We start from the raw sequence: 121896 nt of genomic DNA on the forward strand, positions 1-121896 counted from the left end.
AACGATATTCAGCCAGATATGTGCACGTACACTATTCTTATTGGTGGATTGTGTAAAGGTGGAAGGCTGGAGGATGCGAGAAAGGTTTTTGAAGATCTTTTGGTCAAAGGCTACAATCTAGATGTTCATATATATACTGTTATGATCAAAGGATTTTGTAACAAGGGTTTGTTTGACGAAGCATTGACCATGCTGTCAAAAATGAAAGACAATAGTTGCATTCCAAATGCTGCAACGTATGAAATTATTATCCATTCTCTATTTGATAAAGATGAAAATGATAAGGCAGAGAAACTTCTTCGTGAAATGATTTCAAGAGGTCTGTTGTAAGACTAAAACTAGGTATTATGATATTTATGTTTCAACATTGTTTCATCATTTCATTTATTTAGTTGCTTCACTCAATGGAAATAAGGCTTTTGTCATTTCTTTTGGATAAGTGTGTTTTGGGAAATTGGTAGGACTTGAAAATTATTGATGTCATAAGAGTGTTGTTGGGTTCAGTTTGTACTAATTGTATTACACTTGCTCTAGCTAAAATTCCTGGCACGCAGTGGACAAATGCTTTGACAGATGCTACACCAGTTGTCTATATAAATCAAACAGCAGACAAGCAAAATAATAAACTGCAGAATAATAAAGAACACAGTAGGTTTGTTAACCCAGTTCAGTGTAAACACACCTACTATGGGGATACCAATCCAGGAGGAATCCACTATAATAGTACTAGTTCTAAGTTATCAGTAAACGCCCCGTTTACAACTTGTCACCTAGCTACTACTCGTGCTATACTCTACCTAGGAACTCCTAGATATGAGACCGTGTCTCACTCCCCTCACTACCCCACAACATATAAAACATATTTTTGTAACAAATAAAACAAACCGCCTTAGGTATCTTGCAGTAGAAGGTGCGTTTTAGCTTGCTGGATAAGTATGAACTTATTTGTAAATCAAATCTTCAAAAAGATATAAAACAAAATTTAGGTGCGCTGCTTCAAGAGACACATGTTGTACGGACATGCTACGACATCTTGGTCCAACATTTGGCTATTGTTGTTTTTGCGAAATTGTATCCAATATTTAAAACCCAACACTAGCCAATGGTTTTCTTAATCAACAATAGCTAATATCTAGATGCTTTATATATATTAAAAAAATCATTTCGATACAGAAGTAGAATACACCAGATATCTTGGGTGAGGGAATGGGATCATGGATACAGGTCTATAGAGACTGAAAGCAAACTTGTTATGGTTTGGGAAATATAATATCCTGTTATTCCTTGCATTATTATGACCAAAGAAGTAACTTGTTATGGCGCGTGAAGTGAGTCAAAATTAAAGGTTTATTCGCCTTTTCCTTGTCTTTTTTAACTTTAACAAGCTTTGATTTTTCATTCAAAGCTTATTTATCTAATGTAGTTTTCCATGTTCTGTCATTCTTATCTATCTGAAATGTATATGCACTGAATCGTTGATGTCACAAAAAATTTTGTTTTGTGGGAGTTCTGTTATCTACGGTTTTTGTTTCTGATGTACAACAAAGTATGTTTCTAGTATATTTTATAGCAAGTCTCCTATTTCACCGCCGTCATCGCCTCACCATCCCTCTCAGCCTTCTTCACCACATATTCTGTCTCTTTAGTTTCTTTTGTTTTCAGCCTACGATAGACAGCAGGAAATAACACACAGGAGAGGATCGGGATCCTCGAATGTGGGGCAGTTTTTTTGGAGAAGATACAGAGAGTAACGGTTCTCACATGGAGGTTCCCCTTTACGAAACGCGACGTCACGCTTCCAATTATCCTCCTCGACACCAATTTCAACAACAATTATAGATTAATTGCACTAGTGTTGCAAAAGCTCTTAATGAAATCAGATTGATACATAAAAATGTCTCAAGAATGTATATTATATTTGAGATGTCTATTGATAGTTGGACAATGGGTCCAGATGTGAAGAATCACAGAAGCAGCATGCGTTTATCGCTATATCAGTAAGTACAACAACTCTGAATTTCAACAGCAGATGCATCATGTGTCCAGCTTTGGCTATTGTAGTCAACTGATTTAGTTGCCTAATGTCAATGTGTTGTTTTGATCATATTTCTACATGAAACTTTTGTTGCAATTGAAAAATAAATTGAACCTGTTGATGAAAGCATGATGGAATATGCAAAGGTGTTGCCTCTGTATTGCTGCCACTTTCCTGCTATCACTATAAAGCCAAGGTGAAGTCTTAGTGGCCGTTACAAAGGTAGTTATTTGATTTGTAGGAAGCATAATTCTATTTTCTCCATAATTATATATGCAGCAGCCTATACTTAAATGTATTGTTCACTTTTTTGTGCTCGTTGTTAAATTAAATTCTTAATAAAGCATAAATATGATTGAATAGTTCAGGATGGCAACACTTGCACACATCAATATGATTCATGATTCCCCTTTTATATAGATGCTATTGATTTGAAATTCGAGCACTGTCTTCCTTGCACTAGACGCTAGTGATTTGACAGGTTGAACAATTATTGTTTGCTCATTTCATTGAAATTTGTTTGTTCATAACCGATCACTAAATCATCGTCCTTTCGGTTCAAGTTGCTATTTTGATTTAAAGAACTCAATAAGTGATTTAAAAGAGCTGCTCAGATGTTAGTGCAATTGTAGTCTGCTATTATGTTTAAGACCTTAAGCATGCATCTTAAAAAAAGTCTGAATCTGACAGGTACAACCTATTATTTAATGGATTTGTCTTTGTTCAATTCATTCAGCTCTAAATTCTGCTCGATTTACTTGGCAGCTAGTTTTGTTATTATTTTAGTCTCAGAATCATGTTTTCGTTAATAAAATGGATTGCTTTTTGTTCATATTAGCTAGTAGGGTTCCTTCTTTTAAAGAAGTGTATTATTGGATACCTCCAAAGTAGTTTTCCGTGTTCTGCCAATCTTATTTTTCTTAAGTATATATAAAACTTCGTGTACAAGTACATAATGTTAAAAATTGTGATCCTTGTATATTCACATATTGTGCTGATTAGGCTCTGGTATCGCACACAATTTGTATTCAAATGGAATACTTTATGAGTTTCATTGATTCTATTTTTTTTCTTCCTTACGTGAATTTCATTGATTCTTCTTTTATTGAGTATGTATGTCTCTTTATATTATATAGATTCCTCTGTTGAAATATTCCTTTTCCTTCTACTATTTGACATAAAGATTGCAAGAAAATCTTGGCCTCATCTCCAGCATTTATATAAGTATCACAAACACTTGGGAAGCCTTAAAGCTAGTTATTATGGAGGAGAACCAAACTAGTTATTAAATAATACACCACAAAGAATTTCGTACTATTTGATGTGGGACTTGGACACCCTACAGTACCCAAGCCCCTATTGAAGCCTTGTTCTTGAGAGATGAGAGACGACGTCTCGGCAGCTGCACTCTACGATGCTTTCTTCAATCTTTCTAATTGATCTCTCCATCGTTAGATCTCTTCAAGTAACCACCAATATAAGCTATTATTCCTATTGCTAGAGGGGTCTTTTGGGGGTGTGCGACATGTGCGACGGCATAAGGCCCCATAAAAATAGGGGCTCTAAATTTTTTTTATAGGGTAGTAGTATTAGTAAATGACATATATAAAACTAGTAATTGCACTCAAATACTTGAGATTCTCTTTATTCTAAAATGATTGATTTATTAGTTACAAAATGTCCTAAAAGAGATTTTTCTATTGTGAATAAATTTTTTAGACGCTTTATAGCTAATTGTTATACTATAGTTTTATTAAATGAAGAGATGTGTAATAGAGATTTTCTTGTTTCTTAGACGCTTCATAGCTAATTTTGCATTGTTTCTTTTAGGCTTAATTAGTTAAATGGTCCCTTAAAGACATTTTAGGTTTCACATTGGTCCCTTAAAGAAAATAAAGTCCGTTTTGGTCCCTTAAAGATATCTCTGTTTGCCACTTTAGTCCTCTCCGTTAATTTGTTTTAATCTGAACCGTTTGATCTTTTTATTAAAAGTGTAACGGTAGGATTTGCATGTCCACTGAATATAATGGTGAACCATCATCAACCAAATATTTCTCTTGTTCTTCATCTTCTTCTCTCTCTTGTTCTTCATCTTCATCACCAACTTCATCAATCTTCATCAAACAAACCCAAAAAAAAAAAACAGATCCCCAAATTGAAAATTGAAATCCCTAAATCACAACCAAGGAATAGGAGCACAAAGGAGCAAGAAGCAACACAAATGAAACCCAGAAACCCATAACTAAACTTCATCAACACAAATCCAAAACTTCAAAAACTTGTAAATCTCAAATTCAGTTTCAACTGAATCTCAAATCAAACAACAGAAAAAATCCAGTCCTTTTCCATATTCAATTTCGCAACCTTAATAACACTACAAGTCTCAATCCTTAAAAACAACAAAGCAGAACAACAAGCTTAATTTCTCAATCTGCTCCTTCCAATTCAGTTTCCGTGTTGGTGTTTTCAGAAGCCATGAGAGAGTTGATTTAGGTTTGAAGATTAGAAACAATTGACCGAAGAAGAAAGTTTTGGAAAAATTATGGCAACATTTTGGAGAAAAAAATCTGGGTTTATTGTTTGTGTTGATGAAGTTTACAAAGAAGAGGGGAGGAAGGAGATGAAGAAAAGAAAATAAAACTAGGTGTTGGTTGTACATTATTAGATACAATAGATCTTTAAAATCCAATGGTTGTTCTTTTGATAAAGAAATCAAATGGTTAATATTAAAAAATTATTGAAGTCTATGGTGAACACCTATAGTGTTGGTTCACCTTATAATTTTGGGGTTAAAAATTAACGGAAAGGACTAAAGTGACAAACGGAGATATCTTTAAGGGACCAAAACGGACCTTTTTTTCTTTAAGGGACCAATGTGAAACCTAAAATGTCTTTAAGGGACCATTTAACTAATTAAGCCTTTCTTTTATTATGGCCTATTTTTATTAAAGGGCCACTTTTATATTTTGCACAGAGCCTCCAAAAACTCGGAGACGCCCCTGCCTATTGTTGGAATGGAGAAAACAATATTCATAATTTAGTACTTAATATCAACAGAATAGTAGAATTTTCCTTTGAAACAGTGGAAGGAAAGCTTAAATAGAAACAAAAACAGATGAGGAGTTTCTTGGCAAGAGCAATGCAAAATCCTAATTTTGTTGCAACAATTGCTTCAGCAGAAGGGACGGAGAAAATAGTTAGAGGAAGTTTTTTTCCAAGAAGAGGAGAATTATTAGTCAAGGGCCTAGTAATGTTGAAGTAAATGATGATTTAAGAGATGCTGCTGAAGAGTGCTTAAATTTTGTTACCCCCTCCGTCCCAAATCTTTGGTCATTTAATAAATGCTTTTATTCTTGTAAGGTACAAATGGTAAAATATCATTAATTGTACATTGAATTCTTAAAAGAATCAAAGTTTTGGGATAAAAGTAAAAGGCTAAAAGGACAAAAGTTTTACAAGGGAGGGAGTAAGCTTGAACCACATCAAGATGTTGAAGAGGATACTAATCAAATCAATCAAGTTGAAATTAGACATAAAGAGATTCATATTGAAGTGTTTTGGCAAGATTTGCTTAATGAATGTAAATATCATGCGAAACTAGGAGACGATTCCCCATAGCCAATCAGATCAACTGAGCCAGCAAACAGAACAACAGGGTGAGGACCACGTGGTAATTTCTCTAAATACACTCCTATGAGCACATCTAGAGAACGAATCTTGTAGGAGTGTATAAACACGAGTTTGTAGAGTCCGGGGTGAGATTCCCTAGAGAGATTAAGAAATCATCAAGGATAGACATAACGAAGTGCTGCAAATTCTATAAAAGTCATGGACATGAAACGGAAGATCGCATTCAGTTGAAGGGTGTTATTATAACATGACCATGTGACATTAGCTGAACTCCACAAATGTGGGAAAAAGGGGTTAGGATTAGAGTTTGCAAACAATACAACTTTTATAAAATATTTCAACAAGTTTTCTAACATGATTTTTTATCCCTACTTTTCAGTCAACTCGTGTACATCATTCGAAATTTTAACTTTTTTTTTTCTGTCATTTTAATATACATTATAGGAATCTTTCTTTGCAAATTTTAAATTTATTTATTTTAACAAGAGAAAATTAACTATTCTTTTTGGCGCATAAAAATTCAAGGATAAATGTTTACCCAAAAAAATAAATAATTAAGATAGGAGAGTAATTAATTATATGGTCATTAATACTAGTCGTGTGCTATTGACGATAACCTATGAAGCGGGGACACAGATACCGGACACGACACAGACACAGACACGTCGACACCGATAAAAAATTGGAAAAGTGACATAATTTAGTGTAATCATAAGTGTCAATGTCGGTGTCGGACACCGACACGTGTCCGACACAGACACGCCTAATCTGAGGAGTGTCGGTGTTTCCTAGACGACAACCATGTGTCGTGCTATTAAGTGTTTTCCTTAAAAAAATCACTTTTATAAGTTGTATCTAAACAAACTAAAGATTATTTTATTTAAAAAAAGTGATTTTTATTATAATAAACAAACACAATGTAAATTCAACTTTTCTAAAAATCTATAAAAACTAATCTCTAAATTATTTTACATCAAAATCACTATTTTTTTAATCTGTAACAAACGCACCCGTCAAAATTTTGGTAGATAGGGATCCCATAAAAACTTCTTTCAAGCAATGGGCAAAACTTGGTCATTTCTCAAGAACAATAGCTAAGGGACCCGATACTACTACTTGGATCTGGAACCTACATGCTAATGCTCATGATTTCGATAGCCATACTAGTGATTTAGAGTAGGATTCAATGATTATTCGTTCGCCGGAACCAAAACTACCGAAAAAATTAATAAATTTATAATTTAATCAAAATACAAATTTTAATATATAAATATAAATAATAATAATAATAATAATAATAATAATAATAATAATAATAAAATATTTAAAAAAACAGAGCGATGATAGAGAGAGAGAGAGTTAGAGAGAGAGAGAGAAGAGCTGCTTCTAGGGCAAGCCTAGGACGGCAGTTTCGGTCATCGCCTTCACCGGAAGTAAGGCAGAAACGGGGGGCGATTCCATTGATAGTGGAGAATGGGCTGAGGTGCGACGGAGAGGGTGGAAAGAGCTTAGACAGGATGAACGAAAACAGGACAGATATAGACGAACCTATGATCACCATTCGCGATCGCGCTCGAAACCTGGACGAGATATTTCTCACGATCGGTGTTGTATTCCCAATCACCAGGTCTGCAATCACTATCGATCTGGAAGAAGCAGGTCACGATATAACAGAGGGCGAAGCATGTTTCATCGGTCAAGGAACTGGCGTGTTGCGCGATCCTTCTCCTTCAATTCTAGAACGTGATCGTTTTCAGCCATGGAAGGGCGGCGGAAAGCTTCCAGTGGCCGGCGATGTAGGCAGGAGGAAAGGGAGGACGGTAGAGGTAGAGATTCCGGCCGAAATCACGATGGAAGGAATGCAGATAGACACCGTTTGGGTTTCAATCATGGAAGGGAGGAAGAAATTCATGATTCTAAGTGTGTTGTTTATAATAACCGTGTTATGCAGGAGGAGAAGAATTCCTTGAAGAAGCAAGAGTATGGCAGAAATCATTTTGGCCAAGGCACGGTTAAGGGCAACAACGGCGGTGCGAGTGCGGAGTTAAATTATGTGAATGGCGATGTTGAGCGTTCACATAATAAGATTGGTGATGGTGGTGCTTCGGGTTGTGCTCTAAAACGGTACGTATCTTTTTATTTCACAAATTTTCCAGCACAAATGTCGAACTTTTATTTGAGGAAGGGTTTTAAAGTCTGTGGTATGCTGGAGGACGTGTTTGTTGCAAAAAAAAGAAATAGATACGGTAAACCTTACGGTTTCGTTAAATTTTCTAATGTTAAAAACGTGACAAAATTGTTGAATGCTATCAACAATGTTTGGTTTGGATATTTTCGGGTTAAAGTTAGTGTTGCCATGTTTGAACGCAATGTTTCCGGGGTGGGAAGGAACTCGGAGAGGCAAAGGGGTGGATTAAGAAAAGGAGAAGAAGTGCAGTAGCTGAAAGTGGGGCAGCAAGACTCAGCAAGGAATGTAGAGCCTACAGGATGTGCTGGTAATAATAAGTCGCCGAAGAAAATTAATGATTATGCTGTAGTATTGATATTACTGCGGAGAAGGATAGTAGTGCCCCATGGGAAGGAGTGCAGGTGGGGGAGGTGGTTATCAAGCTAGGGGCTCGGCAGGAGGAGATAGTCAAAAAAGGCAGACTCAACAAAAGGGGTAGTAAAGTCTGCGAATAAGGTTGAGCAGCTAAATGATTCAGTCAAGGACTGCAAAGTCTTTATGCAAAGCTATAAATCGAAGCCTAATGATACGGAGTGGGCTTACAAAGGGGTAGTGGCTACAGTCTTCAATGGTGAATCGCTTTCTGTGGTGCATAACAGAATTATGGACGCGGGTTTTAGTGATCTGATTCTCATTCCAATGGGTGCCGATAAGGTTTTTGTCCATAGCACTGAGAATGGAGATGCTATGTCAGTGATCAACAATGCTAAGGAGTTCTTCCAACTAGTTTTTTGGAATTGGATGCGATGGGATAAGGAGACATCACCTTATCGGAGAGGTGCTTGGGTCCGTTTGTATGGAGTTCCTCTTCATGCTTGGAATGAGCAATTCTTCCAGCTGTGCGTTTTTGAAAGTGGACGGTTCCTTCGAACGGATAGTAGTTCTGTTGAAAAGACCATATTAGACTTCGCGCGAGTCTTAATAGCTACACCGGAACTTGACATAATCAAAAAAAGTGTGTCTGTGCTGGTGGACGAAATCATAGTGGAGATTAAGATCGTGGAGGAATGGGGATACGCTATGGGAGAGGATTCTTGTCTTTTTGACGAGGGGAGTGAGTTTGAGGAATCTCAAGCTGATTACAGTGAAGGTCAGGTGGATCCGGAGGTTAACCGCAGTGTGGACATGTTAATCGATAAATTTAAGGAAGGGCTTGATGAGGAGGATCTCGTTGAAGGCCAAGGCATGCGGGATGACGAATTGTTAGACAAGTCTGAAGCTAAACCAGGTCCTGAGAGAGTCGGGATTTCATATGTTTTGGGGAAGGGTTCTAAGTGTTGGTGTAAGCCCTAGAGGCCAATTATTTATAATTGCATGATACTTGTATTGGATAATTTACTTATTAAATAAAGGCTTTTCTTTATTATGTTTATGTGTTAAATAATAATAGAGTCCCTAGAATAGTAAGTTCATTGAATGGAACGTTAAGTGTGACTTAATCGTGAGAATCCATTACACATGAGAACACTATTCTTAAAACATCCGTAGTCGAGCTTTACTGTGAATTGGGATAACATCAAAACATAGAGACTATTATGTTGGTAGACTGATGATCACATCTCACGGATCATAGATAAAGAGTTATCAAGTCTTCACATAGATATAAATATTAAGAGTAATATTTATATCGGATTGACCCACCATGAGAATACTACATAGTATGTTATGAAATGTCATAAGATATTCTCATAGTGATAAGTGGTGTATTCCACCCTTCGACCTGAAACCACTATGTTCCCCAAATGTAGGAGTGTAGTACTTTGTCGCCATTCAAAGTTATCCGTAACAGGATGACTATAAAGTTGGTTGATGGGTATTCCACGAATCATGCTAAGGGACATGAGTGACCTAGATGGAATTTACCCCTCCTACATAACAGGAGATATGTCTATGGGCCCAATATTGAACTTAACAAGGGTGACGTACTATGCCTTGTGTTCAATATAGACATAAGGGTAAAAGGGTAATTATACATATGAGTTTTATCACGGAAAGGTTTGTCAAATCACGTGACATTCTTGTGACTTGGGTAGCAGTGATGTGTTGCTAGATACTGCTCACTGTTTATAATATTAAGATTAATATTATTGCCAACGTCATAAGAACCTACAGGGTCACACACATAAGGACAGTCGATATGGAAGAAATAAGTAAGACTTATTTTGAGGGTGCGATTAGTGAAAAACAGTTTTGGGCTTAAGAAGACCAAACACCGTTTGACCCAACTGACCACACAAGAAACTCTATAAATAGAAGCTTGTGTAGTTCAGTTTGTTTTTGCTTTTTCACAATTCGTTTTCAGAGAAACCTTAAAACTCTGAAACCCTAACCGCACTTCCTAAGCCTTCATCTTGTAGCAGCTAGCACTGAAAGTTGAAGACCTGTTCGTGTGGACTAGCTAGAGGTGCTGCCGTCGTGTGGTGCTTGTGATCAATAAGAGAAGCAAAGAGTTTGCTGTTTCAGTTATACAAAGGTATAACGTTTAACCCTGATCATGCCCATTCGCAAGGATTCAGTGAAGGAAATTTTAATTCCGCTGCGTTTTAATCTCTTTTATACACGCTATTCTCCTTCAGTGGTATCAGAGCCACTTGTGAAACCATGAATCGGTTTTGTTGTTATTTACAGTTTTATTAATATGATCAGAATCGGTAATAATAATAATAATAATAACAAAGATTAATAAAATTTGAATGATCAATCTTAACATATATGTGATATATGGTATAATTCTGATACGACATCAGTGTATGTGATATACTGATAGTATCATTCGTTGAAAGTTTTAAGTGATTGTCGTGAGCATGGATGATTGTGAGCGTGATCTTCGGAACCGATAACTGGTGAAGCATCATATATCCAATCGTCTGTGATGAACAAAATCCTGAAACGTTTTGATGAATGGTCATTGTATTAGGGTTTATAACAATACAAGGGTTGTGTTGTTATATAAACAGAACATATTGTTCATTGAAAGTTTTAAGTGATTGTCGTGAGCATGGATGATTGTGAGTGTGAGCTTCGAAACCGATAACTGGTGAAGCATCATATATCCAATCGTCTGTGATGAACAAAATCCTGAAACGTTTTGATGAATGATTACTGTATTAGGGTTTGTAACAATACAAGGGTTGTGTTGTTATACTCTGCGTAAGGTGATCAATCATGGTATTTTATTAATTGGACTAATTTAATAATAATAAATTATGTGTTTATTGTTATTAAAGTTGCATGATGAATGGTTATGGCCTTAGTTCTTCTTTTCGTTTTATTTGGGATTTTAAATACGGCCTACGTGTCGTGCCTCTCTTATATTCTCTTGATGTAATTTCTCTTCTCATCTCACTCCCTCGTATGAACATGAGTTTCTTGTAGTGATGTAATATAAGATTAGCAAATAGGACAGGAAGGACAGCAATGAAGATCTATCTTGGAGAAGTATAGGTCGTTCTTAGATATAGCATAGGTTCTCTCATTGGCTTGAGGGAACAATCACGCTAGGGGCCATAACCATGTCACTTTATTATATTATGTATGTTGATGCATGTTATGTATGGAGTGACGTCATTGTATGTAAGCCGTGGTAAGATGAGATCAAATTAATTATAAAAGCCCTCAAAGGAATTAATATTAAGTTTTATCGCTTTCCAACGAATAGCGCCCTTCAAGATCAATATCGATCAATGTAGGTTTTGCCAACGCGAAGTGCATTGTCAATATTGATAAGTTGCGGTGAGGTAATTTGTTTATCCGATCGCTATTTAATGGGTCTAACTTAACTAAAGAAAATATAATAAGATTATATGACTTTAGAAGCAAGTATTGGGTTATTCCATGTGATGGATTAGAATAAGCGTTATTCACCCAATAGAAAGGATATGAGAGTTGTATGAGATACAATTAGAAAGGAGTTTCCTACCTAAATAACTAAATTTTGTGTAATCAGCCCAACGCTGACTTAAAACGAAGTGAAATATGGATCTCATTCTCACTAGAAAATCTTCAAACGGGATTTTCCGAATCAAATGTCGAGGGTCATTTGTTTTGAGTAAAATAGTGGGAGCACATGTTTAATTAAAGGCCTAATTAAATGTGTATTAAAATTGTTCAATACTTATATTTTCACTTTTACAATTGTAGATCACCATGTCAAACACCAATACTTCGAACAACATTTTGCGAAGCATTCTTGACAAAGAGAAATTGTCTGGGACAAATTTTCTTGATTGGCATCGTAACTTGAGGATAGTCCTCATGCACGAGAAAAAGCTGTATGCTATTGAGGAACCCCAACCTAACCCTGAGGATGAACCTGCGGCCAATGCTCCTAAGGCTCAAAGGGATGCTTATCAGAAGCGTCTTGATGATGCCATGGATGCAAAGTGCCTCATGATGGCTACCATGACCTCTGAGCTTCAGAAGCAACATGAGGACATGTATGCGTTCGATATGATCGAACACTTGAAGACGCTCTACCAAGAGCAAGCCAGGATTGAGAGGTTTGAGGTTTCCAAAGCCCTGTTTTCAGCCAAGCTATCTGAGGGATCTCTAGTAAGTCCACATGTGCTCAAGATGATTGGGTACGTGGGGAACTTAGAAAAATTGGGATTTCCACTCGGAAATGAGCTTGCAACTGATCTGATCCTGCAATCGTTGCCGGAGAGTTTTAATCAGTTTGTTCTGAACTTCACCATGTCCGACATGGAGAAGACTCTGCCACAACTACTAGGCATGTTGAGGCAAGCTGAGCAGAACATGAAAACAAAAGGGAAGTCCAACCATGTTCTTATGATTGGCAATGGAAACAAAGGGAAGGGCAACAAAGGGAAGGGAGGCAAAGGGAAGGGCAAGGAAGTTGCCAAACCCAAACCTACCCCTCAAGCTTTAAAGCCCACTGGGGGAGTTGCAAAGGAGGGTAGGTGCTTCCACTGTAACAGGACTGGACATTGGAAGAGGAACTGCCCAAAATACCTGGAAGATAAAAAGAATGGAGTAGAGAGCTCCAATTCAGCAGGTATCTTTGTTATTGAAATTAATTTATCTACTTCTTCTACATGGGTATTAGATACCGGATGTGGTTCTCACATTTGTACTAATGTGCAGGGGCTGCAAAGGAGTAGAGGATTGGCTAAAGGTGAAGTCGACCTACGAGTGGGAAATGGAGCAAGAGTTGCCGCATTATCTGTAGGAGTTTATGCTTTAACTTTACCTAGTGGACTAATAATACAGTTAGAGAACTGTTTTTATGTACCTGCCATTAGCAGGAATATTATTTCTGTTTCTTGTTTGGATAAACTTGGTTTTTCATTCATAATAAAGAACAATTGTTGCTTCATTTATATGAATGATATCTTTTATGCCAATGCACAAATGAGTAATGGATTATATATTCTTGACCTTGAAATGCCAATTTATAACATCGATACTAAAAGGATAAAACGAAATGAGTTAAATCCTACTTACCTTTGGCATTGTCGCTTAGGCCATATAAGCGAGAAACGTATTTCCAAGCTCCATAAAGATGGGCTCTTGGATCCATTTGATTATGAATCATTTGAAGAATGCAGATCTTGCTTAATGGGGAAAATGATAAAGGCCCCATTCATTGGTAAAGGTGAAAGGGCAAATGATCTGTTGGTTCTCATACATACTGATGTGTGTGGACCATTTAACACACCTGCCAGAGGAGGTTTTCAGTACTTCATCACATTTACTGATGACTACAGTAGATATGGGTATGTATACCTAATGAAGCATAAGTCGGAATCCTTTGAAAAGTTCAAAGAATTTAAAAATGAAGTACAAAACCAACTAGGAAAGAAAATCAAAACCCTTCGATCAGATCGAGGAGGTGAGTATTTAAGCCTAGAGTTTGATGACCATCTAAAAGAATGTGGGATCTTATCCCAACTCACTCCTCCTGGAACACCACAATGGAATGGTGTGTCTGAGAGAAGAAACCGAACCTTGTTGGACATGGTGCAGTCTATGATGAGTCACGCTGATCTTCCAAACTCCTTTTGGGGACACGCCCTATTAACAGCAGCTTATACACTTAACCGTGTTCCTTCTAAAACGGTTGAAAAGACACCATATGAGATGTGGAGTGGCAAGAAACCACATATGTCTTACTTAAAGATTTGGGGTTGCGAAGTTTATGTAAGACGCCAAATTTCTACTAAACTTGAACCTAAATCTAACAAGTGTTTCTTTGTGGGATATCCTAAAGAGACAAAAGGATATTACTTCTACAATCCTTCCGAGGGCAAAGTGTTTGTCGCTAGGACAGGAGTATTCCTAGAAAAGGATTTTGTTTCCAAAGGAATCAGTGGGAGGAAAGTAGATCTTGAAGAAATTCATGATCCACAAAGTAATGACACACCAATGGAGGAACAAGAGCAGGATGCACAAGAGGTTGTGACAGAGAGTCCTACTCAAGTAACACAAGAACCGCGTAGGTCTAACAGGATACGTCAAGAACCTGAAAGATATGGATATTTCATATCGGAGCAAGGTGATGTATTACTCATGGATCAAGATGAGCCTGTGACTTACCAAGAGGCTATTACTGGCCCTGAATATGAGAAGTGGCTAGAAGCCATGAAATCTGAAATGGATTCCATGTACACAAATCAAGTTTGGAACTTGGTGGAAGCTCCTGATGGGATCAAACCCATAGGATGCAAGTGGGTCTTCAAGAAGAAGACTGACATGGATGGAAAGGTACAGACCTACAAAGCGCGATTGGTTGCTAAAGGTTTCAAACAAATTCATGGGGCAGACTATGATGAAACATTTTCACCAGTTGCGATGATCAAATCCATTCGGATCTTACTTGCCATCGCTGCATACTATGATTATGAAATCTGGCAGATGGATGTAAAAACTGCCTTCCTTAATGGGAGTCTCCTTGAGGATGTGTACATGACACAACCTGAAGGCTTTTGCATTCTAGGAGAAGCCAAAAAGATATGCAAATTACATCGATCAATCTACGGATAGAAGCAAGCTTCTAGAAGTTGGAATCTTCGTTTTGATGAAACTGTAAAGCAGTACGGATTCATTCAAAATGAAGATGAGCCTTGTGTTTACAAGAAGGTTAGTGGGAGCATAGTCGCATTCCTAGTATTATATGTAGATGACATATTACTAATAGGAAACGACATCCCTACCTTGCAACAAGTTAAAACTTGGTTAGGGAATTGCTTTTCTATGAAAGATCTGGGTGAAGCAGCCTATATATTAGGAATAAGAATCTATAGAGATAGATCACAGAAACTGCTTGGCCTAAGCCAGAGTACATACATAGATAAAGTGTTAAGACGCTTTAATATGCATGATTCCAAGAAAAGATTCATTCCTATGCAACATGGCCTATGTCTTTCAAAGACACAGTCTCCTTCATCTAAGGAAGAAAGGGACCGCATGAGTAAGATCCCTTATGCATCGGCAATAGGATCTATCATGTATGCCATGATATGTACTCGACCAGATGTTTCATATGCCTTAAGCGCAACAAGCCGTTATCAGTCTGATCCTGGTGAGGCTCATTGGGTGGCTGTCAAGAACATCCTTAAATACTTAAGGAGGACTAAAGACTTATTCCTAATATATGGAGGCCAAGAAGAGCTAAATGTAATTGGTTACACTGATGCTAGCTTCCAAACAGATAGGGATGACTTTAGGTCGCAATCAGGCTATGTGTTTTGCATAAATGGTGGCGCTGTGAGCTGGAAGAGTTCAAAGCAAGATACAGTTGCTGATTCTACAACCGAAGCTGAGTACATTGCTGCATCAAATGCAACAAAGGAAGCTGTTTGGATAAAGAAGTTCATTACTGAACTTGGCATATTCCCTAGCATTGTGGATCACATTGAATTATTTTGTGACAACAATGGTGCAATCGCACAAGCTAAGGAACCTAGATCTCACCAAAAGTCCAAACACATACTCAGGCGCTATCATCTTATTCGAGAAATAATTGATAGAGGAGATGTGAAGATATGCAGAGTACCAACACTTGACAATGCTGCTGATCCACTTACAAAGCCTCTTGCTCAGCCGAAGCATGAGGGCCACACTAGGGGCATAGGTATTAGGAGTATGCCTGATTGGCTCTAGTGCTAGTGGGAGATTGTTGGTGTAAGCCATAGAGGCCAATTATTTATAATTGCATGATACTTGTATTGAATAATTTACTTATTAAATAAAGGCTTTTCTTTATTATGTTTATGTGTAAAATAATAATAGAGTCCCTAGAATAGTAAGTTCATTGAATGGAACGTTAAGTGTGACTTAATCGTGAGAATCCATTACACATGAGAACACTATTCTTAAAACATCCGTAGTCGAGCTTTACTGTGAATTGGGATAACATCAAAACATAGAGACTATTATGTTGGTAGACTGATGATCACATCTCACGGATCATAGATAAAGAGTTATTAAGTCTTCACATAGATATAAATATTAAGAGTAATATTTATATCGGATTGACCCACCATGAGAATACTACATAGTATGTTATGAAATGTCATAAGATATTCTCATAGTGATAAGTGGTGTATTCCACCCTTCGACCTGAAACCACTATGTTCCCCAGATGTAGGAGTGTAGTACTTTGTCGCCATTCAAAGTTATCCGTAACAGGATGACTATAAAGTTGGTTGCTGGGTATTCAACGAATCATGCTAAGGGACATGAGTGACCTAGATGGAATTTACCCCTCCTACATAACAGGAGATATGTCTATGGGCCCAATATTGAACTTAACAAGGGTGACGTACTATGCCTTGTGTTCAATATAGACATAAGGGTAAAAGGGTAATTATACACATGAGTTTTATCACGGAAAGGTTTGTCAGATCACGTGACATTCTTGTGACTTGGGTAGCAGTGATGTGTTGCTAGATACTGCTCACTGTTTATAATATTAAGATTAATATCATTGCCAACGTCATAAGAACCTACAGGGTCACACACATAAGGACAGTCGATATGGAAGAAATAAGTAAGACTTAATTTGAGGGTGCGATTAGTGAAAAACAGTTTTGGGCTTAAGAAGACCAAACACAGTTTGACCCAACTGACCACACAAGAAACTCTATAAATAGAAGCTTGTGTAGTTCAGTTTGTTTTTGCTTTTTCACAATTCGTTTTCAGAGAAACCCTAAAACTCTTAAACCCTAACCGCACTTCCTAAGCCTTCATCTTGTAGCAGCTAGCACTGAAAGTTGAAGACCTGTTCGTGTGGACTAGCTAGAGGTGCTTCCGTCGTGTGGTGATTGTGATCAATAAGAGAAGCAAAGAGTTTGCTGTTTTAGTTCTACAAAGGTATAACGTTTAACCCTGATCATGCCCATTCGCAAGGATTCAGTGAAGGAAATTTTAATTCCGCTGCGTTTTAATCTCTTTTATACACGCTATTTTCCTTCACTAAGGAAGCGCTCGGTGATCAGGATGGTCAGGCAGAGGCGCCTTACCCCTTGGTGGAGGCTCAGGTTAGGCCTACTATTCGACCGGTTATTAGCAAGCGCACAAATTCCTGCTCACCGGAGGCGAGACGATCCATTATTTCAGGGCCTTGGAGCTTGGAATGGCTGCAGGATCAGAATCACGGGGATGCGGGAGTGATCTTTTCAGCTAGTAAGAGGAGCAGAAAGGTGTTTCACCAAGGATCGAAACTTAATATGATCAGGGAGCAGGATTCGAAGAGAAAGAAAGCAAGAGGGATGCTTCGTCATCCTCTCCATAGCATTAAAAATGTGGCTAGGATGTCAAGCAAAGATCGTTGTGAGGTGTTAAAGGCTTTAAAGAAGAGCGTTCGTCGGCGAAGGGGCGGGGACGGGGTTAATCCATCTTGCTCTATGAGTTGTCAAGTCTCGTCAGGAGATTTATCCTCGTCGGGTTCTGCCAATAACGATTGGATGAATTGGGTGGCGGTTCAAGGCAATGACAAAATGGCGGTGGATGATGTGTTGGGGATCGGGAAAGCTATCGGGGTCAAGTTTAAGGGAGACAGTGTGAACATGTTCAATATTCTTTCAAGGGCGAGCAAAGGAAAGAAGTAGTTTACAGGGCAGTTGTTTGGGGCAGGGGGGACCCGGAGGGACAACGAGTGCTAGTGTTGTGGTTTTTGGCTGTGGGGGGGGGGGGGGATATGTGTTTTTTATGAAGATTATTTCTTGGAATATTAGAGGACTGGGAGGCCCTGAAAAGAGGAAGGAAGTGCGTAAGATGGTGGGGGATCTGAAACCCTTTATTTTTTGTATCCAGGAGACGAAATTGCAAATTCTCGATGAATTTCTTTGTAAAATTCTCCGGGGCAGCTCTCCACATGAGTTCTCTTATCGCCCATCGCTTGGGGCGTCAGGAGGGCTTTTGACTCTGTGGGACACTTCTGAGGTGGAGGTTTAGTCGACTGAAAGTCGTGGGCATGTTTTGTGGTGTCATGGTCGGTTTCTTAGGACAGGGGATGAGTTTCATGTGGCAAATGTCTATGCGCCTTGCGACGACGGGGCTAAGCAAGGGCTATGGGATTATTTTTCGGTGCGGCTTGATTCATTGGTAGAAAAGAAGGTGTGTGTGTGGGGATTTTAACTCTGCCAAGCACATTGATGAAAGACGGTCGGTTAGGGACGGGCATCGATCCTTGGATCATATCCCTTTTAATCGATTTATTGAAGATAATTCTCTGATTGATCTTCCCTTAATTGGACGTAAGTTTACTTGGTTCAAAGGGGACAGTGTTTCGATGAGCCGTCTTGATAGGTTCCTTTTATCTGAGGAGTGGTGCTTGTCTTGGCCCAATTGCAAACAAGTAGCTAAGTTACGGGGGTTGTCTGACCATTGCCCTCTGGTCTTGTCTGCGAACGAGGAAGATTTGGGACCTCTTCCGTCGAGGATGCTTAAGTGTTGGAAGGATATTCCCGGTTACAATGCGTTTGTCCGAGAAAAGTGGAATTCGTTTCAGGTTGATGGTCGGGGTATTTATGTGCTCAAGGAAAAACTCAAGATGATCAAGGTGGCTCTGAGAGATTGGCACTTGGCTCATGCTCAAAATATTCCTAGTCGCATTGATTTTTTGAAGTTTAGGTTGTCTGCTCTTGATGGGAAGGGGGAGGAAGATGATCTTTCTGAGGCGGAGTTAACCGAGCTTCATGGGGTTTCGTATGATATCCATTCGCTATCTAAGCTACATGCAAGCATCAGTTGGAAACAATCTCGGTCGTTGTGCCTCAAGGAAGGGGACGTTAACTCTAAGTACTTTCATTCGATTTTGGCGAGTCGCCGTCGCAGGAATGCTATATCCGTTATTCAGGTTGATGGTGTTACGTTGGAGGGGGTGATTCCGATTAGGCAGGCGGTGTTTTCGCATTTTGAGTCTCACTTTAAGGCACCTAATGTGGAGAGGCCGGGGGTTGAAGACCTTCAATTTAAGCGGTTGAATCAGGTGGAGGTTGGAGGTTTAATCAAACCCTTTACGGAGGCTGAGGTGAAACAAGCTGTGTGAGATTGTGACAGTTATAAAAGTCCGGGTCCCGACGGAATTAATTTTGGTTTTATCAAAGATTTATGGGTCGAGATGAGAGGTGACGTTATGCGTTTCCTTTTTGACTTTCATCGGAACGGCAGGTTGACTAAAGGTATTAATGCTACGTTCATTGCTTTGATCCCCAAAACGGATAATCCTCAACGGTTGAACGACTTTCGGCCTATTTCGCTTGTGGGAAGCCTATATAAAATTCTGGCGAAGGTTTTAGCTAATAGGTTGCGACAAGTGATTGGCAGTGTAATATCTGAGTCCCAGACTGCGTTTGTGAAGAATAGGCAAATTCTTGATGGTATTCTAATTACAAACGAGATAGTGGATGAGGCGCGTAAGTCTAAAAAGGATCTTATGTTATTTAAGGTAGATTTTGAGAAAGCTTATGATTCGGTGGATTGGGGGTATCTTGATGACGTTATGGGGAGAATGTTGTTTCCAACTTTGTGGAGAAAGTGGATTAGAGAATGTGTTTGCACGGCTACAACTTCTGTGTTAGTTAATGGTAGTCCGACTGATGAATTTCCTCTTCGGCGAGGTCTTCGGCAAGGTGACCCGCTTTCAACTTTCCTTTTTCTTTTGGCGGCTGAGGGTCTCAGTGTGGTTATGGAAGCGATGGTAGCGCGTAATTTGTTTACGGGATATAGTATTGGTGGTCAGGAGTCAATCAGGGTGTCACATCTTCAGTTCGCTGATGATACTCTCATGTTGGGGGTTAAAAGTTGGGCAAATGTTCGAGCTCTTCGGGCTGTTTTAGTGATGTTTGAGACTATGTCGGGGTTGAAGGTAAATTTTAATAAGAGCTTATTGGTTGGCGTTAATATTCCAGATTCCTGGTTAGGCGAAGCTGCGTCTGTCTTGTGTTGTAAAGTGGGAAAGATTCTTTTCCTTTACTTGGGTCTTCAAATTGGGGGTGATCTGCGGCGCTTGGTGTTTTGGGAATCGGTGTTGTCTCGTATAAAGAATAGATTGTCTGGGTGGAAAAGTCGCTTCTTGTCGTTTGGTGGTCGTCTGGTTTTGTTAAAGTCTGTCTTGACTTCTTTACCTGTCTATGCTCTTTCTTTCTTTCTTTCTTTCTTCAAGGTTCCCTCAGGTATCATTTCCTCTATTGAATCTCTTTTTATTAAATTTTTTTTTGGGGGGGGGGGGGGTGTGAGGATTCTAGGAAAATCTCTTGGGTTAGTTGGAAAGACATTTGTTCGCGTAAGGAGTTTGGAGGTTTGGGGGTTAGACGGTTGCGTGAATTCAACCTGGCGTTGTTGGGTAAGTGGTGTTGGAAGATGCTGGTGGACAGAGAGGGCATGTGGTTTAGAGTTTTGGCAGCTCGGTATGGGGTTGAGGATGGTAGACTTTGCGAGGGAGGTCAACGAGGCTCGGTGTGGTGGAGGGAGATAGTGCGTATTAGAGAGGGTGAGGGTGAGTTAGGTGGTAGGTGGTTTGGGGAGCATGTTATGAGGAGGGTAGGGGATGGTTTAGATACTCTTTTTTGGACCGATCCTTGGTTGGATGAGATCTCGTTGAGGGAGCGGTTTGGTCGCCTTTTTACGTTGGCTAAGACCAAATCGCGCTCGGTCGCAGAGATGTTTGCTTTAGGGTGGGGGGCAGATGAAGAGGCGTGGGTGTGGCGGAGGCGGTTGAGGGCGTGGGAGGAGGAGTTGTTGAGGGAGTGTCAGTTTTTACTTCTTGACATTTCTTTGCTGGATCAGACTTTGGACAGGTGGCAGTGGCACCCAGATCCTGATGCAGGGTATACGATTACTGGAGGTTATCAGATTCTGACTCATCAGGCTTATGTTGCTTTACATGATGCGGAAAACCTTATTTGACACCCTCAGGTTCCGTTGAAGGTTTCCATCTTTGCGTGGAGCTTATTGCGGGATAGGTTGCCCACGAGAGCCAATCTGGTCACTCGTGGAGTTTTGTCTTCTACCGTTGATTCTTGTGTGTTTGGTTGTGGTGTGGCTGAGTCGGCCCATCATTTATTTTTATCTTGTAGCATTGCTGGCTCTCTTTGGGATTTAGTTCGTGCGTGGGTTGGCATTCCTCCGATGGATTTTACTACTTTGCGTGATCATTTTGTCCAGTTTACAGCTTCCGCAGGTGTATCTCGAGCGCGACGGTCTTTTCTATAGCTTCTTTGGCTAGTTTGTGTTTGGGTGATATGGACAGAGAGAAATCATCGTTTGTTCAAAGGCTCAACGGGCACACCTCATCTTTTGTTGGATAAGATCAAGTTTTTCTCCTTTAGGTGGTTGAAGTCGACGAGTATTACGTTAGCTTCGAATTACCATAGCTGGTGGTCTAGTCATTGTTGTGTTTGGGTCTTGTATGATTTGATTGTGTTTGCATCTCTATGACTCTATTGTAAACTTTTTTAGTCTACCTCGGTACGTCTTGTGTTGGGGAGGCTGTTTGTGTTAATATATTTCATTTTGGCTTCTTCAAAAAAAAAAATATTATGCATATAACTTAAATAGACCGATCTAATAGGCTAAAATGTTTTTTTACTGTACTGCAATCTACTCCCTCCGTCCCGAATTATAAGAGAAAATAAAAAAATCACACTTATTAAGAAAAAGTAAAATATGAGAATTTGAAATATGTTTTTGTGGGTTTTCCTTGGAATAAGTTGCATAGGAAGATGTAAAAACAATTTTTATTGGTTGTTGTTTATTGAGAAAAAGGTAGAGAGAGAAAATTAAATGCAATTTGCATTTAATTTTATGAGAATAAGGAAAAAATATTCTTGAAAATGACTTTCTCCCTTATAATTTTGGACAAAAAAAAGGGTTTTTTTCCCTTATAATTTGGGACGGAGGGAGTAACTTATTTAATTAAATATACTTATAAATTTTTTTTTGGCCAATTCTATGCAGAGAAATACTTTAGGCCGGGCTTCCCACTTCTACACTTGGATAAGCCTCACCGTGAAAACCCCTACACATTGAGATGAAATTATCATTCATTCAAGATTTCAATCACATTGTCATAACATTATTCATTTAAGATTAATCGATTTTCATTTTAAACCAAACAAACAACAATGTCGTATGTTGCTTCTTCTCCTAATTTTCAAAAACTCCAAAACCCTAAATTCATTCGCTTCTTCTCCTCTTCACCTAAAAGCCTATACTCTCAATTCCACAACCAAAATAAAGACGAACAAAATCTCGTTTGCTTATTCAATCAACTTCTTCTCCTCTTCACCTAAAAGCCTATACTCTCAATTCCACAACCAAAATAAAGACGAACAAAATCTCGTTTGCTTATTCAATCAATTGCTACTTCAAAACAATCCATCCATCTTCCGATTTAACAAAATTTTAGGTTCCTTTGTTAAGCTCAATCAATACTCCACTGTTGTTTCACTTCATCGACAGATGGAATTAAATGGAATTTCCTCAGATTTAGTCACTTCCAACATATTGATCAATTGTTTTTCACAATTAGGTCAAATCTCTCTTTCCTTTTCTGTATTTGCCAACATTCTCAAAAAGGGTTTTCATCCAGATGTCATAACATTGACTACACTCATTAAGGGTCTCTGTCTCAAAGGTCAGATCCATAAAGCATTCAACTTTCATGATAAGGTCGTAGCGCAGGGATTCCGGTTAGGTCATGTTAGTTATGGGACCTTGATCAATGGGTTATGTAAAGTTGGACAAACAAGTGCAGCCCTACAACTGCTGAGACGAGTTGATGAGAAACTGGTTCAACCTACTGTGGTAATGTACAGTGCAATTATTGATAGTATGTGCAAGGATAAACTTGTTAATCATGCTTTTCATTTATACTCTGAAATGATTGCTAACAAACTTTCTCCTGATGTAGTCACTTACAATACTTTAATTAATGGCTTTTGTATCGTAGGTCGGTTAAAAGAAGCAATTCATTTGTTTAATAAAATGGTATCGGAAAACATCAACCATAATATTTATACCTTCACTACGTTGGTTGATGGATTTTGTAAGGAAGGAAAAGTGAAAGAAGCTAAAAATATGTTTGCTATGATGATGAGAAAAGGTGTTAAACCTGATGTTGTTACTTATAACTCTTTAATGGATGGATATTGCTTAGTTAAAGAAATTAACAAGGCCAATGGTATATTCAACACTATGGCTCAGATGGGAGTGGCTCCTGATGGTCATAGCTACAATATCATGATTAATGGATTTTGTAAGATTAAAATGGTAGATGAAGCCATCAATCTCTTCAATGAAATGCATTGCAGAAAAATTATACCTGATGTGGTAACTTACAATTCCCTTATTGATGGTTTGTGCAAATCAGGAAGAATCTCATATGCTTTGGAGCTTGTCAATGAGATGCATGATAGAGGTCAACCACCTGATATAATTACTTATTGTTCTATATTAGATGCTTTATGCAAAAATCACCATGTTGACAAGGCAATTGCTTTATTAACAAAAATTAAAGATATGGGTATTCAACCAAACATGTGCACATATAATATTCTTATTGATGGATTGTGTAAAGGTGGAAGATTGAATGACGCTCAAAAGGTTTTTGAGGATCTTCTGGTCAAAGGCTACAATCTTGATGTCTATACATATACTGCTATGATCCATGGGTTTTGTAAAAATGGGTTGCTTGATGAAGCATTGGCCATACTATCAAAACTGAAAGACAGTAGTTGCATTCCAAACGCCGCAACATATGAAATTATTATCCGTTCTCTATTTGATAACGATGAAAATGATAAGGCGGAGAAACTTCTTCGTGAAATGATTTCAAGAGGTCTGTTGTAAGACTAAAACTAGGTATGATATTTGTCTACTGTACATTATTATTTTGAATTTGTGTTTCAACATTGTTTCATCATTTCATTTATGTAGTTGCTTCACCCAATGGAATGAAGGGTTTTGTTATTTCTTTTGGCTAAGTGTGTTTATATTTCCCGACTACTTGATCGGCATGTTCCAACTTGGAGAAATTGGTAGGATATGAAAATTATTAATGTCATAAGAGTGTTGTTGGGTTCAATTTGTACTAATTGTATTACACTTGCTCTAGCCAATGTTTTTTTTATCAACAATAGCTAATATCTAGAAACTTTATATAGTCAAAATTTCATTTCAATACAGAAGTAGAATACATGTGATATCTGAGGGAATTGGATCATGGATACAGGTCTAGAGACTGAAAGCAAACTTGTTATGGCTTGGGAAATATAATATCTTGTTATTCCTTGCATTATCATGACCAAAGAAGTAACTAGTTATGGCTTGGTTTGTGAGTTTAATACTTGAAATGATTATGTGTGTGGCTTGTAATGAAATTATTAGCTGAAACGTTTCTCTGCAATATCTGTTTTGCTGCCAAATTCTAATGTCTGCACTTTTTGGACAGAATTTATTGTTCTTAATTGAGCTTAAGAAGAGGTGTTGGTCGTAGGAAACTGGGTTAATTAAGATTTGTTCTGTTGAGCCTATCTTAGGGATACTAAATTGAATTGGGACAGAACAACAAGTAAGCTTATTATTATTTTTCTTTTTAATACTTATACTTCTGCATTATAGTTCTAATCTTACGAAGCTTATCTGTTTTAGAATGATAAGCTTAAGGTTGAGTTTCTAAGACCTGAACTGTAAACAACAGACATAAGTTTGGCTTTGCCCTTAAGCGAAGTAAGCTGAGAATGACTTTAATTGCTCTTGTGGTTACATTAAATTACTGTCTAATGAGTAACTAAGGCCTCATTGCAGCTGCATAATCTACTCAAATATGCATTAAAGACTAATATTGAGAACTGGAATGGTCTTCAAGTTGTTTGGTCACTAGGCTTAGAGTTTTAAACTTGCATACAGAAGGAGGGAGCATGATTCTATTTTCTACATAACTGCTGGTGCTGCAGTTTTGGATGATAATTTATCTTAAATTTTGGTTTGGAGTTTTTTAATATTTTAGAATGATATGGTTAGAAAAAATATTCCTAATGTTGTAACGTACAGTTCCCTTATTTTAGAATTATATGGTTGGTTTAAACTGCTGCCACATTCCTGCTTTTAGTATAAAGCCAAGCCTAGTGGCTGTTACAGAGGTCAGGAACCTGTACGAATATTTCAGGGATTTACAAATGAATTCAAAGTTATACAAGTAGTTATTTGATGTTGTTTCTTGCATTACTATCGTGTAGATCAAGGTTATGAACTTTTTTTCTTATTTCATTTGGTTCCTTATCTAAGTTTCTATGGTTTGTCCTCTCTATGGTTGCTTCTACTGTGATGCTTGGTTTGAGGCCAGAAGATCAGAACAATCCATTTGGTCAGTTTGGCCCTGCTAAGCATGTATAGGACACAGTTTTTACCTTATCATGTAAAAATATTTATCTATCATTTGAAGTCCAAAACCTTTAATCAAATTCTGCAGGAGAAAGGAGTTGGAGCTAGTGCAACCTCCTCCTTGTCAGTAGCAAAGAATCGATGCGGATTTCAAATCATCAATAGTAAAGTACACATTTTTTACCTTATCATGTTAAAATATTTATACAAATTATAGTGGAGGTGTTTACTTTTTGTGTTGTCTGCCAACAATCAAAGTCATTTTTCACATCATCACAAAATATTTAAACCTCAAACAACAAAAACAGTGTTGGTAGCATTTGGATCATATGTTTGCGGAGAAAATAGTTATTAAAAAACACTCGAGACTCTCTAGATGCGGTTTTGTATTTTGCACTTTTGTTTTTTGACACATTGTTTTTAAACTTGCACATTGACACACATTGTTTCTTTCAAATTATCAAACACTATGGCAGTATGGCTCAGATGGGTCATGGGAGTGGCTCCTAACGTTCGGAGCTACACTATCGTGATTAATGGATTTTGTAAGATTAAAATGGTAGATGAAGCCATTAATCTCTTCAATGAAATGCATAGCAGAAAAATTATTCCTAATGTGGTATCGTACACTACTCTTATTGATGGATCGTGTAATGTTGGAAGACTAGAGGATGCACTAGAGATTTTCAAAGATCTTTTGGTCAAAGGCTACAATCTAAATGTCTATACATATACCATTATAATCAAGGGATTTTGCAAAACGGGAATGTTTGACGAAGCATTGACCATGCTATCAAAATGGAAGACACTGGTTGCATTCTGAATGCTAAAGCTTATGAAACAGTTATTTTTTCCCTCCTTAAAAAAGGTGAAAATTGTAAAGCATAGAAGCTTTCTTCGTGAAATGATTGCAAGCATGGTTGTCAGGATCTAGATCCCACTAAAGATCGTTGGGGTAAAGAAAGATCGTAAATCGTAGGATCGTAATAAGGATCGTAAGATCCCACAAATTTTCTTAAACATAAAAACTTCATTAATATTAAACATAATCTTAAACATAAAAACTTCAATACTCTTTAACATAACCAAAATAGCTTAGACTTAAAAACTAGAACATAGAAAAATAAGTATTTTTCCATAAACTCCTCCAATAAGTATTTTTCCACAGTAGTTACATTTGATTTTTCTTGTTCCTCCATCATCAGAAACTCCATGTTTCCAAGCAATATCATTTCGGTTTCCTTTTGAATTTTTCGGAACTCTAGGGGGTGCAGATGAGGAGGCACCAACAAGAGAAGACATGATTGAAAATTTGAAAGGAAATAAGATGAATTGAATAATTAGCAACCATTAATGAAATTAGTGATACGGTTGATGAATAGAGATAGGGATGCAAGGCTCGATGCAAAATTCCCAGTTCCACATGATATTTTTGATACGCAATCATGTTTATAGGTGAAACTGTTCCTTTTCCCCACGTAATCAGGGTTAGATGCAGCTTTTTAGGTGAAGCGGTTCGTTTTCGGGTCGGGTCAGTGTAATTTGAACCGGGTAAAAAACATATCAAATGGGTCGGGGCGAAACGGGTTGAATTGAATCTTTATAAACCCATAACTAAAAAACGCGTGGAAGATCTCTGCTTTCACGATCTTACGATGTTTCTCTGCGCTTTCACCTGTTCCTCCATTCTTGCGATCTTCTCTGCGCTCCAGCACTTTGGCTCACCCCCAACACGTAAGATCGTGGGATCTCACGATTTAACTATAGATCTTAACAACCATGATTGCAAGAGATCTACTGTATGATCAAGATGTTAGAAATAAAGTTTTAATCCTTCTACTGAAGTCTACCAGGAACAAATAGGTTATCATTTTTTTCCCTACATTGCATTGCATTTATCCTTTGGATTTGTGTGTCTGCCCTTCCTTCTGACCATCTTAATAGAACTAATCTTGCAATTTCTGATAAATTTTGAAAACATTTTCCAAATGCTGAAACATTGATGTTGGGTTGCACTTCAAAATTCCAGTGCCCAAGTCTGGGAACAATGATTTCAGTCCCCAAAAGTTAAAAAATCCAAGCACTGTCTTGATAGGTTGGACATTTATTGTTTACTGATGTCATTGAAATTTGTTTCTTCATAACCAATCATGGAAGCATTGTCCTTTCAGTTCACGTTGCTATTTTGTTGTCTGCCATTATGTGCAAGACTTTAAATTATGCTCAAGTTACTTTGGCAGCTGATTCTGTTGTTATAATTTTAGCTTCAGAATCATATTTTCAGTAATAAAATGGATTGCTTTTGGTTCATATTTAGCTAGTAGGGTTCCCTCCTTCTTTTAAAGTAGTTTTTCATGTTCTGTCAATTTTATCTGTTTGAATATATATGTAAGTATCTATCCAAATGGTCGATGTCACAAGAAATTCTGTTTTGTAAGTATCTTTTATAGCAAGTCTCCTTTTTGGAGGACATGAAATTGAAAGATGGTTTAGCATTATGATTCTTCTCATGCTTAGTTGTTTTAGACTAGCATGATGATAGTTGGTTTGTGTAGATACTTATCCTTTTATATAAGCATGATGTGTTGATTAGGTTCTGATATCAACACACTATATTTACTGAGTATGTATATGTATGTCTCTTTATATTATGACAGGATTGATTTATGATATATACTCTCTTGTTGAAATACTATTCACTTTCCTTCTACTATTGTTTTGGTATACTAAGAAATTAAATTCCCCATTGTTTGGAATCCTTCTACTGTTGTTTTGGTATACTAAGAAATTCCACATTGTTTGGAAATCAAGCAAGACGGAAGACCATATTTAATGGAGAAATGTTATTTGAACAACTAATTTTTGACAACTTTCTCTTTCATTCTCACATTATATTTAACTAGGGATCTCACTAAGTAACAATAAGTACTTACTAGACTTTGACCCATGCTAATTATTGTAGTATTGAATTTTTTAATATTATATTTGTATTGAACCATTAAAAATAGTTAGTTGCAATATAAAAATTACATAAAAAGTGCTTGAAAATTTCATACATTTTAATAGGTGAGTTCTAAAAAAATGTAGTTTGAGTTTTGTTTTGCAAGAAACCTTAATAGTTAATATTCAGGTGCTTCTATATTGTATAAATTTGTATATTGAGAGATTCTCAATTATGATGTTTCATTTTTTACCTGACTTAAGGGATATCATCCATTTCTATTGTTGCCAAAAGATCTAAGTTGTCATCATATCTAGCTTGCAAAGAGAATTCTTGTAAAAGAAAAAAAAAACTTTGATAATGATTAGGGTCCAACTTAATATGTGACTTCCAAAAAGATATAATCTATGAGTTTTATTTTGCAAGAAGCGTTGATAATGATTAAAATCTACCTTAGTAGCTAATATTCAAGTGCTTCTATGTTGCATGGATTTGTATATTAAGAGATTCTCAATTGTGGTTCTTCAATTTTTGCATGGCTCAAAGATATATCATCAATTTCCATAGCTGCCAAAAGATTTAGGGTATGTTTGGGTGTGAAGAGAAAATGAGAAGAGAGAAAAGGGTGAGAGAGAGTATAAGAAGATAGAAATTGAGTAGATTTAGGGTGCGTTTGATTTGCAAAAAGATGATTACCGGACAGAACAATACTGGACAAGTGACTGAGTTACAAGACAATTTTTTGTACTGCACTTTGTTTGATGATCGATGTACAGGACAAACAATTTTGTACCGTACTTTATTTGATATGTTAAGTACTGGACAAAATAATACAAAATTTACTGTAATATCCTTTTTAATGTACAATGAATTTTTAGTTAAAAAATGCATAATTTTACTTTTTTTTTAAAAAAAAATTCTAATTAAAATTAAACCATCTCATAATTTGATGAACAATGTTCATCATCTTCATCTTCTTTTCTGGAAAAAAAAAATTAATAAAAAAATCCCAACATCATCTTCATCTCATAAACCCAGAAATCTCCAACATCATGAGAAACTAACACCTCGGTCCTTCTCACTCTCAATCCAATTCCAGTTTCCAAATCTCTAATCCCCAATCTCAAATCAAATTTCCCTTTTCTCGTTCAACAACAACTAATTATGGATCTAGCCCCTTTTCTCTTTGCTTTTTCTCTCCTCTCCACCGTCGCCGCCGTTTTCACCGTCGCCGCCGGAATTGAATTGAGCGAAGAAATTGAAAATGGGTGAAGGGAGTGAGAAGTGAAAATTCCCATAGAGATAGGGGATTTGGATACAATAAACTGGTATCAAAATTCATGAAGAGCAACCAAAAATTTTGATACTGCCTCGTTGATGGGTAGTATCAAAATCCTTTCAAATATTGGTTTTGTAGCAATCAGATATGTTGCAATACTCTTGAACAACGCACGCTAGAAATTCCGGATTTTTTTTTCCTCCAGGAATTTTTTATTAAAGTTTTCCGGTATGAAAATTTGACTATAATTTTTTTTTGCGTGGCAAAAAAAAATTGTAGGGTTGAAGTCAAACAATTAAAAGAGTAATATTGGAAGAAAAATGTGTTTGTAGGGGTAAAAGAATAATTGTCGGGTAGGAAAAAAATTCCAGGAAGAGGCAACGAGATAACCTAAAGGATAAAAACGTATTTTTTGTTTATTTGTCCGCTGGACAAAAAGTTGTCCCCCACTTTTTTTTTTGTTTACAATGAGTGGGAATCGAACCCATGACCTATAACATACTAGCCAAACCCCTCGCCACTAGACCAAACCTAGTGGCTTAAAGTTGTCCCCCACTTTAGTGAGTAACAAAAAAAATGGATAGTTGTCCTGTCCTCCGTGACTTTTTTTGTGCTGTCCTTTTTCCTTTTTTAAATCAAACGCTGAACAATTATTTTTGTTCTGTCCTATCCCTTATTTCTTTACAAATCAAACGCACCCTTAAGATATTGTTTTGTATAAGAGAAAGATCGAAATGTTAATTATATTTGAAAGTACCAAAATGCCCCAAATTAAAAAATCTTTAACGAAAATTAATTTAATAATGTATTTGATCCATTTATTTAATTAATATATTAGATTTATTAAACTATGTACCATAAAAAATGCATATTTAACAAAAAAAAACACTACCCATTTCTTTTTCATGTTTTTGGTACAACGCTACCCATTTCTTTAATATGATCAATATAAATATTATTTAAAAAATTCACCACCCATTTAACCAAAAAAGCACTACCCATTTTACAAAAATAGCGCTACCCAACCCAGGTACCCATTTTACATAGATAGGCAAAGCTCACTTCTTCCTTGTTGTTCGATTTTCATTTTAAACCAAAAACCATGTCGTATGTTGCTTCTTCTCGTCATTTTCAAAAACTCGAAAACCCTAATTTGATTCGATTCTTCTCCTCTTCAACTACAACAACACTATACTCTCAAGACAAAGACGAAGAAAATCTCGTTTCCAAATTCAATCAATTAGTGCATCAAAATCCTACACCACCCATCATCCAATTTGGTAAAATTTTAGGTTCCCTTGTCAAACTCAATCAATACTCCACTGTTGTTTCACTTCATCGAGAGATGGAATTAAATGGAATTTCCTCAGATTTAGTCACTTCCAACATATTGATCAATTGTTTTTCACAATTAGGTCAAATCTCTCTTTCCTTTTCTGTATTTGCCAACATTCTCAAAAAGGGTTTTCATCCAGATGTCATAACCTTTAATACACTCATCAAGGGTCTCTGTCTCAAAGGTCAGATCCATAAAGCATTCAACTTTCATGATAAGGTCGTAGCGCAGGGATTCCGGTTAGATCAAGTTAGTTATGGGACCTTGATCAATGGGTTATGTAAACTTGGACAAACAAGAACCGCCCTACAACTGCTGAGACGAGTTGATGAGAAACTGCTTCAACCTAATGTGGTAATGTACAATAAAATTATTGATAGTATGTGCAAGGATAAACTTGTTAATCATGCTTTTCATTTATACTCTGAAATGATTGCTAAGAAACTTTCTCCTGATGTAGTCACTTACAGTACTTTAATTAATGGCTTTTGCATCGTAGGTCGGTTAAAAGAAGCAATTCATCTGTTTAATAAAATGGTATCGGAAAACATCAACCATAATATTTATACCTTTAATATATTGGTTGATGCATTTTGTAAAGAAGGAAAAGTGAAAGAAGCTAAAAATATGTTTGCTATGATGATGAGAAAAGGTGTTAAACCTGATGTTGTTACTTATAACTCTTTAATGGATGGATATTGCTTAGTTAAAGAAATTAACAAGGCCAATGGTATATTCAACACTATGGCTCAGATGGGAGTGGCTCCTGATGTTCATAGCTACAGTATCATGATTAATGGATTTTGTAAGATTAAAATGGTAGATGAAGCCATCAATCTCTTCAATGAAATGCATTGCAGAAAAATTATACCTAATGTGGTAACTTACAATTCCCTTATTGATGGTTTGTGCAAATCAGGAAGAATCTCATATGCTTTGGAGCTTGTCAATGAGATGCATGATAGAGGTCAACCTCCTGATATATTTACTTATAATTCTATATTGGATGCTTTGTGCAAAAACCATGATGTTAACAAGGCAATTGCATTATTAACCAAAATTATAGAGAACGATATTCAGCCAGATATGTGCACGTACACTATTCTTATTGGTGGATTGTGTAAAGGTGGAAGGCTGGAGGATGCGAGAAAGGTTTTTGAAGATCTTTTGGTCAAAGGCTACAATCTAGATGTTCATATATATACTGTTATGATCAAAGGATTTTGTAACAAGGGTTTGTTTGACGAAGCATTGACCATGCTGTCAAAAATGAAAGACAATAGTTGCATTCCAAATGCTGCAACGTATGAAATTATTATCCATTCTCTATTTGATAAAGATGAAAATGATAAGGCAGAGAAACTTCTTCGTGAAATGATTTCAAGAGGTCTGTTGTAAGACTAAAACTAGGTATTATGATATTTATGTTTCAACATTGTTTCATCATTTCATTTATTTAGTTGCTTCACTCAATGGAAATAAGGCTTTTGTCATTTCTTTTGGATAAGTGTGTTTTGGGAAATTGGTAGGACTTGAAAATTATTGATGTCATAAGAGTGTTGTTGGGTTCAGTTTGTACTAATTGTATTACACTTGCTCTAGCTAAAATTCCTGGCACGCAGTGGACAAATGCTTTGACAGATGCTACACCAGTTGTCTATATAAATCAAACAGCAGACAAGCAAAATAATAAACTGCAGAATAATAAAGAACACAGTAGGTTTGTTAACCCAGTTCAGTGTAAACACACCTACTATGGGGATACCAATCCAGGAGGAATCCACTATAATAGTACTAGTTCTAAGTTATCAGTAAACGCCCCGTTTACAACTTGTCACCTAGCTACTACTCGTGCTATACTCTACCTAGGAACTCCTAGATATGAGACCGTGTCTCACTCCCCTCACTACCCCACAACATATAAAACATATTTTTGTAACAAATAAAACAAACCGCCTTAGGTATCTTGCAGTAGAAGGTGCGTTTTAGCTTGCTGGATAAGTATGAACTTATTTGTAAATCAAATCTTCAAAAAGATATAAAACAAAATTTAGGTGCGCTGCTTCAAGAGACACATGTTGTACGGACATGCTACGACATCTTGGTCCAACATTTGGCTATTGTTGTTTTTGCGAAATTGTATCCAATATTTAAAACCCAACACTAGCCAATGGTTTTCTTAATCAACAATAGCTAATATCTAGATGCTTTATATATATTAAAAAAATCATTTCGATACAGAAGTAGAATACACCAGATATCTTGGGTGAGGGAATGGGATCATGGATACAGGTCTATAGAGACTGAAAGCAAACTTGTTATGGTTTGGGAAATATAATATCCTGTTATTCCTTGCATTATTATGACCAAAGAAGTAACTTGTTATGGCGCGTGAAGTGAGTCAAAATTAAAGGTTTATTCGCCTTTTCCTTGTCTTTTTTAACTTTAACAAGCTTTGATTTTTCATTCAAAGCTTATTTATCTAATGTAGTTTTCCATGTTCTGTCATTCTTATCTATCTGAAATGTATATGCACTGAATCGTTGATGTCACAAAAAATTTTGTTTTGTGGGAGTTCTGTTATCTACGGTTTTTGTTTCTGATGTACAACAAAGTATGTTTCTAGTATATTTTATAGCAAGTCTCCTATTTCACCGCCGTCATCGCCTCACCATCCCTCTCAGCCTTCTTCACCACATATTCTGTCTCTTTAGTTTCTTTTGTTTTCAGCCTACGATAGACAGCAGGAAATAACACACAGGAGAGGATCGGGATCCTCGAATGTGGGGCAGTTTTTTTGGAGAAGATACAGAGAGTAACGGTTCTCACATGGAGGTTCCCCTTTACGAAACGCGACGTCACGCTTCCAATTATCCTCCTCGACACCAATTTCAACAACAATTATAGATTAATTGCACTAGTGTTGCAAAAGCTCTTAATGAAATCAGATTGATACATAAAAATGTCTCAAGAATGTATATTATATTTGAGATGTCTATTGATAGTTGGACAATGGGTCCAGATGTGAAGAATCACAGAAGCAGCATGCGTTTATCGCTATATCAGTAAGTACAACAACTCTGAATTTCAACAGCAGATGCATCATGTGTCCAGCTTTGGCTATTGTAGTCAACTGATTTAGTTGCCTAATGTCAATGTGTTGTTTTGATCATATTTCTACATGAAACTTTTGTTGCAATTGAAAAATAAATTGAACCTGTTGATGAAAGCATGATGGAATATGCAAAGGTGTTGCCTCTGTATTGCTGCCACTTTCCTGCTATCACTATAAAGCCAAGGTGAAGTCTTAGTGGCCGTTACAAAGGTAGTTATTTGATTTGTAGGAAGCATAATTCTATTTTCTCCATAATTATATATGCAGCAGCCTATACTTAAATGTATTGTTCACTTTTTTGTGCTCGTTGTTAAATTAAATTCTTAATAAAGCATAAATATGATTGAATAGTTCAGGATGGCAACACTTGCACACATCAATATGATTCATGATTCCCCTTTTATATAGATGCTATTGATTTGAAATTCGAGCACTGTCTTCCTTGCACTAGACGCTAGTGATTTGACAGGTTGAACAATTATTGTTTGCTCATTTCATTGAAATTTGTTTGTTCATAACCGATCACTAAATCATCGTCCTTTCGGTTCAAGTTGCTATTTTGATTTAAAGAACTCAATAAGTGATTTAAAAGAGCTGCTCAGATGTTAGTGCAATTGTAGTCTGCTATTATGTTTAAGACCTTAAGCATGCATCTTAAAAAAAGTCTGAATCTGACAGGTACAACCTATTATTTAATGGATTTGTCTTTGTTCAATTCATTCAGCTCTAAATTCTGCTCGATTTACTTGGCAGCTAGTTTTGTTATTATTTTAGTCTCAGAATCATGTTTTCGTTAATAAAATGGATTGCTTTTTGTTCATATTAGCTAGTAGGGTTCCTTCTTTTAAAGAAGTGTATTATTGGATACCTCCAAAGTAGTTTTCCGTGTTCTGCCAATCTTATTTTTCTTAAGTATATATAAAACTTCGTGTACAAGTACATAATGTTAAAAATTGTGATCCTTGTATATTCACATATTGTGCTGATTAGGCTCTGGTATCGCACACAATTTGTATTCAAATGGAATACTTTATGAGTTTCATTGATTCTATTTTTTTTCTTCCTTACGTGAATTTCATTGATTCTTCTTTTATTGAGTATGTATGTCTCTTTATATTATATAGATTCCTCTGTTGAAATATTCCTTTTCCTTCTACTATTTGACATAAAGATTGCAAGAAAATCTTGGCCTCATCTCCAGCATTTATATAAGTATCACAAACACTTGGGAAGCCTTAAAGCTAGTTATTATGGAGGAGAACCAAACTAGTTATTAAATAATACACCACAAAGAATTTCGTACTATTTGATGTGGGACTTGGACACCCTACAGTACCCAAGCCCCTATTGAAGCCTTGTTCTTGAGAGATGAGAGACGACGTCTCGGCAGCTGCACTCTACGATGCTTTCTTCAATCTTTCTAATTGATCTCTCCATCGGTAGATCTCTTCAAGTAACCACCAATATAAGCTATTATTCCTATTGCCAGAGGGGTCTTTTGTGGGTGTGCGACATGTGCGACGGCATAAGACCCCATAAAAATAGGGGCTCTAAATTTTTTTTATAGGGTAGTAGTATTAGTAAATGAGAGATATAAAACTAGTAATTGCACTCAAATACTTGAGATTCTCTTTATTCTAAAATGATTGATTTATTAGTTACAAAATGTCCTAAAAGAGATTTTTCTATTGTGAATAAATTTTTTAGACGCTTTATAGCTAATTGTTATACTATAGTTTTATTAAATGAAGAGATGTGTAATAGAGATTTTCTTGTTTCTTAGACGCTTCATAGCTAATTTTGCATTGTTTCTTTTATTATGGCCTATTTTTATTAAAGGGCCACTTTTATATTTTGCACAGAGCCTCCAAAAACTCGGAGACGCCCCTGCCTATTGTTGGAATGGAGAAAACAATATTCATAATTTAGTACTTAATATCAACAGAATAGTAGAATTTTCCTTTGAAACAGTGGAAGGAAAGCTTAAATAGAAACAAAAACAGATGAGGAGTTTCTTGGCAAGAGCAATGCAAAATCCTAATTTTGTTGCAACAATTGCTTCAGCAGAAGGGACGGAGAAAATAGTTAGAGGAAGTTTTTTTCCAAGAAGAGGAGAATTATTAGTCAAGGGCCTAGTAATGTTGAAGTAAATGATGATTTAAGAGATGCTGCTGAAGAGTGCTTAAATTTTGTTACCCCCTCCGTCCCAAATCTTTGGTCATTTAATAAATGCTTTTATTCTTGTAAGGTACAAATGGTAAAATATCATTAATTGTACATTGAATTCTTAAAAGAATCAAAGTTTTGGGATAAAAGTAAAAGGCTAAAAGGACAAAAGTTTTACAAGGGAGGGAGTAAGCTTGAACCACATCAAGATGTTGAAGAGGATACTAATCAAATCAATCAAGTTGAAATTAGAGATAAAGAGATTCATATTGAAGTGTTTTGGCAAGATTTGCTTAATGAATGTAAATATCATGCGAAACTAGGAGACGATTCCCCATAGCCAATCAGATCCAACTGAGCCAGCAAACAGAACAACAGGGTGAGGACCACGTGGTAATTTCTCTAAATACACTCCTATGAGCACATCTAGAGAACGAATCTTGTAGGAGTGTATAAACACGAGTTTGTAGAGTCCGGGGTGAGATTCCCTAGAGAGATTAAGAAATCATCAAGGACAGACATAACGAAGTGCTGCAAATTCTATAAAAGTCATGGACATGAAACGGAAGATCGCATTCAGTTGAAGGGTGTTATTATAACATGACCATGTGACATTAGCTGAACTCCACAAATGTGGGAAAAAGGGGTTAGGATTAGAGTTTGCAAACAATACAACTTTTATAAAATATTTCAACAAGTTTTCTAACATGATTTTTTATCCCTACTTTTCAGTCAACTCGTGTATATCATTCGAAATTTTAACCTTTTTTTTTTCTGTCATTTTAATATACATTATAGGAATCTTTCTTTGCAAATTTTAAATTTATTTATTTTAACAAGAGAAAATTAACTATTCTTTTTGGCGCATAAAAATTCAAGGATAAATGTTTACCCAAAAAAATAAATAATTAAGATAGGAGAGTAATTAATTATATGGTCATTAATACTAGTCGTGTGCTATTGACGATAACCTATGAAGCAGGGACACAGACACCGGACACGACACAGACACAGACACGTCGACACCGATAAAAAATTGGAAAAGTGACATAATTTAGTGTAATCATAAGTGTCAGTGTCGGTGTCGGACACGTCGGTGTCCGACACAGACACACCTAATCTGAGGAGTGTCGGTGTTTCCTAGACGACAACCATGTGTCGTGCTATTAAGTGTTTTCTTTAAAAAAATCACTTTTATAAGTTGTATCAAAACAAACTAAAGATTATTTTATTTAATAAAAGTGATTTTTATTATAATAAACAAACACAATGTAAATTCAACTTTTCTAAAAATCTATAAAAACTAATCTCTAAATTATTTTACATCAAAATCACTATTTTTTTAATCTGTAACAAACGCACCCGTCAAAATTTTGGTAGATAGGGATCCCATAAAAACTTCTTTCGAGCAATGGGCAAAACTTGGTCATTTCTCAAGAATAATAGCTAAGGGACCCGATACTACTACTTGGATCTGGAACCTACATGCTAATGCTCATGATTTCGATAGCCATACTAGTGATTTAGAGTAGGATTCAATGATTATTCGTTCGCCGGAACCAAAACTACCGAAAAAATTAATAAATTTATAATTTAATCAAAATACAAATTTTAATATATAAATATAAATAATAATAATAATAATAATAAAATATTTAAAAAAACAGAGCGATGAGAGAGAGAGAGAGAGTTAGAGAGAGAGAGAGAGAGAGAGAGAGAGAGAGAGAGAAGAGCTGCTTCTAGGGCAAGCCTAGGACGGCAGTTTCGGTCATCGCCTTCACCGGAAGTAAGGCAGAAACGGGGGGCGATTCCATTGATAGTGGAGAATGGGCTGAGGTGCGACGGAGAGGGTGGAAAGAGCTTAGACAGGATGAACGAAAACAGGACAGACATAGACGAACCTATGATCACCATTCGCGATCGCGCTCGAAACCCGGACGAGATATTTCTCACGATCGGTGTTGTATTCCCAATCACCAGGTCTGCAATCACTATCGATCTGGAAGAAGCAGGTCACGATATAACAGAGGGCGGAGCGTGTTTCATCGGTCAAGGAACTGGCGTGTTGCGCGATCCTTTTCCTTCAGTTCTAGAACGTGATCATTTTCAGCCATGGAAGGGCGGCAGAAAGCTTCCAGAGGTTGGCGATGTAGGCAGGAGGAAAGGGAGGACGGTAGAGGTAAAGATTTCGGCCGAAATCACGATGGAAGGAATGCAGATAGACACCGTTTGGGTTTCAATCATGGAAGGGAGGAAGAAATTCATGATTCTAAGTGTGTTGTTTATAATAACCGTGTTATGCAGGAGGAGAAGAATTCCTTGAAGAAGCAAGAGTATGGCAGAAATCATTTTGGCCAAGGCACGGTTAAGGGCAACAACGGCGGTGCGAGTGCGGAGTTAAATTATGGGAATGGCGATGTTGAGCGTTCACATAATAAGATTGGCGATGGTGGTGCTTCGGGTTGTGCTCTAAAACGGTACGTATCTTTTTATTTCACAAATTTTCCAGCACAAATGTCGAACTTTTATTTGAGGAAGGGTTTTGAAGTCTGTGGTATGCTGGAGGACGTGTTTGTTGCAAAAAAAAGAAATAGATACGGTAAACCTTACGGTTTCGTTAAATTTTCTAATGTTAAAAACGTGACAAAATTGTTGAATGCTATCAACAATGTTTGGTTTGGATATTTTCGGGTTAAAGTTAGTGTTGCCATGTTTGAACGCAATGTTTCCGAGGTGGGAAGGAACTCGGAGAGGCAAAGGGGTGGATTAAGAAAAGGAGAAGAAGTGCAGTAGCTGAAAGTGGGGCAGCAAGACTCAGCAAGGAATGTAGAGCCTACAGGATGTGCTGGTAATAATAAGTCGCCGAAGACAATTAATGATTATGCTGTAGTATTGATATTACTTCGGAGAAGGATAGTAGTGCCCCATGGGAAGGAGTGCAGGTGGGGGAGGTGGTTATCAAGCTAGGGGCTCGGCAGGAGGAGATAGTCAAAAAAGGCAGACTCAACAAAAGGGGTAGTAAAGTCTGCGAATAAGGTTGAGCAGCTAAATGATTCAGTCAAGGACTGCAAAGTCTTTATGCGAAGCTATAAATCGAAGCCTAATGATACGGATGTTAGGAAATCTTTTCATAAAACACTTTTATAAACGCAGCGGAATTTTAAAATTAAGATTTCCCATCAATGGATTCTTGTGAATGTGCATGATCAGGTCTAGAATATTACCTTTGAAGAACAAATATGTGGCCGCCTTTATCGATCACAAGCACCGCACTTGCAGCACCTCCACTTAGTCCACACGAACAGAAACCTTCGATCTCACAGTGCTAGCTGTTCTTGGATGAAGGCTGAGGGAATTTTGTGCGGTTTAGGGTTTAGAGAAATTCAGAATTTTCTAAACTCAGTTAGGGTTTCAAAAAGTGTAACTTCTGAACTTCATAAGGCTCTATTTATAGAGTTTCTTATGAGGTCTTTAGTTTACACGAAATTGGGCTTCTCAAGCCCAATAACCGTTTTTCACTAACTGCACCCCCACAATAAGTCTTACTTATTTTTCCCTTCTTAACTGTCCTTATGTGTGTGACCCTGTAGGTTCTTATGACGTTGGCAATAATATTAATCGTAATATTATAAACAGTGAGCGGTATCTAGCAACACATCACTGTTACCCAAGTCATAGGAATGTCACGTGATCTGACTAACCTTTCCGTGATAAATATCTTGTGCACAATTACCCTTTTGTCCTCATGTCTATATTGAACACAAGGCATAGTATGTCATCCTTGTCTAGTTCAATATTGGGCCCATAGACATATCTCCCGTTATGTAGGAGGGACAAATTCCATCTAGGTCACTCATGTCCCTCAGCATGATTCGTGGGATACCCATCAACCATCTTTATAATTATCCAGTTACGGATAACGTTTGAATGACAACAAGGTATTACACTCCTGCATCTAGGGTACATAGTGGTTTCAGGTCGAAGGGTGGAATACACCTTTTATCACTATGAGAAAACTTATGACATTTCATAACACTCTATGTAGTATTCTCATGGTGGGTCAATCCGATATAAAGTTACCCTTAACATTTATATCTATGTGAAGACTTGATAACTCATTATCCATGATCAGTGAGATATGATCATCAGTCTACCAACATAATAGTCTTTATGCTTTATCGTTATCCCATTTCACAATAAAACTTGACTATGGATATGTTTAAGAATAGTGTTCTTATATTTAATGGAATCTCACGATTAAGTCATACTTAACGTTCCATAAGTGAACTGACTATTCTAGGGACTTTATCATTTTAACATATATAAAATTAATAAAGAAAAGCCTTTTATTTGATAAGTAAATTATTCAATACATTTATTATCCAATTATAAGTAATTGGCCTCTAGGGCTTACACCAACAACGGAGTGGGCTTACAAAGGGGTAGTGGCTACAGTCTTCAATGGTGAATCGCTTTCTGTGGTGCAGAACAGAATTATGGACGCGGGTTTTAGTGATCTGATTCTCATTCCAATGGGTGCCGATAAGGTTTTTGTCCATAGCACTGAGAATGGAGATGCTATGTCAGTGATCAACAATGCTAAGGAGTTCTTCCAACTAGTTTTTTGGAATTGGATGCGGTGGGATAAGGAGACATCACCTTATCGGAGAGGTGCTTGGGTCCGTTTGTATGGAGTTCATCTTCATGCTTGGAATGAGCAATTCTTCCAGCTGTGCATTTTTGAAAGTGGACGGTTCCTTCGAACGAATAGTAGTTCTATTGAAAAGACCAGATTAGACTTCGCGCGAGTCTTAATAGCTACACCGGAACTTGACATAATCAAAAAAAGTGTGTCTGTGCTGGTGGACGGAATCATAGTGGAGATTAAGATCGTGGAGGAATGGGGGTACGCTATGGGAGAGGATTCTTGTCTTTTTGACGAGGGGAGTGAGTTTGAGGAATCTCAAGCTGATTACAGTGAAGGTCAGGTGGATCCGGAGGTTAACCGCAATGTGGACATGTTAATCGATAAATTTAAGGAAGGGCTTGATGAGGAGGATCTCGTTGAAGGCCAAGGCATGCGGGATGATGAATTGTTAGACAAGTCTGAAGCTAAACCAGGTCCTGAGAGAGTCGGGATTTCATATGTTTTGGGGAAGGGTTCTAAGGAAGCGCTCGGTGATCAGGATGGTCAGGCAGAGGCGCCTTACCCCTTGGTGGAGGCTCAGGTTAGGCCTACTATTCGACCGGTTATTAGCAAGCGCACAAATTCCTGCCCACCGGAGGCGAGACGATCCATTATTTCAGGGCCTTGGAGCTTGGAATGGCTGCAGGATCAGAATCACGGGGATGCAGGAGTGATCTTTTCAGCTAGTAAGAGGAGCAGAAAGGTGTTTCACCAAGGATCGAAACTTAATATGATCGGGGAGCAGGGTCCAAAGAGAAAGAAAGCAAGAGGGATGCTTCGTCATCCTCTCCATAGCATTAAAAATGTGGCTAGGATGTCAAGCAAAGATCGTTGTGAGGTGTTAAAGGCTTTAAAGAAGAGCGTTCGTCGGCGAAGGGGCGGGGACGGGGTTAATCCATCTTGCTCTATGAGTTGTCAAGTCTCGTCAGGAGATTTATCCTCGTCGGGTTCTGCCAATAACGATTGGATGAATTGGGTGGCGGTTCAAGGCAATGACAAAATGGCGGTGGATGATGTGTGGGGGATCGGGAAAGCTATCAGGGTCAAGTTTAAGGGAGACAGTGTGAACATGTTCAATATTCTTTCAAGGGCGAGCAAAGGAAAGAAGTAGTTTACAGGGCAGTTGTCTGGGGCAGGGGGGACCCGGAGGGACAACGAGTGCAAGTGTTGTGGTTTTTGGCTGTGGGGGGGGGGGGGGGGGGGGATATGTGTTTTTTATGAAGATTATTTCTTGAAATATTAGAGGGCTGGGAGGCCCTGAAAAGAGGAAGGAAGTGCGTAAGATGGTGGGGGATCTGAAACCCTTTATTTTTTGTATCCAGGAGACGAAATTGCAAATTCTCGATGAATTTCTTTGTAAAATTCTCTGGGGCAGCTCTCCACACGGGTTCTCTTATCGCCCATCGCTTGGGGCGTCAGGAGGGCTTTTGACTCTGTGGGACACTTCTGAGGTGGAGGTTTAGTCGACTGAAAGCTGTGGGCATGTTTTGTGGTGTCATGGTCGGTTTCTTAGGACAGGGGATGAGTTTCATCTGGCAAATGTCTATGCGCCTTGCGACGACGGGGCTATGGGATTATTTTTCGGTGCGGCTTGATTCATTGGTAGAAAAGAAGGTGTGTGTGTGGGGATTTTAACGCTGCCAAGCACATTGATGAAAGACGGTCGGTTAGGGACGGGCATCGATCCTTGGATCATATCCCTTTTAATCGATTTATTGAAGATAATTCTCTGATTGATCTTCCCTTAATTGGACGTAAGTTTACTTGGTTCAAAGGGGACGGTGTTTCGATGAGCCGTCTTGATAGGTTCCTTTTATATGAGGAGTGGTGCTTGTCTTGGCCCAATTGCAAACAAGTAGCTAAGTTACGGGGGTTGTCTGACCATTGCCCTCTGGTCTTGTCTGCGAACGAGGAAGATTGGGGACCTCGTCCGTCGAGGATGCTTAAGTGTTGGAAGGATATTCCCGGTTACAATGCGTTTGTCCGAGAAAAGTGGAATTCGTTTCAGGTTGATGGCTGGGGTAGTTATGTGCTCAAGGAAAAACTCAAGATGATCAAGGTGGCTCTGAGAGATTGGCACTTGGCTCATGCTCAAAATATTCCTAGTCGCATTGATTCTTTGAAGTTTAGGCTGTCTGCTCTTGATGAGAAGGGGGAGGAAGATGATCTTTCTGAGGCGGAGTTAACCGAGCTTCATGGGGTTTCGTATGATATCCATTCGCTATCTAAGCTACATGCAAGCATCAGTTGGCAACAATCTCGGTCGTTGTGCCTCAAGGAAGGGGACGTTAACTCTAAGTACTTTCATTCGATTTTGGCGAGTCGCCGTCGCAGGAATGCTATATCCGATATTCAGGTTGATGGTGTTACGTTGGAGGGGGTGATTCCGATTAGGCAGGCGGTGTTTTCGCATTTTGAGTCTCACTTTAAGGCACCTAATGTGGAGAGGCCGGGGGTTGAAGACCTTCAATTTAAGCGGTTGAATCAGGTGGAGGTTGGAGGTTTAATCAAACCCTTTACGGAGGCTGAGGTGAAACAAGCTGTATGGGATTGTGACAGTTATAAAAGTCCGGGTCCCGACGGAATTAATTTTGGTTTTATCAAAGATTTATGGGTCGAGATGAGAGGTGACGTTATGCGTTTCCTTTTTGACTTTCATCGGAACGGCAGGTTGACTAAAGGTATTAATGCTACGTTCATTGCTTTGATCCCCAAAACGGATAAACCTCAACGGTTGAACGACTTTCGGCCTATTTCGCTTGTGGGAAGCCTTTATAAAATTCTGGCGAAGGTTTTAGCTAATAGGTTGCGACAAGTGATTGGCAGTGTAATATCTGAGTCCTAGACTGCGTTTGTGAAGAATAGGCAAATTCTTGATGGTATTCTAATTACAAACGAGATAGTGGATGAGGCGCGTAAGTCTAAAAAGGATCTTATGTTATTTAAGGTAGATTTTGAGAAAGCTTATGATTCGGTGGATTGGGGGTATCTTGATGACGTTATGGGGAGAATGTCGTTTCCAACTTTGTGGAGAAAGTGGATTAGAGAATGTGTTTGCACGGCTACAACTTCTGTGTTAGTTAATGGTAGTCCGACTGATGAATTTCCTCTTCGGCGAGGTCTTCGGCAAGGTGACCCGCTTTCAACTTTCCTTTTTCTTCTGGCGGCTGAGGGTCTCAGTGTGCTTATGGAAGCGATGGTAGCGCGTAATTTGTTTACGGGATATAGTATTGATGGTCAGGAGTCAACCAGGGTGTCACATCTTCAGTTCGCTGATGATACTCTCATGTTGGGGGTTAAAAGTTGGGCAAATGTTCGAGCTCTTCGGGCTGTTTAGTGCTGTTTGAGACTATGTCGGGGTTGAAGGTAAATTTTAATAAGAGCTTATTGGTTGGCGTTAATTTCCAGATTCCTGGTTAGGCGAAGCTGCGTCTGTCTTGTGTTGTAAAGTGGGAAAGATTCTTTTCCTTTACTTGGGTCTTCAGATTGGGGGTGATCCGCGGCGCTTGGTGTTTTGGGAATTGGTGTTGTCTCGTATAAAGAATAGATTGTCTGGGTGGAAAAGTCGCTTCTTGTCGTTTGGTGGTCGTCTGGTTTTGTTAAAGGTCTGTCTTGACTTCTTTACCTGTCTATGCTCTTTCTTTCTTCAAGGTTCCCTCAAGTATCATTTCCTCTATTGAATCTCTTTTCATTAAATTTTTTTTTTTTGGGGGGGGGGGGGGGGTGTGAGGATTCTAGGAAAATCTCTTGGGTTAGTTGGAAAGACATTTGTTCGCGTAAGGAGTTTGGAGGTTTGGGGGTTAGACGGTTGCGTGAATTCAACCTGGTGTTGTTGGGTAAGTGGTGTTGGAAGATGCTGGTGGACAGAGAGGGCATGTGGTTTAGAGTTTTGGTAGCTCGGTATGGGGTTAAGGATGGTAGACTTTGCGAGGGAGGTCAGCGAGGCTCGGTGTGGTGGAGGGAGATAGTGCGTATTAGAGAGGGTGAGGGTGAGTTAGGTGGTAGGTGGTTTGGGGAGCATGTTATGAGGAGGGTAGAGGATGGTTTAGATACTCTTTTTTGGACCGATCCTTGGTTGGATGAGATCTCGTTGAGGGAGCGGTTTGGTCGCCTTTTTGCGTTGGCTAAGACCAAATCGCGCTCGGTCGCAGAGATGTTTGCTTTAGGGTGGGGGGCAGATGAAGAGGCGTGGGTGTGGCGGAGGCGGTTGAGGGCGTGGGAGGAGGAGTTGTTGAGGGAGTGTCAGTTTTTACTTCTTGACATTTCTTTGCAGGATCAGACTTTGGACAGGTGGCAGTGGCACCCAGATCCTGATGCAGGGTATACGATTGCTGGAGGTTATCAGATTCTGACTCATCAGGCTTATGTTGCTTTACATGATGCGGAAAACCTTATTTGACACCCTCAGGTTCCGTTGAAGGTTTCCATCTTTGCGTGGAGCTTATTGCGGGATATGTTGCCCACGAGAGCCAATCTGGTCACTCGTGGAGTTTTGTCTTCTACCGTTGATTCTTGTGTGTTTGGTTGTGGTGTGGCTGAGTCAGCCCATCATTTATTTTTATCTTGTAGCATTGCTGGCTCTCTTTGGGATTTAGTTCGTGCGTGGGTTGGCATTCCTCCGATGGATTTTACTACTTTGCGTGATCATTTTGTCCAGTTTACAGCTTCCGCAGGTGTATCTCGAGCGCGACGGTCTTTTCTACAGCTTCTTTGGCTAGTTTGTGTTTGGGTGATATGGACAGAGAGAAATCATCGTTTGTTCAAAGGCTCAACGGGCACACCTCATCTTTTGTTGGATAAGATCAAACTTTTCTCCTTTAGGTGGTCGAAGTCGACGAGTATTACGTTAGCTTCGAATTACCATAGCTGGTGGTCTAGTTCATTGTTGTGTTTGGGTCTTGTATGATTTGATTGTGTTTGCATCTCTATGACTCTATTGTAAACTTTTTGAGTCTACCTCGGTACGTCTTGTGTTGGGGAGGCTGTTTGTGTTAATATATTCCATTTTGGCTTCTTAAAAAAAAAAAATATTATGCATATAACTTAAATAGACCGATCTAATAGGCTAAAATGTTTTTTTATTGTACTGCAATCTACTCCCTCCGTCCAGAATTATAAGAGAAAATAAAAAAATCACACTTATTAAGAAAAAGTAAAACATGAGAATTTGAAATATGTTTTTGTTTGGAATAAGTTGCATAGGAAGATGTAAAAACAATTTTTATTGGTTTTTGTTTATTGAGAAAAAGGTAAATTTTATGAGAATAAGGAAAAAATATTCTTGAAAATGACTTTCTTCCTTATAATTTTGGACAAAAAAAAGGGTTTTTTTCCCTTATAATTTGGGACGGAGGGAGTAACTTATTTAATTAAATATACTTATAAATTTATTTTTGGCCAATTCTATGCAGAGAAATACTTTAGGCCGGGCTTCCCACTTCTACACTTGGATAAGCCTCACCGTGAAAACCCCTACACATTGAGATTAAATTATCATTCATTCAAGATTTCAATCACATTGTCATAAACATTATTCATTTAAGATTAATCGATTTTCATTTTAAACCAAACAAACAACAATGTCGTATGTTGCTTCTTCTCCTAATTTTCAAAAACTCCAAAACCCTAAATTCATTCGCTTCTTCTCCTCTTCACCTAAAAGCCTATACTCTCAATTCCACAACCAAAATAAAGACGAACAAAATCTCGTTTGCTTATTCAATCAATTGCTCCTTCAGAACAATCCATCCATCTTCCGATTTAACAAAATTTTAGGTTCCTTTGTTAAGCTCAATCAATACTCCACTGTTGTTTCACTTCATCGACAGATGGAATTAAATGGAATTTCCTCAGATTTAGTCACTTCCAACATATTGATCAATTGTTTTTCACAATTAGGTCAAATCTCTCTTTCCTTTTCTGTATTTGCCAACATTCTCAAAAAGGGTTTTCATCCAGATGTCATAACATTGACTACACTCATTAAGGGTCTCTGTCTCAAAGGTCAGATCCATAAAGCATTCAACTTTCATGATAAGGTCGTAGCGCAGGGATTCCGGTTAGATCATGTTAGTTATGGGACCTTGATCAATGGGTTATGTAAAGTTGGACAAACAAGTGCAGCCCTACAACTGCTGAGACGAGTTGATGAGAAACTGGTTCAACCTACTGTGGTAATGTACAGTGCAATTATTGATAGTATGTGCAAGGATAAACTTGTTAATCATGCTTTTGATTTATACTCTGAAATGATTGCTAACAAACTTTCTCCTGATGTAGTCACTTACAATACTTTAATTAATGGCTTTTGCATCGTAGGTCGGTTAAAAGAAGCAATTGATTTGTTTAATAAAATGGTATCGGAAAACATCAACCATAATATTTATACCTTTAATACGTTGGTTGATGCATTTTGTAAGGAAGGAAAAGTGAAAGAAGCTAAAAATATGTTTGCTATGATGATGAGAAAAGGTGTTAAACCTGATGTTGTTACTTATAACTCTTTAATGGATGGATATTGCTTAGTTAAAGAAATTAACAAGGCCAATGGTATATTCAACACTATGGCTCAGATGGGAGTGGCTCCTGATGTTCATAGCTACAGTATTATGATTAATGGATTTTGTAAGATTAAAATGGTAGATGAAGCCATCAATCTCTTCAATGAAATGCATTGCAGAAAAATTATACCTGATGTGGTAACTTACAATTCCCTTATTGATGGTTTGTGCAAATCAGGAAGAATCTCATATGCTTTGGAGCTTGTCAATGAGATGCATGATAGAGGTCAACCACCTGATATAATTACTTATTGTTCTATATTAGATGCTTTATGCAAAAATCACCATGTTGACAAGGCAATTGCTTTATTAACAAAAATTAAAGATATGGGTATTCAACCAAACATGTGCACATATAATATTCTTATTGATGGATTGTGTAAAGGTGGAAGATTGAATGACGCTCAAAAGGTTTTTGAGGATCTTCTGGTCAAAGGCTACAATCTTGATGTCTATACATATACTGCTATGATCCATGGGTTTTGTAAAAATGGGTTGCTTGATGAAGCATTGGCCATACTATCAAAACTGAAAGACAATAGTTGCATTCCAAACGCCGCAACATATGACATTATTATCCGTTCTCTATTTGATAACGATGAAAATGATAAGGCGGAGAAACTTCTTCGTGAAATGATTTCAAGAGGTCTGTTGTAAGACTAAAACTAGGTATGATATTTGTCTACTGTACATTATTATTTTGAATTTGTGTTTCAACATTGTTTCATCATTTCATTTATGTAGTTGCTTCACCCAATGGAAAGAAGGGTTTTGTTATTTCTTTTGGCTAAGTGTGTTTATATTTCCCGACTACTTGATCGGCATGTTCCAACTTGGAGAAATTGGTAGGATATGAAAATTATTAATGTCATAAGAGTGTTGTTGGGTTCAATTTGTACTAATTGTATTACACTTGCTCTAGCCAATGTTTTTTTATCAACAATAGCTAATATCTAGAAACTTTTATAGTCAAAATTTCATTTCAATACAGAAGTAAAATACATGTGATATCTGAGGGAATTGGATCATGGATACAGGTCTAGAGACTGAAAGCAAACTTGTTATGGCTTGGGAAATATAATATCTTGTTATTCCTTGCATTATCATGACCAAAGAAGTAACTAGTTATGGCTTGGTTTGTGAGTTTAATACTTGAAATGATTATGTGTGTGGCTTGTAATGAAATTATTAGCTGAAACGTTTCTCTGCAATATCTGTTTTGCTGCAAAATTCTAATGTCTGCACTTTTTGGACAGAATTTATTGTTCTTAATTGAGCTTAAGAAGAGGTGTTGGTCGTAGGAAACTGGGTTAATTAAGATTTGTTCTGTTGAGCCTATCTTAGGGATACTAAATTGAATTGGGACAGAACAACAAGTAAGCTTATTATTATTTTTCTTTTTAATACTTATACTTCTGCATTATAGTTCTAATCTTACGAAGCTTATCTGTTTTAGAATGATAAGCTTAAGGTTGAGTTTCTAAGACCTGAACTGTAAACAACAGACATAAGTTTGGCTTTGCCCTTAAGCGAAGTAAGCTGAGAATGACTTTAATTGCTCTTGTGGTTACATTAAATTACTGTCTAATGAGTAACTAAGGCCTCATTGCAGCTGCATAATCTACTCAAATATGCATTAAAGACTAATATTGAGAACTGGAATGGTCTTCAAGTTGTTTGGTCACTAGGCTTAGAGTTTTAAACTTGCATGCAGAAGGAGGGAGCATGATTCTATTTTCTACATAACTGCTGGTGCTGCAGTTTTGGATGATAATTTATCTTAAATTTTGGTTTGGAGTTTTTTAATATTTTAGAATGATATGGTTAGAAAAAATATTCCTAATGTTGTAACGTACAGTTCCCTTATTTTAGAATTATATGGTTGGTTTAAACTGCTGCCACATTCTTGCTTTTAGTATAAAGCCAAGCCTAGTGGCTGTTACAGAGGTCAGGAACCTGTACGAATATTTCAGGGATTTACAAATGAATTCAAAGTTATACAAGTAGTTATTTGATTTGATTTACAATTGTTGTTTCTTGCATTACTATCGTGTAGATCAAGGTTATGAACTTTTTTTCTTATTTCATTTGGTTCCTTATCTAAGTTTCTATGGTTTGTCCTCTCTATGGTTGCTTCTACTGTGATGCTTGGTTTGAGGCCAGAAGATCAGAACAATCCATTTGGTCAGTTTGGCCCTGCTAAGCATGTATAGGACACAGTTTTTACCTTATCATGTAAAAATATTTATCTATCATTTGAAGTCCAAAACCTTTAATCAAATTCTGCAGGAGAAAGGAGTTGGAGCTAGTGCAACCTCCTCCTTGTCAGTACCAAAGAATCGATGCGGATTTCAAATCATCAATAGTAAAGTACACATTTTTTACCTTATCATGTTAAAATATTTATACAAATTATAGTGGAGGTGTTTACTTTTTGTGTTGTCTGCCAACAATCAAAGTCATTTTTCACATCATCACAAAATATTTAAACCTCAAACAACAAAAACAGTGTTGGTAGCATTTGGATCATATGTTTGCGGAGAAAATAGTTATTAAAAAACACTCGAGACTCTCTAGATGCGGTTTTGTATTTTGCACTTTTGTTTTTTGACACATTGTTTTTAAACTTGCACATTGACACACATTGTTTCTTTCAAATTATCAAACACTATGGCAGTATGGCTCAGATGGGTCATGGGAGTGGCTCCTAACGTTCGGAGCTACACTATCGTGATTAATGGATTTTGTAAGATTAAAATGGTAGATGAAGCCATTAATCTCTTCAATGAAATGCATAGCAGAAAAATTATTCCTAATGTGGTATCGTACACTACTCTTATTGATGGATCGTGTAATGTTGGAAGACTAGAGGATGCACTAGAGATTTTCAAAGATCTTTTGGTCAAAGGCTACAATCTAAATGTCTATACATATACCATTATAATCAAGGGATTTTGCAAAACGGGAATGTTTGACGAAGCATTGACCATGCTATCAAAATGGAAGACACTGGTTGCATTCTGAATGCTAAAGCTTATGAAACAGTTATTTTTTCCCTCCTTAAAAAAGGTGAAAATTGTAAAGCATAGAAGCTTTCTTCGTGAAATGATTGCAAGAGATCTACTGTATGATCAAGATGTTAGAAATAAAGTTTTAATCCTTCTACTGAAGTCTACCAGGAACAAATAGGTTATCATTTTTTTCCCTACATTGCATTGCATTTATCCTTTGGATTTGTGTGTCTGCCCTTCCTTCTGACCATCTTAATAGAACTAATCTTGCAATTTCTGATAAATTTTGAAAACATTTTCCAAATGCTGAAACATTGATGTTGGGTTGCACTTCAAAATTCCAGTGCCCAAGTCTGGGAACAATGATTTCAGTCCCCAAAAGTTAAAAAATCCAAGCACTGTCTTGATAGGTTGGACATTTATTGTTTACTGATGTCATTGAAATTTGTTTCTTCATAACCAATCATGGAAGCATTGTCCTTTCAGTTCACGTTGCTATTTTGTTGTCTGCCATTATGTGCAAGACTTTAAATTATGCTCAAGTTACTTTGGCAGCTGATTCTGTTGTTATAATTTTAACTTCAGAATCATATTTTCAGTAATAAAATGGATTGCTTTTGGTTCATATTTAGCTAGTAGGGTTCCCTCCTTCTTTTAAAGTAGTTTTCCATGTTCTGTCAATTTTATCTGTTTGAATATATATGTAAGTATCTATCCAAATGGTCGATGTCACAAGAAATTCTGTTTTGTAAGTATCTTTTATAGCAAGTCTCCTTTTTGGAGGACATGAAATTGAAAGATGGTTTAGCATTATGATTCTTCTCATGCTTAGTTGTTTTAGACTAGCATGATGATAGTTGGTTTGTGTAGATACTTATCCTTTTATATAAGCATGATGTGTTGATTAGGTTCTGATATCAACACACTATATTTACTGAGTATGTATATGTACGTCTCTTTATATTATGACAGGATTGATTTATGATATATACTCTCTTGTTGAAATACTATTCACTTTCCTTCTACTATTGTTTTGGTATACTAAGAAATTAAATTCCCCATTGTTTGGAATCCTTCTACTGTTGTTTTGGTATACTAAGAAATTCCACATTGTTTGGAAATCAAGCAAGACGGAAGACCATATTTAATGGAGAAATGTTATTTGAACAACTAATTTTTTACAACTTTCTCTTTCATTCTCACATTATATTTAACTAGGGATCTCACTAAGTAACAATAAGTACTTACTAGACTTTGACCCATGCTAATTATTGTAGTATTGAATTTTTTAATATTATATTTGTATTGAACCATAAAAAATAGTTAGTTGCAATATAAAAATTACATAAAAAGTGCTTGAAAATTTCATACATTTTAATAGGTGAGTTCTAAAAAAATGTAGTTTGAGTTTTGTTTTGCAAGAAACCTTAATAGTTAATATTCAGGTGCTTCTATATTGTATAAATTTGTATATTGAGAGATTCTCAATTATGATGTTTCATTTTTTACCTGACTTAAGGGATATCATCCATTTCTATTGTTGCCAAAAGATCTAAGTTGTCATCATATCTAGCTTGCAAAGAGAATTCTTGTAAAAGAAAAAAAAAACTTTGATAATGATTAGGGTCCAACTTAATATGTGACTTCCAAAAAGATATAATCTATGAGTTTTATTTTGCAAGAAGCGTTGATAATGATTAAAATCTACCTTAGTAGCTAATATTCAAGTGCTTCTATGTTGCATGGATTTGTATATTAAGAGATTCTCAATTGTGGTTCTTCAATTTTTGCATGGCTCAAAGATATATCATCAATTTCCATAGCTGCCAAAAGATTTAGGGTATGTTTGGGTGTGAAGAGAAAATGAGAAGAGAGAAAAGGGTGAGAGAGAGTATAAGAAGATAGAAATTGAGTAGATTTAGGGTGCGTTTGATTTGCAAAAAGATGATTACCGGACAGAACAATACTGGACAAGTGACTGAGTTACAAGACAATTTTTTGTACTGCACTTTGTTTGATGATCGATGTACAGGACAAACAATTTTGTACCGTACCTTATTTGATATGTTAAGTACTGGACAAAATAATACAAAATTTACTGTAATGTCCTTTTTAATGTACAATGATTTTTTAGTTAAAAAATGCATAATTTTACTTTTTTTTTTAAAAAAAAATTCTAATTAAAATTAAACCATCTCATAATTTGATGAACAATGTTCATAATCTTCATCTTCTTTTCTGGAAAAAAAAAAATTAATAAAAAAATCCCAACATCATCTTCATCTCATAAACCCAGAAATCTCCAACATCATGAGAAACTAACACCTCGGTCCTTCTCACTCTCAATCCAATTCCAGTTTCCAAATCTCTAATCCCCAATCTCAAATCAAATTTCCCTTTTCTCGTTCAACAACAACTAATTATGGATCTAGCCCCTTTTCTCTTTGCTTTTTCTCTCCTCTCCACCGTCGCCGCCGTTTTCACCGTCGCCGCCGGAATTGAATTGAGCGAAGAAATTGAAAATGGGTGAAGGGAGTGAGAAGTGAAAATTCCCATAGAGATAGGGGATTTGGATACAATAAACTGGTATCAAAATTCATGAAGAGCAACCAAAGATTTTGATACTGCCTCGTTGATGGGTACTATCAAAATCCTTTCAAATATTGGTTTTGTAGCAATCAGATATGTTGCAATACTCTTGAACAACGCACGCTAGAAATTCCAGATTTTTTTTTCCTCCCGGAATTTTTTATTAAAGTTTTCCGGTATGAAAATTTGACTATAAATTTTTTTTGCGTGGCAAAAAAAAATTGTAGGGTTGAAGTCAAACAATTAAAAGAGTAATATTGGAAGAAAAATGTGTTTGTAGGGGTAAAAGAATAATTGTCGGGTAGGAAAAAAATTTCAGGAAGAGGCAACGAGATAACCTAAAGGATAAAAACGTATTTTTTGTTTATTTGTCCGCTGGACAAAAAGTTGTCCCCCACTTTTTTTTTGTTTACAATGAGTGGGAATCGAACCCATGACCTATAACATACTAGCCAAACCCCTCGCCACTAGACCAAACCTAGTGGCTTAAAGTTGTCCCCCACTTTAGTGAGTAACAAAAAAATGGATAGTTGTCCTGTCCTCCGTGACTTTTTTTGTGCTGTCCTTTTTCCTTTTTTAAATCAAACGCTGAACAATTATTTTTGTTCTGTCCTATCCCTTATTTCTTTACAAATCAAACGCACCCTTAAGATATTGTTTTGTATAAGAGAAAGATCGAAATGTTAATTATATTTGAAAGTACCAAAATGCCCCAAATTAAAAAATCTTTAACGAAAATTAATTTAATAATGTATTTGATCCATTTATTTAATTAATATATTAGATTTATTAAACTATGTACCATAAAAAATGCATATTTAACAAAAAAAAAACACTACCCATTTCTTTTTCATGTTTTTGGTACAACGCTACCCATTTCTTTAATATGATCAATATAAATATTATTTAAAAAATTCACCACCCATTTAACCAAAAAAGCACTACCCATTTTACAAAAATAGCGCTACCCAACCCAGGTACCCATTTTACATAGATAGGCAAAGCTCACTTCTTCCTTGTTGTTCGATTTTCATTTTAAACCAAAAACCATGTCGTATGTTGCTACTGTCAAAAAAAAAAAAAATGTCGTATGTTGCTTCTTCTCGTCATTTTCAAAAACTCGAAAACACTAATTTGATTCGATTCTTCTCCTCTTCAACTACAACAACACTATACTCTCAAGACAAAGACGAAGAAAATCTCGTTTCCAAATTCAATCAATTAGTGCATCAAAATCCTACACCACCCATCATTCAATTTGGTAAAATTTTAGGTTCCCTTGTCAAACTCAATCAATACTCCACTGTTGTTTCACTTCATCGAGAGATGGAATTAAATGGAATTTCCTCAAACTTGGTCACTTTGAGTATATTGATCAATTGTTTTTCTCAATTAGGTCAAATCTCTCTTTCCTTTTCTGTATTTGCCAACATTCTCAAAAAGGGTTTTCATCCAAATGTCATAACCTTTAATACACTCATCAAGGGTCTCTGTCTCAAAGGTCAGATCCATAAAGCATTCAACTTTCATGATAAGGTCGTAGCGCAGGGATTCCGGTTAGATCAAGTTAGTTATGGGACCTTGATCAATGGGTTATGTAAACTTGGACAAACAAGAACAGCCCTACAACTGCTGAGACGAGTTGATGAGAAACTGCTTCAACCTAATGTGGTAATGTACAATGCAATTATTGATAGTATGTGCAAGGATAAACTTGTTAATCATGCTTTTCATTTATACTCTGAAATGATTGCTAAGAAACTTTCTCCTGATGTAGTCACTTACAGTACTTTAATTAATGGCTTTTGCATCGTAGGTCGGTTAAAAGAAGCAATTCATCTGTTTAATAAAATGGTATCGGAAAACATCAACCATAATATTTATACCTTTAATATATTGGTTGATGCATTTTGTAAAGAAGGAAAAGTGAAAGAAGCTAAAAATATGTTTGCTATGATGATGAGAAAAGGTCTTAAACCTAATGTTGTTACTTATAACTCTTTAATGGATGGATATTGCTTAGTTAAAGAAATTAACAAGGCCAATGGTATATTCAACACTATGGCTCAGATGGGAGTGGTTCCTGATGTTCAATGCTACAATATCATGATTAATGGATTTTGTAAGATTAAAATGGTAGATGAAGCCATGAATCTCTTCAATGAAATGCTTTGTAGAAAAATTATTCCTGATACGATAACTTACAGTTCCCTTATTGATGGTTTGTGCAAATCGGGAAGAATCTCATATGCTTTGGAGCTTGTCGATGAGATGTATGATAGAGGTCAACCACCTAATATAATTACTTACAGTTCTATATTGGATGCTTTGTGCAAAAACCACCATGTTGACAAGGCAATTGCTTTATTAACAAAAATTAAAGATATGGGTATTCAACCAAACATGTGCACATATAATATTCTTATTGATGGATTGTGTAAAGGTGGAAGATTGAATGACGCTCAAAAGGTTTTTGAGGATCTTCTGGTCAAAGGCTACAATCTTGATGTCTATACATATACTGCTATGATCCATGGGTTTTGTAAAAATGGGTTTCTTGATGAAGCATTGGCCATACTATCAAAACTGAAAGACAATAGTTGCATTCCAAATGCCGCAACGTATGAAATTATTATCCGTTCTCTATTTGATAACGATGAAAATGATAAGGCGGAGAAACTTCTTCGTGAAATGATTTCAAGAGGTCTGTTGTAAGACTAAAACTAGGTATGATATTTGTCTACTGTACATTATTATTTTGAATTTGTGTTTCAACATTGTTTCATCATTTCATTTATGTAGTTGCTTCACCCAATGGAAAGAAGGGTTTTGTTATCTCTTTTGGCTAAGTGTGTTTATATTTCCCGACTACTTGATCGGCATGTTCCAACTTGGAGAAATTAGTAGGATATGAAAATTATTAATGTCATAAGAGTGTTGTTGGGTTCAATTTGTACTAATTGTATTACACTTGCTCTAGCCAATATCTAGAAACTTTATATAGTCAAAATTTCATTTCAATACAGAAGTAGAATACATGTGATATCTGAGGGAATTGGATCATGGATACAGGTCTAGAGACTGAAAGCAAACTTGTTATGGCTTGGGAAATATAATATCTTGTTATTCATTGCATTATCATGACCAAAGAAGTAACTAGTTGTGGCTTGGTTTGTGAGTTTAATACTTGAAATGATTATGTGTGTGGCTTGTAATGAAATTATTAGCTGAAACGTTTCTCTGCAATATCTGTTTTGCTGCAAAATTCTAATGTCTGCACTTTTTGGACAGAATTTATTGTTCTTAATTGAGCTTAAGAAGATGTGTTGGTCGTAGGAAACTGGGTTAATTAAGATTTGTTCTGTTGAGCCTATCTTAGGGATACTAAATTGAATTGGGACAGAACAAGTAAGCTTATTATTATTTTTCTTTTTAATACTTATACTTCTGCATTATAGTTCTAATCTTACGAAGCTTATCTGTTTTAGAATGATAAGCTTAAGGTTGAGTTTCTAAGACCTGAACTGTAAACAACAGACATAAGTTTGGCTTTGCCCTTAAGCGAAGTAAGCTGAAAATGACTTTAATTGCTCTTGTGGTTACATTAAATTACTGTCTAATGAGTAACTAAGGCCTCATTGCAGCTGCATAATCTACTCAAATATGCATTAAAGACTAATATTGAGAACTGGAATGGTCTTCAAGTTGTTTGGTCACTAGGCTTAGAGTTTTAAACTTGCATGCAGAAGGAGGGAGCATGATTCTATTTTCTACATAACTGCTGGTGCTGCAGTTTTGGATGATAATTTATCTTAAATTTTGGTTTGGAGTTTTTTAATATTTTAGAATGATATGGTTAGAAAAAATATTCCTAATGTTGTAACGTACAGTTCCCTTATTTTAGAATTATATGGTTGGTTTAAACTGCTGCCACATTCCTGCTTTTAGTATAAAGCCAAGCCTAGTGGCTGTTACAGAGGTCAGGAACCTGTACGAATATTTCAGGGATTTACAAATGAATTCAAAGTTATACAAGTAGTTATTTGATGTTGTTTCTTGCATTACTATCGTGTAGATCAAGGTTATGAACTTTTTTTCTTATTTCATTTGGTTCCTTATCTAAGTTTCTATGGTTTGTCCTCTCTATGGTTGCTTCTACTGTGATGCTTGGTTTGAGGCCAGAAGATCAGAACAATCCATTTGGTCAGTTTGGCCCTGTCAAGCATGTATAGGACACAGTTTTTACCTTATCATGTAAAAATATTTATCTATCATTTGAAGTCCAAAACCTTTAATCAAATTCTGCAGGAGAAAGGAGTTGGAGCTAGTGCAACCTCCGCCCTGTCAGTACCAAAGAATCGATGCGGATTTCAAATCATCAATAGTAAAGTACACATTTTTTACCTTATCATGTTAAAATATTTATACAAATTATAGTGGAGGTGTTTACTTTTTGTGTTGTCTGCCAACAATCGAAGTCATTTTTAACATCATCACAAAATATTTAAACCTCAAACAACAAAAACAGTGTTGGTAGCATTTGGATCATATGTTTGCGGAGAAAATAGTTATTAAAAAACACTCGAGACTCTCTAGATGCGGTTTTGTATTTTGCACTTTTGTTTTTTGACACATTGTTTTTAAACTTGCACATTGACACACATTGTTTCTTTCAAATTATCAAACACTATGGCAGTATGGCTCAGATGGGTCATGGGAGTGGCTCCTAACGTTCGGAGCTACACTATCGTGATTAATGGATTTTGTAAGATTAAAATGGTAGATGAAGCCATTAATCTCTTCAATGAAATGCATAGCAGAAAAATTATTCCTAATGCGGTATCGTACACTGCTCTTATTGATGGATCGTGTAATGTTGGAAGACTAGAGGATGCACTAGAGATTTTCAAAGATCTTTTGGTCAAAGGCTACAATCTAAATGTCTATACATATACCCTTATAATCAAGGGATTTTGCAAAACGGGAATGTTTGACGAAGCATTGACCGTGCTATCAAAATGGAAGACATTGGTTGCATTCTGAATGCTAAAGCTTATGAAACAGTTATTTCTTCCCTCCTTAAAAAAGGTGAAAATTGTAAAGCATAGAAGCTTTCTTCGTGAAATGATTGCAAGAGATCTACTGTATGATCAAGATGTTAGAAATAAAGTTTTAATCCTTCTACTGAAGTCTACCAGGAACAAATAGGTTATCATTTTTTTCCCTACATTGCATTGCATTTATCCTTTGGATTTGTGTGTCTGCCCTTCCTTCTGACCATCTTAATAGAACTAATCTTGCAATTTCTGATAAATTTTGAAAACATTTTCCAAATGCTGAAGCATTGATGTTGGGTTGCACTTCAAAATTCCAGTGCCCAAGTCTGGGAACAATGATTTCAGTCCCCAAAAGTTAAAAAATCTAAGCACTGTCTTGATAGGTTGGACATTTATTGTTTGCTGATGTCATTGAAATTTGTTTCTTCATCTACCTATAATAGAAAAGAAGATACAAAAGAAGTTACCAAGTTACCCCTTTTTCATTGTTTGACACATCATTGAATTTATGGTTACTTGTGTCTTTATTTAAAAATCAATAGAAAAAACTCATTATTTGATGTTAACTGCTAAAGTCAGTTAGTAGAAAATAAAACTTCCCTGGTGCTTACTCCCAAAGTCATTAGAAAAAAACTTCTACCTATAATAGAAAAGAAGATACAAAAGAAGTTACCAAGTTACCCCTTTTTCATTGTTTGACACATCATTAAATTTAGGGTTACTTGTGTCTTTATTTAAAAATCAATAGAAAAAACTCATTATTTGATGTTAACTGCTAAAGTCAGTTAGTAGAAAATAAAACTTCCCTGGTGCTTACTCCCAAAGTCATTAGAAAAAAACTTCTACCTATCTACCTATAATCTACCTATAATAGAAAAGAAGATACAAAAGAAGTTACCAAGTTACCCCTTTTTCATTGTTTGACACATCATTGAATTTAGGGTTACTTGTGTCTTTATTTAAAAATCAATAGAAAAAACTCATTATTTGATGTTAACTGCTAAAGTCAGTTAGTAGAAAATAAAACTTCCCTGGTGCTTACTCCCAAAGTCATTAGAAAAAAACTTCTCATTACATCTGATTCCTATTTTAACTTCCATTTATTTTTCTTCTTTCTTCTTCTTTTTCTTCAATCCATTAACTTCTGGTGTTTGTATCAATCTTTTAGAAGGGAAAATCATGATTTTTTTCCCGGTGTTTTTTTTTTCTTCTCTATTTCATGTATTGTCTCATTACCTGATGCATACTCTTAAAGTCAGTAGAAAAAAACTTCTCATTATTTGATCCTATTTTAACTTCTATTTATTTTTCTTTTTGTCTTCTTCAATTTCTTTCTTCTTCCTCAATCTATTAACTTCTGTTGTTTGTATCAGTCTTTTAGAAGTTAAAATCATGATTTTTTTTCGTGAGTTTGTTTTCTTCTTTATTTCATGTATTGTTATTATACTGAAGTTTTCAGAAACACAAACCTATTACATCCTTTATTTTTCCCTTTTTTGTTGCTATTTTAAGTTTGTTACATCCTTATTTTTTTTTATATATATATATATATATCTTCATCAAGGGAGAACTCAAACGATTTCAGTTTGTTGGCCTTTCATCAAAGTCTCTCCATGTTATATGGTTGCAAGATTCTTCATGGTTGGGGGTTATTGTCATGTTTATATTGTTGTTGTTGTTGTTGTTGATTTCACTTTCATTGATACAATCAATGTTGATAACAATGGCGGAAATTAAAAACCGAGTTTCACTTTTAGATTTTTAGATAACGGTGAACTGACAGAGTTTAATAAATTATTAATGACGAATAAATTAATTCAGGTGTCGCGTTTTAATTGGTGAACAATATCAACAGTACCTATGCACTGTTTCTAAGTTTTGTCCTATATTTAATTAATTTAATATGAGAAAATGGTGGGAGAAAAACGGAACTGTTTCTAAGTTTTGTCCTATATTTAATTAATTTAATATGAGAATATGGTGGGAGAAAAACTGAAAAACTCCCGAAAAAATGATGAGACTAAAACAATAAGAATTCTCAGTCATCTCGAGGGGATTGGTCTCTACAAGGTTGCGCGGATGATACTTTTAGTTTAAAAAAATATAAGAATTAAATACAAAGTTGTAAATAGTTGAAAAATAAATCACATTTTTTAGAAGATTTTTTTTTTGGGAAGATATTTTGTGGTTGATATAAAGACTAATTATTAATTTTTTGAGAAATAAATTTCCTTTTATTTTATCGGAACAAAAAATTCACTTGTCATCAATACATTGGTCATTCTTTTGGAATAGATTGACCATCAATACATTATGCAGTATCTATATTTAGTAGCACGGAACTTGTGTTTACTAATATATTATGTTGTCTATTTTTTTTTAATAATTTACGGGTTATATTCATATTAATATGGAAACCTAATTTTTGTGGTTATATCTACGCATCTTATATTTTTACTCATATATTAATAAAGTTGTATATATTTTTATTAATTTTACACGAGTTATACTCATATATTAATACAAGGACATAATCTTTTGTGTGAATTCTGAGGAACCTATGTTTTTCTTCTTATTAATAAGGTTTTCTGTTCTTTAATAATTTATGTAGGACCTACATTTATACTCATTTATACTCATATATAAATGTAGGACCTACATTTATTTCTACAAGATTATATTTTTAGTCATATTTTAATAAAGCTGTTTAATTTTTTATAATTTTACGAGTTATAGTAGATCATGTGACCTATGTTTTTTATTAATATATTAATAAGGTTGTCAATTCTTTCATAATTTCTACATGACATATATTTATACTCATATATTAATACAATGATCTAATCTTTTGTGTGATTTCTGCTTGGGTTATATGCTTTTACTCTTATTAATAAAGTTTTCAGTTTTTTACTATTTTTTGTGAGACCTATATTTATACTCATATGTTAATACAATGACATAATATTTTGTGTAATTTCTGTGGGACCTATGTTTTTTACTCATATTAATAAGCTTGCACGTTCTTTTATAATATATGCGGAACCTATATTTATACTCATATATTAACATGAAAACCTATTTTTTATGTTGTCTATTTTTTTTTACAATTTTACGGGTTATACTCATATTTAATATTTAATACGGTGACCTAATTATTTTGATGATTTTTGTGAGACCTATATTTTCACTAACATATTAATAAAGTTGCCTATTTTCTAATAATTTTTACGGGACTATATTTATACTCATATATTGAATACATGGACATAGATTTTTGGTGATTTTTACAAGACCTATGTTTTTACTAATATATTAATAAGGTAGCCTATTTTTTCATAATTTCTACGTACATTATCTATATTTATATATTTTTTTGAACAAAATTTATATTATATTAATACGGATACCTAAGGTTTTTTGGTGATGGTTTTACCATTGTTTTTTTTCTATTTTTTTTACCAAATATTATATCCTTTCTGATTTTTATCTTTTGATTTACTTTCCAATAAATTATTATTCATTTACATAATTTTTTGGTGTAAAATACATTTCAAATTATATTGTTTTAATTTAAACTTATCTAAAACTAACACATGAGCTTTTTTGGTGTAAAATACATTTCAAAGCATAATAATAATAATAATAATAATAATAATAATAATAATAATAATAATAATAATAATAATAATAATAATAATAATAATAATAATAATAATAATAATAATAATAATAATAATAATAATAATAATAATAATAATAATAATAATAATAATAATAATAATAATAATAATAATAATAATAATAATAATAATAATAATAATAATAATAATAATAATAATAATAATAATAATAATAATAATAATAATAATAATAATAATAATAATAATAATAATAATAATAATAATAATAATAATAATAATAATAATAAGGGTCATGTTAACTTGTGTCCTAAGGGCACATGTTAAGCTACCTAAAAATAGAAATATAGTATTTAATGATATAAAGAATTTAATGTTTAGATAATTGAATACACCACAAGTTCAATAAATTTTTTTCACATTTATCTTCTTAACATGTGCTCTTAAGGGCACAAGTTAACATTCTCCTAATAATAATAATAATAATAATAATAATATACTTTCAGTACAAAATCTTCATCGTCTTCGTCTTCCTCATCACAAAAAACTCTGATAAAGAAATCGAGGCACAGACTTGCCATAAAAGACAAACTTGAATACCATGGAAGCAAAATCTTTTTTCCTACGGCACCAATTTCTCCTCTATAGCTTCTTCCTTTTGAAGAACATGTTTTGTTTTCGCATATAATTAAATTTTGCATGTTTAGGTAAATCAATCAAGTAGAGAGAACTGTCAAACATTGAACTTCTAAAGGTAATGACGCTCTTTTTAAAGGTTGAACCCGTTAAAGGTGCCGATATTATAAAACCAAGGAAAATCTAGCAACCATTGATCAGACTTTATTCATATTGCAATAGAAATAAGAATAGTAACACTAAGCTTATTTTAATAGAAATTAATCCGGCAGACTATAAGCAATAATGAAGGAGGATTCGAAACACTTAATTATCGTGTGTGTCTACTCGCACACCCCTTTTATTTTTATTATCTTTATTTCTTTGTCTTTTACTTTAAATATTATTTACTTTTGATTGCAAGGATCTAATCTTAATTATATTTGACACGTCATCATTTTTAAGGGTATTTTGTGTCATATTTGAAAGTTAGTAAATAATTTCAATATTTTATTATTTTTTCTGAGGTGATTACTTTCATTATACTTGATTTATGGACTTCAACCCAATATTCAATTAAGTTAATTTTTTATTTTTAGTTCAATTGAATACATTTAATTAATTTAATATGAGAATGTGGTGGGAGAAAAATTGAAAAACTTCCGTAAAAAAAATGGTTAGTTTAAAACAATAAGTATTCCCAGTCATCTCGAGGGAATTAGTCTTTGCAGTTGCGCGCGGATGATACCTATATTTTACCAAAAGAAAACAATAAGAATAAAATACAAAGTTGAAAAATAAATGACATTTTTTAGAAGTTTTTTTTTTTGGAAGATTTTTTGTTGTTCATATAAGGACTAATTTTTTGAGAAATAAATTCCCTTTTATTTTACCGGAACAAAAAATTCACTTGTCATCGATACATTAACCATTGTTTTGGAATAGATTGATCATTAATACATTCTGCATAATCTATATTTATTTTCACAAAACTTGTGTTTTTACTAATATATATTATGTTGGCTATTTTTTTAAATAATTTTACGGGTTATATTCATATTATTATTGGAATCGAATTTTTTAGTTTATATCTACGGGTCTTATATTTTTACTCATGTATTAATAAAGTTCTCGAATCATATGATTAATAACGGAGACATAATCTTTTGTGTGAATTCTGAGGGACCTATGTTTTTCCTATTATTAATAAGGTTTCATGTTCTTTAATATTTTATGTAGGACCTATATTTATGTTCATATATTAATACGAGAACCTATTTTATTTTATTTTGTGATTTATACTAGACTTATATTTTTAATCATATATTAATATTTTTTTTTTTATAATTTTACGGGTTATACTAGATCATATATTAATACAAGACCTAATTATTTTGTTGATTTTTACGAGACCTATATTTTTTATTAATATATTAATAAGATTGCTCATTCTTTCATAATTTACATGATATATATTTGTACTCATGATATTAATACAAGCTAATCTTTCATAATTTTTAATCATATATTAATAAAGTTATTTTTTTATTTATAATTTTACGGGTTATACTAGATCATAGAGAAATTCTTCTATGATCATGAGTCCAAAACAACAAATTTGGTCTCATCCAATTAGCTTTTTACACATCATAAAAATAGAAAATAAAAAAGTGAAAAAATATTCGTTTTTCTCTCTCCATTGTTTTCTTTCTTTCTCAATCTCTGCAACACAACATTCACACCCTTTAGCTCCTTTCATCCATGGATCTTGAAGAAGAGAGTTGCAAGAACTTTGAAAGAGATGAAAATGCTTATTAAATTTTAATTTCCATTTGATTCGGTTTTGTAAGGGACAAAATAATATTTTTGTTTTTTTTTCCATATTTCTTCTGCATCTTGTTTTATTGCTCAAATTGCTTAATTTTTACAAATGTTGTAAAGAAAGGTGATGTTGTGTTATGAAGTAAAAAAAAGGTGATGTTGCATAGATTTGAAAAAAAGAACTCAAAATTAGTTGCAGAGATGGAAAAGAAAAAAACGTACTGGGGGAGAGAAAAGACCAAACATTTTTTAACAATTTAATTTTTTATGTTAATGATGTGTAAAAAGCTAATTGGATAGACCAAATGGGAGCCTTGGTCACGGGTCCATGCAAGAATATTTCTCATATATATTAATACATGGACCTAATTATTTTGTTGATTTTTACGAGACCTGTGTTTTTTATAACATTTGTGGTACCTTTATTTATATTCATATATTAATGTGGAAACCTATATTTTGTGTTGGCTATTTATATTTTTACAATTTTACGGATTATACTCATATTTAATATGATGACCTAATTATTTTGATAATTTTTGTGAGACCTATATTTTCACTAACATGTTAATAAGATTGTCTATTTTTTAATAATTATAAGGGACTATATTTATACTCATATATTTAATACAAGGACCTAAGTTTTTGGTATTTTTTTACAAGATCTATATTTTTACTAATATATTAATAAGGCAGCTTATTTTTTTTCATAATTTCTATATTATCTATATTTATACTCATATATTAATACGGAGACCTAACATTTTTTGGTGATAGTTTTACCATCATTCTTTTTCTATTTTTTCACCAAATATTATATTCTTTCTATTTTTTTATCTTTTAATCTACTTCTCAATAAATTACTATTTCATGTTATAAAGTGAGGAGCGGCAACGCTGCGACTCCCGAGCGGACGCACGGGTGGCCAACTAGTAACCAATCATGGAAGCATTGTCCTTTCAGTTCACGTTGCTATTTTGTTGTCTGCCATTATGTGCAAGACTTTAAATTCTGCTCGAGTTACTTTGGCAGCTAATTCTGTTGTTATTATTTTAGCTTCAGAATCATATTTTCAGTAATAAAATGGATTGCTTTTGGTTCATATTTAGCTAGTAGGGTTCCCTCCTTCTTTTAAAGTAGTTTTCCATGTTCTGTCAATTTTATCTGTTTGAATATATATGTACGTATCTATCCAAATGGTCGATGTCACAAGAAATTCTGTTTTGTAAGTATCTTTTATAGCAAGTCTCCTTTTTGGAGGACATGAAATTGAAAGATGGTTTAGCATTATGATTCTTCTCATGCTTAGTTGTTTTAGACTAGCATGATGATAGTTGGTTTGTGTAGATACTTATCCTTTTATATAAGCATGATGTGTTGATTAGGTTCTGGTATCAACACACTATATTTACTGAATATGTATATGTATGTCTCTTTATTATTAATAATCATGTCGGGCTATGAAACAACCAAAGATAAATATACCACTGGTAAGATCCACTTTATCCTAAAGTTAATTATTGATTCTCCATAACATTACTGTTACAGTGACAGAATCACTTCCATTCCATGTTTCTCTGACCCTTCTTCTTTTGCCAATTACAAAGCCTTTTCTTTTCAACCTGTTTTGTTTTCTTTTATGTACTATTGAAAACTTGAATCAACATAAACATAAAAACCATAAAACCAAATTACAAGAATCAACATTGTTTGTTTGTCTTGAAAGTTGCAAAAATCAATGGCTACTTGTTGGTTTTTTTAGAGGAAGGAGGAATACAACTCACACAATTTTATTGATATTATCATCCTTTAAATACATGAAAAACATAACATAAAAAACATAAACATAAATCAGAATTAAACTACCTTAAATTTGTAACACACCAACTAATACTCATAATTCCTATAGTTAAAACTAGTAACAATAGGAATCCTAAGAAACTCAATAAACTCTATTAAACTATAATAATAATATTGATTCAAACTTTCAACACTCCTCCTTGAATCAATAGTTATTGACTTCAAATTTCTCTTCTTTGGACTTCTCAACTTCTCTAATGAACTTTGTAGATTTTCTCAGCTTCAAAACTTGCCCCTTCATGACTTGCCACATGAGCAAAATCATTAGAAAAATAAACTTCATGTTCCCGAAAGCCTTTGTCAACCAATTTTTCCAGAAATTTGCTCTTAGAACCATTATGATCAAGTTTAGTTCTATAAACCCACTTAACATTATTCAACTTTTGATCTCTTGGCTTGTCTTCAAATTGCCAAGATTCATTTTTCTCCTCCTGCATGACAACTCTCCAACCATCCATGCTTGCCACATTTGCATCACCCAAAGGATTGACCATAGCAACATTGCACATTTCAAAAATTTCAGCATGAGGTTCACACTTTTTAACAGAAAAATTAGCATTATCATAAAAAAAAATTTCTGCAGTTTTAGAGTTTTGGCCTTGGAGAATTTCTATTCCGTTCTTCTCTTTATTTGAGGCTTCTACTACACTTGTAGATGCATGCATTGCTGTTTGCTTCCACTCTATCGGAAAACTTCTATTTCTCATTTTAATAGACATTAGTTCACCACCAACAGGATCAAATATGGTGCATTTCATGTCATTAAAATGCAAAGTGTAGTGTTTTTCCAGCATTTGTCCAACACTCAACAAATTTTGATTCAACTCAGGCACAAATAAAACATCAGAAATATAGAAATATATTTAGTACCTGAGAGAGTTTCAACGGCAACAACTCCCTTGCCTTTGACATCAACACTTTGTCCATTGCCAATGGTAACTTTTGAAACAATTGTTTTGTCTAACTTCTTGAACAACTCTTCATCATGGGCCATGTGATGTGTGCATCCACTATCAACCAACCAATTTTTCTTATTTTTGTTGGTAGACAAACATGTTGCTGCAAATAAGTATTCCTCCTCCTCATTTTGATCAGCCACTTGTGCCTCAACTTTAGGTTGTACTTCATTTTTGCAAAATTTTGCAATATGACCCGGCTGATTGCATTTGTTGCAACGGAAATTAGGTCTACTCCAGCATCTGAAATGTGGATGATTTGTTTTTTCACAATGCTGACATGGAGGATAATTTGTCTGCTCATCTTCAGCTTTACTACTCAATTTATTAGAACCTTCTCCTTTCTGGAAGTTGTTCCATTGGGCCTTTTTCTTCTCTCCTTTGTGGCCTTGATTGAACTTCAACTTTGCTTGTAAAGCACCTTCAATCGTGCCTTCCTCCCTCATAAGTCGCCTTTGTTCTTGGGCTTGCAAAGCATACACCAATTCTGACAAAGTAATGGTTGACAAATCTTTGGAGTTTTCTAGAGAAGAAATGGTGGACTCAAATCTCTCAGGAACAGTTACAAGAATTTTTTGGACTATTCTTGTATCAGAAAATTCAGTTCCAAGCAATCTTACATTGTTGACGATGCTTAGAAGTTTGTCAGATATTGTTTCTGATTCCTTCATCCGTTGCATCTCAAATTCTCTGATCAAATTCAGCACTTGCATCCCTTTGATTTTCTCATTTCCTTCGTACTCCTGCTTGAGAAAATCCCATATTGCTTTGGCTGACTTCAGAGTCATAATTCTTGTAAAGATTGCTACAGAAACAGCAGAAAAGAGATAAGACTTTGCCTTTGATTTTCGCTGCTTTTTCGTCTTATGAATTTTAATTTGTGCAACCGTTGGATTGTCTGGTAATGGATCAATCTCATACTCATCCTCAACAGCCTCCCAAAGATCATTAGCTTCAAGATAAGCTTCCATTCTGGTTGCCCATAAGTGATAATTTTTACCCTAAAAAACTGGCAATTTTATGGCTAAGTTTTCTGATTGCATTTTGATCTCTTTTTTTTTTTTTTTTTTTTTTTTGTGTGTGTGTGTGTTTGATGGAACTCTCAACCTCACTAGGTCCCTCAAGAAAAAAGCTCTAGATACCACTGTTGGTTTTTTTTAGAGGAAGGAGGAATACAACTCACACAATTTTATTGATATTATCATCCTTTAAACACATGAAAAACATAACATAAAAAACATAAACATAAATCAGAATTAAACTACCTTAAATTTGTAACACACCAACTAATACTCATAATTCCTATAGTTAAAACTAGTAACAATAGGAATCCTAAGAAACTCAATAAACTCTATTAAACTATAATAATAATATTGATTCAAACTTTCAACACTACTAACAAGTTTGCAACCATGTTACATAGAAAAACCAACAACAAAATAGTTGTAATTCTAGTTTATGCATTTCTTGAATGGATCTTAATATTACTCCTTCTTCTAAACTCTTTGTTCAGTTATTTCATCACAAAATTTGCCAAATTCTTTGGCCTTAAACCACCTTGTATTTTCTGTTCAAGGCTTGATCATGTTTTACAGCCAGAGAATAGCACTGATCTTGTTTGTGAGACTCATGCAGCTGAGATTTCAAACCTTGGTTACTGCTCAAATCATCAAAGATTATCAGAAGTGAAAAGCATGTGTGAAAATTGTTTGGCTTCTAGGCCAAATCATCATGAAGTTGAGAATTTATTTGGTTTGAGACATAAGATTGGTTTTATTTCATTGGCGAGTCCTGAAAAACATGACGAAAATGGTGAGAGTTTAAATAGGTGTTCTTGCTGCAATGAGTGCTTGAAAAACCAATTTTACCCTCCTTGGGATGATAGAAACTATCTAAGCAAAGGTTGTCTCATTGTTGAATCAATTGAAGATGATGATAAAGAAAGTGATAAGTATCTTGAATTTGAGATAAACAATGGACAAGAACATGTTCATGATCATGATCATGATGATGAGGTATCAGATGAGCATCAGATACTTTTTGATATTGAAAGTTTTATACTTAGAGAAGTGGCTGAGGATCGATCGAGTTCGGTTTCAAACTTGAACTCTGATGAAAAGGATGCAGGAAAAGATGATCCAAGTGTTGCTGATTCTCCTATTATGCAGGTTTCACATTGTCAAGATAGATCGCTTGAAATCATCAATAAGCACTTTGAAAAGAAAGATGATCCAAGTGGTGCTGATAATTTTATTCATCCATTTTCTGATACTCCTATTATGAAGCTTTCACACTTGGAAGATAGATCAATTGAAATAATCAGTATGAACTTTGAGAATTATGTAGCTTGTGGCGACGACCGGTTGACACCTGTTAAGTTAATAGACTCTATCACTTGTGTAGATTTTGAATCATGCAAATTGATTGAGGATCCGAAGGAGGGGAAGCAGATGATTCAAACTTTTGCAAGTGAGTTACCAGTTGAGCCGCGGCCGAGTATCTTAGAAGGGGAAGTTTTACTCTCAATGGATGAGAATGTAGTTCAAACTTTGGAAGTTGAAGGGTTAAATCAGATTTCAGTAGTTCAAACTTCTGTGAATGATGATAATAGTATTGAAGCAGTCACAGAAGAACCAGATAATGCACAAGGTACAGAAAAATTGCTTGATTTATAGTTTTTTGGCACTTTAAAACAAAATGCATAATATGCTTCTATTGGGGACTAAAAATTGACATGTTTTTGGTTTCATGCAGTTGATCTTTTTCGATCTCAAGAACCGATCTGTTCGTATGAATGCACAGAAGAAGATGAATCTGAATCAAGTGATGATGATGATGCTGAAGCTCAAAATGCCTTTGAAAAATTCATTTCTCAGAATAAGCTAAGTATGTCTCGCAGTTTATCGAATGATGAGAAAAGTTTAGAAGCAGATATGGAAGAACAAGAAAATACTTCAGCAGGTAAAAAGACATTGCATGAAATGTGTTGTTTCATGTCTCTTATTATGCTAGTTCAATATTAATTGTGATCATATATTTGCATAAAATAACTTAATTTATCATACTTAGGTACCGTTTGGCCTAGCTTTTTTTCCTCTTCTTTTGAGCTTATGCAAACAGCTTATGCAATAAAAATTAGGTTTTATGTTATTTTATAAGTTCATACTAGTCAAAATTGTATTTTTATAAGCTATTTTATCATAAACTAACTTGAAAAACTTATAATAATACATAAAAATTGCATAAGCTGTTTGCATAAGCTCAAAAGAAGAGGAAAAAAAGCTAGGCCAAACAGCTTATCACATGTACTAGCATAAGCATAAGCATAAGCATTTATGAGACTATTTGGGAAAGGTTATGGAAACAGCTTATCACATGTATATAAGCTGTTTTCAGCTTATTTCCATAAGCTTTTCAGGATAGCGAAAACATCTTATAGCTTATAGCTTATATATGAAAATAGTTTGACTTTATTTTATCTTTTGTTATAAAAATAGCTTATACATAAGCACTTATATGATAAGGGTTTGTGTTATAAGTGTTTAATTAAGCTGTTTATACAAATAGTCTTAAACATTCATAATTACAGCATTTGCTCACACATCTAATCTGTCTCCATCAGAAGAAGATCAATCCATACCAGAAGATCAATCTTCTACAAGTGATGATGACATTGAAGTTCCTAATGCATTTGATGAATTCATTGCAAATAACAATCTATGTGAGTTTTTCATCTAGTACTAATTTTGCATTATCAAATTATGAAGCATTCAATTCTAGAACAAAGACAAATGTTTCCTTTTTCAATACCTCTAAACTGAAATTGAGCTACAACAATGCAGATACCGATAAAATCGGTGTAAACGATAATGAAATTGCTGAGAAAACAACATCATTTGAAAATGTGGAGGAGGAAACAATCCATCAATCATCAAAATGCCCAGAAACATGTGAAGTAGAAGAAGATAAACTTCCTGAAACTCCTACTTCAGCAGATGCAATGCTCTACATGCATAGGAAATTGATGCTGTATGAGAAAAGAGAATCAGGAGCAGAAGAATCTGTGGATGGTAGTGTTGCAAGTGAGGTTGAATCCGGTGATCCGGTGTTAACAATCGACCGGCTAAAAACAGCACTAAAAAACGAACAAAGAGCTCTCAGTGTTATATATCAAGAACTAGAAGAAGAGAGAAGTGCATCAGCCATAGCTACAAATCAAACAATGGCAATGATTACAAGGCTGCAGGAAGAAAAAGCAGCAATGCAGATGGAAGCATTGCAATACCAAAGAATGATGGAAGAACAGGCGGAATATGATCAAGAAGCTTTACAGCTTTTGAACGATTTAATGACGAAAAGAGAGCGAGAGAAGCAAGAACTTGAAAAAGAATTGGAAGAGTATAGGGAAAAAGTTATGGAATATGAAGCAAAAGAGAAACTAAGTTTGTTGAGAAGAATGAAAGATGGAAGTGTAAGAAGTAGAGACTCTTCTTGTTCTTGTTGCAACACCGGATACACTGATGAATTATCGATCGATCTTAACAATGAAGAAAAGGAAGACGATAACAATGAAAATGCTGATGATTCAGTTTCTAAGTTGGAAGAGATGGCATTAGATTGTGTAAAACATGTAAGTGAACTTGATAGTACTTTAGAAGAATTTGAGGAAGAAAAAGCTTCTATTTTAGATCAACTCAAAGCATTAGAGGAAAAGATAGTTTCATTGGAAGATGGTGAAGAATTTCTTGAAGAGAGTTCATCAAGATATGGTGACAAAGAAGACTATTCTAATGGTTGCTTGGCAAAGAAGTTACTTCCATATTTAGATGAAGCTGACAATGAAAATGATGAAGAAGCATTTGCATATGACAGAGAATTGGAGAATGGATCAAATGATATGCAAATGCAAAACACAGTTCCAATAATAAGTGAAATGGATAGCATGAAAGTGTGTATTGAAGAAGAAGTTGATCGCGTTTACGACAGGTTACAAGCTCTTGAAACAGATAGAGAGTTTCTACAACATTGTATGGGATCCATACAAAATGGTGGTGATGAAGGAAAAGATTTGCTTCAAGAAATCTTGCAACATCTTCGTGATCTTAAGAATGTTGAACTACGCCTTAAGGATCTCGACAATGATCCATCCAGTATAGTTATGTTGCATTCACCAAGCAAAGACTTGTAAGCATAAGGTATATGCATTTACCTTAAAGTATGCTTAAATAACACAATACTACTCCTACTACTTTTTAAACAAAAACTCACCACTTTCATTTGTTATCTATTTATCATTCTCCTCCCCTGTGGTTTGTTTAAGTGAAACACACATCGCCTCTAGTTTGAGTTGCCAAATCGGTCCGCACGGCTGACTAACCAGTAACCATAGCCAAGCGGGCCAAAAAACCAGATTGGGTGGGGCCAATCGATGGATTCTTTGAATCACGTATTTAGCGGCCCAATCGAGCCTAATAAGCTGGGCCGGGCCAAATTCGGATTTTTAACAAGTAAACAGTTTCAATTATCCCATAAATATAAAAGGGCCCCAAGTCCATTGGGCCAGTCGGGTTGGGCCAAATTGGCCCAAATATTTTAGGCATGTAATTAAAGAGACTGGTCCAGCTTAATGCACAGTCCTTTGGGTCGCCCCTAAATTTACAGCTCTACATCTAATTGAGGGGAGATGATTGTTAAACGGGTGAATGCCGGTATTTTTTTATTATAAAATAATAAAGGGTGTATGTGTTATTTAGACAAATTTAAGGGAGATGAGTGCAATTTTTTATCTTAGCATCAATGCTTCATAATAGGAAGATATTTGACATTTCATTGCATTACATTGCAGCTTGCTATGTTGGAGGTGATCATGATGAAAATACACATGTAGGATTTTAGAGAGTCAATTCTCAAAGTGCTTCATGTAGAAGCATGCTAACCAAAAGTTATTTCTAGTGTCATGTAATGTAATGGTTTGTTGAATTGGTGATGTGCATACTACAAATTTAAAGTATGTGTTCATTTATATTATGACAGGATTGATTTATGATATATACTCTCTTGTTGAAATACTATTCACTTTCCTTCTACTATTGTTTTGGTATACTAAGAAATTAAATTCCCCATTGTTTGGAATCCTTCTACTGTTGTTTTGGTATACTAAGAAATTCCACATTGTTTGGAAATCAAGCAAGACGGAAGACCATATTTAATGGAGAAATGTTATTTGAACAACTAATTTTTGACAACTTTCTCTTTCATGCTCACATTATATTTAACTAGGGATCTCACTAAGTAACAATAAGTACTTACCAGACTTTGACCCATGCTAATTATTGTAGTATTGAATTTTTTAATATTATATTTGTATTGAACCATAAAAAATAGTTAGTTGCAATATAAAAATTACATAAAAAGTGCTTGAAAATTTCATACATTTTAATAGGTGAGTTCTAAAAAAATGTAGTTTGAGTTTTGTTTTGCAAGAAACCTTAATAGTTAATATTCAGGTGCTTCTATATTGTATAAATTTGTATATTGAGAGATTCTCAATTATGATGTTTCATTTTTTACCTGACTTAAGGGATATCATCCATTTCTATTGTTGCCAAAAGATCTAAGTTGTCATCATATCTAGCTTGCAAAGAGAATTCTTGTAAAAGAAAAAAAAACTTTGATAATGATTAGGGTCCAACTTAATATGTGACTTCCAAAAATATATAATCTATGAGTTTTATTTTGCAAGAAGCGTTGATAATGATTAAGATCTACCTTAATAGCTAATATTCAAGTGCTTCTATGTTGCATGGATTTATATATTAAGAGATTCTCAATTGTGGTTCTTCAATTTTTGCATGGCTCAAAGATATATCATCAATTTCCATAGCTGCCAAAAGATTTAGGGTATGTTTGGTTGTGAAGAGAAAATGAGAAGAGAGAAAAGGGTGAGAGAGAGTATAAGAAGATAGAAATTGGGTAGATTTAAGATATTGTTTTGTATAAGAGAAAGATAGAAGGAATAGAGAAGAGAGAAATGTTAATTATATTTGAAAGTACCAAAATGCCCCAAATTAAAAAATCTTTAACCAAAATTAATTTAATAATATATTTGATCCATTTAATTAATATATTAGATTTATTAAACTATGTACCTGTTGGATATAAATTTGGTATTTATCAATTAAATATAATTTGTGAGTCCAACATTTATTTGAAGGTTATATTGTCAAAATAAAACTTTCAAACGTTGTGTCGAAGCTTTAATTATGTCGAAGTGAAAGGGAGTTTCGAAAGCTTTGAAGGTTGTGTTCGAGGGCTAGTTCACCAAAAGCGCGTCGAAGCAGCGAAATAAGTCAAAGGGCCAGCTGGCCCAGGCCCAAAAGAAACAACAACGGCCCAATAGAGCATTGGCGCGCATTGAAGGAATGAGGGTCGAAAGTGGAGAACGTGGGTCGACGTGGCAAATCGAAGAACGTCCAGATGATCAAGAAGCAGTTACCACTTTGCCTTAGTATTTATAGTAGTTTTTCATTCAAAACAAGGGTCACAAAATTTATACAAAACTTTCTCTAAAAATTCTAAGTACTCAGCGATCGAACGAAAGGAATTTCGAGGAAAATGTATGTTTTGTGAACCATCTATTTGTAATTGCTTTTCATTTAATGCAATCTACTTTCCAGCAATGTTCTTTAGTTTTATTTAATGTTTGTTCATGAAATTGCTGTTTCGAGGCGATTCAAACTGGCTTTTTCTCATATTGTTTGCAAAAGATTTGATTCTTAAGTGTTTGTTTCTCTTTTTAAACGAACATTCAAACAATTTTCTAAGTAAACCAAACACAAAATTGTCCTGAGATTTACTAGTTGATCTCGCGAGTTTAAATACTTAAACTAGCGGTTGTTTACCAAATTTCCACGTAAACAAATTGGCACGCCCATTGGGACTGGTTTTGTGTTTGTTTAAAATATTTTGTGTGTAGAATGAAAAACTTGTTAATTGTTTATAATTGTTATGGTTAGAACTACTCAAAGGTACTCTAGTAGAAATCAAAGTTCTAGTGCAATGAGTAGTGAGGCAAGTTCGAGTGGTGGGATCGATCCACCCCCACAAAGTTCGAGCACGACTAGTCCTGTAACTGTTCCAACAGTTTCTAGTCTAGAAGTCTCGAATGTTCAAGATGTCATTCCAACCATGCCAATAACAACTATGACGTTCCCGCCTGTGATTACCGGTCATGGGCGCCCAAAAATATCTTCAGGGTTTAATCCCATGTATGGGCCTCCCCCTACGCTTGGCCTTGGGATGCCAGTTTTTGAGCCTGATAGATACACTTCGTCGAGGGTAACTTCCACACCCTTAACCACTGCGTCTGTGTTGTCCTTAAGACAGCAAATGGATGAGAGTAATCATGAAATGGTTAATCTCTTGACGCAACAAATTGGTACTGTGTTTAATCCACTAATTCAAAATACCAATGACAGTTACCAAATGTTAGCATTTCAAATGAGTCGAATTGCTGATTTTTTTGGTACACCCCCTCCACCTCCAAGAGTGAACCCTGTTACTCCACAAGTAATATTACCTGCAACGTCTGCAACTCCAGTGCAACAAAGGCCAACTTATGTGGCCAATGAAACAGTTCCGAACCTAACACCTACACCAATTGTACAACAGGAGACTTATTACCCTTACGAGGTTAATCAAAATCCTCAGGTAGTAAATCAAAATCCTCCAGTGTTTAATCCAAATCCTCAAGTGGTTCACCAAAACCCTCCAGTGGTGCTGGTTAGGAGGAACCAAGACGCTGATGAGGTAGTTCAAGAGGTTCAGAATAAAAACTTACTTGGCCAAAATAACTTGACTAACATGGTCGAAACGATCTTGGCCCAAAATGGCCTAAACACAGGTTGTCGAAGGCCAAATTTTGTTTCTGCTTTCACTGAATATGTGTTACAAACAGAGTTGCCAAGAGGTTGGAAAGTCCCTAAGTATACTAAGTTTGCTGGGGATACTAGTGAGTCCACTGTGGAACACATTGCTAGGTACTTAGCTGAATCTGGGAATCTGGCAAATAATGAGAATCTGCGAATGAAGTACTTTCCCAATTCGCTTACCAAAAATGCTTTTACTTGGTTCACAACTTTGCCTCCCAATTCGATTCATAGCTGGGCCCAATTGGAGAGAGTTTTCCATGAGCAATTCTATATGGGTCAAACCAAGATAAGTCTAATGGGTGTGGGTTTGGTTTCCATGAGCAATTCTATATGGGTCAAACCAAGATAAGTCTAAAAGAACTAGCCAGTGTAAAGAGAAAAAACCAAGAGTCAATTGATGACTATCTAAATAGGTTTCGTTTACAATTAAAATATATCAAGTGAAGGAAGAATTGATGTCGATATTAAGTAAAATTATCGGTAAGCACGGATATATTGCTAAAAATTGCATGTCATAGTCGATGGAAATCCGTTCAGCATTGTTGGAAATGGTTTGTGGAATCATATCAGAGTTTAAAAAGAATGATCTAGCAAAAATCAAAATGCCTTGAATCAGTGTTTTAAGAACTGGGCCGAAGGTTGAACCGGTGTGGCCACCAGTTCAAGGGTCAACCGGTCATACCGGTTCAACCGTTATAGAACCGTTTATATTGAACCGTTCACATCTTTTCGTATTTCATAGCTAATAAACAAATTATCAGTCACAAAATAACAAATACTTAGACATAAATTAACAAACTAACAAAATACTTATACATCATTTTTTTTTTTGATGAAAAATACTTATACATAAATTAATAACAAATACTAGACATAAAATATAAAAACATCATAATTCATGCTAATAATTAGATGCATAAAATAAATATGAATAACCACAATAAAAAAAGTAATACATTTTTTTTTTCACATGACCCAACAACATACCAGAAAACCAAATAAGCCCAATAGGACCTCTTACTTTAACTCTAATTATAAAAATAGCCATAATATTCTTATCTGCAAAAACACAAAGCAGCCGTTCCTTTTCTTTCCAATCTCTTCAAGCAACACCAGTACATGTTTATGCAATTGTTTTGAATCTCTCTTATATTTCTACAATTGACTCAACAATGTTACATCGTTTTACTTCTCTCCCTACATCTAAATCTATCTTGTTTCATTACCTATTTATTTTTTTCATATTCATTGTCACTGCTTTCTTTCTTTCTTTCAATTAACGCTTAAAAAAAATACCAACTATTTTGTCATCAACTCAAATCATTCAATCTAACTAAACTAGGTAATTTGAAAGAGTGATTGAAAATCAAAAGAATTGGGCGAGAGAAGTGAGAATATGCCTAAAAATTTATAAAAATTAAAATTTGCCATTTGGTGTTGAAAGATTGAAATTGGGGTTTTTGGTTTTGGTGTTTATGTTAGTTAGTAGGATAACAGGATTAGCAATTGGGGTTTTTGGTTTCCGTGAAAAGTACAGAAAAATAGGGGGAAAAAGTGATTTTTGCGTTTTTTTTTTTTAAAAAAGATTCCGAACCGGTAGGTTTTTTAAAACCGCCCCCGGTTCAACGGTTTGAACGGTTCGAGGCTGTTCGATCCGTTCCAAACGGTTTTTTCCCAGTTTTGCAGAATGCCGATTCTTACAACATTGCCTTGAATAGCAAGATTGTTGTTGTTGATGGAATTAAAAAAATGAATGTGGAAGTTGAATGGCTTCACATTAGGCTAGTTGAGGTACAAGAATAGGACAAGTGTGAATAGTTTTACTCTCATTTGGGCCCATCATTAAGGTTCTGGTAACACAAATAAGGTAGCTTATAGTTTATTATATGAGCTTATAAGCTTGTTTCAAAAAATTAGAGGTGTTTGGTAACAAGCTTTTTGTACTAGCTTATAACTTTTTTTCAGATGCTATTTCAAGTAGCATTTGAGCTTATAGCTTTTTACATTTTATTCCATTTTTACCCTTTAATTTAATAACTACCCACTCTAAAAAATAAACTACCCACTATCAATTATGTAATTTTATATTTAATAACCACTTTAAAAGCTAATTTTACCAAACACTTTAATTTCAATAAGCTAATTTTTCAGCTATCAGCTATAAGCTAGCTTTTCAGCTATCAGCTAGCTTATCAGCTATCAGCTAGCTTATAGCTTATTTTTACCAAACAGACCCTAAGGCTCTGTTTGGTAAAATTAAGCTATAAGATAGCTTATAGCTGAAAAGCTAGCTTATAGCTGATAGCTGAAAAGCTACCTGATTGAAATTAAAGTGTTTGGTAAAATTAGCTTTTTAAATGATTGATAAATATAAAAAGACATAAAAGGATATTTATATGTAGTGGGTAGTTTTTTATTTTATAAAAAATAATAAAATTAAATTAAAGGCTAAAAATGAAAAAAACTGTAAAAAGCTGTAAGCTATAAGCTCAAACGCTACTTGAAATAGCATCTCAAAAAAAGCTATAAGCTCGTGAGAAAAACTTTTTACCAAACACTTTCATTTTTTTCAAACAAGCTTATAAGATAGTCCAATAAGCTATAAACTAGCTTATTGGACTTACCAAACACACCCTAAATCGTGTGCGCGTGAATGCAAGGGTGCGTGCGTGCGTCTCTTATAACAAAATGTGGGAGTAAGTTTATATACTTCGCACATAGAAGACTCAAAATACTAATTAGCTGGATTTGTCCATTGGACATGGGACATTTTTGCATGTCATTATTATAATATATGGAACCACTATTATAAAATAACTTCATTAATATTACAAATAACATTAATATTACAAATAATAATTGTTGTTGTGTTGATATCATTATACTGAGACATAATAACAATGTATATTGTCTATTTTAAATTCAAAATGTTGACACTCTTTATTTTAGACCTTTGAGTGTTTAACAACAACAAAAAAATTTAAATGGAATAGCTCATTTTGTCATTTTTCAAAATGTTACTAATGTAATCATTTTTTCAAGGGTAAATAAGCTTTTACCCCATGCAAAGTAGCCGAATTTTGTGTTATCCACAGCAAAATAAAATTTTTGGATTCCCCCTCGTAAAGTCAAGATTCCTTCAATATACCCCCCTCAATGGCCAACTAGATATGAAATCTTAATTTTTAATGATGTGGCACTCTCATTATGACGTGGCGCTTAGGTGGCATTAAAAATTAATATTCCATATCTAGTTGCCCATTGAGAGAGTAATTGAAGGAATCTTGACTAGGGTTGGTAGGAAAATCCAAACCCGATAGACCCAATCGAACCAAAACCCAAGTCAACGGGCGAAACCCGAGTTGATTGGGTTTGGGTTTGGGTTCGGGTGGTACCCGAATATATGGGTGTGAGTTTGGGTAGTATCAAACCCACACCCGAAACCCATTCACCCACCCATTTACATATTAAATTACCTATTTACCCCTATGTATTTTGCTCCATTTTAAGTTTTTGAATGTTGTACTGGTGCATGTTGTAGTGATGATAACATTTGATGAATTGTTTATTTAAAAAAAACTATTTTGAAATTTACAAACTATATTACCAAATTATGCTACATTTTGCATTTTATCAAATATAGTTCGGGTCAGGTTTGAGCAGATAATCAATTATGGATGTTTTTGTTACGAGTTTCGGGTTTGGGTGAAAAAACCCGAACCCAGCGGGTGCAGGTATGAGTTTCATTTTCCCACCCGAAGAACATTTGGGTTTGGGTTTTGGTGGCACCCGAATATATGGGTTAAGTTTGGGTAGTATCAAACCCGCACCCATGGGCACTCATTGTCATCCCTAATCTTGACTTTGCGAAAGGGGAATCCAAAAATTTTATTTTGCAGGGGGTAACACAAAATTCGGCTACGGGGGGTAAAAGCTTATTTACCCTCTTTTCAATCGATGACAATGAGTAAGGAAGAAAGCAATGAACAAAAAGAATAGGAAGAAAGTTTTTTTTATGAAGGACTATATATAAGCCCTGTTTGGTAAAAATAGCAGATAACTGATAAGTTGACTGATGACTGATAGTTTATAGTTGATGAATGATGACTTATAGCTGATTATGATTAATTAAGGGATACCATATGTAGTATGTATAGCTAGCAGTCTCTTTCTCTCCTCTTCATTTTTTTTAATGGCAAAATATATATTAAAATTAAAAAAAATCGAGTTACAACAAATCTAAATAGGGAAAATACAAAAAATATTAAGAACTCCAAAGAAAAGAGATACATGAATCCAATTAAGCTTTTTTTAACTAGTACATTTCTTAATTCTGATCACTCACATTGAATTTTGAATAACAACAAACACATTATTGCCATAGGAATATTGCTTGCATATTTAACATTAAATACTTCTCTTTTTAGTATTTGAGTTCAATTGTAAGAATCAGGCCTACTGAGATTGCTATATTAGTAGATATGTTGAATGGTTTATATAAATCTATATTCAAAATAATAGTTTTGGTAGATATGTTGAATTATTCTTTGATTTAACTTCATCTACAATCTTAAGCATTTTCATTTTTTCTCTAAAAAGAATGTAAATTAAATAACTAAATAAAAGGAAAAAGAAAGATCAATACATAGCATTCAATTGCATTAAGCATAGCATCATGATCTTTAACCTTTTTTTCGAAAACGACTTCACAAGAATATTACATCCTTCTTGCATCTTGTTATTGACATTGTGTTGGCTTCTTCAAATTGTAGAATTCTAAAAGAGCATATATAAATGGAAAAAGGAAGGAAGAATGGAGATCAAGAAGAGTAAGGAAAAAATAATAACTAAGAACATGAAGAGTAAAATTCAGCTCTTTTAGAGTCTTATGGATATTGAGTAACCCAATGTGTGGCCGATCTCCCGCAGCAAATATGAAATTAACCACTGATCTGGACTTGACTCCGGCCACATTCTTTAACCATTCTGTTACCATCTATCAAATTTCGCATAGAATTCGCCTCCTTCCACTTCCCAACAGAGTTATACAAATTAGCCATTAATACACAACTCGCAGAACTTTTTGAACTATCGCCTAATAACTTGGCAGCTGCAAGCTCTCCCAGCTCAACATTGCCATGGATCCTACAAGCACTAAGCAATGGACCCAAAGCTTGGGCTTGGACTTCCGGTGGCATCGCCTCAACTGCATCTAAAGCTCGGTCAAGTTGCCCAACTCGGCCCAGAAGATCGACCAAACAAGTATAATGTTCTATTGTCGGAGTTATTCCAAAATCTGTTTGCATACTTTTGAAGTACTTCAATCCATCTTCTACCAATCCACAATGGCTACATCCAAGCAAAAGACTAGTGTAAACAATGGCATCCGGTTTTATCCCTTCTAAAGTTGTCATTTTTTCAAAGAGGTTAATAGCTTCATTCGCCATTCCATGGATGGCATAACTATTTATCATGGAAGTCCAAGTGGTTAAATCTTTATTTTTGACGCTTTCAAATACTTCTCTTGCTTTATTGATGCTACCACATTTAGAGTACATGTGTATGAGAGACGCTTGGACTTGTTGGTCCAACTCAAATCCGTTTTCGAAAACGTATTGTTCAATCTCTTGTCCAATGTTGAGTGATCCAAAATTAGCACAGGCTGATAAAACAGTTGCAAGGGTTGCTCCATTTGGTCTATTTTCTGTCCTTACCATCCTTCTAAAGAGATCCAATGCTTCCTTTGGGTGACCTGAATGGCCATATCCTGCAATCATTGACGTCCATGATAGAACATTTTTTCGAATGATTGCATCAAATATCATTCTAGCAGATGTAAGTTTACCGCACTTTGCGTACATAGTTATAAGTAAGTTTTCAATGGAATCCTCTTTATCACACCCACATTTGAGTGCAAGAGTGTGAACTGATGAAGCTAGCAAGAAGTCTCCTAATTGAATGCAACCAGAAATAAGATTTAGAAACACAACAAAGTCAATGCCAATACTTTGATGCCGCATTTGATTGAATAACTTAAACACTTCCGCGACATCTCCAACTTTCACATAACCCCCCATGATAGTTGTCCAAGAAACTGTTGTTTTTTCGTCCATAGAGTCAAAAACTTTCCTTGCTTCATCCGTTCGTCCAAACTGAGCATACGTACCCATCAATGAGTTATCCAAAGATACCTCAAAACACAGAAGTCCACGTTTAACAACACAACAATGTATTGACATACCCTGCGAAAGAAACTCAAAAGATTTCATACCAGAAGAAAAACCCGAGAAAATTGAAACATACGTAGATGAACTCGGTTCAAAACCAAAAACCAACATCTCTTTCAAGAGATTCAACGCCTTATCCATCAAAGACTCACGACAGTAAGCCGAAATCACAGTGTTCCAAGAGACAACACTTCTTTGTGGCATTTCATCAAACACCTTTCTTGCAGATTCAATAACCGAACACTTCGAGTACATATCAACAAGTGAAGTTTGAACAAAGGTATCAGATTGGAACCCAAGTCTAAAGACATGTCCATGAAGCATTGTACCGTGTGGAATGGAAAAGAGGTTGGCACAAGACTTGAGGAGTAAAGGGTATGTGAAGGTGTTGCCATTGACACAAGAATGGTGCATAAAAGAATATATTTTTAAGGTTTCTGTGAAGAACCCATTATTTGTTGAGTCTCGAATCATCAAATTCCATAGGTAAAGGGGTCTTTGCCTTTGGAAGTTGGTAAAAGTCGAAGAAGGACGCAGTGGCATTTACTTTTCAGTTCCTAGGCATTGTTTTTCCGTTTGTCCATGTTGTTCGTTGCAAGCCATGATCCTTAAATACATCAAAATAACTAACGTGTGAAATCCACAATTGCAATTTGACCCGACACCCGCATAAAAAATCCGCATTTTAGGTATTAGTACAGGTATGAATAATTACCCATAAAAATAAGCGGGTGTGAGTGTAGGTACGGTACCTTAGTATCTATCCCGCCCAATATCCACATAATATATATTTATTTATTTTATTTATATTATTATATAATAATATATGTATATCAATTGCAAGTCATGATCATGTCTGTTGATTTAGATCGGACGACCTACAGTTGTAACTGCGTCACGCAGTTATTGTAGGAAATCCATTTCCCACATAGTGTGCTTGCTTGACTCGGTAGTTTACTTATTACGTAATAATCTACTTTTATTTACTCACATTAAGATTAACCTAAGTAATAAATGCTTAAATACCTTACGGTGTAAGTCATTAGTATTCAACTTTTAATAAATACATAAAGTAAGTCATTAGTATGCATATACGCAATCTATGTTTAAGGGTATTTTAGTCAATTTTGAATGTAATCAGATTTTAGTTGGATGTAATTAGAAAAAATCCAAATTAAATCAGTTCGGATTTAAACAAATCTTTTGGTGTTATTAAGGTTTTTTTGGTGTTTAAACGAATTTTGAAGCGAGTCATCAACATGTACATGGCCATAAAAGGTGAGAATAAGCTACGCCGAGCTAGGCTTTGCCAAACTTGAGACCGACCTGTTAAAAAATCGAAGGTCTGAGTTTGGTCTGTGATCTATCATAAGTTTATCTTTTAGGCTCAAGTGTGTCTTTTGAAAGTCTAATGTGGCTTATTAGTATGTTTAAAAGCTTATTTCACATTAACATATTTAAATAAGTTTTTTAAATATACTTATTAACTAATAAACCATTGTCCTTTTGATAGTTAACATGATATTTTAGAGAATTTAACTATACATGTCAATCATATTTCAATTCTAATTTATAATAATACATTTATATATCTGAAAAACTAATATTTTAGAAAAAAAAATCATTTTTTTTATAAAAATAATTACTTTTAATTGTTTTGTGTCTGTTTGTTACGGATTTTTAAAATAATCAAAAAACAGCTAAAAATAATCAGAAAACAGTTAAAAATAAGATACTACTAAATCTCCGTTTGTTATAGCTTATTTTAGATAAAAATTACTTTTTTTATAAAAATAATCACTGTTAATTGTTTTGCATTTGTTTGTTACAGATTTTAAAATAATCAGAAGCTAAAAGTAATCAGAAAACAGCTAAAAATGAGAAGTTACTAAGAGTAGCTTATAAAATAATAGATTTTTGTTAGAGGAGAGAGAAAAAAATGTTAAAAGAATAAAGTTATTTGTAATTAAAAAAATCACTTTTATAAGTTGCATCCAAACAAACTAAAAATTATTTTATTTAAAAGAAGTGATTTTTATTATATTAAACAAACATAAAGTAGATTCAACTTTTCTAAAAATCTCTAAAAACTAATCTCTAAATTATTTTACATCAAAATCACTATTTTTTTTAATCTGTAACAAACGGACCCTAAGAGTAGCTTATAAAATAATAGATTTTTTTAGAGAAGATAAAAGAAATGTTAAAAGAAGAAAGTTATTTGTAATTAAAAAAAATCACTTTTATAAGTTGTATCCAAACAAACTAAAGATTATTTTATTTAAAAAAAGTGATTTTTATTATAATAAACAAACACAATGTAAATTCAACTTTTCTAAAAATCTCTAAAAACTAATCTCTAAATTATTTTACATCAAAATCACTATTTTTTTAATCTGTAACAAACGCACCCATCAAAATTTTGGTAGATAGGGATCCCATAAAAACTTCTTTCGAGCAATGGGCAAAACTTGGTCATTTCTCAAGAACAATAGTTAAGGGACCTGATACTACTACTTGGATCTGGAACCTACATGCTGATGCTCATGATTTCGATAGCCATACTAGTGATTTAGAGGAGCATTCAATGATTATTTGTTCGCCGGAATCAAAACTACCGAAAAAATTAATAAATTTATAATTTAATCAAAATATAAATTTTAATATATAAATAATAATAATAATAATAATAAAAATATTATTCATATAACTTATATAGACCGATCTAATAAGGTAAAATGTTTTTTTTAATGACTGCAATGTAAATTATTTAACTAAATATACTTATAAATTATTTTTGGCCAATTCTATGCAGAGAAATACTTTAGGCCGGGCTTCCCACTTCTACACTTGGATAAGCCTCACCGTGAAAACCCCTACACATTGAGATTAAATTATCATTCATTCAAGATTTCAATCACATTGTCATAAACATTATTCATTTAAGATTAATCGATTTTCATTTTAAACCAAACAAACAACAATGTCGTATGTTGCTTCTTCTCCTAATTTTCAAAAACTCCAAAACCCTAAATTCATTCGCTTCTTCTCCTCTTCACCTAAAAGCCTATACTCTCAATTCCACAACCAAAATAAAGACGAACAAAATCTCGTTTGCTTATTCAATCAATTGCTACTTGAAAACAATCCATCCATCTTCCGATTTAACAAACTTTTAGGTTCCTTTGTTAAGCTCAATCAATACTCCAATGTTGTTTCACTTCATCGAGAGATGGAATTAAATGGAATTTCCTCAGATTTAGTCACTTCCAACATATTGATCAATTGTTTTTCTCAATTAGGTCAAATCTCTATTTCCTTTTCTGTATTTGCCAACATTCTCAAAAAGGGTTTTCATCCAGATGTCATAACATTGACTACACTCATTAAGGGTCTCTGTCTCAAAGGTCAGATCCATAAAGCATTCAACTTTCATGATAAGGTCGTAGCGCAGGGATTCCGGTTAGATCAAGTTAGTTATGGGACCTTGATCAATGGGTTATGTAAACTTGGACAAACAAGAACAGCCCTACAACTGTTCCGACGAGTTGGTGGGAAACTGGTTCAACCTAATGTGGTAATGTACAGTGCAATTATTGATAGTATGTGCAAGGATAAACTTGTTAATCATGCTTTTCATTTATACTCTGAAATGATTGCTAAGAAACTTTCTCCTGATGTAGTCACTTACAGTACTTTAATTAATGGCTTTTGCATCGTAGGTCGGTTAAAAGAAGCAATTCATCTGTTTAATAAAATGGTATCGGAAAACATCAACCATAATATTTATACCTTTAATATATTGGTTGATGCATTTTGTAAAGAAGGAAAAGTGAAAGAAGCTAAAAATATGTTTGCTATGATGATGAGAAAAGGTGTTAAACCTGATGTTGTTACTTATACCTCTTTAATGGATGGATATTGCTTAGTTAAAGAAATTAACAAGGCCAATGGTATATTCAACACTATGGCTCAGATGGGAGTGGTTCCTGATGTTCAATGCTACAATATCATGATTAATGGATTTTGTAAGATTAAAATGGTAGATGAAGCCATGAATCTCTTCAATGAAATGCTTTGTAGAAAAATTATTCCTGATACGATAACTTACAGTTCCCTTATTGATGGTTTGTGCAAATCGGGAAGAATCTCATATGCTTTGGAGCTTGTCGATGAGATGTATGATAGAGGTCAACCACCTGATATAATTACTTACAATTCTATATTGGATGCTTTGTGCAAAAACCACCATGTTGACAAGGCAATTGCTTTATTAACAAAAATTAAAGATATGGGTATTCAACCAAACATGTGCACATATAATATTCTTATTGATGGATTGTGTAAAGGTGGAAGATTGAATGACGCTCAAAAGGTTTTTGAGGATCTTCTGGTCAAAGGCTACAATCTTGATGTCTATACATATACTGCTATGATCCATGGGTTTTGTAAAAATGGGTTTCTTGATGAAGCATTGGCCATACTATCAAAACTGAAAGACAATAGTTGCATTCCAAATGCCGCAACGTATGAAATTATTATCCGTTCTCTATTTGATAACGATGAAAATGATAAGGCTGAGAAACTTCTTCGTGAAATGATTTCAAGAGGTCTGTTGTAAGACTAAAACTAGGTATGATATTTGTCTACTGTACATTATTATTTTGAATTTGTGTTTCAACATTGTTTCATCATTTCATTTATGTAGTTGCTTCACCCAATGGAAAGAAGGGTTTTGTTATCTCTTTTGGCTAAGTGTGTTTATATTTCCCGACTACTTGATCGGCATGTTCCAACTTGGAGAAATTGGTAGGATATGAAAATTATTAATGTCATAAGAGTGTTGTTGGGTTCAATTTGTACTAATTGTATTACACTTGCTCTAGCCAATGTTTTTTTTTATCAACAATAGCTAATATCTAGAAACTTTATATAGTCAAAATTTCATTTCAATACAAAAGTAGAATACATGTGATATCTGAGGGAATTGGATCATGGATACAGGTCTAGAGACTGAAAGCAAACTTGTTATGGCTTGGGAAATATAATATCTTGTTATTCCTTGCATTATCATGACCAAAGAAGTAACTAGTTATGGCTTGGTTTGTGAGTTTAATACTTGAAATGATTATGTGTGTGGCTTGTAATGAAATTATTAGCTGAAACGTTTCTCTGCAATATCTGTTTTGCTGCAAAATTCTAATGTCTGCACTTTTTGGACAGAATTTATTGTTCTTAATTGAGCTTAAGAAGATGTGTTGGTCGTAGGAAACTGGGTTAATTAAGATTTGTTCTGTTGTGTTGAGCCTATCTTAGGGATACTAAATTGAATTGGGACAGAACAAGTAAGCTTATTATTATTTTTCTTTTTAATACTTATACTTCTGCATTATAGTTCTAATCTTACGAAGCTTATCTGTTTTAGAATGATAAGCTTAAGGTTGAGTTTCTAAGACCTGAACTGTAAACAACAGACATAAGTTTGGCTTTGCCCTTAAGCGAAGTAAGCTGAGAATGACTTTAATTGCTCTTGTGGTTACATTAAATTACTGTCTAATGAGTAACTAAGGCCTCATTGCAGCTGCATAATCTACTCAAATATGCATTAAAGACTAATATTGAGAACTGGAATGGTCTTCAAGTTGTTTGGTCACTAGGCTTAGAGTTTTAAACTTGCATGCAGAAGGAGGGAGCATGATTCTATTTTCTACATAACTGCTGGTGCTGCAGTTTTGGATGATAATTTATCTTAAATTTTGGTTTGGAGTTTTTTAATATTTTAGAATGATATGGTTAGAAAAAATATTCCTAATGTTGTAACGTACAGTTCCCTTATTTTAGAATTATATGGTTGGTTTAAACTGCTGCCACATTCCTGCTTTTAGTATAAAGCCAAGCCTAGTGGCTGTTACAGAGGTCAGGAACCTGTACGAATATTTCAGGGATTTTCAAATGAATTCAAAGTTATACAAGTAGTTATTTGATGTTGTTTCTTGCATTACTATCGTGTAGATCAAGGTTATGAACTTTTTTTCTTATTTCATTTGGTTCCTTATCTAAGTTTCTATGGTTTGTCCTCTCTATGGTTGCTTCTACTGTGATGCTTGGTTTGAGGCCAGAAGATCAGAACAATCCATTTGGTCAGTTTGGCCCTGTCAAGCATGTATAGGACACAGTTTTTACCTTATCATGTAAAAATATTTATCTATCATTTGAAGTCCAAAACCTTTAATCAAATTCTGCAGGAGAAAGGAGTTGGAGCTAGTGCAACCTCCTCCCTGTCAGTACCAAAGAATCGATGCGGATTTCAAATCATCAATAGTAAAGTACACATTTTTTACCTTATCATGTTAAAATATTTATACAAATTATAGTGGAGGTGTTTACTTTTTGTGTTGTCTGCCAACAATCAAAGTCATTTTTAACATCATCACAAAATATTTAAACCTCAAACAACAAAAACAGTGTTGGTAGCATTTGGATCATATGTTTGCGGAGAAAATAGTTATTAAAAAACACTCGAGACTCTCTAGATGCGGTTTTGTATTTTGCACTTTTGTTTTTTGACACATTGTTTTTAAACTTGCACATTGACACACATTGTTTCTTTCAAATTATCAAACACTATGGCAGTATGGCTCAGATGGGTCATGGGAGTGGCTCCTAACGTTCGGAGCTACACTATCGTGATTAATGGATTTTGTAAGATTAAAATGGTAGATGAAGCCATTAATCTCTTCAATGAAATGCATAGCAGAAAAATTATTCCTAATGTGGTATCGTACACTACTCTTATTGATGGATCGTGTAATGTTGGAAGACTAGAGGATGCACTAGAGATTTTCAAAGATCTTTTGGTCAAAGGCTACAATCTAAATGTCTATACATATACCATTATAATCAAGGGATTTTGCAAAACAGGAATGTTTGACGAAGCATTGACCATGCTATCAAAATGGAAGACACTGGTTGCATTCTGAATGCTAAAGCTTATGAAACAGTTATTTCTTCCCTCCTTAAAAAAGGTGAAAATTGTAAAGCATAGAAGCTTTCTTCGTGAAATGATTGCAACTTTGCAAGAGATCTACTGTATGATCAAGATGTTAGAAATAAAGTTTTAATCCTTCTACTGAAGTCTACCAGGAAGGCAGGAACAAATAGGTTATCATTTTTTTCCCTACATTGCATTGCATTTATCCTTTGGATTTGTGTGTCTGCCCTTCCTTCTGACCATCTTAATAGAACTAATCTTGCAATTTCTGATAAATTTTGAAAACATTTTCCAAATGCTGAAGCATTGATGTTGGGTTGCACTTCAAAATTCCAGTGCCCAAGTCTGGGAACAATGATTTCAGTCCCCAAAAGTTAAAAAATCTAAGCACTGTCTTGATAGGTTGGACATTTATTGTTTGCTGATGTCATTGAAATTTGTTTCTTCATAACCAATCATGGAAGCATTGTCCTTTCAGTTCACGTTGCTATTTTGTTGTCTGCCATTATGTGCAAGACTTTAAATTCTGCTCAAGTTACTTTGGCAGCTGATTCTGTTGTTATTATTTTAGCTTCAGAATCATATTTTCAGTAATAAAATGGATTGCTTTTGGTTCATATTTTGCTAGTAGGGTTCCCTCCTTCTTTTAAAGTAGTTTTCCATGTTCTGTCAATTTTATCTGTTTGAATATATATGTAAGTATCTATCCAAATGGTCGATGTCACAAGAAATTCTGTTTTGTAATTGTAAGTATCTTTTATTGCAAGTCTCCTTTTTGGAGGACATGAAATTGAAAGATGGTTTAGCATTATGATTCTTCTCATGCTTAGTTGTTTTAGACTACCATGATGATAGTTGGTTTGTGTAGATACTTATCCTTTTATATAAGCATGATGTGTTGATTAGGTTCTGGTATCAACACACTATATTTACTGAATATGTATATGTATGTCTCTTTATTATTAATAATCATGTCGGGCTATGAAACAACCAAAGATAAATATACCACTGGTAAGATCCACTTTATCCTAAAGTTAATTATTGATTCTCCTTAACATTACTGTTACAGTGACAGAATCACTTCCATTCCATGTTTCTCTGACCCTTCTTCTTTTGCCAATTACAAAGCCTTTTCTTTTCAACCTGTTTTGTTTTCTTTTATGTACTATTGAAAACTTGAATCAACATAAACATAAAAACCATAAAACCAAATTACAAGAATCAACATTGTTTGTTTGTCTTGAAAGTTGCAAAAATCAATGGCTACTAACAAGTTTGCAACCATGTTACATAGAAAAACCAACAACAAAATAGTTGTAATTCTAGTTTATGCATTTCTTGAATGGATCTTAATATTACTCCTTCTAAACTCTTTGTTCAGTTATTTCATCACAAAATTTGCCAAATTCTTTGGCCTTAAACCACCTTGTATTTTCTGTTCAAGGCTTGATCATGTTTTACAGCCAGAGAATAGCACTGATCTTGTTTGTGAGACTCATGCAGCTGAGATTTCAAACCTTGGTTACTGCTCAAATCATCAAAGATTATCAGAAGTGAAAAGCATGTGCGAAAATTGTTTGGCTTCTAGGCCAAATCATCATGAAGTTGAGAATTTATTTGGTTTGAGACATAAGATTGGTTTTATTTCATTGGCGAGTCCTGAAAAACATGACGAAAATGGTGAGAGTTTAAATAGGTGTTCTTGCTGCAATGAGTGCTTGAAAAACCAATTTTACCCTCCTTGGGATGATAGAAACTATCTAAGCAAAGGTTGTCTCATTGTTGAATCAATTGAAGATGATGATAAAGAAAGTGATAAGTATCTTGAATTTGAGATAAACAATGGACAAGAACATGTTCATGATCATGATCATGATGATGAGGTATCAGATGAGCATCAGATACTTTTTGATATTGAAAGTTTTATACTTAGAGAAGTGGCTGAGGATCGATCGAGTTCGGTTTCAAACTTGAACTCTGATGAAAAGGATGCAGAAAAAGATGATCCAAGTGTTGCTGATTCTCCTATTATGCAGGTTTCACATTGTCAAGATAGATCGCTTGAAATCATCAATAAGCACTTTGAAAAGAAAGATGATCCAAGTGGTGCTGATAATTTTATTCATCCATTTTCTGATACTCCTATTATGAAGCTTTCACACTTGGAAGATAGATCAATTGAAATCATCAGTATGAACTTTGAGAATTATGTAGCTTGTGGCGACGACCGGTTGACACCTGTTAAGTTAATAGACTCTATCACTTGTGTAGATTTTGAATCATGCAAATTGATTGAGGATCCGAAGGAGGGGAAGCAGATGATTCAAACTTTTGCAAGTGAGTTACCAGTTGAGCCGCGGCCGAGTATCTTAGAAGGGGAAGTTTTACTCTCAATGGATGAGAATGTAGTTCAAACTTTGGAAGTTGAAGGGTTAAATCAGATTTCAGTAGTTCAAACTTCTGTGAATGATGATAATAGTATTGAAGCAGTCACAGAAGAACCAGATAATGCACAAGGTACAGAAAAATTGCTTGATTTATAGTTTTTTGGCACTTTAAAACAAAATGCATAATATGCTTCTATTGGGGACTAAAAATTGACATGTTTTTGGTTTCATGCAGTTGATCTTTTTCGATCTCAAGAACCAATCTGTTCGTATGAATGCACAGAAGAAGATGAATCTGAATCAAGTGATGATGATGATGCTGAAGCTCAAAATGCCTTTGAAAAATTCATTTCTCAGAATAAGCTAAGTATGTCTCGCAGTTTATCGAATGATGAGAAAAGTTTAGAAGCAGATATGGAAGAACAAGAAAATACTTCAGCAGGTAAAAAGACATTGCATGAAATGTGTTGTTTCATGTCTCTTATTATGCTAGTTCAATATTAATTGTGATCATATATTTGCATAAAATAACTTAATTTATCATACTTAGGTACCGTTTGGCCTAGCTTTTTTTCCTCTTCTTTTGAGCTTATGCAAGCAGCTTATGCAATAAAAATTAGGTTTTATGTTATTTTATAAGTTCATACTAGTCAAAATTGTATTTTTATAAGCTATTTTATCATAAACTACCTTGAAAAACTTATAATAATACATAAAAATTGCATAAGCTGTTTGCATAAGCTCAAAAGAAGAGGAAAAAAAGCTAGGCCAAACAGCTTATCACATGTACTAGCATAAGCATAAGCATAAGCATTTATGAGACTATTTGGGAAAGGTTATGGAAACAGCTTATCACATGTATATAAGCTGTTTTCAGCTTATTTCCATAAGCTTTTCAGGATAGCGAAAACATCTTATAGCTTATAGCTTATATATGAAAATAGTTTGACTTTATTTTATCTTTTGTTATAAAAATAGCTTATACATAAGCACTTATATGATAAGGGTTTGTGTTATAAGTGTTTAATTAAGCTGTTTATACAAATAGTCTTAAACATTCATAATTTCAGCATTTGCTCACACATCTAATCTGTCTCCATCAGAAGAAGATCAATCCATACCAGAAGATCAATCTTCTACAAGTGATGATGACATTGAAGTTCCTAATGCATTTGATGAATTCATTGCAAATAACAATCTATGTGAGTTTTTCATCTAGTACTAATTTTGCATTATCAAATTATGAAGCATTCAATTCTAGAACAAAGAAAAAATTTTCCTTTTTCAATACCTCTAAACTGAAATTGAGCTACAACAATGCAGATACCGATAAAATCGGTGTAAACGATAATGAAATTGCTGAGAAAACAACATCATTTGAAAATGTTGAGGAGGAAACAATCCATCAATCATCAAAATGCCCAGAAACATGTGAAGTAGAAGAAGATAAACTTCCTGAAACTCCTACTTCAGCAGATGCAATGCTCTACATGCATAGGAAATTGATGCTGTATGAGAAAAGAGAATCAGGAGCAGAAGAATCTGTGGATGGTAGTGTTGCAAGTGAGGTTGAATCCGGTGATCCGGTGTTAACAATCGACCGGCTAAAAACAGCACTAAAAAACGAACAAAGAGCTCTCAGTGTTATATATCAAGAACTAGAAGAAGAGAGAAGTGCATCAGCCATAGCTACAAATCAAACAATGGCAATGATTACAAGGCTGCAGGAAGAAAAAGCAGCAATGCAGATGGAAGCATTGCAATACCAAAGAATGATGGAAGAACAGGCGGAATATGATCAAGAAGCTTTACAGCTTTTGAACGATTTAATGACGAAAAGAGAGCGAGAGAAGCAAGAACTTGAAAAAGAATTGGAAGAGTATAGGGAAAAAGTTATGGAATATGAAGCAAAAGAGAAACTAAGTTTGTTGAGAAGAATGAAAGATGGAAGTGTAAGAAGTAGAGACTCTTCTTGTTCTTGTTGCAACACCGGATACACTGATGAATTATCGATCGATCTTAACAATGAAGAAAAGGAAGACGATAACAATGAAAATGCTGATGATTCAGTTTCTAAGTTGGAAGAGATGGCATTAGATTGTGTAAAACATGTAAGTGAACTTGATAGTACTTTAGAAGAATTTGAGGAAGAAAAAGCTTCTATTTTAGATCAACTCAAAGCATTAGAGGAAAAGATAGTTTCATTGGAAGATGGTGAAGAGTTTCTTGAAGAGAGTTCATCAAGATATGGTGACAAAGAAGACTATTCTAATGGTTGCTTGGCAAAGAAGTTACTTCCATATTTAGATGAAGCTGACAATGAAAATGATGAAGAAGCATTTGCATATGACAGAGAATTGGAGAATGGATCAAATGATATGCAAATGCAAAACACAGTTCCAATAATAAGTGAAATGGATAGCATGAAAGTGTGTATTGAAGAAGAAGTTGATCGCGTTTACGACAGGTTACAAGCTCTTGAAACAGATAGAGAGTTTCTACAACATTGTATGGGATCCATACAAAATGGTGGTGATGAAGGAAAAGATTTGCTTCAAGAAATCTTGCAACATCTTCGTGATCTTAAGAATGTTGAACTACGCCTTAAGGATCTCGACAATGATCCATCCAGTATAGTTATGTTGCATTCACCAAGCAAAGACTTGTAAGCATAAGGTATATGCATTTACCTTAAAGTATGCTTAAATAACACAATACTACTCCTACTACTTTTTAAACAAAAACTCACCACTTTCATTTGTTATCTATTTATCATTCTCCTCCCCTGTGGTTTGTTTAAGTGAAACACACATCGCCTCTAGTTTGAGTTGCCAAATCGGTCCGCACGGGTGACTAACCAGTAACCATAGCCAAGCGGGCCAAAAAACCAGATTGGGTGGGGCCAATCGATGGATTCTTTGAATCACGTATTTAGCGGCCCAATCGAGCCTAATAAGCTGGGCCGGGCCAAATTCGGATTTTTAACAAGTAAACAGTTTCAATTATCCCATAAATATAAAAGGGCCCCAAGTCCATTGGGCCAAATTGGCCCAAATATTTTAGGCATGTAATTAAAGAGACTGGTCCAGCTTAATGCACAGTCCTTTGGGTCGCCCCTAAATTTACAGCTCTACATCTAATTGAGGGGAGATGATTGTTAAACGGGTGAATGCCGGTATTTTTTTATTATAAAATAATAAAGGGTGTATGTGTTATTTAGACAAATTTAAGGGAGATGAGTGCAATTTTTTATCTTAGCATCAATGCTTCATAATAGTAAGATATTTGACATTTCATTGCATTACATTGCAGCTTGCTATGTTGGAGGTGATCATGATGAAAATACACATGTAGGATTTCAGAGAGTCAATTCTCAAAGTGCTTCATGTAGAAGCATGCTAACCAAAAGTTATTTCTAGTGTCATGTAATGTAATGGTTTGTTGAATTGGTGATGTGCATACTACAAATTTAAAGTATGTGTTCATTTATATTATGACAGGATTGATTTATGATATATACTCTTGTTGAAATACTATTCACTTTCCTTCTACTATTGTTTTGGTATACTAAGAAATTCCCCATTGTTTGGAAAGAAATATTCATTTTCCTTCTACTGTTGTTTTGGTATGCTAAGAAATTCCACATTGTTTGGAAATCAAGCAAGACGGAAGACCATATTTAATGGAGAAATGTTATTTGAACAACTAATTTTTGACAACTTTCTCTTTCATGCTCACATTATATTTAACTAGGGATCTCACTAAGTAACAATAAGTACTTACTAGACTTTGACCCATGCTAATTATTGTAGTATTGAATTTTTTAATATTATATTTGTATTGAACCATAAAAAATAGTTAGTTGCAATATAAAAATTACATAAAAAGTGCTTGAAAATTTCATACATTTTAATAGGTGAGTTCTAAAAAAATGTAGTTTGAGTTTTGTTTTGCAAGAAACCTTAATAGTTAATATTCAGGTGCTTCTATATTGTATAAATTTGTATATTGAGAGATTCTCAATTATGATGTTTCATTTTTTACCTGACTTAAGGGATATCATCCATTTCTATTGTTGCCAAAAGATCTAAGTTGTCATCATATCTAGCTTGCAAAGAGAATCTTGTAAAAAAAAAAAACTTTGATAATGATTAGGGTCCAACTTAATATGTGACTTCCAAAAAGATATAATCTATGAGTTTTATTTTGCAAGAAGCGTTGATAATGATTAAGATCTACCTTAATAGCTAATATTCAAGTGCTTCTATGTTGCATGGATTTATATATTAAGAGATTCTCAATTGTGGTTCTTCAATTTTTGCATGGCTCAAAGATATATCATCAATTTCCATAGCTGCCAAAAGATTTAGGGTATGTTTGGTTGTGAAGAGAAAATGAGAAGAGAGAAAAGGGTGAGAGAGAGAGTATAAGAAGATAGAAATTGGGTAGATTTAAGATATTGTTTTGTATAAGAGAAAGATAGAAGGAATAGAGAAGAGAGAAATGTTAATTATATTTGAAAGTACCAAAATGCCCCAAATTAAAAAATCTTTAACCAAAATTAATTTAATAATATATTTGAACCATTTAATTAATATATTAGATTTATTAAACTATGTACCTGTTGGATATAAATTTGGTATTTATCAATTAAATATAATTTGTGAGTCCAACATTTATTTGAAGATTATATTGTCAAAATAAAACTTTCAAACGTTGTGTCAAAGCTTTAATTATGTCGAAGTGAAAGGGAGTTTCGAAAGCTTTGAAGGTTGTGTTCGAGGGCTAGTTCACCAAAAGCGCGTCGAAGCAGCGAAATAAGTCAAAGGGCCAGCTGGTCCAGGCCCAAAAGAAACAACAACGGCCCAATAGAGCATTGGCGCGCATTGAAGGAATGAGGGTCGAAAGTGGAGAACGTGGGTCGACGTGGCAAATCGAAGAACGTCCAGATGATCAAGAAGCAGTTACCACTTTGCCATAGTATTTATAGTAGTTTTTCATTCAAAACAAGGGTCACAAAATTTATAAAAAACTTTCTCTGAAAATTCTAAGTACTCAGCGATCGAACGAAAGGAATTTCGAGGAAAATGTATGTTTTGTGAACCATCTATTTGTAATTGCTTTTCATTTAATGCAATCTACTTTCCAGCAATGTTCTTTAGTTTTATTTAATGTTTGTTCATGAAATTGCTGTTTCGAGGCGATTCGAACTGGCTTTTTCTCATATTGTTTGCAAAAGATTTGATTCTTAAGTGTTTGTTTCTCTTTTTAAACGAACATTCAAACGATTTTCTAAGTAAACCAAACACAAAATTGTCCTGAGATTTACTAGTTGATCTCGCGAGTTTAAATACTTAAACTAGCGGTTGTTTACCAAATTTCCACGTAAACAAATTGGCACGCCCATTGGGACTGGTTTTGTGTTTGTTTAAAATATTTTGTGTGTGGAATGAAAAACTTGTTAACTGTTTATAATTGTTATGGTTAGAACTACTCAAAGGTACTCTAGTAGAAATCAAAGTTCTAGTGCAATGAGTAGTGAGGCAAGTTCGAGTGGTGGGATCGATCCACCCCCACAAAGTTCGAGCACGACTAGTCCTGTAACTGTTCCAACAGTTTCTAGTCCAGAAGTCTCGAATGTTCAAGATGTCATTCCAACCATGCCAATAACAACTATGACGTTCTCGCCTGTGATTACCGGTCATGGGCGCCCAAAAATATCTTCAGGGTTTAATCCCATGTATGGGCCTCCCCCTACGCTTGGCCTTGGGATGCCAGTTTTTGAGCCTGATAGATACACTTCGTCGAGGGTAACTTCCACACCCTTAACCACTGCGTCTGTGTTGTCCTTAAGACAGCAAATGGATGAGAGTAATCATGAAATGGTTAATATCTTGACGCAACAAATTGGCACTGTGTTTAATCCACTAATTCAAAATACCAATGACAGTTACCAAATGTTAGCATTTCAAATGAGTCGAATTGCTGATTTTTTTGGTACACCCCCTCCACCTCCAAGAGTGAACCCTGTTACTCCACAAGTAATATTACCTGCAACGTCTGCAACTCCAGTGCAACAAAGGCCAACTTATGTGGCCAATGAAACAATTCCGAACCCAACACCTACACCAATTGTACAAGAGGAGACTTATTACCCTTACGAGGTTAATCAAAATCCTCAGGTAGTAAATCAAAATCCTCCAGTGTTTAATCCAAATCCTCAAGTGGTTCACCAAAACCCTCCAGTGGTGCTGGTTAGGAGGAACCAAGACGCTGATGAGGTAGTTCAAGAGGTTCAGAATAACAACTTACTTGGCCAAAATAACTTGACTAACATGGTCGAAACGATCTTGGCCCAAAATGGCCTAAACACAGGTTGTCGAAGGCCAAATTTTGTTTCTGCTTTCACTGAATATGTGTTACAAACAGAGTTGCCAAGAGGTTGGAAAGTCCCTAAGTATACTAAGTTTGTTGGGGATACTAGTGAGTCCACTGTGGAACACATTGCTAGGTACTTAGCTGAATCTGGGAATCTGGCAAATAATGAGAATCTGCGAATGAAGTACTTTCCCAATTCGCTTACCAAAAATGCTTTTACTTGGTTCACAACTTTGCCTCCCAATTCGATTCATAGCTGGGCCCAATTGGAGAGAGTTTTTCATGAGCAATTCTATATGGGCCAAACCAAGATAAGTCTAAAAGAACTAGGGATGGCAGAAAAACCCAAACCCGTGAGACCCACCCGAACCCAAACCCAAGTCAACGGGCGAAACCCGAATTGACTGGGTTTGGGTGACACCCGAAAATATGGGTGTGGGTTTGGTATCACTCAAACCCACACCCGAAACCCATACACCCACCCGAAACATGTTAAAATTACCTAAATACCCCCATACATATATATATATATATATATATATATATATATATATATATATATATATATATATATATATATATATATATATATATAAGTGTAAAAGTAAAATTAGGTTTTTCACAAACCACAAACCAAAATTGTGTTTGAATTTTGCTTGAAAGTTGGAAGAACTTAATTTTGGTTTAGTTGTAATTTAATTTCTTGAAAGACTATTTTGTAATTTTAAATTCCCTTGTAATTTTAGACCTATGTTTTTGCTAAGTGATTGACAATATGTTTAAATTCCATTGTTTTTGCTTAAATTTACCTTGTTTTGCCTAAATTTGCAAAGTAGTACAAAATGTGTTGTGGGTTTGGGTTTGGGTGTAAAAAACCCGAACCCAATGGGTGTGGGCGTGGGTGTGATTTTGCCACCCGAACAGATTTAGGTTTGGGTTTGGGTTTGGGTGTTGATTTCGGGTGTGGGTTTGGTATCACTCAAACCCGCACCCGTGGGCGCCCATTGCCATCCCTAAAAAGAACTAGCCAGTGTAAAGAGAAAAAACCAAGAGTCAATTGATGACTATCTAAATAGGTTTCGTTTACAATTAAAATATATCAAGTGAAGGAAGAATTGATGTCGATATTAAGTAAAATTATCGGTAAGCACGGATATATTGCTAAAAATTGCATGTCAGAGTCGATGGAAATCCGTTCAACATTGTTGGAAATGGTTTGTGGAATCATATCAGAGTTTAAAAAGAATGATCTAGCAAAAATCAAAATGCCTTGAATCAGTGTTTTAAGAACTGGGCCGAAGGTTGAACCGGTGTGGCCACCAGTTCAAGGGTCAACCGGTCATACCGGTTCAACCGTTATAGAACCGTTTATATTGAACCGTTCACATCTTTTCGTATTTCATAGCTAATAAACAAATTATCAGTCACAAAATAACAAATACTTAGACATAAATTAACAAACTAACAAAATACTTATACATCATTTTTTTTTTTGATGAAAAATACTTATACATAAATTGATAACAAATACTAGACATAAAATATAAAAACATCATAATTCATGCTAATAATTAGATGCATAAAATAAATATGAATAACCACAATAAAAAAAGTAATACATTTTTTTTTTCACATGACCCAACAACATACCAGAAAACCAAATAAGCCCAATAGGACCTCTTACTTTAACTCTAATTATAAAAATAGCCATAATATTCTTATCTGCAAAAACACAAAGCAGCCGTTCCTTTTCTTTCCAATCTCTTCAAGCAACACCAGTACATGTTTATGCAATTGTTTTGAATCTCTCTTATATTTCTACAATTGACTCAACAATGTTACATCTTTTTACTTCTCTCCCTACATCTAAATCTATCTTGTTTCATTACCTATTTATTTTTTCATATTCATTGTCACTGCTTTCTTTCTTTCTTTCTTTCTTTCTTTCAATTAACGCTTAAAAAAAATACCAACTATTTTGTCATCAACTCAAATCATTCAATCTAACTAGGTAATTTGAAAGAGTGATTGAAAATCAAAAGAATTGGGCGAGAGAAGTGAGAATATGCCTAAAAATTTATAAAAATTAAAATTTGCCATTTGGTGTTGAAAGATTGAAATTGGGGTTTTTGGTTTTGGTGTTTATGTTAGTTAGTAGGATAACAGGATTAGCAATTGGGGTTTTTGGTTTCCGTGAAAAGTACAGAAAAATAGGGGGGAAAAGTGATTTTTGCGTTTTTTTTTTAAAAAAAAGATTCCGAACCGGCAGGTTTTTTAAAACCGCCCCGGTTCAACGGTTTGAACGGTTCGAGGCTGTTCGATCCGTTCCAAACGGTTTTTTCCCGGTTTTGCAGACTACCGATTCTTACAACATTGCCTTGAATAGCAAGATTGTTGTTGTTGATGGAATTAAAAAAATGAATGTGGAAGTTGAATGGCTTCACATTAGGCTAGTTGAGGTAGAAGAATAGGACAAGTGTGAATAGTTTTACTCTCATTTGGGCCCATCATTAAGGCTCTGTTTAGTAACACAAATAAGCTAGCTTATAGTTTATTATATGAGCTTATAAGCTTGTTTCAAAAAATTAGAGGTGTTTGGTAACAAGCTTTTTGTACTAGCTTATAACTTTTTTTCAGATGCTATTTCAAGTAGCATTTGAGCTTATAGCTTTTTACATTTTATTCCATTTTTACCCTTTAATTTAATAACTACCCACTCTAAAAAATAAACTACCCACTATCAATTATGTAATTTTATATTTAATAACCACTTTAAAAGCTAATTTTACCAAACACTTTAATTTCAATAAGCTAGTTTTTCAGCTATCAGCTATAAGCTAGCTTTTCAGCTATCAGCTAGCTTATCAGCTATCAGCTAGCTTATAGCTTATTTTTACCAAACAGACCATAAGGCTCTGTTTGGTAAAATTAAGCTATAAGATAGCTATAAGATAGCTTATAGCTGATAGCTGAAAAACTAGCTTATAGCTGATAGCTGAAAAGCTACCTGATTGAAATTAAAGTGTTTGGTAAAATTAGCTTTTTAAATGATTGATAAATATAAAAAGACATAAAAGGATATTTATATGTAGTGGGTAGTTTTTGTTTTAGTGGGTAGTTTTTTATTTTATAAAAAATAATAAAATTAAATTAAAGGCTAAAAATGGAAAAAATTGTAAAAAGCTATAAGCTCAAACGCTACTTGAAATAACATCTCAAAAAAAACTATAAGCTCGTGAGAAAAGCTTTTTACCAAACACTTTTATTTTTTTTCAAACAAGCTTATAAAATAGTCCAATAAGCTATAAACTAGCTTATTGGACTTACCAAACACACCCTAAATCGTGTGCGCGTGAATGCAAGGGTGCGTGCGTGCGTCTCTTATAACAAAATGTGGGAGTAAGTTTATATACTTCGCACATAGAAGACTCAAAATACTAATTAGCTGGATTTGTCCATTGGACATGGGACATTTTTGCATGTCATTATTATAATATATGGAACCACTATTATAAAATAACTTCATTAATATTACAAATAACATTAATATTACAAATAATAATTGTTGTTGTGTTGATATCATTATACTTAGACATAATAACAATGTATATTGTCTATTTTAAATTCAAAATGTTGACACTCTTTATTTTAGACCTTTGAGTGTTTAACAACAACAAAAAAATTTAAATGGAATAGCTCATTTTGTCATTTTTCAAAATGTTACTAATGTAATCATTTTTTCAAGGGTAAATAAGCTTTTACCCCATGCAAAGTAGCCGAATTTTGTGTTATCCACAACAAAATAAAATTTTTGGATTTCCCCTCGTAAAGTCAAGATTCCTTCAATATACCTCCCTCAATGGCCAACTAGATATGGAATCTTAATTTTTAATGATGTGGCACTCTCATTATGACATGGCGCTTAGGTGGCATTAAAAATTAATATTCCATATCTAGTTGCCCATTGAGAGAGTAATTGAAGGAATCTTGACTAGGGTTGGTAGGAAAATCCAAACCCGATAGACCCAATCGAACCAAAACCCAAGTCAACGGGCGAAACCCGAGTTGATTGGGTTTGGGTTTGGGTTCGGGTTCGGGTGGTACCCGAATATATGGGTGTGAGTTTGGGTAGTATCAAACACACACCCGAAACCCATTCACCCACCCATTTACATATTAAATTACCTATTTACCCCTATGTATTTTGCTCCATTTTAAGTTTTTGAATGTTGTACTGGTGCATGTTGTAGTGATGATAACATTTGATGAATTGTTTATTTAAAAAAAAACTATTTTGAAATTTACAAACTATATTACCAAATTATGCTACATTTTGCATTTTATCAAATATAGTTCGGGTCAGGTTTGAGCAGATAATCAATTATGGATGTTTTTGTTACGAGTTTCGGGTTTGGGTGAAAAAACCCGAACCCAGCGGGTGCAGGTATGAGTTTCATTTTCCCACCCGAAGAACATTTGGGTTTGGGTTTTGGTGGCACCCGAATATATGGGTTAAGTTTGGGTAGTATCAAACCCGCACCCATGGGCACTCATTGTCATCCCTAATCTTGACTTTGCGAAAGGGGAATCCAAAATTTTTATTTTGCAGGGGGTAACACAAAATTCGGCTACGAGGGGTAAAAGCTTATTTACCCTCTTTTCAATCGATAACAATGAGTAAGGAAGAAAGCAATGAACAAAAAGAATAGGAAGAAAGTTTTTTTATGAAGGACTATATATAAGCCCTGTTTGGTAAAAATAGCAGATAACTGATAAGCTGACTGATGACTGATAGTTTATAGTTGATGAATGATGACTTATATCTGATTATGATTAATTAAGGGATACCATATGTAGTATGTATAGCTAGCAGTCTCTTTCTCTCCTCTTCATTTTTTTAATGGCAAAATATATATTAAAATTAAAAAAAATCGAGTTACAACAAATCTAAATAGGGAAAATACAAAAAATATTAAGAACCCAAAAGAAAAGAGATACATGAATCCAATTAAGCTTTTTTTAACTAGTACATTTCTTAATTCTGATCACTCACATTGAATTTTGAATAACAACAAACACATTATTGCTATACCAGTATTGCCATAGGAATATTGCTTGCATATTTAACATTAAATACTTCTCTTTTTAGTATTTGAGTTCAATTGTAAGAATCAGGCCTACTGAGATTGCTATATTAGTAGATATGTTGAATGGTTTATATAAATCTATATTCAAAATAATAGTTTTGGTAGATATGTTGAATTATTCTTTGATTTAACTTCATCTACAATCTTAAGCATTTTCATTTTTTCTCTAAAAAGAATGTAAATTAAATAACTAAATAAAAGGAAAAAGAAAGATCAATACATAGCATTCAATTGCATTAAGCATAGAATCATGATCTTTAACCTTTTTTCGAAAACGACTTCACAAGAATATTACATCCTTCTTGCATCTTGTTATTGACATTGTGTTGGCTTCTTCAAATTGTAGAATTCTAAAAGAGCATATATAAATGGAAAAAGGAAGGAAGAATGGAGATCAAGAAGAGTAAGGAAAAAATAATAACTAAGAACATGAAGAGTAAAATTCAGCTCTTTTAGAGTCTTATGGATATTGAGTAACCCAATGTGTGGCCGATCTCCCGCAGCAAATATGAAATTAACCACTGATCTGGACTTGACTCCGGCCACATTCTTTAACCATTCTGTTACCATCTATCAAATTTCGCATAGAATTCGCCTCCTTCCACTTCCCAACAGAGTTATACAAATTAGCCATTAATACACAACTCGCAGAACTTTTTGAACTATCGCCTAATAACTTGGCAGCTGCAAGCTCTCCCAGCTCAACATTGCCATGGATCCTACAAGCACTAAGCAATGGACCCAAAGCTTGGGCTTGGACTTCCGGTGGCATCGCCTCAACTGCATCTAAAGCTCGGTCAAGTTGCCCAACTCGGCCCAGAAGATCGACCAAACAAGTATAATGTTCTATTGTCGGAGTTATTCCAAAATCTGTTTGCATACTTTTGAAGTACTTCAATCCATCTTCTACCAATCCAGAATGGCTACATCCAAGCAAAAGACTAGTGTAAACAATGGCATCCGGTTTTATCCCTTCTAAAGTTGTCATTTTTTCAAAGAGGTTAATAGCTTCATTCGCCATTCCATGGATGGCATAACTATTTATCATGGAAGTCCAAGTGGTTAAATCTTTATTTTTGATGCTTTCAAATACTTCTCTTGCTTTATTGATGCTACCACATTTAGAGTACATGTGTACGAGAGACGCTTGGACTTGTTGGTCCAACTCAAATCCGTTTTCGAAAACGTATTGTTCAATCTCTTGTCCAATGTTGAGTGATCCAAAATTAGCACAGGCTGATAAAACAGTTGCAAGGGTTGCTCCATTTGGTCTATTTTCTGTCCTTACCATCCTTCTAAAGAGATCCAATGCTTCCTTTGGGTGACCTGAACGGGCATATCCTGCAATCATTGACGTCCATGATAGAACATTCTTTCGAATGATTGCATCAAATATCATTCTAGCAGATGTAAGTTTACCGCACTTTGCGTACATAGTTATAAGTAAGTTTTCAATGGAATCCTCTTTATCACACCCACATTTGAGTGCAAGAGTGTGAACTGATGAAGCTAGCAAGAAGTCTCCTAATTGAATGCAACCAGAAATAAGATTTAGAAACACAACAAAATCAATGCCAATACTTTGATGCCGCATTTGATTGAATAACTTAAACACTTCCGCGACATCTCCAACTTTCACATAACCCCCCATGATAGTTGTCCAAGAAACTGTTGTTTTTTCGTCCATAGAGTCAAAAACTTTCCTTGCTTCATCCATTCGTCCAAACTGAGAATACATACCCATCAACGAGTTATCCAAAGATACCTCAAAACACAGAAGTCCACGTTTAACAACACAACAATGTATTGACATACCCTGCGAAAGAAACTCAAAAGATTTCATACCAGAAGAAAAACCCGAGAAAATTGAAACATACGTAGATGAACTCGGTTCAAAACCAAAAACCAACATCTCTTTCAAGAGATTCAACGCCTTATCCATCAAAGACTCACGACAGTAAGCCGAAATCACAGTGTTCCAAGAGACAACACTTCTTTGTGGCATTTCATCAAACACCTTTATTGCAGATTCAATAACCGAACACTTCGAGTACATATCAACAAGTGAAGTTTGAACAAAGGTATCAGATTGGAACCCAAGTCTAAAGACATGTCCATGAAGCATTGTACCGTGTGGAATGGAAAAGAGGTTGGCACAAGACTTGAGGAGTAAAGGGTATGTGAAGGTGTTGCCATTGACACAAGAATGGTGCATAAAAGAATATATTTTTAAGGTTTCTGTGAAGAACCCATTATTTGTTGAGTCTCGAATCATCAAATTCCATAGGTAAAGGGGTCTTTGCCTTTGGAAGTTGGTAAAAGTCGAAGAAGGACGCAGTGGCATTTACTTTTCAGTTCCTAGGCATTGTTTTTCCGTTTGTCCATGTTGTTCGTTGCAAGCCATGATCCTTAAATACATCAAAATAACTAACGTGTGAAATCCACAATTGCAATTTGACCCGACACCCGCATAAAAAATCCGCATTTTAGGTATGAGTACAGGTATGAATAATTACCCATAAAAATAAGCGAGTGTGAGTGTAGGTACGGTAACTTAGTATCTATCCCGTCCAATATCCACGTAATATATATTTATTTTATTTATATTATTATATAATAATATATGTATATCAATTGCAAGCCATGATCATGTCTGTTGATTTAGATCGGACGACCTACGGTTGTAACTGCGTCACGCAGTTATTGTAGGAAATCCATTTCCCACATAGTGTGCTTGCTTGACTCAGTAGTTTACTTATTACGTAATAATCTACTTTTATTTACTCACATTAAGATTAACCTAAGTAATAAATGCTTAAATACCTTACATAAAGTAAGTCATTAGTATGCATATACACAATCTATGTTTAAGGGTATTTTAGTCAATTTTGAATGTAATCAGATTTTTGTTGGATGTAATTAGAAAAAATCCAAATTAAATCAGTTCGGATTTAAACAAATCTTTTGGTGTTATTAAGGTTTTTTTGGTGTTTAAACGAATTTTGAAGCGAGTCATCAACATGTACATGGCCATAAAAGGTGAGAATAAGCTACGCCGAGCTAGGCTTTGCCAAACTTGAGACCGACCTGTTAAAAAATCGAAGGTCTGAGTTTGGTCTGTGATCTATCATAAGTTTATCTTTTAGGCTCAAGTGTGTCTTTTGAAAGTCTAATGTGGCTTATTAGTATGTTTAAAAGCTTATTTCATATTAACATATTTAAATAAGTTTTTTAAATATACTTATTAACTAATAAACCATTGTCCTTTTGATAGTTAACATGATATTTTAGAGAATTTAACTATACATGTCAATCATATTTCAATTCTAATTTATAATAATACATTTATATATCTGAAAAACTAATATTTTAGAAAAAAAAATCATTTTTTTTATAAAAATAATTACTTTTAATTGTTTTGTGTCCGTTTGTTACGGATTTTTAAAATAATCAAAAAACAGCTAAAAATAATCAGAAAACAGTTAAAAATAAGAAACTACTAAATCTCCGTTTGTTATAACTTATTTTAGATAAAAATTACTTTTTTTATAAAAATAATCACTTTTAATTGTTTTGCATCTGTTTGTTACAGATTTTAAAATAATCAGAAGCTAAAAATAATCAGAAAACAGCTAAAAATGAGAAGTTACTAAGAGTAGCTTATAAAATAATAGATTTTTTTTAGAGGAGAGAAAAAAAAAATGTTAAAAGAAGAAAGTTATTTGTAATTAAAAAAAATCACTTTTACAAGTTGCATCCAAACAAACTAAAGATTATTTTATTTAAAAGAAGTGATTTTTATTATATTAAACAAACACAAAGTAGATTCAACTTTTCTAAAAATCTCTAAAAACTAATCTCTAAATTATTTTACATCAAAATCACTATTTTTTTTAATCTGTAACAAACAGACCCTAAGAGTAGCTTATAAAATAATAGATTTTTTTAGAGGAGATAAAAGAAATGTTAAAAGAAGAAAGTTATTTGTAATTAAAAAAATTACTTTTATAAGTTGTATCCAAACAAACTAAAGATTATTTTATTTAAAAAAAGTGATTTTTATTATAATAAACAAACACAATGTAAATTCAACTTTTCTAAAAATCTCTAAAAACTAATCTCTAAATTATTTTACATCAAAATCACTATTTTTTTAATCTGTAACAAACGCACCCATCAAAATTTTGGTAGATAGGGATCCCATAAAAACTTCTTTCGAGCAATGGGCAAAACTTGGTCATTTCTCAAGAACAATAGTTAAGGGACCCGATACTACTACTTGGATCTGGAACCTACATGCTGATACTCATGATTTCGATAGCCATACTAGTGATTTAGAGGAGGATTCAATGATTATTTGTTCGTCGGAACCAAAACTATCGAAAAAATTAATAAATTTATAATTTAATCAAAATATAAATTTTAATATATAAATAATAATAATAATAATAATAAATATATTATTCATATAACTTAAATAGACCGATCTAATAAGCTAAAATGTTTTTTTTTTTTGGTGAGTAGCTAAAATGTTTTTTAATGTACTGCAATCTAAATTATTTAACTAAATATACTTATAAATTATTTTTGGCCAATTCTATGCAGAGAAGAATAATGCTAGCAATACACTCTTTAACAAACACACTCCAACACACTCTCTTTTATTGGTTGAAATTCACATGGGTCCCATAAAAAATGTGGACCCATATAACTTTTATGGGACCCATATAAATTTTAACCAATAGAAGAGAGTGTGTTAAGAGTGTGTTTGTTAAAGAGTGTGTTGCTAGCACTCCTCGAAAAGAATAATGCTAGCAACACACTCTTTAATAAATACACTCCAACACATGCAGAGAAATACTTTAGGCCGGGCTTCCCACTTCTACACTTGGATAAGCCTCACCGTGAAAACCCCTACACATTGAGATGAAATTATCATTCATTCAAGATTTCAATCACATTGTCATAAACATTATTCATTTAAGATTAATCGATTTTCATTTTAAACCAAACAAACAACAATGTCGTATGTTGCTTCTTCTCCTAATTTTCAAAAACTCCAAAACCCTAAATTCATTCGCTTCTTCTCCTCTTCACCTAAAAGCCTATACTCTCAATTCCACAACCAAAATAAAGACGAACAAAATCTCGTTTGCTTATTCAATCAATTGCTCCTTCAGAACAATCCATCCATCTTCCGATTTAACAAAATTTTAGGTTCCTTTGTTAAGCTAAATCAATACTCCACTGTTGTTTCACTTCATCGAGAGATGGAATTAAATGGAATTTCCTCAGATTTAGTCACTTCCAACATATTGATCAATTGTTTTTCACAATTAGGTCAAATCTCTCTTTCCTTTTCTGTATTTGCCAACATTCTCAAAAAGGGTTTTCATCCAGATGTCATAACATTGACTACACTCATCAAGGGTCTCTGTCTCAAAGGTCAGATCCATAAAGCATTCAACTTTCATGATAAGGTCGTTGCGCAGGGATTCCGGTTAGATCAAGTTAGTTATGGGACCTTGATCAATGGGTTATGTAAACTTGGACAAACAAGAACAGCCCTACAACTGCTGAGACGAGTTGATGAGAAACTGCTTCAACCTACTGTGGTAATGTACAATGCAATTATTGATAGTATGTGCAAGGATAAACTTGTTAATCATGCTTTTCATTTATACTCTGAAATGATTGCTAAGAAACTTTCTCCTGATGTAGTCACTTACAATACTTTAATTAATGGCTTTTGCATCGTAGGTCGGTTAAAAGAAGCAATTCATCTGTTTAATAAAATGGTATCGGAAAACATCAACCATAATATTTATACCTTTAATATATTGGTTGATGCATTTTGTAAAGAAGGAAAAGTGAAAGAAGCTAAAAATATGTTTGCTATGATGATGAGAAAAGGTGTTAAACCTGATGTTGTTACTTATAACTCTTTAATGGATGGATATTGCTTAGTTAAAGAAATTAACAAGGCCAATGGTATATTCAACACTATGGCTCAGATGGGAGTGGTTCCTGATGTTCAATGCTACAATATCATGATTAATGGATTTTGTAAGATTAAAATGGTAGATGAAGCCATGAATCTCTTCAATGAAATGCTTTGTAGAAAAATTATTCCTGATACGATAACTTACAGTTCCCTTATTGATGGTTTGTGCAAATCGGGAAGAATCTCATATGCTTTGGAGCTTGTCGATGAGATGTATGATAGAGGTCAACCACCTAATATAATTACTTACAATTCTATATTGGATGCTTTGTGCAAAAACCACCATGTTGACAAGGCAATTGCTTTATTAACAAAAATTAAAGATATGGGTATTCAACCAAACATGTGCACATATAATATTCTTATTGATGGATTGTGTAAAGGTGGAAGATTGAATGACGCTCAAAAGGTTTTTGAGGATCTTCTGGTCAAAGGCTACAATCTTGATGTCTATACATATACTGCTATGATCCATGGGTTTTGTAAAAATGGGTTTCTTGATGAAGCATTGGCCATACTATCAAAACTGAAAGACAATAGTTGCATTCCAAATGCCGCAACGTATGAAATTATTATCCGTTCTCTATTTGATAATGATGAAAATGATAAGGCAGAGAAACTTCTTCGTGAAATGATTTCAAGAGGTCTGTTGTAAGACTAAAACTAGGTATGATATTTGTCTACTGTACATTATTATTTTGAATTTGTGTTTCAACATTGTTTCATCATTTCATTTTTGTAGTTGCTTCACCCAATGGAAAGAAGGGTTTTGTTATCTCTTTTGGCTAAGTGTGTTTATATTTCCCGACTACTTGATCGGCATGTTCCAACTTGGAGAAATTGGTAGGATATGAAAATTATTAATGTCATAAGAGTGTTGTTGGGTTCAATTTGTACTAATTGTATTACACTTGCTCTAGCCAATGTTTTTTTTATCAACAATAGCTAATATCTAGAAACTTTATATAGTCAAAATTTCATTTCAATACAGAAGTAGAATACATGTGATATCTGAGGGAATTGGATCATGGATACAGGTCTAGAGACTGAAAGCAAACTTGTTATGGCTTGGGAAATATAATATCTTGTTATTCCTTGCATTATCATGACCAAAGAAGTAACTAGTTATGGCTTGGTTTGTGAGTTTAATACTTGAAATGATTATGTGTGTGGCTTGTAATGAAATTATTAGCTGAAACGTTTCTCTGCAATATCTGTTTTGCTGCAAAATTCTAATGTCTGCACTTTTTGGACAGAATTTATTGTTCTTAATTGAGCTTAAGAAGATGTGTTGGTCGTAGGAAACTGGGTTAATTAAGATTTGTTCTGTTGAGCCTATCTTAGGGATACTAAATTGAATTGGGACAGAACAAGTAAGCTTGTTATTATTTTTCTTTTTAATACTTATACTTCTGCATTATAGTTCTAATCTTACGAAGCTTATCTGTTTTAGAATGATAAGCTTAAGGTTGAGTTTATAAGACCTGAACTGTAAACAACAGACATAAGTTTGGCTTTGCCCTTAAGCGAAGTAAGCTGAGAATGACTTTAATTGCTCTTGTGGTTACATTAAATTACTGTCTAATGAGTAACTAAGGCCTCATTGCAGCTGCATAATCTACTCAAATATGTATTAAAGACTAATATTGAGAGAATGCTCTTCAAGTTGTTTGGTCACTAGGCTTAGAGTTTGAAACTTGCATGCAGAAGGAGGGAGCATGATTTTATTTTCTACATATCTGCTGGTGCTGCAGTTTTGGATGATAATTTATCTTAAATTTTGGTTTGGAGTTTTTTAATATTTTAGAATGATATGGTTAGAAAAAATATTCCTAATGTTGTAACGTACAGTTCCCTTATTTTAGAATTATATGGTTGGTTTAAACTGCTGCCACATTCCTGCTTTTAGTATAAAGCCAAGCCTAGTGGCTGTTACAGAGGTCAGGAACCTGTACGAATATTTCAGGGATTTACAAATGAATTCAAAGTTATACAAGTAGTTATTTGATTTGATTTACAATTGTTGTTTCTTGCATTACTATCGTGTAGATCAAGTTTATGAACTTTTTTTCTTATTTCATTTGGTTGCTTATCTAAGTTTCTATGGTTTGTCCTCTCTATGGTTGCTTCTACTGTGATGCTTGGTTTGAGGCCAGAAGATCAGAACAATCCATTTGGTCAGTTTGGCCCTGCTAAGCATGTATAGGACACAGTTTTTACCTTATCATGTAAAAATATTTATCTATCATTTGAAGTCCAAAACCTTTAATCAAATTCTGCAGGAGAAAGGAGTTGGAGCTAGTGCAACCTCCTCCTTGTCAGTACCAAAGAATCGATGCGGATTTCAAATCATCAATAGTAAAGTACACATTTTTTACCTTATCATGTTAAAATATTTATACAAATTATAGTGGAGGTGTTTACTTTTTGTGTTGTCTGCCAACAATCAAAGTCATTTTTAACATCATCACAAAATATTTAAACCTCAAACAACAAAAACAGTGTTGGTAGCATTTGGATCATATGTTTGCAGAGAAAATAGTTATTAAAAAACACTCGAGACTCTCTAGATGCGGTTTTGTATTTTGCACTTTTGTTTTTTGACACATTGTTTTTAAACTTGCACATTGACACACATTGTTTCTTTCAAATTATAAAACACTATGGCAGTATGGCTCAGATGGGTCATGGGAGTGGCTCCTAACGTTCGGAGCTACACTATCGTGATTAATGGATTTTGTAAGATTAAAATGGTAGATGAAGCCATTAATCTCTTCAATGAAATGCATAGCAGAAAAATTATTCCTAATGCGGTATCGTACACTGCTCTTATTGATGGATCGTGTAATGTTGGAAGACTAGAGGATGCACTAGAGATTTTCAAAGATCTTTTGGTCAAAGGCTACAATCTAAATGTCTATACATATACCGTTATAATCAAGGGATTTTGCAAAACGGGAATGTTTGACGAAGCATTGACCATGCTATCAAAATGGAAGACATTGGTTGCATTCTGAATGCTAAAGCTTATGAAACAGTTATTTCTTCCCTCCTTAAAAAAGGTGAAAATTGTAAAGCATAGAAGCTTTCTTCGTGAAATGATTGCAAGAGATCTACTGTATGATCAAGATGTTAGAAATAAAGTTTTAATCCTTCTACTGAAGTCTACCAGGAACAAATAGGTTATCATTTTTTTCCCTACATTGCATTGCATTTATCCTTTGGATTTGTGTGTCTGCCCTTCCTTCTGACCATCTTAATAGAACTAATCTTGCAATTTCTGATAAATTTTGAAAACATTTTCCAAATGCTGAAGCATTGATGTTGGGTTGCACTTCAAAATTCCAGTGCCCAAGTCTGGGAACAATGATTTCAGTCCCCAAAAGTTAAAAAATCTAAGCACTGTCTTGATAGGTTGGACATTTATTGTTTGCTGATGTCATTGAAATTTGTTTCTTCATAACCAATCATGGAAGCATTGTCCTTTCAGTTCACGTTGCTATTTTGTTGTCTGCCATTATGTGCAAGACTTTAAATTCTGCTCAAGTTACTTTGGCAGCTGATTCTGTTATTATTTTAGCTTCAGAATCATATTTTCAGTAATAAAATGGATTGCTTTTGGTTCATATTTAGCTAGTAGGGTTCCCTCCTTCTTTTAAAGTAGTTTTCCATGTTCTGTAAATTTTATCTGTTTGAATATATATGTAAGTATCTATCCAAATGGTCGATGTCACAAGAAATTCTGTTTTGTAAGTATCTTTTATAGCAAGTCTCCTTTTTGGAGGACATGAAATTGAAAGATGGTTTAGCATTATGATTCTTCTCATGCTTAGTTGTTTTAGACTAGCATGATGATAGTTGGTTTGTGTAGATACTTATCCTTTTATATAAGCATGATGTGTTGATTATGTATATGTATGTCTCTTTATATTATGACAGGATTGATTTATGATATATACTCTCTTGTTGAAATACTATTCACTTTCCTTCTACTATTGTTTTGGTATACTAAGAAATTCCCCATTGTTTGGAAAGAAATATTCATTTTCCTTCTACTGTTGTTTTGGTATACTAAGAAATTCCACATTGTTTGGAAATCAAGCAAGACGGAAGACCATATTTAATGGAGAAATGTTATTTGAACAACTAATTTTTGACAACTTTCTCTTTCATGCTCACATTATATTTAACTAGGGATCTCACTAAGTAACAATAAGTACTTACTAGACTTTGACCCATGCTAATTATTGTAGTATTGAATTTTTTAATATTATATTTGTATTGAACCATAAAAAATAGTTAGTTGCAATATAAAAATTACATAAAAAGTGCTTGAAAATTTCATACATTTTAATAGGTGAGTTCTAAAAAAATGTAGTTTGAGTTTTGTTTTGCAAGAAACCTTAATAGTTAATATTCAGGTGCTTCTATATTGTATAAATTTGTATGTTGAGAGATTCTCAATTATGATGTTTCATTTTTTACCTGACTTAAGGGATATCATCCATTTCTATTGTTGCCAAAAGATCTAAGTTGTCATCATATCTAGCTTGCAAAGAGAATTCTTGTAAAAGAAAAAAAAAACTTTGATAATGATTAGGGTCCAACTTAATATGTGACTTCCAAAAAGATATAATCTATGAGTTTTATTTTGCAAGAAGCGTTGATAATGATTAAAATCTACCTTAATAGCTAATATTCAAGTGCTTCTATGTTGCATGGATTTGTATATTAAGAGATTCTCAATTGTGGTTCTTCAATTTTTGCATGGCTCAAAGATATATCATCAATTTCCATAGCTGCCAAAAGATTTAGGGTATGTTTGGGTGTGAAGAGAAAATGAGAAGAGAGAAAAGGGTGAGAGAGAGTATAAGAAGATAGAAATTGAGTAGATTTAGGGTGCGTTTGATTTGCAAAAAGATGATTACCGGACAGAACAGTACTGGACAAGTGACTGAGTTACAAGACAATTTTTTGTACTGCACTTTGTTTGATGATCGATGTACAGGACAAACAATTTTGTACCGTACCTTATTTGATATGTTAAGTACTGGACAAAATAATACAAAATTTACTGAAATATCCTTTTTAATGTACAATGATTTTTTAGTTAAAAAATACATAATTTTACTTTTTTTTTTAAAAAAAATTCTAATTAAAATTAAACCATCTCATAATTTGATGAACAATGTTCATCATCTTCATCTTCTTTTCTGGAAAAAAAATTAATAAAAAAAATCCCAACATCATCTTCATCTCATAAACCCAGAAATCTCCAACATCATGAGAAACTAACACCTCGGTCCTTCTCACTCTCAATCCAATTCAAGTTTCCAAATCTCTAATCCCCAATCTCAAATCAAATTTCCCTTTTCTCGTTCAACAACAACTAATTATGGATCTAGCCCCTTTTCTCTTTGCTTTTTCTCTCCTCTCCACTGTCGCCGCCGTTTTCACCGTCGCCGCCGGAATTGAATTGAGCGAAGAAATTGAAAATGGGTGAAGGGAGTGAGAAGTGAAAATTCCCATAGAGATAGGGGATTTGGATACAATAAACTGGTATCAAAATTCATGAAGAGCAACCAAAGATTTTGATACTGCCTCGTTGATGGGTACTATCAAAATCCTTTCAAATATTGGTTTTGTAGCAATCAGATATGTTGCAATACTCTTGAACAACGCACGCTAGAAATTCCAGATTTTTTTTTCCTCCCGGAATTTTTTATTAAAGTTTTCCGGTATGAAAATTTGACTATAAATTTTTTTTGCGTGGCAAAAAAAAATTGTAGGGTTGAAGTCAAACAATTAAAAGAGTAATATTGGAAGAAAAATGTGTTTGTAGGGGTAAAAGAATAATTGTCGGGTAGGAAAAAAATTCCAGGAAGAGGCAACGAGATAACCTAAAGGATAAAAACGTATTTTTTGTTTATTTGTCCGCTGGACAAAAAGTTGTCCCCCACTTTTTTTTTTGTTTACAATGAGTGGGAATCGAACTCATGACCTATAACATACTAGCCAAACCCCTCGCCACTAGACCAAACCTAGTGGCTTAAAGTTGTCCCCCACTTTAGTGAGTAACAAAAAAATGGATAGTTGTCCTGTCCTCCGTGACTTTTTTTGTGCTGTCCTTTTTCCTTTTTTAAATCAAACGCTGAACAATTATTTTTGTTCTGTCCTATCCCTTATTTCTTTACAAATCAAACACACCCTTAAAATATTGTTTTGTATAAGAGAAAGATCGAAATGTTAATTATATTTGAAAGTACCAAAATGCCCCAAATTAAAAAATCTTTAACGAAAATTAATTTAATAATGTATTTGATCCATTTATTTAATTAATATATTAGATTTATTAAACTATGTACCATAAAAAATGCATATTTAACAAAAAAAAAACACTACCCATTTCTTTTTCATGTTTTTGGTACAACGCTACCCATTTCTTTAATATGATCAATATAAATATTATTTAAAAAATTCACCACCCATTTAACCAAAAAAGCACTACCCATTTTACAAAAATAGCGCTACCCAACCCAGGTACCCATTTTACATAGATAGGCAAATCTCACTTCTTCCTTGTTGTTAATATGCGATTCCAGATTTTCCAGGTTTTCAGCTCACATCTTAACTGATTATATATTTTTCAAGATTTTAATTAATGTTTCACCTATTGCTTACATACGTTTTCGTGTCCAGAGCACGACGACAAGAGTTCCGTGTATATGTTTAATTAGGGTGGTCAAGACTACTTTATTTTTTATTATTATAAAAATTAAGATTAAGATACTTTTATTGGGAAATTGTTTTTGAATAGGTGTTTGCGGGTCGGTTGAGGTGGTTTTAGACAAGACCGTTACTCGATTAGAAAAAAGTTGGTGCGCAGGATAAGAAACATGATAGAATAATTGTACTCCCTCAACCATCCTTAATTATAAGTAAAAGTCAACTTTTCAGATTCATTGAATAACTTATGTATCTGGACTATAATATAGATCAGATACATCATTTTTTCAATGAATCTAAACAAGAAACTTTTGCTTATAATTAAGAATGGAGGGAGTACCATATCATGTCTCAGTTCAGTGTTTAGTGAGACAACTGAATATGATAAGTTAATCCAGAAATTTATCTTATCTTATCCCTCTAGTTAAAAAGTTTATCTTGAATTTGAGCTGCGTAACCAGCATACAAAACATAAGATAAACAAATAATTTACAATAATTTTTCATAGTGTTGGATTTGTGAGTTCACGAGTTTAAAATCATAAACTTACTACCCAACCAAATTACTTCAAATTTAAATGAAGATGTTTTCTCTTTAGGTCCTCAATGTATCTTTTATACCCCAAATATTTCAATTTTGCCTTTAATAAAAACTTCGATTCGCAAAAACAGAAGTTTTTTTTAGTTCAAATTCAGGAAAAATTCGGTTAACAGAAATCGAATATTTTTTTCAAGGAAAAAAAATTTGGCTCGTAAAAATCGAAATTTTTATTGAAGGACAAAAAAAAAAATCTAGAGAAAAAAAAAATCATGGGGACCTAGTGAGAAAGAAATAATCTTAAATCAATTCCAACTCGCACTTAAACAGTTTTGGATAAAATATGGTGGATAAGCCGTGAAAACCCATGCTCACTTAGGCTATGTTTGGATTGGTAGTAAAGGATTTAATGAAATGGAATGAAGTGGTAACTAACTAAGTTCCATTGTTTGGATTTGAAAAAAATGAATGGAGTGGAATGAAACACAATGGAACCCATTCCATCCCATACCATCCAATCTTCTAATTTTCTTTCCCCTCCAAATTGGGGTATATGCAATGGAATGAATATTTATAAAATATATCCAAACAATTGAATGATATTTTTACTCTATTCCGCTCCGTTCCACTCCATTCCATTATATTTCATTCCGCTCCATTCCATTTTGTACCACCAATTCAAACATAGCCTTAAATGAAATTTGAAGCACATTGTCATAATATTATTCATTTACTTACGATTAATCGATTTTCATTTTAAACCAAACAAACAACAATGTCGTATGTTGCTACTGTCAAAAAAAAATAAAAATGTCGTATGTTGCTTCTTCTCGTCATTTTCAAAAACTCGAAAACACTAATTTGATTCGATTCTTCTCCTCTTCAACTACAACAACACTATACTCTCAAGACAAAGACGAAGAAAATCTCGTTTCCAAATTCAATCAATTAGTGCATCAAAATCCTACACCACCCATCATCCAATTTGGTAAAATTTTAGGTTCCCTTGTCAAACTCAATCAATACTCCACTGTTGTTTCACTTCATCGAGAGATGGAATTAAATGGAATTTCCTCAAACTTGGTCACTTCCAACATATTGATCAATTGTTTTTCACAATTAGGTCAAATCTCTCTTTCCTTTTCTGTATTTGCCAACATTCTCAAAAAGGGTTTTCATCCAGATGTCATAACATTGACTACACTCATCAAGGGTCTCTGTCTCAAAGGTCAGATCCATAAAGCATTCAACTTTCATGATAAGGTCGTAGCGCAGGGATTCCGGTTAGATCAAGTTAGTTATGGGACCTTGATCAATGGGTTATGTAAACTTGGACAAACAAGAACAGCCCTACAACGTCGCGGTGTGAATAAATCACAATATCACACAAATCTTATTAAAATTATTTGTACTATGATATATGTATAATAACTTAAATATGAGATAAATGTAAAGTTTTGAACTTGGAAAGAGTTAAAAAGATATAACACTTTATAATTTATGTTCATATTTGTATTAAAAATGTGATTTTTATGCATTTCTATTGGATCGGTGTTTCGTCGCGGCCGTAATGGCGTTTCGGCGTGATTTATTTTCACCATATAAAAACGGTGAAAAACGGTAACGCTAGGCTCCAATACCTTTTTGTCGCGACCGTTTTCGCGGTAACGGACCTTTATTTAAAACCTTGGTGGTAATGTACAATGCAATTATTGATAGTATGTGCAAGGATAAACTTGTTAATCATGCTTTTCATTTATACTCTGAAATGATTGCTAAGAAACTTTCTCCTGATGTAGTCACTTACAGTACTTTAATTAATGGCTTTTGCATCGTAGGTCGGTTAAAAGAAGCAATTCATCTGTTTAATAAAATGGTATCGGAAAACATCAACCATAATATTTATACCTTTACTATATTGATTGATGCATTTAGTAAGGAAGGAAGAGTGAAAGAAGCTAAAAATATGTTTGCTATGATGATGAGAAAAGGTGTTAAACCTGATGTTGTTACTTATAACTCTTTAATGGATGGATATTGCTTAGTTAAAGAAATTAACAAGGCCAATGGTATATTCAACACTATGGCTCAGATGGGAGTGGCTCCTGATGTTCATAGCTACAGTATCATGATTAATGGATTTTGTAAGATTAAAATGGTAGATGAAGCCATCAATCTCTTCAATGAAATGCATTGCAGAAAAATTATACCTAATGTGGTAACTTACAATTCCCTTATTGATGTTTTGTGCAAATCAGGAAGAATCTCTTATGCTATTGAGCTTGTCGATGAGATGCATGGTAGAGGTCAACCACCTAATATATTTACTTATAATTCTATATTGGATGCTTTGTGCAAAAACCATGATGTTAACAAGGCAATTGCATTATTAACCAAAATTATAGAGAACGATATTCAGCCAGATATGTGCACGTACACTATTCTTATTGGTGGATTGTGTAAAGGTGGAAGGCTGGAGGATGCGAGAAAGGTTTTTGAAGATCTTTTGGTCAAAGGCTACAATCTAGATGTTCATATATATACTGTTATGATCAAAGGATTTTGTAACAAGGGTTTGTTTGACGAAGCATTGACCATGCTGTCAAAAATGAAAGACAATAGTTGCATTCCAAATGCTGCAACGTATGAAATTATTATCCATTCTCTATTTGATAAAGATGAAAATGATAAGGCAGAGAAACTTCTTCGTGAAATGATTTCAAGAGGTCTGTTGTAAGACTAAAACTAGGTATTATGATATTTATGTTTCAACATTGTTTCATCATTTCATTTATTTAGTTGCTTCACTCAATGGAAATAAGGCTTTTGTCATTTCTTTTGGATAAGTGTGTTTAGGGAAATTGGTAGGACTTGGAAAATTATTGATGTCATAAGAGTGTTGTTGGGTTCAGTTTGTACTAATTGTATTACACTTGCTCTAGCTGAAATTCCTGGCACGCAGTGGACCAATGCTTTGACAGATGCTACACCAGTTGTCTATATAAATCAAACAGCAGACAAGCAAAATAATAAACTGCAGAATAATAAAGAACACAGTAGGTTTGTTAACCCTGTTCAGTGTAAACACACCTACTCTGGGAATACCAATCCAGGAGGAATCCACTATAATAGTACTAGTTCTAAGTTATCAGTAAACGCCTCGTTTACAACTTGTCACCTAGCTACTACCCGTGCTATACTCTATCTAGGAACTCCTAAATATGAGACCCTGTTTCACTCCCCTCACTACCACACAACATATAAAACATATTTTTGTAACAAATAAAACAAACCGCCTTAGGTATCTTGTAGTAGAAGGCGCGTTTTAGCTTGCTGGATAAGTATGAACTTATTTGTAAATCAAATCTTCAAAAAGATATAAAACAAAATTTAGGTGCGCTGCTTCAAAAGACACATGTTGTACGGACATGCTACGACATCTTGGTCCAACATTTGGCTATTGTTGTTTTTGCGAAATTGTATCCAATATTTAAAACCCACACTAGCCAATGGTTTTCTTAATCAACAATAGCTAATATCTAGATTCTTTATATATATTAAAAAAATCATTTCGATACAGAAGTAGAATACACCAGATATCTTGGGTGAGGGAATGGGATCATGGATACAGGTCTATAGAGACTGAAAGCAAACTTGTTATGGTTTGGGAAATATAATATCATGTTATTCCTTGCATTATTATGACCAAAGAAGTAACTTGTTATGGCGCGTGAAGTGAGTCAAAATTAAAGGTTTATTCGCCTTTTCCTTGTCTTTTTTAACTTTAACAAGCTTTGATTTTTCATTCAAAGCTTATTTATCTAATGTAGTTTTCCATGTTCTGTCATTCTTATCTATCTGAAATGTATATGCACTGAATCGTTGATGTCACAAAAAATTTTGTTTTGTGGGAGTTCTGTTATCTACGGTTTTTGTTTCTGATGTACAACAAATTATGTTTCTAGTATCTTTTATAGCAAGTCTCCTATTTCACCGCCGTCATCGGCTCACCATCCCTCTCAGCCTTCTTCACCACATATTCTGTCTCTTTAGTTTCTTTTGTTTTCAGCCTACGATAGACAGCAGGAAATAACACACTGGAGAGGATCGGAATCCTCGAATGTGGGGCAGTTTTTTTGGAGAAGATACAGAGAGTAACGGTTCTCACATGGAGGTTCCCCTTTACGAAACGCGACGTCACGCTTCCAATTATCCTCCTCGACACCAATTTCAACAACAATTATAGATTAATTGCACTAGTGTTGCAAAAGCTCTTAATGAAATCAGATTGATACATAAAAATGTCTCAAGAATGTCTATTATATTTGAGATGTCTATTGATAGTTGGACAAAGGGTCCAGATGTGAAGAATCACAGAAGCAGCATGCGTTTATCGCTATATCAGTAAGTACAACAACTCTGAATTTCAACAGCAGATGCATCATGTGTCCAGCTTTGGCTATTGTAGTCAACTGATTTAGTTGCCTAATGTCAATGTGTTGTTTTGATCATATTTCTACATGAAACTTTTGTTGCAATTGAAAAATAAATTGAACCTGTTGATGAAAGCATGATGGAATATGCAAAGGTGTTGCCTCTGTATTGCTGCCACTTTCCTGCTATCACTATAAAGCGAAGGTGAAGTCTTAGTGGCCGTTACAAAGGTAGTTATTTGATTTGTAGGAAGCATAATTCTATTTTCTCCATAATTATATATGCAGCAGTCTATACTTAAATGTATTGTTCACTTTTTTGTGCTCGTTGTTAAATTAAATTCTTAATAAAGCATAAATATGATTGAATAGTTCAGGATGGCGACACTTGCACACATCAATATGATTCATGAATATGATTCATGATTCCCCTTTTATATAGATGCTATTGATTTGAAATTCGAGCACTGTCTTCCTTGCACTAGACGCTAGTGATTTGACAGGTTGAACAATTATTGTTTGCTCATTTCATTGTAATTTGTTTGTTCATAACCGATCACTAAATCATCGTCCTTTCGGTTCAAGTTGCTATTTTGATTTAAAGAACTCAATAAGTGATTTAAAAGAGCTGCTCAGATGTTAGTGCAATTGTAGTCTGCTATTATGTTTAAGACCTTAAGCATGCATCTTAAAAAAAGTCTGAATCTGACAGATACAACCTTTTATTTAATGGATTTGTCTTTGTTCAATTCATTCAGCTCTAAAT

General features: G+C 34.5%; 13 protein-coding genes across 42 annotated transcripts in view; 11 read left to right on the top strand and 2 right to left on the bottom strand.

Annotated features, from left to right (window-relative positions):
* LOC123907380 (putative pentatricopeptide repeat-containing protein At1g12700, mitochondrial) overlaps positions 1–662 on the top strand; it is a 2005-nt gene extending 1343 nt beyond the window's left edge. The window contains exon 1 of the mRNA XM_045957615.1: positions 1–662. This exon is cut by the window's left edge and continues 1343 nt beyond it. Within this exon, the coding sequence (XP_045813571.1) occupies positions 1–330 (330 nt within the window). The 3' untranslated portion in view covers positions 331–662.
* Positions 663–7182: 6520 nt separating this feature from the next.
* On the top strand, positions 7183–9185 carry LOC123905098. Its single transcript, XM_045954739.1, has 3 exons — positions 7183–7491; positions 7617–7789; positions 8399–9185. The coding sequence occupies exons 1-3, from the start codon at positions 7183–7185 to the stop codon at positions 9183–9185; spliced, it is 1269 nt and encodes a 422-aa protein (XP_045810695.1).
* Positions 9186–22320: 13135 nt separating this feature from the next.
* Positions 22321–33025, top strand: LOC123907378 (pentatricopeptide repeat-containing protein At1g12300, mitochondrial-like). 10 transcript variants are annotated; one of them, XR_006809214.1, is made up of 4 exons: positions 22321–24218; positions 24808–24927; positions 25008–25085; positions 25164–25583. XR_006809214.1 is itself a non-coding variant. In XM_045957614.1 (3 exons), exons 1-2 carry the CDS (start codon positions 22488–22490, stop codon positions 24204–24206), a joined length of 1599 nt encoding a protein of 532 aa, XP_045813570.1. In that variant the 5' UTR covers positions 22321–22487; the 3' UTR covers positions 24207–24218; positions 24808–25583. The 10 variants fall into 10 exon arrangements, 5 of the variants coding, with proteins under 5 accessions (XP_045813570.1, XP_045813569.1, XP_045813567.1 ...); XR_006809215.1 differs by lacking the exons at positions 25008–25085; positions 25164–25583 and adding an exon at positions 25828–26845; XR_006809212.1 differs by having other exon boundaries at positions 24808–25085.
* LOC123907381 (putative pentatricopeptide repeat-containing protein At1g12700, mitochondrial) lies at positions 30958–33025 on the top strand. The gene has a single exon (XM_045957616.1). It carries the CDS (start codon positions 31062–31064, stop codon positions 32691–32693), a length of 1632 nt encoding a protein of 543 aa, XP_045813572.1. The 5' UTR covers positions 30958–31061; the 3' UTR covers positions 32694–33025.
* Positions 33026–46662: 13637 nt separating this feature from the next.
* Positions 46663–51819, top strand: LOC123911135 (putative pentatricopeptide repeat-containing protein At1g12700, mitochondrial). 8 transcript variants are annotated; one of them, XR_006810378.1, is made up of 4 exons: positions 46726–48492; positions 49080–49199; positions 49280–49357; positions 49436–49850. XR_006810378.1 is itself a non-coding variant. In XM_045962495.1 (3 exons), the coding sequence occupies exons 1-2, from the start codon at positions 46843–46845 to the stop codon at positions 48478–48480; spliced, it is 1518 nt and encodes a 505-aa protein (XP_045818451.1). In that variant the 5' UTR covers positions 46727–46842; the 3' UTR covers positions 48481–48492; positions 49080–49850. The 8 variants fall into 8 exon arrangements, 3 of the variants coding, with proteins under 3 accessions (XP_045818449.1, XP_045818450.1, XP_045818451.1); XR_006810379.1 differs by lacking the exons at positions 49280–49357; positions 49436–49850 and adding an exon at positions 50113–51819; XR_006810377.1 differs by having other exon boundaries at positions 49080–49357.
* Positions 51820–54479: 2660 nt separating this feature from the next.
* On the top strand, positions 54480–57487 carry LOC123911133 (pentatricopeptide repeat-containing protein At1g12300, mitochondrial-like). 4 transcript variants are annotated; one of them, XR_006810374.1, is made up of 2 exons: positions 54480–56989; positions 57068–57487. XR_006810374.1 is itself a non-coding variant. In XM_045962488.1 (2 exons), the coding sequence occupies exon 1, from the start codon at positions 54480–54482 to the stop codon at positions 56136–56138; it is 1659 nt and encodes a 552-aa protein (XP_045818444.1). In that variant the 3' UTR covers positions 56139–56150; positions 56715–57487. The 4 variants fall into 4 exon arrangements, 3 of the variants coding, with proteins under 3 accessions (XP_045818444.1, XP_045818446.1, XP_045818447.1); XM_045962488.1 differs by having other exon boundaries at positions 54480–56150; positions 56715–57487; XM_045962490.1 differs by having other exon boundaries at positions 54507–56150; positions 56226–57487.
* LOC123911130 (myosin-binding protein 3-like) lies at positions 56730–95427 on the top strand. 2 transcript variants are annotated; one of them, XM_045962484.1, is made up of 6 exons: positions 56730–56831; positions 88773–92035; positions 92141–92347; positions 93009–93107; positions 93229–94581; positions 95218–95427. In XM_045962484.1, the coding sequence occupies exons 2-5, from the start codon at positions 90778–90780 to the stop codon at positions 94572–94574; spliced, it is 2910 nt and encodes a 969-aa protein (XP_045818440.1). In that variant the 5' UTR covers positions 56730–56831; positions 88773–90777; the 3' UTR covers positions 94575–94581; positions 95218–95427. The 2 variants fall into 2 exon arrangements, with proteins under 2 accessions (XP_045818440.1, XP_045818441.1); XM_045962485.1 differs by lacking the exon at positions 56730–56831 and having other exon boundaries at positions 89767–92035; positions 93012–93107.
* On the top strand, positions 68493–73448 carry LOC123911132 (myosin-binding protein 3-like). Of its 2 annotated transcripts, none has more exons than XM_045962487.1 (5): positions 68493–70019; positions 70125–70331; positions 70996–71091; positions 71213–72565; positions 73216–73448. In XM_045962487.1, exons 1-4 carry the CDS (start codon positions 68783–68785, stop codon positions 72556–72558), a joined length of 2886 nt encoding a protein of 961 aa, XP_045818443.1. In that variant the 5' UTR covers positions 68493–68782; the 3' UTR covers positions 72559–72565; positions 73216–73448. The 2 variants fall into 2 exon arrangements, with proteins under 2 accessions (XP_045818443.1, XP_045818442.1); XM_045962486.1 differs by having other exon boundaries at positions 68494–70019; positions 70993–71091; positions 73216–73447.
* Positions 81241–82851, bottom strand: LOC123905099 (pentatricopeptide repeat-containing protein At4g19191, mitochondrial-like). The gene has a single exon (XM_045954740.1). The coding sequence runs from the start codon at positions 82849–82851 to the stop codon at positions 81241–81243; it is 1611 nt and encodes a 536-aa protein (XP_045810696.1).
* LOC123911134 (pentatricopeptide repeat-containing protein At1g12300, mitochondrial-like) lies at positions 85511–89661 on the top strand. Its single transcript, XM_045962492.1, has 2 exons — positions 85511–87160; positions 87751–89661. The coding sequence occupies exon 1, from the start codon at positions 85511–85513 to the stop codon at positions 87146–87148; it is 1638 nt and encodes a 545-aa protein (XP_045818448.1). The 3' UTR covers positions 87149–87160; positions 87751–89661.
* Positions 95428–103944: 8517 nt separating the features above from the next.
* On the bottom strand, positions 103945–105555 carry LOC123905100 (pentatricopeptide repeat-containing protein At4g19191, mitochondrial-like). Its single transcript, XM_045954741.1, has one exon. The coding sequence runs from the start codon at positions 105553–105555 to the stop codon at positions 103945–103947; it is 1611 nt and encodes a 536-aa protein (XP_045810697.1).
* Positions 105556–108290: 2735 nt separating this feature from the next.
* On the top strand, positions 108291–119529 carry LOC123908588 (putative pentatricopeptide repeat-containing protein At1g12700, mitochondrial). The gene is made up of 2 exons (XM_045959264.1): positions 108291–109042; positions 118388–119529. The coding sequence occupies exons 1-2, from the start codon at positions 108452–108454 to the stop codon at positions 119432–119434; spliced, it is 1638 nt and encodes a 545-aa protein (XP_045815220.1). The 5' UTR covers positions 108291–108451; the 3' UTR covers positions 119435–119529.
* On the top strand, positions 108461–119529 carry LOC123908589 (pentatricopeptide repeat-containing protein At1g62670, mitochondrial-like). Of its 9 annotated transcripts, none has more exons than XR_006809646.1 (4): positions 108919–109045; positions 109191–110101; positions 110691–110807; positions 111717–113272. XR_006809646.1 is itself a non-coding variant. In XM_045959269.1 (3 exons), exon 2 carries the CDS (start codon positions 109226–109228, stop codon positions 110087–110089), a length of 864 nt encoding a protein of 287 aa, XP_045815225.1. In that variant the 5' UTR covers positions 108919–109045; positions 109191–109225; the 3' UTR covers positions 110090–110101; positions 119447–119529. The 9 variants fall into 9 exon arrangements, 5 of the variants coding, with proteins under 5 accessions (XP_045815222.1, XP_045815225.1, XP_045815223.1 ...); XR_006809647.1 differs by lacking the exon at positions 111717–113272 and adding an exon at positions 110888–111454; XR_006809648.1 differs by lacking the exon at positions 111717–113272 and adding an exon at positions 111044–111454.
* Positions 119530–121896: the final 2367 nt, after the last annotated feature.

The sequence above is a fragment of the Trifolium pratense genome, linkage group LG2, assembly GCF_020283565.1.
Source record: "Trifolium pratense cultivar HEN17-A07 linkage group LG2, ARS_RC_1.1, whole genome shotgun sequence".
NCBI lineage: Eukaryota > Viridiplantae > Streptophyta > Magnoliopsida > Fabales > Fabaceae > Trifolium > Trifolium pratense.

Coding starts and splice junctions, on each gene's coding strand:
- LOC123905098 (XM_045954739.1), top strand. CDS start 7,183: ATGAACGAAAACAGGACAGATATAGACGAACCTATGATCACCATTCGC. Junction 7,492..7,616: donor GGAAAGGGAGGACGGTAGAG/GTAGAGATTCCG, acceptor CGTGTTATGCAG/GAGGAGAAGAATTCCTTGAA. Junction 7,790..8,398: donor TCGGGTTGTGCTCTAAAACG/GTACGTATCTTT, acceptor CTTTATGCAAAG/CTATAAATCGAAGCCTAATG.
- LOC123907378 (XM_045957611.1), top strand. CDS start 22,488: ATGTTGCTTCTTCTCCTAATTTTCAAAAACTCCAAAACCCTAAATTCA.
- LOC123907381 (XM_045957616.1), top strand. CDS start 31,062: ATGTCGTATGTTGCTTCTTCTCGTCATTTTCAAAAACTCGAAAACCCT.
- LOC123911135 (XM_045962493.1), top strand. CDS start 46,843: ATGTCGTATGTTGCTTCTTCTCCTAATTTTCAAAAACTCCAAAACCCT.
- LOC123911133 (XM_045962488.1), top strand. CDS start 54,480: ATGTTGCTACTGTCAAAAAAAAAAAAAATGTCGTATGTTGCTTCTTCT.
- LOC123911132 (XM_045962486.1), top strand. CDS start 68,783: ATGTTACATAGAAAAACCAACAACAAAATAGTTGTAATTCTAGTTTAT. Junction 70,020..70,124: donor AGAACCAGATAATGCACAAG/GTACAGAAAAAT, acceptor GGTTTCATGCAG/TTGATCTTTTTCGATCTCAA. Junction 70,332..70,992: donor ACAAGAAAATACTTCAGCAG/GTAAAAAGACAT, acceptor TGTCTCCATCAG/AAGAAGATCAATCCATACCA.
- LOC123905099 (XM_045954740.1), bottom strand. CDS start 82,851: ATGCTTCATGGACATGTCTTTAGACTTGGGTTCCAATCTGATACCTTT.
- LOC123911134 (XM_045962492.1), top strand. CDS start 85,511: ATGTCGTATGTTGCTTCTTCTCCTAATTTTCAAAAACTCCAAAACCCT.
- LOC123911130 (XM_045962484.1), top strand. CDS start 90,778: ATGGCTACTAACAAGTTTGCAACCATGTTACATAGAAAAACCAACAAC. Junction 92,036..92,140: donor AGAACCAGATAATGCACAAG/GTACAGAAAAAT, acceptor GGTTTCATGCAG/TTGATCTTTTTCGATCTCAA. Junction 93,108..93,228: donor CATTGCAAATAACAATCTAT/GTGAGTTTTTCA, acceptor ACAACAATGCAG/ATACCGATAAAATCGGTGTA.
- LOC123905100 (XM_045954741.1), bottom strand. CDS start 105,555: ATGCTTCATGGACATGTCTTTAGACTTGGGTTCCAATCTGATACCTTT.
- LOC123908588 (XM_045959264.1), top strand. CDS start 108,452: ATGTCGTATGTTGCTTCTTCTCCTAATTTTCAAAAACTCCAAAACCCT. Junction 109,043..118,387: donor AGAAACTGCTTCAACCTACT/GTGGTAATGTAC, acceptor TTTAAAACCTTG/GTGGTAATGTACAATGCAAT.
- LOC123908589 (XM_045959265.1), top strand. CDS start 109,226: ATGGTATCGGAAAACATCAACCATAATATTTATACCTTTAATATATTG. Junction 110,079..110,176: donor TCGTGAAATGATTTCAAGAG/GTCTGTTGTAAG, acceptor TCATTTTTGTAG/TTGCTTCACCCAATGGAAAG.